Raw genomic sequence first — 134,907 nt, forward strand, 5'->3', positions numbered from 1 at the left:
GGGAGTTATCCCAGGGATGCAAGGATTCTTCAATATATGCAAATCAATCAATGTGATAAACCATTTTAACAAACTGAAGGAGAAAAACCATATGATCATTTCAATAGATGTAGAAAAAGCTTTTGCCAAAATTCAACACCCGTTTATGATAAAAACTCTCCAGAAAGTGGGCATAGAGGGAACCTACCTCAACATAATAAAGGTCATATATGACAAACCCACAGCCAACATCATTCTCAATGGTGAAAAACTGAAAGCATTTCCTCTAAGATCAGGAACAAGACAAGGATGTCCATTCTCACCACTACTATTCAACATAGTTTTGGAAGTCCTAGCCATGGCAATCAGAGAAGAAAAAGAAATAAAAGGAATATGAATTGGAAAAGAAGAAGTAAAACTGTCACTGTTTGCAGATGACGTGATGCTATACATAGAGAATCCTAAAGATGTCACCAGAAAACTACTAGAGCTAATCAATGAATTTGGTAAAGCTGCAGGATACAAAATTAATGCACAGAAATCTCTTGCATTCCTATACACTAATGATGAGAAATCTGAAAGAGAAATTAAGGAAACACTCCCATTTACCATTGCAACAAAAAGAATAAAGTACCTAGGAATAAACCTACCTAGGGAGACAAAAGACCTATGCAGAAAACTATAAGACATTGTTGAAAGAAATTAAAGATGATACCAACAGATGGAGAGATATACCAAGTTCGTGGACTGGAAGAATCAATACTGTGGAAATGACTATAATACCCAAAGCAATCCACAGATTCAATGCAATCCCTATCAAATTTCCAATGGCATTTTTTACAGAACTAGAACAGAAAATCTTAAAATTTGTATGGAGACACAAAAGACCCCGAATAGCCAAAGCAGTCTTGAGGGAAAAAAACAGAGCTGGAGGAATCAGGCTCCCTGACTTCAGACTATACTACAAAGCTACAGTAATCAAGACAATATGTTACTGGCACAGAAACAGAACTATAGATCAATGGAACAGGATAGAAAGCCCAGAGATAAACCCATGCACCTATGGTCAACTAATCTGTGACAAAGGAGGCAAGGATATACAATGGAGAAAAGACAGTCTCTTCAATAAGTGGTGCTGGGAAAACTGGACAGCTACATGTAAAAGAATGAAATTAGAACACTCCTTAACACCATACACAAAAATAAACTCCAAATGGATTAGAGACCTAAATGTAAGGCCAGACACTATAAAACTCTTAGAGGAAAACATAGGAAGAACACTCTTTGACATAAATCACAGCAAGATCTTTTTTGATCCACCTCCTAGAGTAATGGAAATAAAAAGAAAAATAAACACATGGGACCTAATGAAACTTAAAAGCTTTTGCACAGCAAAGGAAACTATAAACAAGACATTAAGACAACCCTCAGAATGGGAGAAACTATTTACAAATGAATCAATGGACAAAGGATTAATGTCCAAAATATATAAACAGCTCATGCAGCTCAATATTAAAAAACAAACAACCCAATCCAAAAATGGGCAGAATACCTAAATAGACATTTCTCCAAAGAGGACATACAGATGGCCAAGAAGCACATGAAAAGCTGCTCAACATCACTAATTATTAGAGAAATGCAAATCAAAACTACCATGAGGTATCACCTCACACCGGTTAGAATGGGCATCATCAGAAAATCTACAAACCACAAATGTTGGAGAGGGTGTGGAGAAAAGGGAACCCTCTTACACTGTTGGTGGGAATGTAAATTGATACAGCCACTATGGAGAACAGTACGGAGGTTCCTTAAAAAACTAAAAATAGAATTACCATATGACCCAGCAATCCCACTACTGGCCATATACCTAGAGAAAACCATAATTCAAAAAGACACATGCACCCCAATGTTCATTGCAGCACTATTTGCAATAGCCAGGTCATGGAAGCAACCTAAATGCCCATCGACAGCCGAATGGATAAAGAAGATGTGGTACGGGCTTCCCTGGTGAGGTTATCCAGGACTTCATCCTTGTTCTGCCAGAAGTAGGTCTGAAGGATGGTCATCTTCTCCTGGGTGTCCTTCTCCACTTCAGTGCTGCAACTGCCGTGGGATCCCAGAGCTGCAGCTTCCTTGGCCTTGAACTCCTTCTCCCTCTGCAGGCGGTACTGTTCAATTTCAGCCAGGGTTAAAAATGTAATTACAGTCATACCAAAGCTTGTCATAGGGATCTAGCAATCATCTGATTCGTTTTTAACCATTGGTCATCTACACACATCTTTCTTTTATGAGATGCTGCCCTCAGCAGAAATAAAAAACAGATAGTTTGTTTCAAAGCTGCCTATTGACTTATCCACTACAACGAACCCCTGGAAGTAATCTAAAGGGTAGAATTTTAATTGCAGATTCAGGGGCAAAGTTCTCATTATTCCACTAACACTGCCCCTGGCTGCTTGTGCACTGGTTTAGGAGGACAGATTAAAAGACCCAAATAGAGGTGATTAAAAAGGGTGGGGTGAGTGAAGCCAAGAACTTATAAATATTTGAGAGCTACAAAAATGGAAAGGAGTTTTGAACACAGATAATTGTAGACTCAAAGTAAGGAAAAAACTCAGAGATCATTGTTGAGTTTACAAACAGGTTAAAATTACAAATAATGACAAAATTCTAAAATTGTAGAAGCTTTCTAGCTGTTACATAAGCTTAATTTCCAAGAAGTTAAACTTATTTCACAAATCTTTATTTAATTCAGCTTAAAAAAACCCCAAAGCAACATTAAATCCTGTCTTTATTCATAGAAAGAAAATACCCATAGTAACATTTTAAGAATATTTTTTCTTTGAGTTTCCATGGCATCATGAGCAAGTTTACTTTTCCATTTAAGTCTTCCATATATTTACAGAGGTCTTAAGATTGCATTACTATTCAGATTTAAGCAATGAAATAATCATGTAATCTTATAGCTAGACCTAAAAGAAACTGGGGTAGAAATTATGCATAGTGCTTATAAAAATGTGTAGTTGAGTTGAGCTTTTCTTACTGTTTCTTAGCAAGAGAATCTATGTTTATGGATGAACTATAGTGTTTTCTTCTAGGCAGATGTCTACATGTTCTTATCTTTCGTGGTAATGTCAACTTGTTCATCACCGCTGCTTAGGATGTTAGCCATTTGTTTACCTGTGGTCAAAAGAAGCAGTGTATAATGACTTGATGAGGTTTTCCTCGCCCATGGAAAGGCTGTCTCCTGCCTTGTGGCTTTATCCTGAAATATTTGACCAAGCCATCCTTTTACGAATGTTTCTAGTCACGTTGATCTGTTTTGCTGCTTTTGTGCTCCATGATTCGGCAGGTACTCCGATTTAGTTGAAGCTGGCTTCAATACAGCCAATTCAGTATTCCACTTGAATATACCATCTTATGTCCAGCAAACGTACATCCATCTTACATTTCGGTTCAAGAAAAGGTAACTGACAGGGAGAAGCAAAGAACATTGGATTAGTAATCAGCGCCTGGTCTGAAGTTGGCATTCAATTAAAAAAAATTATTTTTTAAAAATAGATGAATGGATTATAGCTCCAGCTCTGTCACGATTTACCTTAAGAGAACCTGGGCAAGTCACTTCATCACTTTGGGCCCATTTCTTCATCTGTAAAAATCCTACTTCACTGACCTCAAGTTATCATGAAGGGATTTTCACAAAAGAATCATCATCCTTGCTGGGTAACTGAGTCACAGAGAAGAGCTCAGTGGGCATCAATAATTATTGATGCCCAGACTTCACCTCTAGAGATCAGGTTTCAATTGGTCTGGGGATGGGCCCAACTTTTGTATATTTTGAAAGCTCCCATAGTGATTCTAAAGTGCAACCAGGGTTGAGAACAGCTGCCCAGAAGAAATCTTTTTAGATCTTTTTCCACCCTGTGGGAGAAATACTAATTGGGCAGCACTACAAGGCTTAAGATTTGACTTGACCTCCTTTGGATCTGTGGTGTGTTAGGGTCAGTCTTGTGAAATGCTATCTGGGAGTAGAGGGAGTCTGATTTTGGTTGGTAATACTCAATTTACTATAAGTTCAATTTGGATTTGATAAAGCTGATATTTATATCCCTTTCTCAAATCTATGTCAATTTCTTAATTGATTTCAAACTCAGTGGAGGGGAAAGGGTGTGACAAAACCACACCAACAAATTTCACCAAGTCTAGTCCTACCTCACAGTGTCATGACGATTAAATAAGGTAGACTCTTGAGTATGCTTTGTAAACATAACGAGCTACCCAGATATTTACTCTCATCTAAGGTTTCCCACTAGATGTAAAGTTCTGAAGAGATGGTGCGGACAGCATCACTTTGATGCCCGTTGGCAAATTATGATGCGGTACCCATGCTGTTACTGATTTCCTGTCACACGACAGAGTATTAAAGAAAAAAGCATACCGTAGTGGAGACAGCACTGACCAATCCAGAGGCTTGGATTCAAGATTCCACCATGTGAAGTCTTTTCTTTTTAACATCTTTATTGGAGTATAATTGCTTTACAATGGTGTGTTAGTTTCTGCTGTATAAAAAAGTGAATCAGCTATACGTATACATATATCCCCATATCTCCTCCCTCTTACGTCTTCCTCCCACCCTCCCTATCCCACCCCTCTAGTCCACCATGTGAAGTCTTGAACACATCTCTCTGGGCTTAAATTTTTTCATCTCTCAAACATGAGTTACCTTCAGACCTTTGAGGTTTCCTTAAGCTCTAACATTCTAGGGCATGCTGATGGAACTGCTCATGAAGCTGGCAATGACTGATGTTATGAACGGGACACATCCAAGTCTTACATAGCCCCTGAAATGTTCTGGCGTCCCATGTAGTATTCTACAGAGTTAGACAAGCCATTAAAGAAGAAGTTTCTTCCAACACTTGTTCTAAGGAGAACATCCACAACAGGGCAGGTTAGGGAGCAGTTTTATTCTCAGGAAAGATCAGTTACACCCAATGTTTCTTCTCTTGTGCCCTCAAATTTCTGAGCCCATCTTCACCAAGAGGACTTCCTATATACCAACCAGGGAAGTGCTGAGCTTTTTCCATTTCAGCAATTCTGAAACATCGGCTGTTTTGCAGAGTGTGTCTTTCCTACCCACTCTGTTTACCTCAACTTATAACCAACCATGATATTCTTCCAAATTCTGGAATCTAGAAATATGTCAAGTGTTCTAGGGTCACCAAAATAATGGCACTAATTAAGTACTGCAATATCAACGTGCTCAGTTAATACTATACTACTTTGCACCAAGATTGTATGATTCTGGACTAAATGCAAGAAGTAACTGACCCTCAGTGGCAACGTGACCTCACCAATTTTTTTTTAGAGTATGCATCCGTAAGTCTGTTAAGACTGTGGAAGCAGAAGGAACTATGGTAGAAAGGATCTGGTCTAGTTCATCTTTCATCCTTTGCATCTAGCACAGAGAGTATAAATACTAATACATGCTTAATGTATTATTCATGTATTGAAAAAATTCAATGAATAGATGAGCAATGGTATAGCAAGTAATCAGGCAAAAACCAAACAGTATAAGGATTTTAGATTTTTAAAGTAAATGCTTGTCAATTCAAACTAAAATACTTTTGCTTTTCCAGAATACAGAATTAGATTCCAACAAAACACTTTTAATAAAATAAGGCACAATGTTTGATAAGGCAAAGTTCACACAGAGGGTTAATATTAGATCACATTCTTTTGTGTGTCCTGGGGGGATAAAAAGGAGGTATAGAATTGAAGTAGCTTAAATACTCTTTTTAGAGCATTTACCATTACAAGGTAATACATAAATTTGATGCAATAAACTGTATCTTGTCCCTAAAATAAAATGTAATTGAGTCACACTGCTGAATTACATTTATTGTTACAATTGTTTTAAATATATATATATATACCTACAGATACAGATATTAAGTCACAAGAATGCAAATACAGAAAATTAAGAAATCAGGTAATAAAAAATAATTTGACTAAAGTAAAAGTACATATATTTTTGATATCCTTTGTTGATACTTTAAAGTCTCAAACTTTATAAAAAGTTAAAATACTGGTTAAAATATTTCTCCCATTATATTTTTGTTTCTCATGAATACAAAGTGGGCTCAGAAATGCAACAGACACCAATTGCAGGCACACCATTTGCTCCATCATTGTTGTAAAGTGATTGCTGAGGTTAATAATCCTTCTCAGTAACACATCGTCAACCATTTAAGTTAGTGAAAGGATTCTCTTAAAACACCAGTTGTAGACAGAAGAATTAACCAATTTAGTAATGCTTTTGTAGTGCCAGCAATAGTGATGTCAAGCTTATCCCCAGTTTCTTCCCATAACTGGAATTGAAAATAAAAGAGTTTTACCCAATTTATTCACAGCAAAAGGAAGAAAGTAACTTCTGTTGAATGCAGATAGTCCCTCCAACCATGGCTTTCTAGTATAATGGTATATAAATAATCTTCATACTAGCAAATTTTAATATTAACTAGATTGAATACTGTCCCTTACGATAAACTGAGACTGACCAGCAAGTGCTAGGTAAAAGTCTAGTAGCACCCAAATCAATATTACCCTGTGAGCGTTCAATAATGTGTCATGTTTGTTGTTAGTGAACTGTTATTTTCTACATCAATTCTTAGCAAATATGAACCAAGTAGAGACATAATATGAACCAAGTAGAGACATAAAAAGAATGGGGATATTTACATGCAAAAATATTAAACCATACCCCCTTTTTAACCTGGTATTACAAAGAAAGCACAAAACGTGCTAGGCTTCATGGCAATAATATCTTTATATGATGCTATTAGTATGAATTCGTTAGGAACTTGTCATCCCTTAGTGGTAGCAGATATATTTTCTTTATATGAAAGAGAATATACTTTTTCACTGATTTTATTTCAGGGACTCTAATCCTTCTATGACAGTATGTATGATTGGGATTCCTTCTCCAAAAGCCCTAGACTCAGAGACATTAGGTCTAGTTTTAGTGGAAGGAGTCCTTCAGGATCACAGTCATTCTCCTTCAACTCAAAGCAAAGCGTCATGAGGCTGTCACACACAACTTATTAAATGACATAGTTCCCCAAACTTTGGCTCCAGCGAGGAAGATTTAAGGCACATACTTTCAAAGCACAACTGAAGGCACTGCTACCTTTAAAAAGATCATGACTATAAAATACAAAATTGGATGCTATTAAATTCATCCGATTAATGTTATAGAGTATAGTGCTTAATACAGGAACAGTGAAGGTCAAATACTTCTTTTCTGTACAGCGGGGATCAGAACTATGAATTCCAGGTCACGTTGCCTAAAACCTATACAGCAGCCTTTACTGTTGTTAAATGCTCAACACAACTTCAAAACTGACTATTTTGGACTAAATGGGGAGTGATAGTTATACTGTCATAATAAAATCTCTACTTTGGATGAGAATAAAGGGAGTCATTTAGGTAAAAATTAGGTATTTCTAAATAAATGCAGCTTAACTAATTTTATATACTATATATACATATTATAACTGATAAAAAGTTCTGCCCACAAAGAGTCTTATTTAGAATAACTTTTTTTTTATAAATAGCTACTGCTAAAATGTTTTTTAAGATCAAACTTAATTTGCAGTAATCATTTGCTTAGTATTTTTTCTCTTTTACATAGTGAAAAGGTAAACATTAACCAAAGGTGTACCACAAATTCCAGGTTAATGAGGTATTACTTTCTCCCTTTGGAAAGAGCAAGGCTGGGTGTAAGAAAATCCAATGATTTGCTAGCCCTTCATTATGGAGGGATGTGGACAATCTCCCACTAGCAGAAACTGAAGAAATTTAGTGATAAACAGGCTTTCAGATGGTAGTTAGTGGGCCACTTAATTTCAAAACAATTCAGTATTACTTTAAAAAACTTTCTTGGCTCAGGGATCTCCTTGGGTGTCTGGTGACTTCTCTTTCCCTGCCTTTTGTGGTTTTTAAAGATTTATTTCATTTTACACTCCAGCCATCAGCCTTTCCCTTGTCTTCTTTTGTTTAAATTGGTATTTACAATGTTTGGTAGAACTGGTCTGCAGTATTACCCTGCACTAGTGTGGACTGCTTTTAACTTTACATTAGTAAAAAAATTTCTCAAGTTTGAGGTACAGTTTATAATACAAGTCTTTACTTTTACATTTGTCAACTTTAAGTTCCAAATATCAAGAATTTTAGAGTAAGAGACTCCCCCAGGAAGCATTTAGAAGTAAAATATGAACAGTAACCCTCAGATCTACCTCTACTACACAAATACAGAGAATGCTGAGAACCCTGACTAGCTTGTCCTCAGGTCAGCCAATCCCTGGCACCATGGAAGCAAAACGTTATAGTAGCTAATCTTCCTATTTCCTAAAATCCTAGGACCATTTCACCGACTCAGTTTGGTGACACTGAGAGAATTGGATTCTAGGAATAAAGATTACTAAGAATGTTCAAGGTATCCATTTCAATTCCAAATATTAGCACTGAAGAATTCCATTCTAAACACATTTATGCTTTGGTTAAGTAGTTTTATCCACAGAAGTTTTGGTCACTAAAATTGTCCAAGTAGAGCAGTATCAAAAACTTACACACAAACAAGTGACTCAGCAACTAGAGAGACTTTCAATTTAAATACATAGTTAGCTATATGACTCTGGAACTGTAACTCACTTCTGGTTAATTTCTACAGTCACCAGTTATGAAAACAGGGAAGGTAGAGAAAAGAAACGGGAAAGCTTAGAAATTATTAGCAGCTCAGGAAAAGCTTAGAAATTATTAGCAGCTCTTATAAAAGGTTAGGTCAAAGATTAAAAAAAGATAAAACTAACAGCTAAAATGTAGACTTCAGTAAAAGTCACCAAAGAGAGCTGCATACTGATCAGAGATTTTCAAATGTACATATAGAGAAGCATAACAAACATTTTGTTGAAAGACATTTTGCTGTATACAATGTATATATCTACATTACACAGCAAAGGCTAGAAACTGTTTCTGGTTGGATCTATTTACATCTGTAAAAGATCAATCAGTGTATCTTCTGGCAAGGTTAAGCATCTATTTACATATCTACCTGTTTATTTCACAAAGACTAACTCTTAGAAGATTACCCAAGCTGTTACTTAGATCAAACTGGTAATTAATTAGGAAGTAAACCGAGGAGTTTAAGCCAGAAAAATTTGGTCCTATCAATTTATTTTACTATGAATACATTATTTATTTTCTATGAAAATATTTTATGTATCTTACCTAAATCACTTACTTACAAAACACTTTGGGCTTTGTCATTTAGGTACTGCCTAAATCATCTTTTATCTTTTATAATTTTGTAATACACAGCCTGCTGTGGCTCAAATGGAGAAGTAAACAAAGACTTTTTATTACTTCCATTTTATGATATAATCACCCATGTACTACTTTGCTAGGCAGTAGAAAGATACTACATTACTTCTACAGACAGTCAGAAAATTTCTGGATCAAAAGGAAAAAAGAATCTTATTACAACAGAGTGAAGGGATTCACTCTATAGCAGCGTTTCACAACTGCAGTCATGAAACTCTCATGTTTCATGAATTAACATATAATAAACAAACAAACTATCCTACAGTATATTTTCTTCTAAAATAAAAAATATATGTGACAAAAACCTAACATATGTACATATCATTATTATACAACTTGCTTTTAGGAAATGGTGTGCCCCAGTCATGAATGCCAGAAGTCAGAAGGGAGATCATCTGATGTTCCAATGTGTTTCTGACCTTTGTATTACTCTACAGGTAGTATTTACCAACAAACCATTACGTTATTACAGATTAGCTAGCTAACGATTGCTAATGTGTGCTATGTATTTTATTTTACAATGTCAACTTACAGTTGTACTGTTACTCAATTTTTACTACATACTAGTTAGTAAACATTTGTCATTTCTACTGGCAATTTGTGAAACCATTTTTCTGCTGTACTTTAAGGGTATATTTAATACATTTAAAATATTTTATCAATATATTATTTTCAAAAACTACTCCATGGTTAAACTTGTTTTGGAAACTTTTCTATTGTGTAAAAACACAGTGACTGCTGTGCCCAATTTTATTTCACTTGTAATGTTTCTCTAGTTTTTCTTTAAAATTAGAGGAAGTTACAGTTCAGTACACACAGGCAAAGGAGTCATACTGGACTGCTAAAACCTTTAAGATCATTTTCCCACTCCTTTAACGCAAGACATAAAGAAGTTTCCTATCTTACATCTCTTTTCTGTTAAAAGAAATCTGACAGATTTTTCCATTAAAAACTATTATTCTGGGCTTCCCTGGTGGCACAGTGGTTGAGAGTCTGCCTGCTGATGCAGGGGACACGGGTTCGTGCCCCGGTCCGGGAAGATCCCACACGCCGCGGAGTGGCTGGGCCCGTGAGCCATGGCCGCTGAGCCTGCGCGTCCGGAGCCTGTGCTCCGCAATGGGAGAGGCCACAGCAGTGAGAGGCCCGCGTACCGCAAAAAACAAAACAAAACAAAACTATTATTCTGTCTTATGATGAACAGACTGATCAAGATCATGGCCTCCCATTAATTATAAAAGTGATTTGTTTAAACAAAAAATGAAGTTAAGGTGGCTATGAGCTCAGATGTCAGATATACAGCTGTTTACCTAGTCCCGTTAAAGCATATTTTAAAGTGTCCTGCATAGTATGTCAGGTTATAGGCTGCTCTGGTATCATTTCTTGAATAAATTTCTAAATCCTTGTTATGATTAAGGCACTATTACAGTCATTGCTGGATTATACAAGGGTAACAACAATCATATAGAACAAAGGAGCAGAAGTGAAGAGTTTTAAAACCCCACATGAAAGTTATATCCCTTACTTTACCAGTCAGTAGCTGAGAAAGGTTTAGGTCCTATGTAACCATCTGTGAGCTTATCTGAATAACTCTGTAATCTAGACATATGGGCAATACAAGAATGTAGGGCTAGTCCTGTTACGGTATAGTGTTCAACCTAAACTCAAGGACAACTCTGGTAAAAAATGACATCTTTGATCATTTCTATCTTCATATCAACTATCACAAGTTAACACTCATGGTTTATTATAGCACTGCTCTTCAGGATGTTCCATTCTGCTGTGTGATTCATGCAAAACTTGAGTGAAAACTGCAAACAATCAGCTAAATCTGAAACTGCCATTCAGAGTGAATTATATTAAAAGAATCCAAACATGGAACTGGACTCATTCCTGCTGAATGGCTAGAAACACAAAATCTTTTACACCATCTCCAACTCCGTCATGGACATTTAAGATGAAGGTACGGTTTCTAGTGAACTTCCAAGTCTATTCTCTTTTCTAACCACCTCTGCTCAGTCTTTTAGTGTTTCACACCGCCCTGCTTCCCTTTTCAACCAAGAAGAACTTTCTGCATTCTGTGTGCAGCCACACTGGCTTCATCTTCTGAGTCAGATTCGCTCTGGGATGTGGAGCTGTGAGAGGCAGAGCTGCAAGGGGAAGAGCATTCCGGTGAACACAGGTAGTGCATCAGGGGGAGACGGTATTTCCCACAGAAGTCCACAAATTTAATTTGTCTGACACAGCAATCAAAGTAGACTCCTGGAGAGAAGAAGGAATAAGGACAAAGTAATCATTACAAAGCAAAGACCCACATTTTCTTTTTCAACCCTATCTCCAGCATTCTGAAGAAATGTCTTATAGTCTTCTCTTTTGAGAATCTTAAGCAGAGGTAGTGGCTGCTCCCATAATTGTTTATAGAAGTACTGGAAGGTCTTAGGGATGGACTACAAAGAGAAGGCTAGGAGATTTATCTTAAAGAGAGCTGGCGTTAAAAGGACACTATTGGGCTTCCCTGGTGGCGCAGTGGTTGAGAGTCCGCCTGCCGATGCAGGGGACACAGGTTCGTGCCCCTGTCCGGGAAGATCCCACATGCCGTGGAGCGGCTGGGTCCGTGAGCCATGGCCGCTGAGCCTGCGCATCCGGAGCCTGTGCTCCACAACGGGAGAGGCCACAACAGTGAGAGGCCCGCGTACCGCAAAAAACAAAAAACAAACAAACAAAAAGGACACTATTTACTTGGCTTGTTTTCTCTGGGTGACTTGGTGGACAGTGGTTGATGGAGATTACAGGATACCTAAAGTGCCCTTTCTCCATCCCCCAAGCCCCTCTTTGGTACTACCCTAGAGTCTTGATAATGATCTTAAAGAATTAGTTGTTATACCCAAAATTTGCAGAAAGGAGACGACTTTTAGTACCTCTGTCTTTATGTATTGGGAAGGAAAAATTAAAAGTAACAAAATGCCATCCTATTTCCACAGGGTCTAAATCTACAGCTTCAAAGCTGTTTCACTACTGATCTCACTTGACTTTCATGCAATTATATATTGCTAAGTAAACTGAAACTAGTATTCAGCTCTTGTGAGTCCTAATTTAGTGCTCCTGAACTGTGGTCCTCCAGCTAAATAAAAATACAGCTAGAGATGACAGGAAAGCAGAGGTTGCTGTTTCGTGGGCTTCTAGCTGCTCCTCCTACTAGACATTGCACACCTCTAACCCATGAAGGCTGTCACAATGGTTGCAGTATAACTGGAACCCCTAGAACCCTGCGTCCCATCACCTCTCTGGAGAAGAATCTCAACGTTTATACTCTACCTAGGACTCCTCTGGCACCAACTACTCTGTATATCACATAAGGGACCAAAATAAAAAGATGTGGTCCAAGCAAAGGAGAAACAATTTTTCTATTAAATTTTTTTTCTGTTACTTCTCCATTAACTTTCTAATTTTTTGATCCTGTAGTAAGTATAATTCATAGTTTAAAAAGGGAAATTCATGGTATGTTACTTTGAACAATTCAGAAAAGTAGACAGATTCAGTAAACTGGCCAATCATTAACAATAAATCCCCCCAAATGAGTTAGCTTTCTGAAACAAATGGAAGTAATAAAATAATTATAGTTACCAAGAGCTAAAATAGTATAATACTATCTTGTCATCTGTAAGATCTCACACTATACAAAGGCAATATCTCACAAAATAGAAAATTACTTTTGTTTAACTTAGAGTTCAGTAACTAGGGAATCTGAGGGGGAAAATGTCAATGGTTCACTTCAGATATTATCTCAAAATTTTAAGCTAATAATTTAAAAAGTATTTTTGTTCCTAAGACAAATAACACGGCAGTATACTAAAGAACTCATTAAGAAACCATTTAAGAGAGAAAAGAGACTTCCTGTAGAGGTCTATTTCTAGAAAAGGATAGATTCCAAGAGATTAGATACAGACTATGAAGCCTGAAGGTCTGGTGTGAGTGTTGTCTCTTGCCACTGCTAAAGCCAACTTCAGAAGGAGAGTTCACAGAGAAAATCTAAGCACTTCTAACTTGGCACGGCAGTCTCTACTTCTAAAAGTAAGTGGCCAGAAATGGCTCAGAGTAGTGTCATTTTTCTTTTTTAAACTAGTAGTATCTTTTTTACCTTTTAATATTCTTTGAGAAACTTAAATCACCTTCTCTCTGTTTAACATTATAACTGTTTTCAAGGCCTGACGGGACATCTGGGGAAAACCTCAGCTGGCTCTGATCGTATTTATGCAGCATTTCCCTGGCACCTACAATTATCCTACAATAATAAAAACCTTTCTGTACCCCCATTAAATTGGATTTTTAAAAAAGTAGTCTTTTATGAGAGAGCCAAAATAAAATGACCTGCTATCATTCACCAACTCCCCTCCACACACTGGCACTTCAGGCCCTTCACAATCTGGCCTCAATGTATCTTTTACTCTTCTCTCATTACTCCCTTAACTGTACATTTGAACCAAATTATTACTCATCCAACATTCTGCCCCATATTGTTTTGTTTCCAACTTTACTCTCTCCATCTGAAAAGTTTTCTATCCTCAATCAAACCATATCAAAATTCAACTCATACTTCAAGAATTGTCTCATCTTTTCTTGATCTAATAAATGTGCTCTCTCCCTCCTCTGGTTTCCAACAGTATTTTGGATTCCTACTTTACACTGTCTTACATTATACTATTTGTTTAGTTCTCTCTAAATGCTCTAAGCTCAAGAAATTTTGAAGCATGGATTTAAAAGAATAGAGAATTCCAGGGTACATTCTGAAACTGGCACACATTCAGCCTATTCTCGTACACCTTGAATTGTACTCTATAAAGGTACCTGATACTCAGAATGGTGAGTCTAAGAAAATGTCCTTCGAATAAATATGAAAGGTGGCCAAACATTTTAGAGACTCTTCTAAAGCAATTAGAACTGTTTATGCTTTCTGTTTCCTCTCATGTTACCAATTTACCTTATCCTATGACAGTTCCAAGAAAGATGAGACTTTCTGGGTATTTTCCCTGTGTATGAAATCTGAAGTACCATGAAAAGAAGAAATAAGGAAAGAAATAAGAAAAGGAGGGAGGGAAGGAAGGAGGGAGGGAGGAAGGAGGGAGGGAGGGAGGGAGGGAGGGAGGGAGGGAGGGAGGGAGGGAGGAAGGAGGAGGGGGGGAGGAAGGAAGGAAGGAAGGAAGGAAGGAAGGAAGGAAGGAAGGAAGGAATCCAGAGAGGGTGAAATGTCTTACTTTCTGGTAAAAGGGTGAAATAAGGCAAACAAACAAACTGCCTTTCTCTGAAAGAAGACAGCTAATTAAAACAACATTTAGATCATTAATTTAAAAGTAACTAAATGAATGGGAAACAAGGACACTGAATTAACTTACCTCCACACTTTGGGTTTGGGCAATTGCTGGCTAAACTCAAGTATCTAAGAAGATTCCCAGGAAGATCATAGGGAGTATAGGAAATATTTCGAATTTTAATGGTCCGTGCAGCTAACTCCAGGAGAGTTGGAGGATCATACGTTAAATCTCTAACAAAACGAACAACCAATGGATTTCCTCGCAAACTCAATTCTTCCAAATGAATAAGGTTGAGGATCTCTCGAGGCAGGTATGTCAGCAAGTTATTGTGAAGACTGAGGGAACGAAGTGAATGCAACCTAGAATGAATGCAATACAAAAATCAACCACCATAAGCAAGAAAACTACTCAGAAAGTTAAGGGAAGGACTCAATTTCCTCGCAAGAATAAGCAATTAAGATTAAGGTCAATGGAAGTAAAATTAAAAGGTGCTGAAACTAAATTAGAGCCCATACTTGTATATGTCATGAAGGACTTTTGCCCATGGAATCTTAGAGAGCTTAAAATACTTAGAGTATTCTGATGTGTTAGCTGATTTAAATGCTAGATTTAAAGGGGTTTTTTTTTGGCATGCTTTATCATTCAGATACCTAAAAAAGGAAAGATTTCAAATGCAACAGGAATAAAGATCCTTCACATTATCTCATTAGGATAGGAATGCTTCATATCAAATATAAATCAATAAAATCCCATAAAACCTTGGGGAATCTATGCCAAAGTAATACTCTATTTTTGATTACAGAAAAGAGGCTCAACAACTATGGAAAACAGTATGGAGGTTCCTCAAAAAACTAAAAATAGAGTTGCCATATGATCCAACAATCACACTCCTGAACATATATTCAGACAAAACTATAATTCAAAAAGATACATGCACCTCTACGTTCACAGTAGCACTATTTGCAATAGCCAAGACATGGAAACAACCTAAATGTCCATCAACAGATGACTGGATAAAGAAGATGTGGTATATATACACAATGGAATACTACTCAGCCCTATAAAAGAATGAAATAATGCCATTTGCAGCAACATGGATGGACCTGGACATTATCATACTAAGTGAAGTAAGACAAACAGAAAGACAAACACCATATGATATCACTTATATGTGGAATCTAAAGTAGGACACAAATGAACCTATCTACAAAACAGAAACAGACTCACAGACAGAGAACAGACTTCTGGTTGCCAAGGGGAAGGAGGGGTGAGGGAGGGAAGGATTGGGAGTTTGGGATTAGCAGATGCAAACTATTATATATAGGATGGATAAACAACAAAGTCATACTGTATAGCACAGGGAGCTATATTCAATATTCTGTGATAAACCATAACAGAATAGAATATGAAAAAATATGTATGTATAACTGAATCACTTTACTGTACAGCAGAAATTAATACAACATTGTAAATCAACTATACGTCAATAAAATTTTAAAAAGATAATAAAAAAAAAGAAAAGAGGCTCAATGATTTTGAGGAATATATCAGAGCATTTAAAAGTAAAATTAAAAATAAGCCACCCAACTCATAACACACCTCAGAACTTTCATTCTCATGTATCATCTACTTTGAGAACACTTAATTCTTTTCCACATACAAATCATGTGGGTGAATGCAGGATGATAATTCCTAAGCATGTATCTCTGTGTGTACATAAACTGCCTGAAAATACTCACTGTGAAAGCTGAGGAGGCACACTTTGGATTTTGTTGTCACATAATACCAAGTAATTTAGAGAAGGTAAATTTCCTAATTCTGGCGGGATTTCTTTGATGAAGTTTCCTCCAAGATATAAACACTCTAAACTGCAAAAATAAATGAAAAAAACAAAAAAACCAAAATTTGAACAAGTACCCCATTATCTTTATTACAATGAACATATATCGTTTATTCATTCCGCAAATGTTTTACTCAGGCTTTCTATGTGCTATACGGTCTCTGGAAGAATAATGCAATCTTCAGGGAGCTTATATTATAGGTAAGCAGACAAGACACACCACATTTATAATTAAATGCAAAACAAGATCCCAAATAAGCATAACATGATTAAAATACCAAAATAAGCAGAACAATCCATAAATGATATAGGAGTTTAAAAAGTAGAGAAATAAAAAAAAGAGACATTAGTTCTGATTGGAAAGGCTCCCAAAAGTGTTGTGATTTCAGCTGGACTATGAATTTAGCCCATTTAGGGTAGGAGGAAAGAGGACCTTCAGGTCGGAAGAAGGGTTTTTATGGGATAATGAGTATACCTTTTAACACATAAGAAGAGAATTCATGTTGAGGAACCCAGAGATACAGCTGGATAAAGGCCAAATTACAGGAGCCCTGTATTCACGCTGGTGGGTTTGGATTCAATGCATTACTAGGCAATGGGAAGGGGAAAACCACTAGCTTTTTTTTTTGAGGAGTGGAAAAACACAGCTGAAGTTTATGTTTCTTCTTTGCTCTTATTATGGCAAATGCAGTCTTCAGGAGGCTAACTAAATTATGTAAAACTGACCACGATTATGAAATTAAAGCTCTAGATAATTATCCTGTTTTCTAATAATAAGTTAACAACATTTTAGACATAGCATATATTGCACCAAAATGTACTGCTACTCCTTGTGGTGATGACTGTAGAAAGACTCTCTCCAAAAGATTTTTTCAGTTGATGGGTGGGGGTGGCAGAATCAGTTCTTACTATATAAATATCAATGAAATGTATACATATAGATCTTTCCCATAACTATGTTACTTTTGTCTTCCTGTTAAATCTGCTCAGTAGACATTATCATTCTTTTAAGACACCTTTAAATGTAGGGAAAAACAGCCTACTAAACTGTTACCCAAACTTCCAGGATAAGAATTAATTGGGATACTTTTAAAGCTACAAAATCTAGGCCCTGCTCAGATCCAGTAAATCAGAGTTCCAGGGGAAGGGCCTGAGAAGTGGCAGATTTTAGGGTACAAGCTGTAATGTTAAAAGAAAAAGCCAAATTACCCTGCAGTTATAGCTAATTACAATCCACAATTAGCATTTAAGAGCACTCCTTACCCTACAGCCCTGCCAACACTTAATATCATCACCTGCTTTAACGTTTTTATTCTACTTTTTACTATTTAGCTGGTGTGAAAAATGATACCATTCTGTACTAGTAATCTCTAATTATTAGTGACGTTTAGCATCTTTTTATGTTTTGACCATTCGTACATCTTTAGAGAATTGCGTTTCTATCCTTTACCCATTTTTCTCATGGGTTATATGGCTTTCTCTTAGCTTGTTGAGAGCTTTGTTGTTGTTAAACATATGTTCTGCATAACCTTGTTCCTCTGTGGTCTAGAGCATGGTCTATTTTTGTCCACATTTTATATGTGTAAAAAGAATGTGTAGTTATTAGGATTGAGCCTGTTAGCTGTGCAATTCAAATTTTTTATAGTGTCTCATTATTTCACCTTCTTACTCTGGTGGTTAGTTTCCTACCTGAACCATGGTTTTCCCTTTATAGTTCTGTCAATTTTTGCTCTCTTTCTCCTCAAAATATGGAAGCTATATTGAAGATACATTCAGGTTCATGATGGTTAAAACTTCTTGTTGCATCGTTCCTTAATTCACATGAAGCATTTCTCATTCTTCCTTCTAATCCATTTTGCCGTAAAATCTATCGCCTCTGATTATCAATACTGCCTACCTGTTTTTGTTAGTATTTATTTAATCCTAGCTCCACCATTTACCAGTACGAGAACTTGGGCCCATTACTAAATCTCATTATGCCCCAGTTTCCTCTTCTTTAAAATTGAATAACATTACTATATATCATATAGTCAATAAATATGAACTAGGCACGGACCATGTGCCAGGCACTATTCCAGGGAATATAATGTAAATAAGACCAAGTTCTTGACCTTAAGAAGCCTACATTTTAGTGAGAGACAGTAAGTCAATGAATGTATATATATTACGCCAGACAGCTTTAAGTGCTACAAAGGAAAACAGGTAATCAGATGTTGACGGAAGTGATACTGTAGATAGGGTGGTCAGAAAAGGTTTCTCTTAGGAGATGACACTTTAACAGTGATCTGAATGGAATGACTGAGTGCGTACAAATCCCTGCAGTGGAAAAAAGCTTGGTGTGCTGTGAAAGAGCAACACAGCCAGTGTGGGTACATCAGGGTGACAGAGGTGGGGAGAGTGGTGGTCAGAGAAGTCAGAAAGGTAGCCTGGGAAAGCCAGATCACAGAGGGCCCTTCAGGGCTTAGCAAGGATTCTGAATTTATCCTAGGTAGAAGGGGTTTGAACAAAGGTCAGTTGTGTAACTTGACTTACACTTTAGAAGGATCACTTTGGTTATTGTTTGAAAAACAGCAGGAGAAGTGGCAGGGACAGGCGAGTGCAATGGGAGGAGTGGAAGCAGGAAGACCAGACTGGAGCCTAAGGCAGTTGAGTCTAGGTATGAAATGATAGAGATTCGCTTCGTACAGCTTTTTCTACACCTTAACTTTAAACATATTGGGGTATTTCTATTTCAAGTGTAACTCTTGTAAACAGTGCACAACCTGATTGCTGATATATTTGCACTTGTGTTTTCTTTACCATGGTATATCTCAATATCTTTTTCTCTTCTGTCTGCCTTCTGCTGTGTTCATCAAGTTTCCTTTTGTCCCACTCCATTATTTTGAATTGCACATGCTACATGTATTTTGCTAGTAGTCGCCCCTTCAATTTCCTTTGCTCTCCCTCTCACTCCCCAATATACAACCATGCTCACTTCTCTGTCATCTTCATATCATCATCCAGGATTAGTTCTACCTTGATTTGAAAATAAATTTAAATTTATTTATTCCCAATCAATAATTACTCAGTCATCAATATGTTTTACCAATTTCTCTGCTCACCACTGTTCTGGGCACTTGCTATTTCTTTTAAAGTTCATTTTTCTTCGAGTACAGCCTGTAGAAGTCCTTTCAGTAAGGACTCACAGTTGTTAATGTTTGAGTCCTTTGTCTCTGATGTTCTTATTTTTTCCCTTCACACCTGAGTAATAGCTTGGCTGGGCATAAAATTCTAGGTTGACAGTTACTTTTCCTTACCAGGAGGAAGATACTGTTCTACTATCTTATTACAGCCCATATTCCTTTGTAGGTAATCTGTTTTTTTTCTTATTAGGAATTTTTAGGGTCTTTTTTCTTTATCCTTCTTGTTCTACAGTTTTATTATGATGTGTCAAGATACCAGTTCAGAGTGCTCTCTTTCTTTAATCGTGGGAAATTCTCAGCTACTATTACTTCTGGCATTGCCTTTCCTACATTCTCTCTATTCTCTTTCTGGAATTCCTAGCAAACAGCACTTTGAACTTCAGAGTCTATTTTCCATTCCTCTTAACATTTCTTTCATACGTTCCGTTTCTTTATTTTTTTGTGCTGCATTCCAGAATGCCTCAGTAAGATCTTTTAGCTTACTGATTCACTATGCATTAGCTGACTCCAGTCTACCATTCAGCCCACCGAGTTCCTAATTATGTATTTTTATTTCTAGAAATTCCGATTGGGGTTTTCATAGTTGTCAGTTTTAAAACTTCTTATTCTTCTTTCACTGATGAAGTTCCCTCCTTTATCTCTCTGAAGTTAGGAAACAAACTTATTTTAAAGTCCTTTACAGATGGCCTTTATACATAGTTTCTCAGATACAATTTCTTCCATTTGTTGACTTTCTTATCTGTATTTCATAATCTCAGCCTTCCTTGATGTGTGGTGATTCAAAAAGCCAGTTTGAATCTGAAGTTTTGTCATTCTAAAAATATATTAATGAAAAAAAATAAAAATATATTAATGCTATTTCTTATTGTGTAAGTCTTTTCAAGACTGCATTTCTCTCTTTAGATTTACAATGCTCAGTAAAAGTAAGCAGAACACTTAACCCTGATAGGCTATTTTTTTCTCCTTTAAGGATTACCTTGTGGCAAAAATCAATGGTCTGGATGCAAAACTGAATTCCCCTACATATAAGTGTTTAAACACTGGTGAAAAAGGTTCCTAGGCAGGATTTTTTGAGCTTACAGATTATAAGTTACTGCTCAGTTACTGAGAAATTTCTATTTTTCAATGATGAGAGCTACTAGAATAGAATAGAATAGAGTAGAAAAGAATATGTGGAGTCCAAAACAGAAACTTCTCTGGAAAAAAAACAATTTTAATGAGACAGTTGGGAAAAATTTTTAGCAAACTTGGAAGTTCTTTTATAAAGGATTCAACAGTTACATAACAACTTGCAATTTAGTCTAGTGAGGGAGAAAAGTAAAGAAAGTGATGAAAGGGAAGAGTGAGTCTGAGAGCAAATATAAATACTGCCCTTCCTATATGGGTAAGTCAGGAACCAAGAGAAATTAGTGTCTGGTGGTCAGTCACTACTCAATGTCTTCTCTCAGTGTTTTGGAGTTGGTGGGGAGGTAAACAGACAGAAAGGATGCCCAACCTTAGTTGTTACTGCGACTTTGGCAGAGAAAGATCTGATGTTCTAAAATATAACCAAGTTCATGACTTCAAGACCATATAAATCTCTTTTGCAGCTGATGGGTATCATTAATTAGAGTATACAACCAGCATATTAAATTTACATTTTCAGGCTTATGTACCACTTTGAAACTCAAATAATTTCCAAAGTTCTTGGACTTAAAGCCTTTCAATGATTTGTGGGAATTAAATTTCTAAAACACACTCAGCTGTTTCCAAACACGCTTTTCTATACGGAGAAATGAAACTATTGTTGAATTTAAAGCAAAACCGTAGTGTTGAAAAGTTCTTGTATTTGTCAAAATTACACCTCTGTTAATCAGACGTGAAACAATTCTATTCTTTTGATGTTTGACAAATACAAAAAACATGAAAATCATTCACAAAATTTAGAGAAGAATTCTTCCTTTCTTTTTTGTCTAAGGTTAACAGACCAACCTTAAATTTGTTTCCTGAAAAGTATCTCACCTCTCCAATCCTTAGGGATACTGAAGTGGGTACGTTTCCTATAGGAAGGGCCAGTGACCCACTGGAAAAATACACTAGGGTCCACTTAGTGCCAATCAACTTAATCACAGGTGTAAGTAGGAAATGTTTTGCTTCTCCACCCAAACAAAAATGACATTCAATATAACAAAAATATACATATACATTAGTCCCATGTTATGATTGGTTAAAGGGAGATGGAATTAAAGTGAGACAGGTTTGTACCTAAAGAGGCAGAAAATAGAAAATAAGAGAAACACAGAAAGATAAGAACCATACGTCTGTGGATAAAGAAAGTAGTTTTCTTGAGACAGCATCCCCATACTAAATCATTTTCAAATATACTCACTACAGGATTTTAAAGTCCATTATATGTTCAAAAGTAGAAGCACAAATGGAGGAATCATCTCTTGGTTCTTGCCCCAGACTAAGGCATTGAAAGAAGTCAGAAGGAAGAATTGAGAGCCAGAAAAAAACTCAATATGACTCTAAATGGGGAAAAGAGTTTTTATTTAAACTTTACTGCTGCATTCTATTTATCATCTGGTTGAGTCGTCTCTTTTGTAAGATATCAACTTACTTTGAAGCACACTAGCTTCAAAACAGTCCAGGACATTAATATTTAGCTTTTATTTCCATCACAATTCTCATATCTTTAATTTCTAAAACCACATCAGGCAGACAGTGAAAGAGGCATCATGAACAGAAAAAGGAAGGAAATCTTTTCTTACCTGAGAAGAAAAGACTGTGGGGAATGGAGCCAACGAAACTCACTTGTGCTCAAACCTACTCTCCCAGTGTCTAGCATCCTGGATGCCAAAGAATCCTGGAGCTTTTGTTTTCTTTAACAAAGTCTATTACCCGTTGGGTGATAAGTTATTAAGCTCTTCCTTAGTTAATGTCTGAGCTAGTTGAGAGGAATAAAAGTTAAGAGTTCAGAAAAAGAAACAGGTCAAAATATGAATTACACCTACTTTTCCAACACTGTAAGACAAAACCAAGTTTGTCCATCTACTAGCAAGTTATTATACCTACTTGTTGAAGAAGAACCTCATATTTTGATGGAAAGAATCTACACCCACAACCTCATGATTCACACTGAGCCTAATTTACTCCAGGGGAATGAAGTTAATCATAAAAGTAAGATTTTCACCATCTACTTATTTGTTATACTTTAAAATCATCTTTCAAAAACCACTTTTCAAAAATTTTATCACCAGGGAAAAGGATCAACAGAATACAGAAAATATACATGAAAATACCCTGCTAAATCTGGAGGCTCAAATACACCAATTAAGCTAGGAGTATTTATTGGTTATTCCCTCCTGGAAGGATGGAGGGTGGGGAAGAAAGGGGACCTCTATATGGATTATATACTCTGCATTATTTTTTAAACTTCCGTTAAAGAGGGTAGATAGATTCCAAATGCCCAGAAAACACCTCACTTGGTTTTAAAAGCAACATGGCATAGTAAACAATATACATCAATGTTACCAATGAGGTCTAGGGAGTCCACGTATATTCTAAGAGAAGATGGTGTTCTTGGGCAGGTACCTTAGGGTTTGAGTAACTGAACCTCTACCTCTACATTTTTGAAGCTTTAATGTATTATTTTAGTAGTAAGTAGTAAATAGTAAGCAGCCTTTGAGGGTTGAAGCACATGAATCTCCCTGTCGCTATCTGGCCTCAAGCAAGTCACTGATACTAAATCTCAGTATCTTCATCTGTAAAAAGAAGGGGGTGTGACTCAGGCCAATTGCCTAGGCTGTCTCTACTTCTAAGAGTATATTCCTACATGACCCTTTCAGCCTACATTCAACTAGAGTTTATATTTGGAGCACATAACCTAAACCTTTACTGATTCTTATCAGTAAAGAGAAATAGAGCAGACAACTGAAGAATGAAAACAATGACATAAAAGAGCCTACATACAATTGGAGACAAAGGTACAATGACCAAAAACCACAGTAAACAGCCCAGAAAATCAGGTCAATCAGGAAAATGGCTTTAGCCAATCCTCCTGATCACATATTCAACAGAACAGAAGTCAGAAGAATTAGGTTCTAGCCCTTACTCTGTCACTGTGGAAAATTCATGGGTTTGAAGTCAGAGATCCAGTTTGATCCAAAGGTCAAATCCAGTTCTACCACTCATTGGCTTTGTGATCTTAAGACTTTACTTCTTAGGGCTTCAGTTTCTTCTTCTCATGTCACAGAGTCATTGTGAAAATTAAAAAGCATATTTAGAGGACCCACCACAGGGCTTACTGCATTGTAAGGATTCAATAAATGGGATTTTTACCTACCTTTCTCCCCATGTGATGGTAATATTTGCTCTAAGTTTTTCTTAGTATATTAAAAAAATTCAAATGAGAATGCTGGAATTAACATCAAAATTAGAAGGAACTAAGGCTTGACAATTTTACATCTAAATCTCTCTCCAACCCTTCTAACAATATTTCTATCTCTCCTAGCATCACCCTGGTATAAGCTACCATCATCTCTCATTCTACTAGAATAGCCTCCTTCCATCCAGCCTTCAAAATGTCTTCTCATCTCTCCACCTGCTCCCCGCTCCATTCTTGCACAGCAACAAGACAGATGTGCTTTTTAAAAACTCTTCCATGCGTACTTAGAATAAAATTCAAGCTTTACCATGGCCTTCAAGATATGACATGGCCTGGGATCTGGTCCAAATTTATATTTGCCACTTTCCCTGTTGGTCACTTCCTCACTATGCTCTAGTACAATGTCCTCCTTTCAAAATTTTGGCCTTCAGTCCTTCTTGTCTCTGGGTTTTCATGCATGCTGTTCCTTCAGTCTGGACTGATCCCATCCCACCCTCTCCTGGTTAATTCTTACTCTTCCTTTAAAAGCTCAATTTAAATGTTACTTGCTCAAAGACCAAACTAAGTTACTTTGTTTCAAGGCACTCTGTACTTCTTCACAGAACTTATAACAACTGTAATTAAATAATGAAGTTAACAGGTGTTTAATGTCTCCTCTGTTAGAATGCTCCATGAGGGCAGGATCCTGTTCACCACTGTATCCCCACCCCAGCACCTAGGACAGTGCCTGACACTGGGTAGGTACTCAATAAAAATCTGTTGGTGAGTAAACAAAGGGACATCTTGTCCAAATGCCTCATTTAGCTGATTAGGAAGCTGTAGTCAGGATATGTTAAAGTGACTTGCATAAGGCTGGGACACCAAGAGTTTTTTTTTTTTTTTTTTAACAATAATAAACATTTATTTAGTGCTTATTACATGTCAAGCATAGATTTAGGCTCATTACTTTTTTTTTTAACATCTTTATTGGAGTATAATTGCTTTAAAATGGTATGTTAGTGTTAGTTTCTGCTTTATAACAAAGTGAATCAGTTATACATATACATATGTTCCCATATCTCTTCCCTCTTGCGTCTCCCTCCCTCCCACCCTCCCTATCCCACCCCTCTAGGTGGTCACAAAGCACGGAGCTGATCTCCCTGTGCTATGTGGCTGCTTCCCACTTGCTATCTATTTTACGTTTGGTAGTGTATATATGTCCATGTCACTCTCTCACTTTGTCACAGCTTACCCTTCCCCTCCCCATATCCTCAAGTCCATTCTCTAGTAGGTCTGTGTCTTTAATCCCGTCTTGCCCCTAGGTTCTTCAAGACCTTTTTTTTTTTTTTTAGATTCCATATATATGTGTTAGCATACGGTATTTGTTTTCTATTTCTAACTTACTTCACTCTGTATGACAGACTCTAGGTCCATCCACCTCATTACAAATAACTCAATTCGTTTCTTTTTATGGCTGAGTAATATTCCATTGTATATATGTGCCACATCTTCTTTATCCATTTATATGTTGATGGACACTTAGGTTGCTTCCATGTCCTGGCTATTGTAAACAGAGCTGCAATGAACATTTTGGTACATGACTCTTTTTGAATTATGGTTTTCTCAGGGTATACGCCCAGTAGTGGGAATGCTGGGTCTTATAATAGTTCTATTTTTAGTTTTTTAAGGACCCTCCATACTGTTCTCCATAGTGGCTGTATCAATTTGCATTCCCACCAACAGTGCAAGAGGGTTCCCCTTTCTCCACACCCTCTCCAGCATTTACTGTTTGTAGATTTTTTGATGATGGCCATTCTGACCTGTGTGAGATGATATCTCATTGTAGTTTTGATTTGCATTTCTCTAATGATTAATGATGTTGAGCGTTCTTTCATGTGTTTGTTGGCAATCTGTATATCTTCTTTGGAGAAATGTCTATTTAGGTCTTCTGCCCATTTTTTGATTGGGTTGTTTGTTTTTTTGATATTGAGCTGCATAAGCTGCTTGTAAATTTTGGAGATTAATCCTCTGTCAGTTGCTTCATTTGCAAATATTTTCTCCCATTCTGAGCGTTGTCTTTTTGTCTTGTTTATGGTTTCCTTTGCTCTTATTCTCAGGTCAATGTTCTTTTCACTACACTTAACTCTGAGGTCCCTTTCAGCTCTAATATTCTGTTATCTCAGAAAATTCAATAAAGGATGTGAAAATATTTTACAGATAGAAGATTCTTTTTTTTCACTTTGGACAATACACTTGCTCTTACTTTATTTCTCACTCCCCTGCAGGGCACCTTTAGGGGACTTTTGTTACCCTGCTTCTCTGCTTCCTTCTTCCATTTAATTCAACATATATTTACCGAACAATCTAGTAGATGAGGCAGATCTGTAGGCAATAATTATAATCAATAAGTGCAATGGCAGGGTGAAGGAGGTACAGAAGAAGTACAGTTTAGGCAATAACTAACTGTTGTCCAAGAAGCAGTAAAGAAAGGAAACAAAGAAATGACACTCAAAACAGGTTTTGAAGGATGAACACGAGTTTGCCAGATGCAAGCAACATTCCAGACAAAGGGAACAGCAACACAGAGGCATTGTATCCATTCAACACATATTTAGTCAGTGCTTATAAGGTGCCAGTAAAGTGCACAGCTCAGTGAATTCCACAAATAGTTTTGCTGGTATCGCTACAGAGAAGATGGAGCAGGAAATGTAGTGGAAAGCAAGGATCAGATCGGAGTACCTTGTCTGTCACGCTACAAGGCATAAATTTGATCTACAGGCATGGAAAACCACCCAAGACTTCGGAGCAAGGAAGGAACCTTCGGAGCAAGGTTGTAAGAGGCAACCTCAGACTTACATTTGTTTGAGTATGTACTCAGTTGGGATCACTCCCCCAGACCCCAGAAGACGACAGAAAAACTGCCTGGAAGATCTGCACAGGGCAAACACAACAAACCAAATGCTGTCACGACCACGATCTTATTAGATCTTCACTACAACTCCCTGAGTTGGCAGGGCAATACTCACAGCCAAAGAGTTGAAGAAGAGCCTAGACTAAGACAGGTACGTGACAACCGAACGGCGCCCCAAGACCTGGCGCGGGGCCCCGGGGCTCCCGGACACCGCCCCGGGCCTCCCTACTCTCAGGCAGGCACCCGCTCACCTCCTCAAGTTCTCGATCTCGGCTGGGATGTTCTGAAGCTGGTTGCCACCGAGGCTGAGGGTGTGCAGCGCGCGCAGGTCCAGCAGCGAAGCTGGAACCTCTTGGAAGCAGTTCCCGCTAAGGTTGAGCACGTGGAGGCTGCGGCAGAGCGGCGACTGAGCCAGGCCCTTGGGCAGCGAGCCGGGCCCGCCGAGCCGGTTGTTCTTGGCCAGTAGCGTGCGCAGGCCTCGCAGCGCCAGCAGCTCCGGCCCCAACGCGGTCAGCGCGTTGCCGCTCACGTCCAACAGTTGGAGGTGCGGAAAGCCGCTGCCCAGCGCCCGCGGCAGCGACACCAGACGGTTGTGTGGCAGCAGCAGCCGCAGCAGCGCCTCCCGCGCGCCGCGCCGCTCCTCGCCCCGCGCCTCCAGCTCCGACTCCAGGGTCTCGGGGGACACGCTGAGGCGTGACAAGTTCAGTTCGGACTCCCCGGCCGTGGCCACCACCGCTCCGGCCTCCTCCATCCCGGCCGCCGCAGAGCGCCGCGCGCTACCCACAGGCCGGGAGCTCCGCGGCGCCCCGGAACCTGAACCAAGCGCTGCGTCGGAAGTGGCGCGGGTGGGCGGGCGGACGAGCGCGCGCTAAGCCCGCGCGCCCCCGCCGAGTCACGCGACGCGAGGCGGCGGGGTGCGCGCGCCGCTCGGGGGCCGGGCTGCGCCGCTCGGGGGCAGGGCTCCGCCTCACGCGGCCCGCGGCGCGGACCGGGCTTCCGGCGGGGGCGGAGACCAGGCGGCTCCCAGTTACCCTCTGAACGCGGCCGGGTTTGGGCAGCCGCGGATTTTGGTCGCTGGAGTCTGGTGACCTGTCCCCGGAGTCCAGGACCGCCTCGGTAAACAGCCCGAGGACAGTTTTGCTATTTGGCTTTGAGGATTCGCGCGTCACGGTGCCCCGCCCTCTTGGTTTCCAGTTTAGGAGTGGGGCCCCTGGTCTGAGGGATTAAGCAAGAACACAGGAATTTAGTGGTGATTCAGCTCCATGACAGCAAGCCCCAGGAATTTCAAGTCCCGGGATTAACCAAGCCGACTTTGAAGTGCGAAGGCAGCTGGACTAGAAATCAGAACTCTTGGATCTTACCTCGGGTTCAGCTGTTAAATAGCCTTGTTTCCTCGGATATGGGATTTGATTTCAGTTTCTCCATCCATAAAATATGGATAATCGTTGCCCTGCTTGCCCTACAGCATTTTTTTTTTAAAAAACCGTTTTAAAAGGAGGTGTCAAATAAGGACGTTTCGCCATTTTAGCTGTAGAAGCACTTCTGTGGTTTTTAGGTTTGTTTTAGTGGCTAGAAATGAATTTGGGGGCCATGGAGAAGTTTTCGTTAATTTGAGATAGCTCAGATTAATTGATCAGTTTAAGAAGGCAGAAAGCATTGAGATTTTAGTTTAGGTTAAAACTACAATGTAACTGGGAAAATCCACACTCTGGCTTTAACTCAGTACTTCTAATTAACATATTTTTTGCCTTGCCCTAAATTCAGTCTTTTCTGAAATTACTTTTTATAATTTTGAAAAGTCATTAATAGAAATGAAAATATTCAGCGTATTTTTTACAAAGTCATGCACAAAAACGTTAAAAGATTGTGTATAACCGATGCCATTAAATTGCTTTCTTCCTAAAAAGGAGGATAAAGTAACTTTTTTCTTTCCAGTTAGTGTGAGAAACTTTATGCTTCTTACCGCCCCCCACCCCCTGCCAAACGTCACCTTAATTTCTGATTGAGTTATAGCTGTGGGAGGTTACACATTGTGAGTTTAAACCAGGGATGGAATGTTTTTAAAACCGCTGGAGTGTCCTGAATTTGAAGCCTGTTTTGAAAGGGCCCTTTTAAAAATGAGACCTTCCTTATTTTGGATCAAGATTACATTCTGGCAGGAACCTAATATGTGAAAATTGCAAATGTGTAAAGTAATACAGTTTTATGCTTTTTTTTTTTTTTTTTCGGTACGCGGGCCTCTCACTGTTGTGGGCCTCTCCCGTTGCGGAGCACAGGCTCCGGACGCGCAGGCTCAGCGGCCATGGCTCACGGGCCCAGCCGCTCCGCGGCATGTGGGATCTTCGCGGATCGCGGCACGAACCCGCGTCCCCTGCATCGGCAGGCGGACTCTCAACCACTGAGCCACCAGGGAAGCCCCAGTTTTATGCTTTTAAAAATGTGTATGTGTCTGTGATAAAAAATAAACTGACGGGAATGTAATGTAAAATGAGAAAACATAATTCAAATATGATTCGGAAATAGAGTTAAGGTCACAAATTGGTGAAATTAAGGGGGAAGAGAGAGAAATAGTCTCAGTATTAGAGAATAAAGCTACCTGGTAGAAAGTTTTGGAGATATGTTGAGAGTGATGGGAGGATCCCCCCCCCCCATTGCTCATTGTAAGAACCTTCTCTATCTCAGCTACCATGGGTGCATCTCTTTGTTGAAGCCAGGTGGGTCTAAATAAAGCAGCATCCCTCAACACTACAGTGGGCCTTGAAACTGTCCAGTGAGCTTGGAGAGTTTTGAAAACTCCCTGGGAGGTGAAGGAGCTTTGGTGGCTTGTGAACCTTCACAGTGATGGATGCAGTTGGGGCACCAGAAAATGTAAAGGGAAAAGGAGACATGATGAGTTATCTAGGGAAAGGGAGATGGATTACAGGGAGTTGGGAAGAAACATGGCATACTTGCACACTTATCAAAACTTCACCATTGAGTCACTTTTGGGTCAAATTGACTGTTTCAGGATAAGTCTCCTGACTAGAGTGTTACTGAAAAAAAGGGAGACCAAATGAAGAGCAGGTCCTCCTTCAGCCACCCTGTCCAGGTTTCCTGAGGGCAGGAGCTATGTCTATTTACCTTGGCACCACCCCTGAGGCATAAGAGACACTCAGTAAATAGTAAGTGAAGAAAATAAATGCATGAATAGGCTTTGGTATACCTGACTAGGATGGCCACTATTGCCCAATTGACTGCAGAAGAAACAAGAATAAGCTGAGTGAAGAATCCTTTCATAAACCATACTAGCCAGGAGGCAGTGTACTAAGTATATAAAGTGTGGGCTTTGGCTTTTATCAGATATAGGTTTCAAATCCCACCTCTGGAAATCAAATTTCTCTTATTTAATCTTGATTTTGTTACTTAATCTCTTTAAGCCTTGATTTCATTATCTGATTATTGTCTGTTTTGTGGGGTCATTATATGGGTTAAATCTAAAGAGTTTAGCTTAGTATGTATGTAGCATGAAGTAAATAATCCATAAGTAGTGACTATTATTAGCAATAATAGTAATAGCAGTTATTGTTATAACTATTACCCTCTCCTCCTTTTTAGATCATGGTCAGGGTAAAGATGAACAAAGTTGAGAACAAACTCTACTATGATGGCACAATTTACTGCATAAACCATGGTTTTCTGTTCTGGGCCAAGCAATGTTTGGGGGATTAGAATTCGAGAGGTTGGTGTGAACTCTCCTTGCCCTTGGTCTTGACATCTAAGATTTATGCCTATTACCCTATCTTCAAGTTATATATCAAGACCTCATCCCTCCTAAACTGGACTCCTACCTCCATTCCAGCTACCTCTGATGAAGCACTGCTTTTATTATTTCAAGCTATCTCTCTCCTACCTCTCCTAACCCCATGTCTCTTCATTATGAGATGAAGGACAATTGCTTAGCCTGGCATGCAGGGTTTTGGATTATTACTATTGCTGAGTCACTCTCAGAGTGGCTTATCCAGTCTGGCCTGGGATGGTTTAAAGTTCTGCCATCTTCCTACCAGCTGTAGTCCAAATATCAAACAACAGTTACTCTCTGTTCCAGGCAGCATTGAAGGCAGAGGGAGCTGTAATCTTTCAATCCATCATGAGGAGGAGTCCGCCTCTATGTTTACAGGAGCCTAGAGTGAATCTGCAGACAGTTTTGTAATTTAAGGTCTACAGTTTGGTTATTAGCAGGTTCCTTCCTCTGCTTCAGTGTATTCTTGCTATAGAATTGATAGGTCAGTATTAATTGGTAGATTAAGCTTTCCTCAATACCTTTCCCCAAATGAGTCTTTACTGAAGTATGGGCTCTCTTTATTTTGAAGATTCAAATAATGACATGACATTTTTGGATCTGGGTGTCTTTCAGTGAGAGATATAAAAGCATCCTCATGACTACTTCCATTGAATTCACTTCATGTAGGGGTTTTCTCACACCAGTTGAGGTGTTTTCCTTGGTGATTGTTTTGGGAATTTGAGTAGCTATGCACCTTTTATTTATTTTTAACATCTTTATTGGAGTATAATTGCTTTACAATGGTGTGTTAGTTTCCGCTGTATAACAAAGTGAATCAGCTATACATATACATATATCCCCATATCTCCTCCCTCTTGCGTCTCCATCCCATCCTCCCTATCCCACCCCTCTAGGTGGTCACAAAGCACAGAGCTAATCTCCCTGTGCTATGCAGCTGCTTCCCACTAGCTATCTATTTTACATTTGGTAGTGTATATACATCTTTTAAATTTTATCCACTTGTTCAGCCTATGTTCCATAATTGGGTTGTTTTACCTTTTCATAGATAGCTAGTCACAACAACAACTATAAACAAGCTAAAATACTTCTAGTCCCCAATTTATTCATTTGTAAATACTTATTGAGCACGTCTTATGTGTAAGAAGCTGAACTATGCATTAAAGATGTATATCCAAAAATAATGGCTAACATTTATTGAGTGTTTTCTCAGTGCCAGGCACTGTCCTAGAGGCTTTGTAGTCATTATTTAATTTAATTCTCATACTCATTCTGTAAGGTATTATCCCCATTTTACAGACAAGAAAACTGAGGTGTGGAAAAATTAAGTAACTTGCCACGTCACAGTTATGAAGGGGCTGGATACCAGCATAGTAGAATATGACTCCAAAGTTTATGATCTTGTTGAAATACAATCACTGCCTTCAAGGGATTTATAGTATAGTAACAGAGTAAACATGAACCCATAAAATCCCAAAGAATCTAGTTTAAAATTGGGCAAAAAATCTATAGACATTTCTCCAAAGAAGATTTGCAGATAGCCAATAAGTACATGAAAAGATGTTCAGTATCATTAGCAAATGCAAATCAAAACTGAAACAGGGGGGAAGGGGGCAGGGCATTGAAAGAATGACATAGCCCAAGGACATGACATAAACTGATTAGAACCAAATGGGTCCAAGATGGCAGACAAGTCAACTTCCACTAGATCTTGAGCCTCAGTATACCTCACTGTAACACATCAGCACACTAAATGACCCACAGGCACCATGACAGTTCCAAGACCAACCTTGATCAAAGAGTGGGCGGTGGCCCAATTCCTGGAAATGCTCGCCTCTTCCCAAAATAGCTGGAATACTCTTCTCACTCATTAGCCTATGAGATTACCCATCCCTATGAAAACTGAAAACCCCATACCCTGGTGCCTTTCTCACCTTCTGAGGTGGCCCACACTCTGTCTGTGGAGTGTGTTTCTATCTAAATAAATCCACTTCTTACCTATCACTTTGTCTCTCACCGAATTCTTTCTGCAATGAGACATCAAGAGCCTGAGTTTCATTAAGTCCTGAAACCAGGTGTGTGATCTCAGTTGGAAGACTGTGAGTTTTGGCCGGGTTCAAGTCCCAGCACATGGGTTCAAGTCCCAATCTGACGTGCACAGTTTCAAAACCACAAAGAGATACCACTCACAGTTATTAGGATGGCTAAAACCAAAAGATAGATAATGAGTGCTCACGAGGATGTGGAGAAATTGGAACCCTCATACACTGCTGGTGGGGATGTAAAATGGAGCAGCCACTTTGGAAAACAGTCTGATAGTTCCTCAAAAGGTTAAAAAAATAGAATTACTGTATGACCCAGCAATCCCACTCTTAGGTATGTATCCCAGAGAACTGAAAAAAATATATCCAACAAAAACTTGTGCACAAATGTTCATAGCAGCATTATTCATCATAGCCAAAAAGTAGAAACAACCCAAATTTCTATCAACTGATGAATGGACTAAAAAACGTGTTTATCCATAAAATAGAATATTATTTAGCAATAAACATGAAGTACTGATATGTGTTACAACGTGGGTATATCTTGAAAACATTATGAGAGAACACATAAGTGGAAGAAACCAGTCACAAAAGACCACATGATGTATGATTCCATTTAAATGAAATGTCCAAAATAGGCAAATCTATAGAAACAAAAAATAGATTAATGTTTGTCAGGGGCTGGAGAGAGGGGGGAATGTGGAGTGACTGGTACAGAGTTTCTTTCTGGGGTGATAAAAATATTCTAAAGTTGATTGTGATGGTGGTCGTACAACTCTGTAAATATACTAAAACCACTGAATTCCACACTTTAACTAGATGAATTGTATGATATGTGGATTTTATCTCAATAAAGCTGTTATAAACCCAAAGCAATTAAAATATTAAGTAGCATTTGGTAACTGTCGAATAGAGGCATAAACAAATACTATGAAAATTCAGAGGAAAGAGACTATTTCAGGCTCCTGCAGTTAGGAAAGCCTTCACTGGGTGGTGGGGTTTTGGTAGAGATGGGATGTGGCATACGAAATTGGAGAGAAAGAAATGAAGAATATTTCTTGAGAAAGAATGGCAAAAACAAGAAGGAAAGCTTATGTCTGGGAAACGGTGAGGGGTCTGACGGCTGAGGTGGTTGGTGCTGGTTGTTTCGATAGCCTGGTATTGGTGCACTTTGGAGAATAATGGGAGAAAATATTTTAAATTGTAACTTTGCCCCCCAAATCTAAGGTGTAATGTTATTATTTCGTATAAAGGAAGGGTAATGCTTGAAATGATAAGCTGGTCTAGATCATGGTGGGAGAGGTATGAATACCAAGTGAAGAGAGCATCTCTAGTTCTTTCCTTACTGGAATCTTGAAATCCCATTTCCTTATTAGCTTGTGTAGACATGCATGAAAAACTCCCAGGCTTGGGGGAGTCTATGGAGTGTGGCACCTGTAGAAAGAGCTTTATATATGAAGACAAAGTATTCTTCCCCATTTCTCAAGACTGTAGTAACATCAGGATGTTTCTCCTCTGCCGCAGAGGGGAAATCAAATGTATTGGGTTGGCTGAAAAGTTCGTTCATTTTTTTCCGTAAGATGGCTCTAGTAGCACTTAGTTGTCTTTAACTTCATTCAAAACAATTTTGTTAGATTGTATGTGACAGCTGTCATATCAGCGTGCATTTAAAAAAAGACATCAAAATTGGTGAAGTTTTGTGTAGCCATTTTCATTTTGAAAATGGAAGATAAAAGCAACAATTTCAGCATATTATGCTTTATTATTTCAACAAAGGTAAAAATGAAACCAAAATGCAAAAAAAGATTTGTGCAGTGTATGGAGAAGGTGCTGTAACTGATCGAATGTGTCAAAAGTGGTTTGTGAAGTTTCATGCTGGAGATTTAGGGTAGACCAGTTGAAGTTGATAGTGATCAAATCAAGACATTAATTGAGAACAATCAATGTTATACCATGTGAGAGATAGCTGACATACTCAAAATATCCTATCCAAATCAAGCGCTGAAAATCATTTGCACCAGCTTGGTTATGTTAATCGCTTTGATGTTTGGGTTCCACATAAGTTAAGTGAAAAAAACCTATTTGACTGTACTTCCGAGGGCGATTCTCTACTGAAATGTAAAGAAAACGTTCCATTTTTAAAACAAATGTGTGATGGGCAATGAAAAGTGGATACTGTACAATAATGTGGAACAGAAAAGATCGTGGGGCAAGCGAAATGAACCACTACCAACCACACCAAAGGCAGTCTTCATCCAAAGAAGGTGATGTGTAAATGGTGGGATTGGAAGGGAGTCCTCTATTATGAGCTCCTTCCAGAAAACCAAATGATTAATTCCAACAAGTACTGCTCCCAATTAGACCAACTGAAAGCAGCACTCAATGAAAAGCATCCAGAATTAGTCAAGAGAAAACACATAATCTTCCATCAGCAAAACACAAGACCGCATGTTTCTTTGATGATCAGGCAAAAACTGTTACAGCTTGGCTGGGAAGTTCTGATTCATCTGCCATATTCACCAGACATTGCACCTTTGGATTTCCATTTACTTCAGTCTTTACAAAATTTTGTTAATGGAAAAATTTCAATTCCCTGGAAGACTGTAAAAGGCACCTGGGACAGTTCTTTGCTCAAAAAGGTAAAAAGTTTTGGGAAGAGGGAATTATGAAGTTGCCTGAAAAATGACAGAAGGTAGTGAAACAAAAGGGTGAATATGTTGTTCAATAAAGTTCTTGGTGAAAATGAAAAATGTGTCTTTTACTTTTACTTAAAAACCGAAGGCACTTTTTGGCCAGCCCAATAGACCAAGCCTCAAGCCCCATAACAGGAATTAGAGAAGTGATATGAACTGATCACAATTATTTCATTCCATTATGTTCCATTCCACGGTTATTCTATTGAGCAACTGCGTAAAAACTCTGTTAGATGTTGTAGGAGCTTTCAAAAAAAAAAAAAACGACATTCTTCAACAGTTCATGTTTGTGGGTGTAGCTTTAAGTTCACTTCGACATTTCATGGGTGTTGCCTTCACTCAACCACTAAAGATGATTAGAACTGAGAGGTTCTGGAGATGCAAAGGGAGGAACTAACTGCTTCATTAGCAGTCAGAAGAGGTCAGGGATCCAGATGCCTCTGGCACTGATCCCCAGCAGGAGACCTCCTGTTTATGTCTTTATCTTACTTGCCAAGTGTTCCCTCAAACCCTTGTCTGTAGTTCACCTGGGTTGCATGCTGAGTGTAAGAACTAGGGCAATCCAGTTGAGACCCAGACCCAGTAATTCATTTGCTGTGGTGATGGGAGAGGGAAAGGCACCCTAATAAAGAGCTGGCTACCACTGAACTTGAGTTTAAAGGTTAATCAGAAAGGTTTTAAACAGGAGACACAAGCTGTACTCATCCCTAAGAGGAAGAGAATAGAGAATCAATCTCATTTGCTCTCCTTCCTGTACCCTCACTCTCTGAACCGCATTATGTGTGTAAGTTCTGTCTGTCCATTTCATTATTTTTTCCAGTTATAAAGTATTTATTGTAATGTAAATGTAAAAGGTCATTACAGAAAATTCAGAGCTGTGTAATGAAAACAACTAAAATCACACATAATCTGACCATTCAGAAGTAGCCACTGCTGACGTTTTGGTGTATTTTCTCCCTTTTCTATATGCACATATTTTTTCCCCACAAAGTTGAAATTATGCATGTGTATAAACATATATTAAGTTTTGTATTTTGATTTTTCTCACTAAAAATTGTATAGTGAGCATTTTCCGTGTTATTATTCTCCAAAAATGTGATTTTTAAAAACTGCGTGTAGAATGATTCCCAATATTGGACATTATGGTGTTCTACTAGTCCCGCTCTTCAGCCATAATGCCTTGTAAACACTTTTTAACCAAGAAATATAGCCATTAGAAATATTAAATCTCACAAAGTTCTTTGCTGAGCTTTTGCTGCAATGGCTTGGTAATAACAGAATCACCAAGCCTTCTCTCTGGGGACTGCCACACAACCATCCCTCTGAAAGACATGCTGAATTCACCTCACTTGCTTCTCACCTGGCTGATCAGAGGGACCAGCTGTGATACAGGTAAGCTCTTTCAATAAATAGACTATTTGCGAGAAAGTGTTGGCCTTGATTGTGAACTGGAGAGTCAAATGTTGGATAATGTGACTGAAGTATTTAGGTATCTACTCCAACTGTATGTGGTCCCTTTACATATGTGCCTCTATATCAAGCTAGTTCATATTCTTCTCATAGTTTTTCTGTAGACAACAGGTGAAAAGGGTACAAGCCCTGGAGACAATACCGGGCTGCACTGCTGGAATTTTCTGCTTTGGCATAGTTGATGCTCATCTTTAGTAGTGTATGAATTTCTTCTTTTTTTTCATTTTTCTGTTATAGAGTGAAAATTTGTAAGAATGTTACACCAAATTAAATTAAATTTAGTTAATGCAATAAACACGTATTGGGCCTCTACGACATATGGAACACAATGATGGACATATGAAAGACAAAGAGGACCTAGGCAGGCCCTTAGGGAACTTACAGTCTAGTGGGCATGATAAGATATGCACACACATAACTATAAAACAGAGTAGACCAGATTATAGGGATATTTTTAATGAGGAAGAAATGCTCACAAAACAGTGTCAAGAGGAAAATTAAACTGGACACTAAACTGTATACAAATTTAGTTCTCTTAAAAAGTACACATACTGGGCTTCCCTGGTGGTGCAGTGGTTGAGAGTCCGCCTGCCGATGCAGGGGACGCGGGTTCGTGCCCCGGTTCGGGAAGATCCCACATGCCGCGGAGCGGCTGGGCCCGTGAGCCATGGCCACTGAGCCTGCGCGTCCGGAGCCTGTGCTCCGCAATGGGAGAGGCCACAACAGTGAGAGGCCCGCGTACCGCAAAAAAAAAAAAAAATTACACATACTCAGTATGTGTACGTACTACCAAAATGGTAGCAGTGGTTGTCTGGAGGGACTTAAAAGTGGTTGTAGTATTCTTCTTTATTCTTTTCCATTTTTCTAACATTTTAAAACAATGAATATGTGTTACTACTAGAATCATTAAAAAATACGCTCTATTAAATGTGTGAGAGTACTGCAAAATACAGTGGAAAAATACAGTGGAATTATGGAGGAGCAAGGATTATATCTCACTGAGGTGGGGGAATTGGGAAGGCTTTATGTCTTTAATAATGATGCAAAACTTTCAATCTTGGAAATAGATAATGAAATTTCATTGAGTTGAAAAGGCATTTTATATTCCTACAACTTTTTATCTCTATGACATTTGACTACAGTCTCTCTCTATTGACTATCTGTAGCTCTAGTAGCTGCTATCTGGCATATTACCTTTTATATTTTTTATTATTTTAGATATGTCTTTAAAATTTTTTCCTACATATACCACAGAGAAATATTTTCTAAATCAGTAGTTGTTGTCAATCACTAGTCATATTCCTAGTCAGAGTATATATTTTTGGCAAAGAATCTTTCCACTTGTCCCAATGACCCCAGAAATGCTTTACTTGGACATCTGCTGGCAGGGGCTCCTCTATCCTCTTGTTCTTCTGAAGAATTCTGTATCTGTTAATATTCAACCCACAGAGCACATATTCTCCAGGGTCCAATAGGCCTCTAGGAAAGAGACTTATTGTAATATTCCACAAGCCATCTGCTTCATCGGCCAGGAGCTTCCTGTTCTTTTGATGGGCACCCTGGGTGATGGGACTTCCCATGGTATGTGGCGACAGTGCAGGGGTTTGTCAAGACAGAATTTAGGTGACGTGACAGGCTTCAGCTAACCTGAAAGATGAGTGTCTTTGTTCTGTGTGCCCCTGATGAATTATTTACCCTCTCTATGCCTTATTTTCCTCACTTATAAAATGGAGATAGTAAAAAAGAGAAAAAATGGAGATAATAATAGTGCCCATTTTATAGGCTTATTTTGAAGATTAAATTTGGTATTTGTTAACATTTGATATATAGTAGCTATTATTATAATGTATCACAGACCTGGGGGATTGTGGAGTTTTATTTTTCTCCTTAACAGATTATAGGAAGAGGCAGAATTTTGAATGTTAAGTGAGTAGTGGAGGGCAGATGAGGGCAGTCGTGATGGGGGATGTGCCAGGCAAAGAGGCTTTGAACAGCACCATGACTCAGGGATGGCACTGGTGGAACTTGAGGTGTGGGGGAGTAGTGAGAGATGAGACCAGAGAGGGAGGCAGCATCCAGACCGTAAGATTGCCTTTACCTGCTGTAGATGTACATTTATGTCAGAGCTTCTTAAAGGGGCTGACTGTTCCCCGATACCTTTCTCCCACCGCCTCCAGAGATGTCCCAGGCTTGTTAGTACCATTTCCATTAATGTGCAGCCCTGGCAGGGCAGACGTGTTTAGTACTGTCTCTTGGTTATTTTTCTCTGTTTGGGGAAGCATCGCTCCATAACTTCCCAGATACATCTGTATATCTACTAGTTATATCTCCCCCACTGCTGACTTTCCCCAAGCAACATCCAGAAAGATCAATGACAATTGCTTGGGAAGCTGTCACTGATCCCTCAAACATCATTTCAGGGCTAACTCTGATCCAGATGAATTCAAATGTGACTCACCTCTAGAGATAGATTTGCATATTACAGAAATAGAGCTCCAGGTTCATATAGCAAGTCAAACAAATCTGCATAGAATCAGCCTGGGTGAACTTGACTCAGTGGACAATCCCACACAGAATGTTGAAGTGCTGGAAGCCTCTGTCTGCTAAGAGTGCATCTGGTGGGCGTGGAGTCTGGTGGTAGTGCCTGTTGGTGGGGCCTTCCTTGGACCCAGCAGGGTTGTGCTGATTCACACTGTTTCTCAGCTGAAGCAAATTTTCTCCCTTTCTTTTTGTTCCTTACAGAATGTCTTTCTTTTTGGTAACTGTCAACATACTTCTACTTATTCATAATGTAGATGAGTCACTTTTCAAAAAATCTTTGTGGGTATTTCTGAGAAAACTTTGGGGATAGTGAGGGAAATAGTGATTTGGAGATTAAAAAAAAACAAGCAAATTACTTAATCTCTCTGAACCTCAGTCTTTTCATTTTTTTTAGATGGGAGTAACAATGTTATATTTGTTTAACAGGAAATGGTGAAGACAGATGGGCAAATATAACAGACCCAAATTGTAAAGCATTCTTGTTTATTCTATTTTCATGTTTTTAAATGAGAAAAGCCTTCCCACGCCCACTGCCAATTTGAATTGCCCATCTGAGGCCATATCTGGATAGCTACACCTATTCACATCTATAATTTGAACTCCCCCAATTAAAAAAAATCTAGACAGTCCTCCCCACTTCAAGTGCCTGATAAGTGCGGATTCAGAGTGTAGCATCACAGAATATTTGAGATCAGGTCTGTCCTGAAAAATCTGGATGGGCAGTCCACACAGAGTTTGTATAATTTTTATACTCATTTCTTCAAAAATGTTGAGATGAATAGTATATAGATGTTGATAATGTTAATGTAATTCAGCTAGCCAAAAATATGTATGCAAAAATTTCTTTAAAAAAACATATATCCCAAACCTGCAATATAACTACTCAAAAAGTAGTCAAACACATTAATCCGTTTTAGGTATATGCAGTGTCTCAGGGACCTACGGCAGTTCTGCCAGTCTCTGAAAGCTGGCAGAAGCTGGAAGGCATCCTCAGGAGATGCATCCAGAGATCTACTTAGGAGTTAGTGCAAGGCCTGGTCCACCCAGATTATATTTACTGGCTCTTTTCTTTTGATGCTTGGTTCCTCTGTGTGTGTGTGTGTGTGTGTGTGTGTGTGTGTGTGTGCGTGTGTGTGTGCGTGCAGAAGGGAGCAGTAAGGCAAAGTGAGATGGTAATCCACTCATAGTTAGGAACAACCCAACCAAACAGATTAAAGGAATGGGTATATATGTAAGTGAGAAAGAGAAAGCTGTGTTAGTTCTAATAGTATCTTATATTTTATAGCAATAGTGACAACCTAATACTAGGTGCTAGGTACTATATTAGGTGCTTTAGATGTAGTATCTTTCTACAGTTTTCAAAGTGTTTTCCCATATTATTAACTTTTTGCTGAGCTTTTGCCTCAGCTTCTTAGGCCTTGGGAAGCTAAAGATACAAAGGTCTAGAAATAATACAGATTGAAATAGACAAAAGAGTTATTCAGATTCAAGTAGGACCATCTGCAGACACATCACTCAAAAGTTGGCTTTTATATTAACAATTACATCATTGGCAGATCCTGTTTCATGATTCATTGGCTAGAGCCTTTGGATTCCTGAGTCTGAGACCCTTTCCCTTGGGGACAGAAAGTGTACAGCTGTAGAAGACCTCCTGGATATAAACTGAAAAGCTAGAATCAAGGACCTCTCATATTTTTATGAGAGAGTTTGGGAAGAGGGGCAGTTTACTAAGGTATCCACCCATCTGGTCCACTCCTTCTGTCCCTCTGGAAAATGACTAAACCATGTCATATAAAAACAATCCCTAAGATCCCAAGGTATTTCATAACAGCCCTGGGGCAGGTGTTCTTACCCTAATTATACATAAGGAAACTGTAACATAAGAGAGATTAAGTGACTTGCCCAATTCCAAATGACTAATAAAGAAAACTTAGAACTAGAACTTGGATTTACAAATCTACCAAGATTTTTTTGTACCTGTAATCCACTGCTTCTTGATTATAACCACGTCAGACAAATAACAATCTGAGCAGGAAAGCACTTAGTTTTTTTGGTATGCAAATCCATCCTTCCAAAGGGTAGACAAGTTGTTTCTCCCTGCCTCCTTTTTTTCCATTGTCATCTGTCTTCTTTATATTCATTCAGTCATTTATTTCATCAGTCATTTTTTTCATTCATCAAACTTAGAACGAGTGCCTACTGTTAGAAGACAGTTCAGATGGAGGGCTCTGGAGCCAAACTGCCTGGGTTTGAATCATAGCCCTATTTCTCACTAGCCGTGTGTCCCTGAACAGCTTACTTCACCTCACTCACTGTGCCTTGGTTTTCCCAGTAGTACATTGAGAATAATAGCAGTACCTACCTCCGTGTTAGTATACAGATTAAATGAATTAGTTCAGGAAAAGCTCTTTGAATATGCCAAGGACATTGAAAAACTTAAATGTTACCCAACATATTAGTTAGAGTTCTCCAGAGAAACAGAACAAATAAAATCTATATAAAGAGATCAAGTGATTATGGAGGTGAGAAGTCCCCAGAACTACAGTGGTCAAGCTGGAGACCCAGGAAAGCCCATGGTATATTTCCGGTGGAAGTCCGAAGGCTCACGACCCAAGAAGAGCCTATATTTCAGTTCAAGTCTGAGCAGGAAAGGACCAAAGTCTCAGTTCAAACAGCTGGGCAGGAAGAGTTCCCTATTACTCAAGGGAGGGCCGGTCTTTTTGTTCTTTTCAGACCTTTAACTGATTGGATGAGGGCCCCCCACATTGGAGAGAATAGTCAACTTTACTCAGTCTACTGATTCAAATGTTAATCTCATCTAAAAACACCCTCACAGACATGCCCAGAATAATGTTTGACCAAATATCTGGGTACCCAGTGACCCAGTCAAGTTGACATAAAATTTACCATTACACCTGATGTTTTTCTACTGTGTCAAGTCCTGTGCTAGGCACTGGTGAAACAGGGTGGTTAAGATATGGTCTCTGCCCTCTGTGTACAGTCTATACCCAGCGCCATCATCAGCCATGTGGTTGACACTGCTGAAATGAGCAGATTGCATCTATTATTCAGCTGGAATGTCCCCTACCAGATGTCTCTCTGGCTGCTCTTTGCTGGGCTGATGGCTTAGAAGCTTCCTTGCCTATTAACTTTCACCATTTGGGTTTTCCTTGGTGCCTCACGTATTTCTTTCTTCTATTTGATCTCACTTCATTATATAAAACAATATCCTTACTTAGGCTTATATGACAAGTTCTTCCTTTATGATGCTTCTTACTTGCATAGTGTCTCTAGGAGAAAAAAGAGATGGAGTCCCTACTTTCATAATGCAGAAGTTTCATTATTCTGTCTTACTCAAGTTGGGAATTTAATAAGTCTTTTAGGCTCAAAAGTTTGATAACTATGACCCAAAAGGTTCTTTTTAAATTCTGAGACGTCTTGTTTCTTTCTGTTGTGCTAACAGTATCTTACTTTGTGACCCCAAGCAACTTTGCTCCCTGGGTTTCAATTTTGTCTTTTAGTAGCAGAGACACTTGACAGAAGAATTCTTACTTGGAAGCCCCATTTATAAATTAAATTATAGAGGGATTTTTCTGATTGAAGTGATAAAGGAATGCAGATCTCACTGATTTGGTCTTTCACCTGGCTGTCAATGAGGTGGGCTTTGGGGAAAATAGTTTGGAAAGATTGAATCAGATGACCTCTAAGCTTTCTTTCAGCTCTAACATATCAGGATTCTATTCTAGGTCATGGTTCTATGAATGGTACATAGTGCATGGCTATATTCCCCATAGCCCTCAGCCCCTTCTGTTGATAACTCTGCCCAGACCAGTAGATATTTGTGGCAGGTAGAATAGACTGACTTACTGAAATTCTATTTTTGCCTTTTTAACCTGCCTTCCTGAGCTGCTGAGACTACAGAGTAAAAAACTGTATTTCCAAGATTCCTTTGTATTTTGGGTTCTGGAAATGACGTAGGCTCTGCCAATCAGATACATTTGCTAAAGGACCAAGTTAGCCACTGATTTAAGTGAGGAGAATGGTGATAATGCATGAGGCATCCTTTCTGTTCCCAGTGTGAATCTAGCAGGTGCAGTTTGACTCTGGAGCCAATACCTGCAGTGACAACTTCCTGATTTACCAGCTTCCTGATATGGCAGAGGCAGCAGTTCCACTGGCAGACCAGCTCAGCCTGTTGTTCTGAGCATAATTCAGGGAAGGACTTAACACATAAGACATTGCATGTCTTACCTTCCGTGACCTTCTTCGGGCTCATTCCTCTAGGCTTCCAATGATTTTGTAAATGTCTAATTCCCTGTACTAAACCTCTTTCTGTTTGACATAGCTAGAGTGATTTATTTTATCTGTTATTAAACCCTACCTGATGCAGTGTTCACTGGTCTTTACAAATACTTTGCTGACTTCATTTCTCCTTTGACATCCTCAGTGTCTATAGAAGAGTTGCGGGCCCATCCTTTCACTGATGTTAACCTTTCCCGTCATTTCTCCTTTGTGGAGGGCACAGAAAAGCTTGAGTTTCCTTGGAAGAGAGAAGACATAAGACAGGAGTATGAGGTAGAGGATGATAAAGAATATTACCAATTTTTTAGGTACTATGATTTTTTGGAAGTTTTCTCGAAGCTGGTTTACCAGTTTAGCGGTAACACAGAGCAACTAGAGGACCAAAACTCCTTGTATGAGGGAAAAGTCTCCGTGGATCGGGAGGAAATTTCTGAGTGGACTCTATCACTCTTATTAAGAAATGTGGATTTCATGGATGAAGCTATCTACAAATGCTCAGCCATCACACCAAATGGAAGAGGCAAAAGTACAATTAAGCTAATAGGAGAAGGTAAGGGAATTTATTGGATCAACTTGGTTTCAAGCTCTGTTTCTGTTCACAAAGATAAACTACACGTTTTCTCTTTTTGTGTTCTCACTTTTTCTCTTCTACTCAAATCATTATAGGTACTTCTTATTCCCATTATGAGAGTCAGGTATTTGGAATGTCAATTCATCTTAGCTAAAAATATTGCTCTGAACCAAAGGTATTAATCTGTACCTGACTACATCATTCATTCATTCAAACAAGCAAACAAAACATTAAAAAGAAAACCCCAAAATCCAAAACCCTGGTCCTATCCCAAACTTACTAAACAAATTGTAAGACTGAAAAACCAAAATGTTGCAAAAGAATCCTACATGAAAACTCTGAGATATGATGTGTGATTTGGTGAGAAGAGAGCCCTGTGCTGGGAGTCAGGAGGCCCAGGTTCTAATTGTGTGACTCTGGACAAACCATTTAGATTTTCCAGGCTTCATTTTCTCACTATTAAAATGTAAGATTGGACTGGACCAGTGGATCTCCATAGTGCCCCGAGGATCCTCACCCTTTTCAGGATTACATGGAGAGTGGTCTTTTCCTCATCAGAGATCTCATAAAGTTGGAGGGAGGCATGGCAGAATTCCTCTGGGTAGGAGTTGGAAGAGATGCCAGGGTGGTGCTGAGAGTCATTTATCTTCTATGATCCTCAGCAGGGCTATCTGAGTACAGCAGAGAGTCTGAAATGAACCCCCTCATGTAGAGGAAGGTTCCAAAAATAAAGACAGCAGTGGTAGATGAGACCTGGAGGGCAGGCATATGTGTGTATCCTGATATTCTCTCGCTGTGCCTGGATCAAAACTTTAACTATGGTGAACCTCAAGATGTGTTGCCTACATAAGGGTTAATGTAAAAACTCAGGGCAAGATTTCTGCTAGCCTGATCCTCTTGGGGCTTGAATTAAAAAAGGAACTAATTGTTTTGTTATTTTTTCCAACCAGACTCTGAAACGCCCCAGGTGCAGTTTGATAAGATTAATGATGAGGATGTGGCCACGTGCGTCTCCAGGGGCTGGTACCTCACGCCCAGTGTGACCTGGCTGGACCGGGCAGAGAGGGACCTGAGCAACCACAGTACCGTGGAGGTCCTGGAGGAGCAGATGAATGGTTTCTACCGGGTGTTCTCTGTCCTGAAATACCCGGTCAAGTTAAACGCGAAATATGTCTGCCACATAACAGAGACAGATGTGAACAACCAGCCCTTCAGAATCATCTTAGGTGAGTTAAAGCAGGGTGTATTTCCCCACAAAGAAGTCATTATTCAGTAATATTTACCAAATGCCAAATATATCAGGCACTTCTGGGCACTTTGGAGATTTAAAGAAACTCAGGAAGAGAAGGTTGTAGCTTGGGGCAAGAGAAGGTGGGGAGGTGGGAGTTTCTCTGTGTTTGAAAAAAGACCACACTTCAGGAATTTACAGCTTTCATCCCGATCGATGTGTCTGTTCCTATTGGTAAGGCTTCTCTCTCTCTGCTACGGGCGTCAGCTTTATGATGTGACAGGCTGAATAAGCAGAGCTGCCCTTTATCAGTCTCTTACCATGTGCCTGGCACTTTACATACGTCATTTTAAATCCTTGCCTCAACCCTGCAAGGTAGTTGTTATTGCTGTCCCCCTCCTGTGTGAGGGAAGCAAGACGGCAAAGAATGTGACCAAGGACATGGCTAATAAGCACGTGAGTTAGAATTCAAATCCATTCTTTCTGAATCCAAAGCTCATATACTTTATTTTCTTACACCATCCAGCATTTATGTATCTAAGATTATACACTCCATGAACAGATTTAAATCATCTAAGTCTTGTCCCAAGACTGTGAATCCCTCACAAGCAGGAGCCATGTTCCTCTATCCCTCTTTTCTGGCTCCTGATACACAGCAGGCTCTTGGAATAGGTGGTGTTAGCTCTTAGTTTTTGAGTCTCATTGTCATGGCCCCAGAGATGCAAAATAACCTTGACTCTTGAAATGGAAACGCACAACTCTGTTGTTCCTTTTCTCAGGACACATCAGGAGCATCTTCCTTCCTCCTCCCCCTGCAGGCTCAGATCTAATAGGCAGACTCTGCAGTCATTCCTTGGCCTGGGATGTATTCTTTCCGGTGTATACTGGAATGCGGTGGGATCTGGTGACTGATGGTATCAGTTCCTCTGACATGTATCTCAGTCCCACAAACCTAACAGACACAGTAGTATAGTATATTCCGAAGCCCTGGGCCTATTTTGCTTCTGTATCTCCCCTCTCTCTGAAAGCTGGTGGGAAATATCCCATTCACTTCCCTTTTCTCTTTTTGCTTCTGTCATTGTTCCCCTAACAATAGTGTTGAATTAATGAATGAGTAAACCAGGATTTTGCCTTAAAAATGAAGGAGAGTTACTAATGGTGAATGAGTTATTTGAGGGCTACTGCTCTTAGGAGGAACAGAGAGAACTCATTTTTCACGACTGTTCCTTCCTGTGTGACTTTCAGGAATGCACTGTAGCTGAATGCAGGGTTTGCCTCTAATATAAAACTCCAGCCTTCCATGCTTGCTTTCTTTTTTACAGGGAGAAAGTATCCCCATACATATGACTACTATTAAGAGATTTGAATAATATCTGCCCGAGGACCAAACTGTCTTGCCTTTAGCCACTGGAGCTCCTGGTTTTCTCTTGTGGACTATATTCTCTTTGTCCTAGGCACCTACCTGTCATAAACCTAAAAGATAAGGAGGTAACAGGTCCAGTGTACTGGATGTTGACTAAAACTATAGGAGCGCCCCTATTTTGTCTCTCTTAGGTCTGTATATTTATAAAGTCTTGTTTCTTTATCTCTACTTCTCTTATTTATAAGATTTACTTTTATTTGACCTCATGCCTCTCATATGTCAAGTTCTCTGAATAAAATTTTAAAATCTTTACTGTGAGATGAAAGATGACCAAAAACCTGATGAACTTTCTACTCTGTGTATGTTTCATTGATGTGGTGCTGCAGTGACAGACGATTTGTTGGAGACTTCAGGGCAGAGCAGGATTTCTCTAAGCCAGATTTTTTGGGTTTTGGTATCGATATTATTACATGGGCACTTTGCTGATACGAAGTTGAGAGCGAGACATCTTCCTAAAACTGATTACGAATGGGAATCACTATATCTGTAAAAGCCTTCTTTTACATAGCATAACTGAGCAAAGGCTATGGAAATCTTGGAAAGTCAAAGAAGGTGAGACTCACTCTTGAACGTTTCTGATTTGCCCAACTGATTTCAGAGTCTTTATTATTCCTAAAACTCACCTTCCAAATCTCTCCTATCTCTATGCTTTCTGTACAGAATCTCCTCCTTTGTTCCTTTTGGAAGGGGGTGGGGGTGATATCCGTCCCGGGCCTTGTAGGAATCAAGCTTAGGTTATGGGAGAGAGGAGAAAAAGGCATGTAAGAGAAAAGGGAATTCAGAAAATCATCCAGGAACAAGAGATTTTAATTGGGTTAAAACCCAAAGTTTTTGAATTACTGGACTCAGGTGATAAAATAATTTTGATGGAGATAAGACATATATCTGCTTCTAATACGTCCACATAGAATGTCACAAAAAGAAGGCACCTCAGAGGGGTTTACTGGGCCAAACCTCTGAGGTGTATGCTGGAGGCTGCTGGGGTCCCACACTGGCTGGCATGACTCCTGGATGCATCGTTTCTGGGGAAACCAAGTTGGATTGTGGATCACGCCTCGGGGAACTTCAGAGGCCCGGCCTGATCCGCACTCACTTAAGAGTGAGAAGACGTGCAGACAGTTATTAGAACTAAATGAAAAAACTTATTAATTGCTTATACGTGCTCAGCAGTTACATAATTAGAGAACACGAATGAGGAATTAATGGCTCATGTGGATGTAATAATTTTTTAAATAAAGGGAAAGACGGTGGCAAAGTAGAATGAGTATGAGAGGGACCCGGGTTTGAATCCTGACTCTGTTCTTTGCAAATTGTGTGGTATTACATAAATTCCTTAAACTTTACAAACTGTCTGTTCCTTATCTGTAAAATATCTTTTTCACCAAGTCATTGTGAGAATTATAAGAATGTATAATAGAAAATAATTGGTGATAATTTGACATTTACACAGCACTTTCTATGTGCCAGAGACTATTTGAAAAAATTATATACATTAGCTCATTGAATCCTCAAAAAAAGAACAAAATGAGGTAGGTACTCTTGTTATGCCACTTTAAAGAGGAAACTGAGGGACTTCCCTGGTGGTCCAGTGGTAAAGAATCTGCCTTCTAATGCAGGGGAGGTGGGTTTGATCCCTGGTCAGGGAACTAAGATCCCACATGCCACGGGGCAACTAAGCCCATGCGCCATAACTACTGAGCCCACGCTCCTCAACTAGAGAGCCCGTGTGCCACAAACTACAGAGCCCGCACACCACAACTAGAGAGAGAAAACCCGCACGCCACAACTAGAGAGAGAAAAGCCTCACGCCACAACTCAAAAGAGAAAACCCGCACGCCACAACTAGAGAGAGAAAAGCTGCACGCCACAACTCGAGAGAAGAGTGTGTGCCGCAATGAAGAACCTGTGTGCCGCAACAAAAGATCCCACATGCCTCAACGAATATCCCACGTGCCGCAACTAAGACCTGATGAAGCCAAAAAAATTTAAAAAAAAAAAAAAAAAGGAAACTGAGACACAGAGAGATTAAATAACTCCTGGAATATAAAGGGCAGAGGCAGAACCAGGATATAAACTCAGGAAGCCTGGTTGTTAAACATTACATGATATCGTCTCTCAGTAAGTTATCAGTCACAATAAGAACAATGTTATGATACAGATAAATCAGAAAGAAGTTGAAACGTGAAACTAAGAATGGCATTTATGAAAGACAAAGAATATATAAAGTTATAAATATTACTGGCTGCCAGCTTTAACTATGGAGTCTAGTGGAAGGGTTTTGGAGCAAGCATTTTGTTTTGAGTTGTCACTGCTCCTTGGAAAATGACAAATTCTGCTAACTTATTTAAAATGAGGCAAGGCACTAGAAGGATAAAGTCCCTTCTCTTTTGGTGGCAGAAATTTCCTTTCATCATCCTCTTGACAATTTTATACAGGTTTCCTGGTTAAATATTTTATTCTTATCCATTAACAATCTTGCCTCTTATTTTCCTGGCAATATGTTATTTTTACAGACCCTAACACTGTCAAGTTTCCTAAGTTTCTTATCTGACCACATCAGGTCAGTTAAGACCTGTGCATTCCAGTGATCATGATCAGGGTGCATTTCCTGTTCCTTTCTCCTAAATTCATTTAACCCATTTTCCAGCAAGTTGTGTTACTCCATTCCATACATTCATGGTGTTTCCTTCTCAGTTTTGACCTCTCTATAGAATCCATGGTACCATTTCCCATCGGAACTCTCTACATGCTATGTTTTCATCTATGAATCCAACCCATTATACCATTTTTCTAACTGTGTACACTGTTTGTTAACGATGCCACAAGGAAGCAGGAGAAATACACATACCCAGAGTTTCTCAAAAAGGTTCTCTGTCTTTATTATGGACCTTCCCAACTCAACATTTTCTTTTTTTTCTCACTTGATATATTCTCCATAGGCCATCTTGTCTACACAAAGGAACACTATCTCCATACTGTCTATTCCAAGATCCTTATCTCCAGCCCAGATCTCTTCCAAAACCTTCCTATCCAACTACTCATACCTCCAAACTCAGATTCAACCTGTGAAAAACTGAATTCATCATCTCCCATTCATTCCTCCTTTCCCCAGCCAACTGGTTTCTCCTGCTCTCTAACCAACGCTAGAAAATGGCACCATTATCTACCAAGTCATCCAAGCTGGAACCTTAGGGTCATTCATGACCATTACCTCCTCCTTAACTCCCATAGCTAGTCATTAGCCAGCTCTTGTCAATGTTACCTCATTAACCTTCTATTAATCCCCACTGCCATTATCTTAAAATTCAAGTCACCATTATTTCTCACCTCATTCCTGAAGTAGTCTTCTATCTGGTCCACTACTGCCAGATCTTGCCACCCTCATGACAAAGGGCTAATAATAATACATGAAGAACTATTATAAACCAGTAAGCAAAGGCCAACAACCAACAGAAAATGAACAAAGGTAATGGAAGAAAAGAACAAGGACCAATAATTCACGAAAAGATGCTCAATCTCACATAAGGAATAATAAAATAATTAAAAATAAGTCAATGAGTTACCATTTTTCCTCTGTTAGACACCCCAAAGTTTGAAGACACAGTGCTTGCAAAAATTTGGGAAAATAGGTATGCTCAGTGTATGTATTTTTGGTGCAATTGTAGGTAAATGCATGCAACCTCTTTGAAGGACAAGTGGCAATTATAAGCAAATTTATAAGTGTACACACCGTCTAAGAGGATGAATTTTTTTCACTGTATTTTCTTTGATACAATTTGAATTTTTTCTTTTACCATGTGCATGTATTAGTTTATCAATAAGAAATGTGTTAAATAATTTTTAAAAGTGAACTCCTATTGACAGGAAGACCTCTCATTCAGACAGCAACATGATACTTCCTAGTTACTTCATGAATCAGCCTTCAGCAGCAGTAGCCCAGGGTTATGTTCTTCATGTCTTCCACCTATGCTACATTTACTCCAGGGCTCTGAGGGCATCTGCTTAGATCTACTCGTTCAATAGACTTTTTTTACTCCCTCTTCCCCCTTATTTCAGAAGTAATTTAAGAGGACTGTTGGGGACTTGACACAGGCACTCCAAAACTAAAGTTAATCACAGTAATTTGTTCTAATTTACAGAGCTCATAATGTTACATTTTGATTATAGGAAACTTACCTTCTAAATTATGTTTCTTTCAGGCTCCTTTAATTCATTTTCATTTCCTGAACACATGCATACTGTAATAGCAGGAGAAGTGCTCCCAGAGCATGGTAGAAGGTTGGGAGAGGCCAGCCAGCATTTAAAAGTGGTTGTGGACAAGGTACCCTTCAAATTGGGTTTAAGAATTCTGAGAATGAAAGTTTAAAGAATCAAATGGTGATTAATGAGATCAGTAATTTGTAGCAATAACACAACCAGAGATGACATTTTAATATCTGATTAGCATTTGAATAATACTCCAAATCCAATCAAGGTGACCTGGCTATAATTTGAGAGAAGCAAGACTTCTATACATTATGACTAAAATTAAGAAAGCTTAAACCAACTGTAATGAGTTCTCTTGGAAGACAGAATTAATTATTGCTGGTGGGGAGTACATGATATCTGTTAGAATCACTTGGACAGGGAGATGGAGAACTAGTATTGGTCACGTGTCTCCAAGATAGAGCAAAGCAGAGGGTCTTAACTAGCCAACATTCAGTCCACTTGGAAATGCTTATCCCTATGGTATACACGTGTACCTGGTAAACAGCCACTAAGATTATCCTACCAGATCTTCACATGCTCCCTGTGCCACCTTCCCAGGTTTGTTTGGCTTCTCATACAGGTTCACCTGCAGCCAGCCTCACCCGATGCCATTCAGTCTCATAAGGTCCATGGCAGTTTTTGGAGTCATTTAGTTTAACCTCTACCCAATACTGTTCCCTGACTTCTCATTACTTCCTACCCAGACCCACCATTGGTGATTCTTTTAAATAAACTTGTTCTATCAGTCCTTGAGTAAACCTTTCCCCCTGCAGCTGCAGTCCCGAGATTAGGAGAAACTTTTCAGGCCTCTTTTAAGCCTCCTGAAACTCAAATCTACTTTTATGAGGTAAATGGTTAATGTACTTGCAACTTTATTTGGCCTTAAATTGGGGGAAAGAAAACAATACAACTATTATTTTAATTTCTTTATTTATCAATAGTATCCAAAAAAAAATCAAGAGTTAACAAGAAAGTTAAATGCCATAAGGAAGCCTACTAAATACAAATACATTTCACAAATACACAGGCAACAGAAACCTGTCCAAATTGCTTCTTGGAATCTGACTGTTTAAAAACACAAGTATAAAGGGAAGACATTCAGACTGGTCCACATGGGCTTATTAGCAGGTGGAGGAGCCCTGCTTTCCAAAAGCAGTGATGGAGTCCAGAGTCATGGCATGTGAGAAGGTTTCCATGGACACTGAATCTTAACAGATGCTGTAATATGTTTATAAAAACCATACACACACAGAGAAAGCCCAAGGAAGCTTGCAGTCTAAGCCCTGTGCTTTTAGAGAGCTGGAGGAACTGAACCCAATTGAATCCTGTTTATTTGCTCCATGCAAAGCTTCACGCAAGACTCCCCAGACTAGGCTATTTAGCAGCTTTCCGTGAATGATTGTCAGATCACATGATCCTATGGTGCAGACAGTAGCTTCCCTATTTACAGGAGGAATGCAGATTTTGCTCTTGGGAATTCAATGTTGCAGGGGAGGGTCGTCTTGGATAGCAACCACTGACCGAAATGTAACTGGTGAGGAGACACTCTGCCTTCTTGCTTTAAACAGACTGGTACTCCTGCCCTCTCTTCCATAGTGTCCAAGGGCTGGCAAATCTTGATCAAGGCGTGCTGTTGGGAGTTCTCCAAGGCACTTTGACAGGGAGGTACATTTCAGACCACACAAGTTGGGTTGGAAGACAGCTTTTAAGTGGGATGATTTACAAAAGCTCAGAATTCTAAACAAAGTGGAATGTTTTCAAAGGAGAAAAAGGAAACCTGTTTAGAAGGAATTCCATTTTCAGCACAACTGTCTCAGAGTTGCCTGTGCAGTATAGCCTACATCATTTCCCTTTGGTGGTCTGTAATCTGCTTTCTGAAAATGAGATCTTATGTCAAGTTTTTAATTGTTATTCCAAATGCATCCTAAACATTGTATCAAGTGGAGTTAATTATCACAGAGGCCGAAAGACACAGGAATGACTGACTTCTCCCCAGTCACAGTTTTAAGATTCAATGTCCATTTTTTTCCCTCTCGAAATGTGAAACCTTCTTTCATCCTCATCTCTAAAGGGAAAGCCATTTCTGTTCCCACGAAGGTTAAAGATGAAATGCAAAAGTGAAGACAAAGTGAAGTGGTTCTCTTTCCCACTCTCTTCCTGGGCAGGCTTTACCAGAAGGCTCTACATCACAGCACAACCCGTGGGGCCATTCAGACCGAGGTCAGATTTGGTCAGCTTGTTTTTGGCTGTCTGACTCTTATATAACAACAAGGTTTCATTTATCTTAAGCAGAAGGAGGAAAATCACATTGTCTCCTTCTGGACCAATTATCAGAACCACAGAATTTACAATTTCTCAAGTCAAAAGTTTAATGCATTCCTACCTGCTGAGGAAACTGAGGCCCAGAAATAGGAAGAGACAGGGACAGAGTCACTCTCCTAGTTAGTGGAGGATCAGTGAGCATATTGGTAGGCTGGGACATCTAAGCCTTGCTTAGCTGCACTGGTCTCAATCCTTTGGAATAATGATTTGCATGGATCTATGAGAATGAATGAAAACAAATTAGCTTTTTGGATCTTAAAAGCTTTGTATGGAGACACTTCTCCTGGCTGCTGTCTGAGGTACTCCCTGATCCTCTGACAGACTGCTGACCCACTGGAAGCCAGGCGGCAAACTCTGGGCTGCATCTAGTATGTGGCAGGGCTGGGGGGAGTCCGGGTGATAGCAGTCCCTGCACAAGGAAGAACCCCAAACTCTCCCACCTCTGAAATGGCAAGACTAATGAAAAATAATTACAAAAGCTTAATTTCTAGTCAAGAAAATAAAATATTAAACAACAACAACAATAATATAATGATAATAACTGAAGAATGAAATCAACTTGCCAAAAAAGTTTACAGAAAAATAGCACCTTTGGTAAAAAGTATTTAAAAAATTTGGTTAGGTCTCTAAGGGGCTCAAAGTCTACAAGTATCTGCATCATTTGGGTGCACCCTCCCAGACACTGGGTAACTAGGAGGATGGCCGTGTATCTAGAGCCAGTGGCTGGGGCCATGAAGAGAAGCACAGATGCTAGAGGTCTGTTATGCTGATGGCAGCAGGAAGGGCTGGAAGCCGAATGCAGTCTTCTCCACTGAGCTTCCCAAATCCCCCCTCTGGGGACAGCCTGCTAAGCTCTTTCTCACTGCCTGCACCCCCTGCAGCATGTTCACAGCTGTGGTAGACTCCGAAGGGTTCCAGATCTGGGTACACTCTCCCAACACCGATGCAGTTTCCCTCCAGCCCCCGAGCACCATTTACAGTTTCTCTCAAAGTACTCCTAGAAATGAAGGCTATGGCCCTTCCCCTCCTAGCCAGCCACCCCCATTTCCTTTACTGCAAAACAAATAGACAAAATAAAACTCATTGCTATACAAGCAAATACTGGTGATTTGGCGATTGTAGCAGACACTTGCGTATACTGGACTCAGCGCTGAAGTGGAAGAGAAGGTGCCAGGCTCTGGACACCTTTCCCAGATGCCTCCTCATTAGATCTCTTTGGTGCTCACTCTCTTGGTCTTTTCAGCTGTTTCCTTTGAGAAGCAAGAGAAAATAAGCGTTATGGAATAAAAAAAAAAATATTGGCATTTATCTAGTCTTCAAGACTTTACATAGCATGACAGATACAAGCTTATGCCGAGTTCTGTTTACTTGTCTGTCTCCTCTGTGGATGATGAACAACTTGAGGACAAGGATCATGTCTTACTCGTGACACGGCTGTATAGGGACTGTTGCTAAATTAAGAGCTGACCCCATTTAAACTCCTATGAAACAATAACGTCAGACATTATTATATTCATGAAGAAATGAAGAAAATGAAAAAAGGGTGCTAAATGGAGGTGCTACAAAATGTTCTGAATCCAAGTTGGGAGAAGCATTAAAAGCAACAGGCTCGGGACTTCCCTGGTGGCGCAGTGGTTAAGAATCCATCTGCCAACTCAGGGGACATGGGTTTGAGCTCTGGTCCGGCAAGATCCCACATGCTGCGGAGCAACTAAGCCCATGAGCCACTACTAAGCCCACGTGCCACAACTACTGAAGCCCATGCTCTGCAACAAGAGAAGCCACTGCAATGAGAAGACCTGAGAAGCCTGCGCACCGCAACGAAGAGTAGCCCTCGCTCACTGCAACTAGAGAAAGCCCGCAGGTAGCAACGAAGACCTAATGCAGCCCAAAAAACAAACACACACACACACACACACACACACACACAAAAGAGCAACAGGCTCTGGAGGCAGATTGCCTGAGCTTGAATCATGGCTGTGTGACTTTCTGGGGGACTTTGGGCATATTATGAAATCTTCTGTCTCAATGTCTTCAACTACAAAATGAGTACTACCTCTTATACCAGTAGCCCATTTCTCCAAAGAAGACATTCTTACTTATAGCCAAAAAGCACATGAGAAGATGCTCAACATCTTTAGTCATTACGGAGATGAAAATCAAAACTACAATGAGATGCCACTTCACACCCACTAGGATGGCTAATAAAAAATAATGACCATGACAAATGTTGGTGAGTTTGTGGAGGAATTGGAATAGTGCTGGTGAGGATATAAAATGGTACAGTCACTTTGGAAAACGGTCTGGAAGTTCCTCAAAAGATTAAACACAAAGTTTCCATATGATCCAGCAAATCTCACTCCTAGGTATATACCCAATAGAACTGAAAACATAAGTCCACACAGAAACTTGTAGAAGAATGTTCATAGCAGAATTGTTTATCATAGCCAAAAAGTAGAAACAACCTAAATATACATCAACTGATGAATGGATATATAAAATGTGGTATATCCACACCATGAAATGTTATTTCGCCATAAAAAGGAATGAAGTCCTGATTCATGCTGCAACAAGGATAAACCTTGAAAACATTACACTAAATGAAAAAAGTCAGACAGAAAATGCCATATATCGTATGATTCCATTTATATGTGTCCATAATAAGCAAATCTATAGAAATAGAAAGTAGATTAGTGGCTGCCAGGGGCTGGGGGAGGGGAGAATGTAAGTGACTTCAAATGGGTATGGGGTTTCTTTTAGGGAAGATGAAAATGCTCTGGAATTAGACAGTGGTGATGGTTGACAATCTTGTGAATATATTAAAAACCATTGGATTGTATACTTTAAAAGGGTGAGTTTTATAGTATGTGAATTACATCTCAATAAAAAAAATTAAATAGGGAATAAAAAACAAGTGTCTGGCATCTAGTACACACTGTCGGTGCCCCATCCATAGCCCGTGCCTTTAACGTTTCAGTACACTGGCCTGGCTTCCTACTGCCAGCAGCTGCATCTCTTTGCCTGAGGCTTTCTCTGGCTGCTGGAGCCTGCTCTGCCCACACATGCTGACAGGGCAGAAATGCCAGGGAATTCATGTTTGCCGGTGGCTGCTCTCAGCCAATGGCTGATGGGAGTTCATACAGGCATAGCCCAGCTCCCTGCTCCCTTGTGCACAGTAACTATTCCTGGAGTTCTGCAACAGGACTAAGCTCCACTTGCTCCCAGTGGTAACATGCCTGGATACGCACTCTTTATTGTTTCCTTCCCTTCCTGGGCTCTCTTCCCAACTCCCCTTCTGGTGTTTCCTGGGACTGCCTCCCAAATAAACTATTTGTACTTGAGTCCTTGCCTTGGCGTCTGCTTCCGAGGCAACTCACATAAAACAGAGACGCTAAAAAATGTTAGCTATTATCATTCACTCCCCACTGTCTACTCTGATCATTTCTCCACCCTAGATGAAAGGAATTCCTATTAAGTTCTTTTTGCTTTTAAGGGTTTATACTCATCTGGAGGCTCAAGGCTGCTGAAATATGGAAAAACAAAGGGCTAGGAGCTTCTGCATTTGTTTTAAAAAATGACATGAGGTTTCTACACTATCAGTGACAATAATGACAATGCATATGAAAAAGCATCAATAAATATTAGAATTTATTATTAATACTAATAATTCTTGATTTTCGATTCAAATATTTCATGCCAATAGTTCTTGTGACCATTATATTCCTTAAAAACTTATATGTCAGAGAGAAGGCCCATATTACCAGACCCAGTTTACAGACAGATGATTCAAGGAGCAACATCCTCTGTTAAAACTACAGGTAAACCAGTGGAAAGACAGGCCCAGAAGTCCAGCATATCCATGTGTTCTCCCTAGGCCCTCAGAAAAATATGTCAGTGTATCACTATTCTAAGAACCTTTTCCCCAAGAAGGCCTTCAACTTAATGACATAGAATACTGATTTATTATTTTCTCAAGTCTCTAGGAAGCAGAATCTCTAAGTTTCCAGGCTATGTTCTAGCTAGCTTGGCATTTAACTTAAATCCTTTCTGCTGTGGCCCAAATCCACTAATTTCATGCTCATTGAGAGCCAACTGTACACCAGACCCTGTGCTAAATGCAGGGCTACAATGGTGAGCAAGTCATAGAGCCTGCCCTCAAGAGGCTCACAGTCTTTGGGTCTGGGCACTGGTGGTGAAAAGAAATAGGAGGTTTTTTAGACTATGCTCATTTGCAAGCCACTTCCAACACATTTGCAAACCACCACTCAGCTGATTCTAACTTATAAAGCAATTTACCAAGTTGTAACCTACATCTGTTGGGGCATACTGGCCCCACGAGGACTCCGTCAGGGAGCTATATGTATCATGGTTTGTGTAATACAGGTATACAGGTATATCGTTCGGGACCTAATGTATGGGACAGAGCACATCTCCTTGGTCACCTGGGGAGTTAGGCAGTGTCTGAGTGGTGGAAGGGCCTGGTGGCAACAGGGATACCTGAACCAGCGTGGAGGCTGCAACTCACCTGGTGCTTTTGGAGCTCCTCAACATATCTGGTCATTTCCTCCTCTGTATGGGTCTGGGCCCCCTTCTGATTCTTTCCTGTAAGAAGAACCAAGGCTCAGAGCAGTGGTGGCTGAGGGAGGCCAGTTAGGGATCCCTACTAATATCTACCTTTTAGGCTCTCAATTTCATTTCCCATTTACCATATGGAAGGCGAGGTGAATTACCCACATTTCTCTAACTATAAAGTGTCCCAGTGCAATGGACACCTCCAAAGTAATGTGCGTGGGTAGTAAGTGACTGGGCCAGGGCCCAAATCCAGGCCAAGGGGAGACGGATGGAGCTGGGGTTCTAGAAAACTTTTCTGAAACATCTCTTTGTAGAAGGGTGATAGTGGTGATGCTGGCTTGTGCACGGCCCCCTCCTCCCCAAACTCTCCCTGACATCTCTATCTCCCAACCCACCCTGCCCATGTCTCAACTATCTCAACTTTCTCTTTTTTGGGGGACCCAATGCTGTTAATTCAAACATGTCTATGAACATGCCTCCTTTTCCTGCTTGGCATGGATGGCAAGCAAGAGTCATTTTGTCTTCCAACCACCTAAGTCTTTGACATGCAGGATTTCCTAAGCTGTCATAAGGATTAAGTGGGTTAATATGTAAAGTGCTTAGAAGAAATGCACGTAGTTCTCACTCCTATGCATTTGCTTTCTTTATTATTATTACCATTCTAATCTCTTATCAACATTTGATCTTGCCCTGGGTCTCGAACCTCTCTTGTTCCAAACCTCTGGAATGACTTTCCAACATAATGCATCTGGCATAAGTGCTTTGCCCTCAATGCTGCCCCCTGAGAGCTCTGACATTACAAGTATGAGCCAGTCTCTTGCTCCCCAGTTTCCTTGCTGGGACCCAGCCACTGCACTCTTCCCCACCATCCCCACCCTGGCTTCTCTCATGGTGATTTCACGACGGAAGTTGTCTCCGTGCCGTCCCTTCTTTCTGCGTGAGGTGCACAGCTCACCGTCACAGGTCATGGCTGTGCAGACCCAGTTTCCACAGGCACACACACAGCGGTTACAGTCCACCTCGGTCTCAGCTCCATCAGCATATGTTTCGTCCTCCAGAGCACACTCTGTGGGACCAGAAATAAAAGGCAAGAGTTTAGGGCGAGGGTGGAACAGGACGTCTTGGCTACAGTCTGTGCATGTTACCCCTTTCCCAGACAAGACCTGCTTGTCCCTCAGAGGCACCATATCTGAGCAAACGCCACCAACAACCTGAAGATTTTTGGACCTGAATCTCAGCTCGGAGATGCTGGGCTGGCGCCCAGTCTAGAATCGTGGAAGGGAATTTTCTTAGTAAGCTCTGCAGAGTTCCACGATCCCCTCTATCTTGGCCCCCTCTAAATGTCCCCACTCCCTACAAGCCCCTCCCTATTTCTTAGGTTAGGCATACTCTTCTCTGGAGGGTTGAAGGCTGGATTGAGACACTTGAGAAACTCTTGGAAGCTGAGTTTCCAGTCAGCATTTTCATCAGACAGTTCAATGAGAGCATCGATACAGAGTCCTCTGAAATGAAACACAGGAGAAACGTGTCAGCAAGACCTCAGCTTCAGTCCCAAAGAAAGGAATTAAGCATCAGGATTACACAGACCTAGGCCTCCGCAGGCGGCCAAGGGGACTATTTAAAGAGAACATTTCTACACTGACCTCCTACAACCATTATGTGACCCGACTCCTGTAAGCATCCAACCTTTAGTTTATTATATGGGATGTCAGATCACTCAAGCTGTTCAAATATGCCCAAGATGACTAAAGTTTCCTGGATGGTTTTGTCCACTTGGATTGGCAAATGTTTCACCACCTGCATACCTTCCACTAGCAGTTGCCTTTCCCCATGCTATGCATGTCAAGTCAACCCAACTAGAAAAATCAAACAGAGTGGTAGGAACAGATGATATGAAATGCATGTGTGATTTGAAAGAACATGAGTTGAAGCCAGCATCACCACTATCACCCTTCTGCAAAGAGATCTTTCAGAAAAATTTTCTAGAACTCCAGCTCCCTCCGTCTCCCCTTGGCCTGGATTTGAGTCCTGGCTCAACCACTTACAGCCCAAATGGCCTTGGGCTAGTTATTCAACCTTCCCGCACCTGTTTTCTCATCTGTAAAATGGGAATGAGGAGCCCTCCTTCACTGGGATATTATGGGGATCAGATGTTGAACATTTCAGGTTATCAAAATATGAAGGATTTACAGATATTATACTTTAAGGTCATGGGCTATTATTAGGAAAGAATCCTAGAATCTGGGTTTCATGCTTTGAAATCTTTTGAACAAATAGGTGCTTTTCCTATTTTTAATTCTTACCAGTATACTGGAACCACACCAGAAGTTTCTTAGGGGTTGATTTTTATTAATATTTACTCTGGAATATTACCAGAAAAGGAGAGGAACGTGCTTACATTTGTAACAATTAGCGTTCTCTACATGAAATAGCACTGGTTATCTTAAAATCAGAACTAAAGCTATTTTAGACCTATCGTTAAATACAACATTAAAGTAATTCCTTAAGAAAATTAAACATCACCCATGACACTCAGAAACAACTTTGGTCTGATGTGATCATTTATCTTAAAATTACATTCTTCCATTCCTTGCAATTTCTGGCCAAAAACAGTAACTACTTGATCCGATATCATAACGTTCACAGAAGAGACCAGGACAGAATCCCTATTTTGCTTTTTACTTCACATTGACTTTGACACTGGTGGCTCCTGTGCAGGTAGGAAGGGGTTCAAATCTCTCCTCTTGTCCAGCCTTCCCTCGTGGGCCTCTCCCTTGCCCGCTCACTCCACTCACCTAAGCAGCTTGTTGTTCCCCTGGTCTGCATAGGTAGTGATGTTGATGGCGGTTTCATTTTGCTCCACAAATTTCAAAAATTCGCTGGAGTCCAAGCGAGAGTCACCATTATCAAAGTTCTAGAAAGGGGACAAGGTGATCTTTCAGGAATGTTTTGTAAAACCCCAGCTCTATCATTCCCCCATTCAGCTTGACCCATCTATGGTTCATCTTGTTCTTGACACTGTCCAACCCTGCTCTGCCCTTTGAGCAAAAAAGGTTCAAAGCCCTGGGGCACCCAGAGAAGGAAGGCACCTGTGCCCCAAGATGAGAGAGTCAAAGTGTCTGGGCAGAGGTCACTGAGGGCCTTTCAATCCTAGACCCTGCTCAGGATGGCAGCCTGAACCTAGGCCTGCACTGTCCAAGGAGCCTGGGGGTGCTTAAGAGGTCTCTGTAGCCGCGTCCCTGACCCTGTTCCAGACATTCTTGACTTCACTCCACCACTCCATGTTCTCAAACCCTAATGATCATGGAACAAACTTGTGAATCAGAATCTGTGTCGGAGCCCAGGATGTGTATTTCTAACAAGCTGCTTGGGAACAATGGTGCAGGTGACCCTCAGAGCTCACTTTGGGAATCACAGGACCATTTCTTGCTGCTTGAATTCCAGCCTCCCTGGCCTGCTCTCAGTGCTTACTTCTCACACTGGTACACCTAGCTGAACTCATCAGTGAGAAGTCAAAGGCAAAGGCCCCTGCATGTTATTTGCATTGATAACCTGCCCGTGGAGGTGGTGCAAGCCCCCTACCCCTCCACCCTATGCTGCAGGCTACACTGTAGACGGTGCAGCCTGTCCTCATGACCCAGCTCACACGCCATGAGCACAAGGCAAGGGTGTAGTGAGCTCAGTACCGTCCTCCCTTTGGCAAGATGCTAAACTGAGACCTTAGCCATCTGGGACAATTCAGGATGCCCAGGTCCTAGCTGCAGGAGGAGGGTGGCAATTTCAAGGCTCTGATCAAAGTCCAAGTTGGATAACTGCTGCTCTCCTAAATAGTTCTAGTGGAAAAAATTGTTTTTTCAAAGTTCTTTCCCTAGGCTGCCTCATATTGCTACCCTGGGAAATAATCTGCACCCCCGTGTTACTTTCAAAGTGGCTCCCAGGCGGTGGAAGGGATTCTGGAAGAAAAGTCTGACCAGGTGGAAGGGAAAGATACAGCTACTGACTCTCCTTGCATGACTCATGTGTCATGTGCATTCTACACTAAGGTTGTAAATCTTTCTGTGGTATGTATGACGGGTACGTATAAAACAACCCCGTAGGCCTTTACTTAATCCCTAGTTATCATTCTCATCCTAATTCCTAGGAAAAGGTCTCAGATCTCTGGTCACTATACTTATACCCTGGCTCCAATTTCAGCCCTGGCCACCAGGAATTCAGGGTGTGTATGTGTGTGACACGGTCACAAAAGGCTCTTTCTACCCGGTCTTCCCCTCTTCACTCTGTTATGCTTTTGTCTAAAAATTGTGACTGAAACACCAGTTGAGATGAGAGTCTGATTCTGGTCTTATCCAAATTCCGATTAGATTTGTTTTGCAACTGATTTTGATGTAAGGAATGCCGACTGGGCTAGAGGGCAATTCACTGGTTTAGAAACAGTCTCTGTGAGATACTGATCTCTCAGCAACAGGCAGCTGTCTGCTTAGTGGGAAGAAGCCTCCCTTTGAAGATTGCACCATATGGTTCTTTGATAATCATCAACAAGTAGATAGTGAAAACCCTGTTTTCTCAGAAGACACTGGGAAGAGTGAGCATTTATTTGTCAGTCAGGAGTAAGCTTTCTTGGTTAGCATGAGAATGCCCTACAGAAAAGCTACTTACTTTCTCAAGTGGTCTTGCAGTGTTTAGATGGAAGCCTATTAGAGAGAGTTACTGCCAGAGGAGGTGGAGATGTGTGGAGGGGGTGTGTGGCCCTGGTCCTTGAGAATCAAATTAACAGCAGCTGCCAGTGATGCCCACGGCAGGGTGCCATCAAGGGGCCACCAGAACGGTTACAAGGTCTCCTGGAAAGAGCGTCCTGGGCCCCACGGCTCCTGGGCTGTAATGACCACGGCGAAGTCACTGCTCACGACCGACCCAGCAGGTGCTGTTCACTTGGCTTTTGAAAAATCATTTTCTTTTAAGTAACCTTCTGCTCCTGTCTGACTCTCCTGGCTCCTTTCTGTAGACAAGGAAACACCCCTGCCCCCAGGGCTCTCTAATGTGGGAGTAGTTGAGAGAGAAGACAGAGTGAGAGGCTGTGCTTTCTCTTCTCAAACACTTGGAATCCAGAGAGATTTACTTTCTGTCACAGAGAGAAACTTCTACCTAAGGACGGTAATGCAAATGAAGTCCTAAATGACCAATATCCTACTTCAACCCCACCTGGTATGTTTCCATCTGTGGGGTCCATGATGCCAGTTAGAAAGAGGAAGCCACAGACTAGGCAGGTGTTGACCACATTCAGTGGCCACAGAGGTGCCAAGAAGTCCCTTGTGTGTGTGTGCATTGCCCCCGCGTCCGGGCTGGCTAGGCCTGTGACACACCCTGGGGGCATGTGAGGGCGTCCGTCTGGGGATGAGCCTCCAAGGGCATCTACCCAGAGATGTGTGTGTCTGTAAGTGAGGGGGTCTTTTGTGCAGGTGTGGGAATGAGGGCACCTGAACGTGTGTGTATGATGTGTCTCTGTGTGGCACGCACATCTCTGTATGTGGTGTGTGTACGTCTGTGTTTCTGTGTGTGGTATGTTTATGAGTGCGATGTACCTATGTGTGCGACTATGTCCTTATCAGTCAGCAGGAAGAGCGCCATTAACTGCTTCTTCCAACAACTGTCTCAAGCTCTCTGAAAGATCTCCACATCATGGCAGCCTTACTCATTGCTAAATACTATTCCCTCCCTCGTTTTCCTCTTTGAAAGCAGCATCTTTCCTCCCTCCAACTGGAACGATCTGTTTCTTCAGCTAAACACAATAGGAACAGCAATATCTAGGTTCATGAAGAATTCTGGACCCATGAAACACCAGTCCATTGACTCTCCTCAGATGAAGAGAAACTCTGCAAGCCATGGATGGTCAAGTTAAAGACTTAGAGAAGGGCTTCCCTGGTGGCGCAGTGGTTGAGAGTCCGCCTGCCGATGCAGGGGACACGGGTTTGTGCCCCGGTCCGGGAAGATCCCACATGCCTCGGAGTGGCTGGGCCCGTGGGCCATGGCCGCTGGGGCTGCGCGTCCGGGGCCTGTGCTCCGCGACAGGAGGGGCCACGGCGGTGAGAGGCCCGCGTACCGCAAAAAAAAGAAAAAAAAAAAAAAAGACTTAGAGAAAAGCCAAACTGGGTGGGAAAGAGGCTGAAGTGGCCTGGGTCTGGGTATTGGCAGGCAGCTCTACAAGGTGTCATATGGAGGATGGGGATACAGCCTGGCCATATTTTTCATGGACAGGCTCTCCAAGACGTTTGTGGCTTTAATTGCCCAAAGGGAGCAGCCCATGTGTGTTAGATCCCAAAGGCTGGACTCCTGGAGTCCCACTGTCTGTCACAGCTTCATGGAATGATCTATGAAGAAACTCAGGGACTCTAGGCAGGTTTATGTTTCCTTGTGGTCTGGGAAGATGTGATCAGGTAATGGGAGAGGAAGACTCCCTTTCTCCTGGCTGAACGGTCTTTGACTCCAACTCTGGTTTACCTTAAAGTACTTGTCTAGGATTTCACTGTAGTTGCTGCCTTTAGAGAACCAGCCATCTGGGATGATCTCCGCTTCCAGCCACTGGATGATGCGACGCCGGAGTTCATCGCGGTTGGACTGATAGCAAACGACTGCAGGAAAGGGGAGGGAGGTCAGCCGAGCAGTGAGGACCCCAATGTCACCCAGCACCGCGTACGTGGGGACTCAGTGCCCAGGAGTCTGCATGTGTCATCTCACTGAATTCTCACAGCAATCCAGGGAAACAGGATTATCACACACATTTACAGAGGAGTCAGCCCAGGGGGTACACACTAGAAAGTATCTAACCCAGGATTCAAGCTCATGTCTAAAAATATAAAGTTTGAGAATGTTGAAACAGATATTATGTTGCTAAGGTGAGAAAAAAGAAAGAAAAATAAAGGACATTTTCATTAACTTTAGGAAGCTGAGGGGAAAAAAAAATCAATCAATCAATAGAACAGCTCTCTTGGCTCAAAAATGAGCTGAAATAATAAACGAATAAGTGAAAACATTACAATTCTTTATGCACTGGATTTCTGATTCTTTCTATATAGCTTTTCATCTCTCTCACTTAAAAACTTCTCCCACTTAAAATTTTATACTTTATTATGAACAACAGAAAATGAGGCCAAGGAAGGGCACTTTGAAGCCCTGCTCTGGACAGCTGTTCATGGTAAGCCACATGGCAACAACAGGTGGGGCTGAGAGTCCAGTGGATGGGGAAGCAGAGAAGGGAAAGCCTTGGCAAAAGGGAATTCCTGGAGGCAACACATGTTGGGATGTGAAAAGGGCACTGAGCCAGGGAAATGAAACTATGGGCACTTTCCCCCACTCTGCCACTTCCTAGCTGTGTGACTCAGGGAAGTTCACTTAACTTCTCTGAGCCTAGATTTCCTCATCTATAAGGTAATTATAGTAAAAGCTACTTCACAAGGTTATTGTGAGGATCTAAGGAAAAGTGTATGCTAAAGGAGTCTGGTAACTATAAATCATGAGGAAATTTTAAATTTGTATTCATAGAAAACCATGGAAAGAGTCTCACTGTCATTTCCAATCACCCCTTTCAAAATGAGTTGTCCTATCTGATTCTCCTTGTCACCCGCAGGTCTCACAGAGCACTGAAGGAGGGACTTGGTGGCTTTCCCATCCTTGCAGTTCAATCATTACTCAGCAAAAATGGAAAACACAGCCAACATTCTGACCCAACCAGCTGCTTCCCGTGACAAGCACAAAAAAATGCAGTTTTGCAGCTTTTGTGAGCTATGTTGAGGAGTGACCAGTTCTGGGTCACAAGTTCTGACACACTGAAGATCTTGTGAGCTTTGGCAGGGATTGTGGAACATGGGATTTCCTCCCTAAGATGCACACCGTAGAAGAAACAGGCACTCACCTGGGCTGGCAGATGGACTTACAGATTTCTTCTCTGCAAGACAAAAGGAGAAAATGCATAATGCAAAGTGAAGAAAAAAGAAATTTCTGTGTATTGCTAGGATTAAAACTGCCCACATTAAGGGGGCCACTTATATCTTTCCATCACTTCGTCTTGAGTCCTTATATCCTCTCCTTCCAGGTCCCACGTTCGGAGATCTTTGCTTCCCTGCTTTGTTTGACATTTTGAGGCCACTGAGTTACCCTCCTGATATCACACCTCCTATTGTTAGCTTGCGGGGGGCGCGGTCCTGCTGGGGGTTTGAGAATTCATACAGAATCATTATGGACAAAGAAATGGAGACCAACATGTGGGAAACAGCTTCTTATTTCTCGAAGGAAGTTCAAGGCTGGCCAGGCGGCTGGTGTCTAGGTAGCAACAAGCTTGGGACCCCTTCCCTCTTACCATAATAGCAATGGTTTGAGTGTGAATTAGAGGAAATATAATATTATCAGGGCTGAGAGGTGCCCAAATTTAAAAAGCATAGGATATGTGAAATTTATCTGCTTTTTAAAAAGATACAGAATTCAGTTAAATGCTACCATATTATTGACTGTTGATGTGGTTCCCTATCCACTATCCATCTCCAGACAGCACTGAAAGCCACATTGGGAATCTGATGCAGGAAGCACAGGGCAGAGGCCTGGGCCACCCAGGGCAAACCCAGCAGGCTCATGAGCGCCAAGGGGATGCCTCTCCAAGCAACTGGGTGGTCTCCACAGCTTTGGGCACTATGCTCAGGGTGGAAAGGACTCCAGGAAGCCAGGCCACACTGCTCCGTTCCATGGCTCCCCAGCTGGAGCTGTGATGTGGTGATGAGAGCACTCTTTACCTTTGCAGTGTCCATCGTAATCGACCTGGATTTTGGATCCAGTGAGGCAGGCATCTCTATGCAGCTCACAGTGGTTGAGGTAGGTCTTGCTGTTGCTGCCACACACAGGCCTCTTGTGAGGTTTGCATTGCTGAAACAGACCGCGGAGGACGTTGGTGCAGTTAGGGCTGAGTTTGTGTGTGTGCACGTGCACACACACACATGCACACGCAAACAGAGCCATCTTGTGAGGGGAGTCCCCACCAGCAGAGATGCCTTCTATCCTGCCAGGGCAACAGGGAGCCTCAGCTCTGGCATCAGTGACCTTACCTCACTCATTGTTAGAGGGACCACATCACCTTGCAGCCCCTCGTGGTGCTCTGTGCTGATCCTGGCCCAGGGTCATCTCTTCTACTCAATGAAAAGAAATAAATCCCCCCTACTCCAACCCTATCAAATTAGCAGGAAGGGCATTTTATTCGAAGTCAGGAATCTGGATTATCTATCACTTTATCACTTTGTAGAAAGTCAATCAATGTCTCTGGATGATCTAAGATCCCTTAAAATTCCAACATTCTTTTTTTTTTTTTTGCGGCACGCGGGCCTCTCACTGTTGTGGCCTCTCCCGTTGCGGAGCACAGGCTCCGGACGCGCAGGCTCAGCGGCCACGGCTCACGGGCCTAGCCGCTCCGCGGCATGTGGGGTCTTCCCGGACCGGGGCACGAACCCGTGTCCCCTGCATCGGCAGGCGGACTCTCAACCACTGCACCACCAGGTAAGCCCTAAATTCCAACATTCTATGACACAAAACAGCCAGAGCTGGGAATGTGGAGAGACTGAAAGACAGGCACATACAGCTCCCTACCCCCCATCACCCCAATTCTTCACTTATTCCAGGGTCTAGCTACAAGAATCTTTGCTCTCTGGCTTTATTTAGTATTTTGTTTTTCTCCTAATCTCACAACAGTTGCTGTGAGGCAGGGGCAGGGGGTGCCTGGGTCTTTGTGAAGTACTACATAGTAAATGAACTAAGGTTCACTTGGCAACCTGATTCTACTTTGGCTATACTATATAAAGTGCCAATTGTAACAGGCAAGCTCAGTTTCTTTAGACTTCATGATTTTTTTTTAGTTTCTTTTAAATTTATTTTATTTTATTTATTTATTTATTATTTTTGGCTGTGCACGGGCTTTCTCTAGTTGCAGCAAGCGGGGGCTACTCTTTGTTGCGGTGCGTGGGCGGTGGCTTCTCCTGTCGCGGAGCACGGGCTCTAGGCGGGCGGGCTTCAGTAGCTGTGGCACGTGAGCTCAGTAGTTGTGATTCGTGGGCTCTAGAGTGCAGGCTCAGTAGCTGTCGTACACGAGCTTAGTTGCTCCGCGGCATGTGGGAGCTTCCTGGACCAGGGCTCGAACCCGTGTCCCCTGCATTGGCAGGAGGGAAACCCGAGACTTCCATGGTTTTTGAAAGGGGTAAGGGAGGAGCAAGTTCTGCTCAGACCTAATAAAGGCACTAAAGTAAAAATGAGCAGCTGTGGTAAAAGAACACAGAACCCTGGAACTGGAAAGTAGCCCAACCTTTCCAACTTATAGACCAGAAAACCAAAGCCCAGAAAGACAAACTTCTTTTAACCAATACTTACCACTGGGTTCTTACCATGTGCTGGCCCTGAGCAAAGCCAGACATGGTCTGTCTTTATGGCATCCAGTGGCAACTAATTTGTTTAAAATCACACAATGATATATGGCCGAGCTGAGGCTAGACACCAGGTTTCTGGACCCTAAATGGCCACGTAGTGGCCAGGAACACCACTAGTGAGGACATCCCAGAGTCCCCAGCAGATTTGGTTTGCAGGTTTCTGAGTTGGGGACTTCCTTTCTGGGACAATGGGTCAGGATCTTTCAACAGGGGACTAAGGTGGGTGTATTTACTTGTAGAATTACAGATGAATTTCCAGTCTTGGGTTCATTTGACAGAAAGGGGAAAAAAGGGCACACATCCAGGTTATTTATGTTTGCCAAGAGCAAGAATGCTGCCTACAAAAGAAGTATTTCTTAAAAGGTCACTTTGTTTTTTAAACTTCATTAAAAACAAAACCAAACCTGAGAAATCTGCATTCCGTCTAGTATTTTAAAATATGCATATCCTTTGACCTAGCATGCCCCAGTGGGACTCTTTATCCTACAGAGATAAAGCCAGCAGCATGTAAGAACATTTGTAGAAAGATGTCATTGTTTGTAGTGGTAAACAACCCATGAAACAACCTAAATGTCCATCTATAGGAAAATGATTACATAAATCTGGTTCCTGTACATCACTAAATATTGAGCTATTAAAAAATGAGTTAGAACTATATATGCTGACCTAGAGGGTTGTTGTTATATATTAACGAGTATAAGATACAAGTTGCATATATCTAGATCTGTCTATATTACGATCCCATTTTTGTATAAAATAGGGGGAAACCCTGTATGTTTATAGCTGCATAGAAAAAAAACCCGTGTGGAACACCAAACTGTTTACACTGGTTATTTCAGACTAATGGGATTTGAGGGTTATGGGGAAGATTATTAAATTTATGTTTGCATAAATGTCTGTACTACTTGACTTATAAAAAGCAATTGTTAATTTTGTAATTTAAAACTCATAAAGCTAAACATTTTTTAAAAGGAAAAATATCCCTACATTCACATCTGATTTTTAACTTCTGAGATAAAAATTTCACTTCTCTCAGATAGACAAGGTGTGCTTTTATAAAGATGATGAAATCGTTGGCACTGCTCTGCAGACTGGTAGCTCCAGCGAGATAACCACACTCTGGCTCCCACCCTCGGGACTTACCTCGATGCAGAGGCAGGTGGGCTCTCCCTTCTCTGTGACTGCACATTCCCGGCCGGCTCCACAAAACACATTGGCACAGATCTTGGATTTGCTCCTTGGTTCCTCCTAAAACACAAAATCATCAAGGAAACCCTTGTGTCAGTGAGATGAGTCCATCTCCGGATGAGCCAATGGTGGTGATTATCTCTCAGGCTCGGGCCGTGGCCTAGGGTCGAGGCTCATGGTGCTGAAGGGTCCTAAACAGCCAGAAGTTCTCCCCAACAGCCAGCATCAGTCTTGCTGGCACTGCTCCTTCTCAGGCCCAGCTCCCTATGAATCTCTAAGATTGTTTCTCAAAGAGCAAGAGCTTCTTACTTGCAGGCTTCCTTTCTTCTAAAACGTTTATTGGGCACCCACTGAATGCCAATACTAGGCTAAGGACTGGAGATAAAAAGGCATAGTCCCTGTCCTCAAGAAGCTCCATGGCTATCCAAGGAAATAGAATAAAGAGACCTCTAGAAAGCAATGAGGAAGTGTTAACAACAGGAAGATGAGACTCAAACAAGACTTTCTGAAGATAAGATGCCTTAACTGACTCCTACAGGATGAGAAGAGCAAGCTAGGCAGAAGTGGAAATGCTTGAGAGAAATACAGATATCTGAAGGACCAAAATCTCACTGAGCAGTGTTCAAGGCACTGCCATCTCAAAAGGCAAAAGAAGGATGGCTAAACCATTGGAAACATGGATCTGCTATTATTCGACATGGTCTTATGCAGCCCCTGCCCATATCTGCCTCTGGCTTCAAGACCAAGAGGGCCAAAGAATCACCTGACAGACAGAACTGTTCTCAAACCACTTGTGGTCAGACATTCGTGTTCAGACATGTGCAGCAAAACTGACAAGGCAGGGAATGGTCCCAGTCTGTGCCACTGACAATGTGGGTGTTCACAGGCACTAATCTGTCAGTGACACAGTCCTTCCCTCCTATTAATTGGTGGCAGAAAGCTAGCCCCACCTCATCTGCCACTCAGGTCAGCAGTAGTGGAGGCTGAACGAAGGAGAATGTGGTTTCTTGAGCCCTTTTCTTGACTGCATGGGTAGGCAGTCACCAGTGCCTCCAGGCTTCTGCCCACTGGGGTAGCATTGGCCGTGGAAGAACCAGCAAAGATGGCAGAGGCTAGGATGGGGTCGTGGGACTGGCTATAGTAAAGATGGGGGATGGAACCTAAGATTCCATCCTTCAGGCCATGTCTGCCGTGTCATGCAGAAAACTCACACCCACAAAGCTTGTAACTGTAAAATTCTTATAGTCGGTAAATGTTTTACATCCAAGAAAAGGTCAAAGAAAGCAATAAACAAAGTGGATGTTGAGGGCTGAGAGGGTATGTCCAATACAAGTTGGTCTGCTGCCACCCGGAGGCTGCTTTGCAAACTCTAGGTTATTTTCTCTCTGAGCCAGCTTGCCCGTCATGCAGGGCTCCCATTGGTCTAGAAACCCTTGCCATGCTCACATTTCATTGGTTCACAAGCTGTTGCTAAACCCATTCTCTTTTGGATGTTGCTAAGGCGAATTCAATAAAGCTGGCAGGGAGCAAAGAAAGAGGAAGTAATTCCCAGCAGGCTGGGGGTACTGGAGAGCTGTTGTTTCCTAAACCAGGAGTGGAGATAAAATCGAGTATATTCTCCAGGCAGGGCCCTCTTGGAAACTCCCTGGGAATGGCAAGCAGCTCTAAAAATGAAGAGGAAAAGGCTATTGCTGACCAGTGTAAAAAAAAATCTCACATAAGACTACCTTCTCCTCTCCCCCTTCATGAAACAACATGCTGAGGGCTACAGACAAATATATACCCCCAGTGAGTGTGTCATGTGAGTTAAAGACACACTACTGCATAAAAAAGCATGCTCAGACATATGCCTACACTCAAAGACACACCAGCAGACAGTCCCACAAGCCTTTACCACTTACTAGCTGTATGTCCATAATTAGTCACTTCAATTCTCTGAGCCTTGCTTTCTTCATCTGTAAAATAGGGGTAAATACCTGCCCTACCTTGTGAAGATGAAATGAGATAATATATTTGGAACTGCATCATAAACTGTAAAGCAAGCTGCTTGCTAAGTATTATTCATTTTAATGATTACAGAGTTTCCTGAAGGATAACCTGTGGCATTTACAGAGCCTATTTTCATCTTGTTTGTTTTTAGTGAGTATTAAAAATAAAAGCTTTTACTGATAGGTCGAACTCAACCCAAGTCATTTTTCAGAAATAATTCTCAAAAACCCATTTAAAGAAACAGATACCCTTTACATAAAATACAATGACTAATAATTGAATAGTACTATTAAAATTTACAAAGCGTTTTCATACATACAATTTCATCTTACTGTGGACAGCCCTGCAAAAACATGCGTATTATTAACCACATTTTATAGATGAGGAAACAAAATGGGAAGGTCGAGTAACTTGCCCAAGGTCCCACAGCTAAAAATGAGGAGCTAGGATTCCAACCCAGATCTTCAGACAATAGATGACTAAGCTCCTATTTATAAATGCCTGGCGCCCTGCTAAGTGAATTTCATTTTACAGGATCTTATTTAAGCTCTACGACAACACCATAAATCAGACATCATAACTATCCCCATTTCATAGATGAGGGAACTAAGCCTTCAGAGGTTAAGTAAGTAGAAAGTGGCAGAGCTAGGGTTCTACCCAACCAAAGGGAAAACTATTCTTTTATATTTGATTTATTTTCATATCTATAAGATTGAAAATTAAAGAAATTATGATGGGGATTTGATTTGCATAATTATCAAATGTCAGGAGAAAGTGCTTAAGGCTATGACAGAGTTAGATTTGATGTCCACCTCCCACCTCTGCTCCTTACTTGCCATGGTTGTGGGCAAGGTACTCTCTTTAAACCTCAGTTTCTAGTGTGTAAAATGGGAACACTAATCCCTATGAGGACTGTGGGAGGGTTATATGAGATGTACTGCATGCAGCACAGTGCCTGCCACACAACAGGAAGCGGCCGTTATTACAGAGGGCAACTGATTTTCATACAATTTTCCCACCGTGATGCTGTCATCACCTTGGGCTGTCAAGTCCCCAACCATCCTTCCTTACACTGAATGATAATACTGAGAGCAGCACTGACCCAATGGAAAAAACCAAGGGCCTAACAACCCTGTTATCGTGTCTGAAGACCACAGAGAAATGCTAGCTAAACAGCATTCCTCTTTGCAGGTGGCACATCTGTCAATAGGGGGCAATCTCTCTCTTTGTCTTACGGAGCTTGGAGCTGCAATGCAGAAGCGCAGCTTTGGCTTCAGCAGCTCCTCTCAGCTCTGTCCTCCCAATCGAGATGTGACAAAGCGGGGTGGGAGAATGGGCGGGTGCCCTGAGGGCATCAGGACACCAAGAACCAAGGGATTTGCTGACTTGGGAAAAAACATCTAACCTGAAGCCCTCACAGCACACCAGCCCCCTATTCTGCCCATTCACAGGCATGCTGTCATGTAGAAATCAATAAGGAAGAAAATTTTCTTTGTGTCATTGAAAGCCCTTCTCCAAGCCCTATGTTCTCTGGGAGCAGGGATGTCAGGAGCATCCCTGAGGCTCCTGAGAAGTTCCTCAGAGGGGTAGGTGCTCTTACCCGTCTGCTGAGTGACTGATTCTGAGTGGGGGAGAACATCTTGAGAGGGGATAAACATGGCAGGAACATGCTCAAGGTACAGGACAATGGCTGCCTGGTGTGTGACTGCAGGAAGAGAGAGATGAGGTGGGGCTCACAGGTGGCAGGGGGCAGGTCAGGCCAGGTGATCCAAGGGGTTCTCCATGGATCTGATGCACAGTGAAGACCCTGGGAAGTTTGGGACGGGGCAGGTGACATGATGAAGGTGTTGCTTTCGAATATTGCGTCTGGTCCTTTCCAGCTTGGAAATACCGACTCAAAGTGCAGGGCAGCCTGGAGAGAGGCTGGAGACAAAAACCTGCCAGGTGTAAGGCCGCAATCTTGTGGGGGGTGACCAGGGCCTAGGGCTAGTATTAATCAGGGCACCTACAACTGAGTGAGGCTCTTCACAGATCTCTTTGTCCTCACAACGTCTGTGTAGGTTTCCATATTTTTAGTTCCATGTAACAGACAGGGAGGAATTATAAGATTCAGAAAAGCTCTGTGATGTGCAGAGTCCACATAACTAGCGAGAGCTGCGTCAGAACCAGAACACAGATCAGCCTGACCCCAGAGTCTTGATAATCCCTTATGGGGAACAGTCAAATGAGGTGCAGGGAGAGGGTACAGCTACGAGGGCTGGTACATGGAGGAGTCACAGGCGCAGTGCAGTTCTCACAATGGAAAGAAAATTGTCTGCTTTACTACCATAACAATTTTAGGAATTAGGTCCCAAAGCTGTATGAGAATTTCCTCTACGTAGAGATAACGACGTTGGCATCTGAATATTCTCTGGCAGCGTGAGGTCGCAGGTATGTGAACCGGTTGTCTGAATATACCTGTGTGACTGAGTGGAGAGAGGGAATGTGTTCTGGAAGTGAGGCCACCATGATATATTGAGAAAAATCAACAAAATACTTGCTCCCTATGGAGAAACATCAAATTTCTAGCTTTATCCTTCTACATCCTCTCCTTGACTTGCTTTTATGTTTTCATTATGTGTTGCAAGCCATGCTCTGGGGGTTTGGTCTCATGTTACTCTGCACACTTCAAATTCCCTTGGTAAAAGATGACCGGGAACATTGCTGACTTTTACCAGGAAAAAACGTCCTCTCTGAGCCACTGCATGGTGATAATGATACTTTCTGTTTGAATAGCAATTTTGACGAGTCTGTAATTTTTACTGTTACTTTTATTTTCAAAACCTTTTAGGATAGGCAGGCAGGGGTTACTTCTAAGGCCCCTCCAGATGTAACATCCTGTGATAAAGAAGAAATGGAGGCTCACAGCTGTACTTACTGGTCCAAGACTTCATTGGTACAGACCTGGGTCCTGGCCCAAGGTCTCCAGACTTTATTTCCAGTCCTCTTTCCACTAAACCACTTTGCCTCTCTACAAATCAGAGCTAGAAAAGGTATTGTCTTGGATCCAAGGTCTAAAAAAAAAAAAACAAAACAGAAATTATCTTTGCACTTGAAAAAGATCCTTTGCAAGCCATGGGAAAACCAGTTATTTGCAAAACCACCAGTAGAGGTGACAGGGTGTCTGAGTCTCTGGGCTGACCAGCACTAAGCCTGAACATAAAATACGCTTTGAATGTTTAAAAGAAGTCTTCTGAAGTAAAACAATTTCTGGAAGAACGGTGTGCTTTGGCAGGGGAGGAAGCTTATAAGCAAAGCCATAAAACTGTCAGCTTAATATACCATCATCATTTCACTAATGTGAACTGGGTTGGCTCTGTCCCCTCCATCCCTTTTCTCCTTCCCAACTTTCTTTTTGAAAAAAACAGCCCTACGTATGCCAAGGTGGAATTTTGGCTCCCCTTGCCACTGTTCTGTGACAGAGCGGCTTTGCTGACATGAGAAAGGCTCTCCTTGCTTTGCCAGAATTAGTCATGGAAACTTCACAGGAACACCAGGGCCCCTCAGATATGCTGAGCACCAGAGCTGGGGACAAAGGAATTCACAGAACTGGGGAGAGCAGGAGACCTGGGTGGGGCACAAGCTGGGACGGCCGTTCTGGAATGGAACCCAGTAGCACAGGCTTGAGAAAGCCAGGAAGAAAGCAAGGCCACTTCAGGACCCTGAAATATGGCTGGAGCATCATGTGACCTTGCTCAATTCTCTGATTCTTTTTCTCTGAAGAGTGTGTTGCTGCGTCCTACATATTCCAGGAAAGAGGAGGAAGGAGTGACTTCTAGCAGTTGCTCTGATGCGCTTGGCAATAGGCACTGTGTTTGTCCCTCCCTCGTGGGTGCTCACAGCCAATCCCTCATCTTAAGGTTTAGGCACCAGGGCCAGACCCAGGTTTTGTGGGGCCTGAAGCTTAAACAAGTTGAGGGGCCCCCCTTAAGAAAAAGAATACACCACTATGACTGCAAAATTGGGCACAGGGCTTTGGAAGTGGCCTTACAAGTAAAAGGACCGAAAATGAAGCTTAATTAGCTTCTCAGTCAATCTGACTCACCATAAACAAGAAGGCTTTGAGGCCTTTAGTCTGTTAGTCAGAGCCCTATTTAATATTTTATGCACACAAAGTGTATCTCAAGTAGACTAAACGCCTGCACATTTTGGCTTCCCACAGACTCACCACATTGTCTTGCCAGAGAAAAATGCTCAGTAAACGTTTTTTACATTAAATGTCATTTGGGGTTCTTCAGGTTGGTGTCAGTGTCAGTGGCCAGCAACAATGCACTCAGGATGTTTGGGGTAAGGCGTGGCTAAGCTTCATGATATCAAAATAAGGGCTGCAACACCCCCAAGAGGATTAGCCTTAAGGAAAAAAAAAAAACACCTCAATTATGGATCTGTCATTCAAGAATTATCTATTTTTTCATTGTATTAATTTCTATGTTCAGCCTCTATCAGAGCTTACAGGATAGCACATTTTCTACTCATTATGTGATAATGTATTGTGTGCCTGGAAATGCCTACTTTCAAATTTCAAATGGGACAAAGCTGTTTACCTTAACTACTGTCTTTGTTATTTTACAGATTCTGTCACATTCTCCTAAGTGCTGGCCCTGTCACACAAGGATCTACACTGCCATCTTCATATGGAAGCCCTTTCACCTTCCCAGCTGCTCATCTGCCGTCTCTGGAATGCCTCCCCCTCCATATGTTAGGACTTTTTTGAGGTGGCCCAGATACAGCATGGCAGACTGGATGCTTGGTTTCTATATAATGGTAAGTTCAGTTTTCTGCAATGGTCTTGTCCAGTCATAGCATAAACAAATAGTGGCATTTAGTAAGCACAGAGTTAGCAATATGTTAGGCCCTTTCACATGGACTGAAAATAATCTCACAAGGGTCTATGAGGGTGGAGTATTCATCCCTGTTGGCAGTGAGGAGGCTGTAACTCTGAGCTGTGTGTGAGGCAGGTAGGCATTTCTGCTCCCATGCCTTCAGGTCATGGTCCACAGCAATGAGCTGGGTGTCTTCCTGTGGAGTGCCATGCTATCTCCCCAACTCAGGCACATGCAATGACGCCACCCTGACAGGGGCTATTGGGCTCCCCACTATCTGTCAATAGTCTTCAGAGTGACCCCTGGGAATTCCCAAGATAGCGTGGCAGTCTTCCTAAAGGGTGCTTTTTGTAAGTTCCCTGGTTTCACAGTTTCACCCTTCAGTTTCCTCAGAACCCTGAATGGAAACTTTTAAGCCAGACCACTCTCCACCCTGAATTAGTCTGTTAGGTGTGAGCATGGTATTCATTTTCTGTTTTCCAACCATCTGCCTGAGACTTGTCCATTTTAAAGGACAAAGTAGAGGGTATGGATAGTCCTCTAGTCTTCTTCAGTGAAAGCCAAAGCAAGGAGTTTAAACCTCTCAGAAAGCGTATTTGATAATGCCTATAACAACAAACAAGAAGGATAACAGGGGCTTCCCTGGTGGCGCAGTGGTTAAGATTCTGCCTGCCAATGCAGGGGACACGGGTTCGAGCCCTGGTCTGGGAAGATCCCACATGCTGTGGAGCAACTAAGCCAGTGCACCATAACTACTGAGCCTGCACTCTAGAGCCCGTGAGCCACGACTACTGAGCCCGCGTGCTACAACTACTGAAGCCTGCGTGCCTAGAGCCCGTGCTGTGCAATAAGAGAAGCCACCACAATAAGAAGCCCGTGCACCGCAACGAAGAGTAGCCCCTGCTCGCCGCACCTAGAGAAAGCCTGCGCACAGCAACGAAGACCCAACGCAGCCAAAAATAAATAAATAAAATAAATAAATTTATTTAAAAAAAAAGAAAAAAGTATAACAGCCTGTGACCAGCATGGTACAAGTCTTGTGGCATATACTCTAAAAGAGTACAGGATGTGGCCTCTGCCTTCACAGAAGTTTCTAACGTAGTCCGGGAGATGAAACTAACACACACAGACCAATGCAGTCCTGAAGTCAATGGGGCTGACCTTAGGAGATGGGTTTCATGGACGAGGTGGGACTCGTCCTGAAGAATGGTAGGATCTGGACAGAAAATCTGTAAGTTTCTGAGCAGGAGGGTTGTTGTTTTTTTTTTGCGGTACGCAGGCCTCTCACTGTTGTGGCCTCTCCCATTGCGGAGCACAGGCTCCGGACGCACAGGCTCAGCGGCCATGGCTCACGGGCCCAGCCGCTCCACGGCATGTGGATCTTCCCGGACCAGGGCTCGAACCCGTGTCCCCTACATCGGCAGGCGGACTCTCAACCACTGCGCCACCAGGGAAGCCCTAGCAGGAGGGTTTTAAGAACAGTTGGGTGGTGGTATGTGGGAAGAAATAGGTCAGGAGGAATTGTGGGCACAAGGAAACCAGCTAGAAAGAGTCTGGGGTGATAAGTCTCATGGAAGGCAGTGACATGGATTCAGAGAAAGGAAGAAATCCAAGAGCAATCTCTAAAGAACAAGGGGATCTGGCAACACACCAGACAGAAGAGAGGAAGGAGAAAATCCAGGGAGCTGCCAAGATCTTTGGCTTTGAAGGCCTGGAAGGCTGCTGGTATGTCTGTCAGAGTGGAGCCCTGGGAAGGGGCTGAATGAAAGAGGAGCAGGCAATGATGAGTCAGTTATGGACATTAGTCTAAAGGGACAGTAAAACATCCCACTAAGTTGAAAATAAAGGATTGGAGGTGCACATCTGGACATCATCTGTGTAGATGATGAGAACAAATGAGCTCAGGAGGAAAGGGTGGGAATGGAGGACTGAGGGCAACTGAGACAAAGGGACAAGATGAGCACAGAGAGCAGCAGAAAGGAAGGCAGGTTGCCCATGGGGTCCTTGTGCACATCAGGAAACGTGTCTTCCCCTTTGGGCAGATGCAACACCGGGCCAGGTTACAGGGCTTGGCAAACAGAGTGCAGGTTGGATTTCAGCCCCCCTCACCTCCTTGTGCAGTGAAGAGCCTGCACAACTGTATGAGGGCTGTGAAGGCAGGACCAGCCAAGAAAGCAGAGTAGGCACATTCAGAAAACTGGGAGCAAAACCAGCAAGTCCAGAGAGCTCCTAGAAATGGAAGATGAATGGCACTGCATGAGAAATGCTCTGGCAAACATTGGGAAGTAGGCAAAAAAAAAAAAAAAAAACCCACAAAAAAAACTTTTAAACCTCTGCTAAAACCTGAATCAGTAACCCAGGCATCAGACCAGGCAGAGGCAGTGAGGTCCTATGTAAAGAGAATTGGTGCAAGAGCCTGGAGAGAGGCCTTGGACATGTCTCTGCTTCTAAGACACTGTGTGACTTAGGGCAAGGTGCTTGACCTCTCTGGGCCTCAGATTCCCCATCTATAAAATGTAAGTGTTTTTGATGATGCCAAAGTCCCTTAAACTGTTAGAATTCTCTTACCTAGGAAGCACAGGAATTTACCATTTCAGATGTTCCTGAGTATCAAACTTTAATCTCCCAAGGAAACTAACCTAAACTAAACTAAAGATGTTGGTTATGTATAGACCCTCTTGAGGGTGTTTCACGGTTTTTGCTCGGCTTTGGTGGGGGAATTAAAGCTGGATTTCATAGTCAAAGGATTTTCATAAGCAATGCTTTTTCATTCCCTCCTGGATCATGGCAGAGGAAATCAGGGGAGCAGTAATGGGACCCCAACTGAGTGGCCTGATTTCACTCTTAACTGGTTGGAACCCTCTACTCCCCTAGAATGCCATTAATAACATTTTTATTCTATTTGTGTTTGCCTTGCAAGAAAAAAAAAGGAAGAAAAGAAGGGAGAGAATGGCTAAAGGAAATTCACATGAGATTCACAATTCTTCATTCCTGCCAAGAACCTGTCACTGAAGTATGTCTGGGACTGCCAGGACTTACATTTACTCAGCATTCACGCTCTAATTATTTCCACGTGTAGTTCAAGGAAAATGGCTGATTAAAGGTTAAAAAAAAAAAAACCCCCACACACCTAAGTCCCAATTCCCTCAACTAAAGAAGGGAGACAGCTCTAGGGCAGCTGTGGAAGAGTTCTGAGAGCCAGTTTTAGAAGTGTCCCCTGCAGTGCTGGCCACATCTGGACCAACATCCCCACACATTCCCGGCACTCCTTCCCGAGCAAGCCAACCCTCCACCTCCCCAGGCTTCCCAAGCCCTGAACAAAAGAGAATTCACATTCTTTGGACTTCTGAGTGGAATATAGGATTTATTCCCCTGCTTTGGTGGAAGGCAGAAGAGACATGAATACAGGCTAAGAGCTACAAGTTCTCCTCACCAGCCCTTTTGGCCTGGGCTCTTCTCAATTTAGGTAGCTCCTGATATCACATAACTCCTAAGGAAGGAATCCAATGTGGCAGAGAACTTGGGTACCTCCCCTGAACTGGGGGATAACCATTTGTGGCTCCTTTCCATCATCCCAGTTTGCACATGGCTCTCCCTAAAACTGAAAGGCAATCCACTACTCTCCAAGGTGGTTCACATGATCTGGCACCAATGCCAACACTGTCACCTACTTGGCCACATTTAACCAGGTCTTTGGCACGTGGCTCAGTCTTCTTCCTCTCTTCTGGGTGACTTCATTGTTTACTTGGCCTTCTCACCTCCAGGAATCCTCATTTCTCAGGTCCTCTGGCTATAGGCACTTCAGGAGGTGTCTGTGAGTAGAGCAGGTGGCCAAAGCAGACTAAAATAAAGGGTATGGGGCACCTGAGGTACTACGTTTGAAAAGAAAACTCATTACCCTTTGAAAATGTCAGCACCATGAGGTATTGTTATCTGCTTCTTTAACCTTCAGATGGGCAAAGAATGTCCCACAGGACCAGCTAAAAAAATAATGTCACCGGGCTTCCCTGGTGGCGCAGTGGTTGAGAGTCCGCCTGCCAATGTAGGGGACACGGGTTCGTGCCCCGGTCCAGGAAGATCCCACATGCCGCAGAGCGGCTGGGCCTGTGAGCCATGGCCGCTGAGCCTGTGCGTCCGGAGCCTGTGCTCCGCAACGGGAGAGGCCACAACAGTGAGAGGGGAAGTCTGATTTATCATCTGGATTGCCCCAATTCTTCCTGTCCTTCAACGCTTAGCTCAAGTTACACCACTCCATCCTCAGTGACTTTTTCCTTTTGATTGGTATGAATTCCTCCTTCCTTCTCTGAACGTTCATTCCTCTCTGTATGAACTCCTTTTGATCACTTTTAAAAAACTTTTAATTGTGCAGATTTTGTCTTCCCAGCTGAACCGTAAGTTCCTAAAGGACAAGGATTATGTTTTAGAGTTCTGTCACAGGTCCTGGCATAGCACCCTGTGACACTCAGTCAACCTTCGTTGAAAGTATGAAAGGGGGACTAAACCCCACTGCCCTAAGGACTTGGAGCAGGGGCAGAAAGCCAGCCCCTGTGCCAGCTTCCCTCCTGGGGCTGCCCCCTTCCAGGACCAGTCTTTTTGGGGAAATAGGATCAAGACCCAACTCTTCCACCAGGCCATAAATATTTAGCTTGGAATTTCACTAATTAGAAATTGCCTTAGACCCACAGAAAGATATTGGGGTGCACGTGTATGTGTGTTTTGATAAAGTGGACAGGAGAACAATGGGGGACTGAAATGACTTTCAGACATGTCCTTGTTCACAATTAATGTATAACCTAGCTGATACGCTGAGGGAATGAGAATTTGGTGGAGGGAGGGAGGGTGGAAGATGAGGTGATGCGGGAATATGAGGTCCCTCAGGGAGGGCAAAATTGGGTGGGACTTCAGAGTGTAGCGTACAGGCCACCCAAGAGCAGCCCAACAAGGTGGCCTATAAAAGGGAGAAGCGGACATGAAGAGAAGCACGTGAGAAGAGGCCAAGAGAAATTGTGCAAATGGGCTTATTATCAAGGCAGCTGTTTTGTGTTACCTCTTCTCAGGAACCCCACCCGACACTGCCCTATGAGGTAGCAGGAAGGCAAGATGGTCAGTCTTCCTACATGAGAAAAAGAGGCTTCTTGCCTTGTTCTACCCCTCCTCCAGTCTGAGAATATCTCTAGCCACTCCCCTCTGGCTCATCCACTAGGCTGACCTTGCAGTGGGCTGGAATACACTGAAATGAGTTGCCAGGGCAGGGCAAAGACTTAGCTGTGCCCGAGTGATTTATTTCCCCTGGTGCTTGGGGAAAAGGAATTGTGATGTCCAACCAAGAGCTGAGACCATTTGACAGAATGGAGCGGGCAAGAGGGTGGGGGGAAAGCCAAGAAGGCAGGGTTGACTGGAACAAAATAGAACAGAGAGACCCAGAGACCCAGCATAGCAGAGCAGCCTAAGTCTCCTCTTTAAAGACATAGACAAAGCCCTGGGAATCTTTTGAGGTAGTGTAGCTGAAAAGCATCTGTCAAGTTTGCAGCATCCTGGCAATTATTCTCCAGCCCAGGGAATGCAGAAGGGGTTAAAACCCAGCAAGAAACTCTGGACTAAATGAAGTCTCCATATGTGTGGCTCGGTATGGTTCTAGGAGAAATAGACAGATGTAATTAGAAGTGCTCAGACATTGTGTTGTCATGGCAACTGCCAAACAGGGGCAGGGGGAGGGGGGCACTGGGGGGGGAAGTAGGGGGAAAACCTGGAGTCTAAGGAATACAATCTTCTAACGAAATGCCAGAGGCAGGTGGCGGTCATCACCCTCAGGCTCCAAAGCAGGGTCTGTTTCTCTAGCCTACCCACTCCCAGACTCTTGAGGACTGTCCCTACCCAGTTCCTCCTCACTTCCCACGGGCCGGGTACATACCCAGAGCAATTCCACATGCAAATGAAGGACTACATTCAGATGGCATCCAAAGGAAGTTGATTCTTGGGGAAGAGTTTGTGCAGGTGATATTGTTCTCTGGGCGGTCTCTGGCCCCAGGAGCTTTCTGGATCTGAGTCTGAGGACCAGTGAAGGAGGCTGCAGGTTTAATTTATATATCACTATGGAGCCTAGCTCCTCTATGAGGGGGATGCTGGATGAGTGCTGAGGGCAAGTAGGGGTATGTGAGCTTGAGTGGGGGAACACGTGCTCATAGTAGGACTATGATACATTTTATCAGCCAAACTGGGACATTTTTGAGAGTAAAAGGGGGAACTTTCAAATAGATTACTTGGACAACAGGCATTAACTGTGACACATGGTCACCTTAATTATTAGGCTGCCCAAGTGGAAAATGCTTATTTTCATTTTATAATGTGGGAATTCGTACCTGGTGTCTATGAGACCCTAGAAACCCAGCTATAGATTTTGGTACTCGGTTTTCCTAGGGCATAACCTAGGAAAGATGAAAAACCCAAAGAAAGTACTATTTTGGGCCTGAGCTGCCTCTTGTAGCTTTAATCTCCCTTGATTCAACTGCCACATGAGGATATTCATGGGGTTCTGCTGCTGCAAAGCTGGGGAACCTGGGCAGATGAGACCATTGTTACTTCAAAATCTTTGTCATTACAAATCCTTCTAACTACTTCTCTAAAGAGACAATCATTAATTTCACGCATCGTTGCCAAAGGGAGCCGGTCCTAATGAATTTACGGCAATGATGTGGTCAATGGAGTGGGATCATTCCACAGCAGTGAGACCTAATAAATCTCCCCCTGAAGAGGGGAGGTTTCCAAAGGTGCATTATTAAATATTCCTTAACAACAGAACCAAAAGCAGTGGCTCAGGGATCCTCTGGTCACAAAACCCAGCGAAAGGTCAGACTCTCCCAGGCAACCAGCAGAAATGACTGTATTTTAGGTATAATACAGCCAGCCTAGAAATTATGAGCATGTGGTCCAGTCACAACCTCAGTTACAAAATTGTAGGATGTTTAAAGGGTAAGGCCACCCAGGGTGCATCCCCTAGTATTTTCTCAGGGACTCTGGAAATCACAGCCATCTGGTCAGAGTTCCTGGCAGTTACTTAGCAATCATGGCTGGTCGCAGCCCTCTCTTCTCAACCCTGGTTCAAGGTTGGCAGCCACTGGGGCCAATGTGCCTTATTTACCTGGACCTATACCCCGACAGGTTCTGGAAAATGGGGCTCAAAATCTCTGAGCTTAATGTAGAGCTTCCCCAAGATTTTTGGGTGGCAATTATGACCCTTAATCATCAATTAACACTGCTGCTCTCTGCTGGGCAGGAGTGTCAGGAAATTCCAGCACCCACTGCATGTTTCCTGGGTTTTAATAGTCCAGTTTAGAGGAATGTTAATCTTTCTGGAATGAATTAAGAATTACATAAAATCAATCCTTTTGAAAAAAGCTACACTCCAAACACAATTTAATCTGCACTTCCTTATCATTGTCCAGAGTGGAACTGGACAAAACCTATTTTGGAAAAAGTCAGCAAAATATGGAATAATCAAGCAACAAAATACCAAACATCATGCTAGATGCTAGGGACTCAAGGAACAATAAAGCATAGTCCATGTCCCTAAGCTGGTGACAGTTCAGATGAGAAGATGGAATTTTAAATAACAGAACAACACAATCTAATAAGAGCTAAGTCAAGACAATGTGTGGCTAAATGCAACATATGGTTAGGTGACAACTGTCTAGAGCAGTGCTGTCCAACAGAAATATAACACCAGGCTCATAAATGAGTTAAAATTTTCTAGTAGCCATATTTTAAATAGCCAAATGAAACAGATAAAATTATTTTAATAATTTGTTTTATTAAGCCAATATAGCCAAAAGATTACCATTTCAGCATGTAATAATTATTAATGAGACATTTTACACTCCTTTTTTTGTACTAAATCTTTGAAATACGGCATGTATTTTATACTTACAGCACATCTTAATGGGACTGGCCACATTTCAAGTGCTCAAGAGCCACCTGTGGCTAGTGCTTTTCCTACTGAACAGCACAGTTCTAAACAGTAAGTTCTGAGTTCTGACCTTACTGAGAGCTGAATCGAGGAGGAGAGTTTAGATAGAGAGATTAAGACTTTAACTGGGAATGTTTTAGAAGTGGTGTGTATTACAGAAGTCAACAGATATTATCTGATCCTGCGGGGAAGGCAGCATGCTGGGCTGCGTCTGAGACCAGGAAACTGAAAGAGTACCTAGTCCTTTGAAAATGGACAGGCATCCTGGGCGCTTAAGCCTAATTCTGACTCAGCTTTCAATGCCTGTGGACAAGGCACTTCACCCTTCTGGTCTCCTCTAGAGGTGGATATTTCTCAAAACTCTTTTTTTCATTTTTCCGCTCTACTGATATATTTACTCTGTTGCCATCAGCTTTCAATAATATCACACACACACTTTTAGTGCCTTGAGATTAAAGTCAATGAAAACATGCACATTCTATTCTTCTTGAGATACTCCTGCCTTGCATTCTTTCCTTGGAGCAGTTGGGAAGCCACAGCTTGGGGAAAAGGAGCTGCAAAACCTACTTGTGCTGGCCAATCAGGCCTTAGCTGACAGAAGGCCCACTAGTGGGAATGTGCCAGGTATCCTGCTCCATTGTAGCAAACTCCCTATTTTTGCAGAGATTAAAATCCTGTGAGACCCTTAAGCTATTCCAACAATGCACAAAGACCTCCTTTTCTGTTCATTTTGTTTTCCCTAAGGACTGCATTAGAAACTCTACCCCAAACCCACTAGCTCAGTAACTACACACAGATTATCATTTGTGGTAAAAACATTCCCAAGTATTATGTGGCGGTATAGTTCTTAAAGCTCTGTTCTCCTTCATTTTTAACTGACTGAACACGAGAGAAATGCCACACACTGAAATGACTTCACTGAAAAGTGGAGCAAGATGCAGCGGAAGTCGGGAACGTGGTCTGTGGGTCAATGGCAGGAGAGTTTAGAGAGTAAAACTGCAGATAAGGGGCTGGTCTGTTCCCTGGGACTCCACTCACTACTGGTCACTGTGCCTCTGGTGGAACTTTCCCCAGGAGAGAAGACTTCTCTGAGATCTAATGTGGAAATCCAGAGACATTGTTTTACCCATACTGGGGACATCACAGGTGCCATTCAAATGAAACAGAAGAAAGAACAAAAGCAGAAAGCCTCCCAAAAAGTAAAGGTCTCAGCAAATGGTGAGGTCAGAAGACAAAATGACCAGAGGCCTTGGGGCAAAGAATCACTGATAACAGAATTTAATGCTTTATTTTACATTCCTTGGGACATTTGCTTACTCTGGGAATGAGGCCCAGTTAAATCAGAATTGCTGATCATGGAAAGAAAGAATAAAAATATTTACTATTCAGCTAGTGTCTGTGTAAATTCCAACTTTACCTGGACCTGAGAGAATCAGAATCCAGGTTTCAGACTAAGCAAGCCCAGCATTACTACCATGTCCAAGGTTAAGCAAGGTGTTGATGGACACGTGCTATCAACCACCTTCCCAGGTGCACAATATACTTGCAGAATCTGGCACAGAAATGATTGAGGTGGGCAGGATACTATGCATCTTCTCATACTGCAGATGAGATATTTGAGTGCACTGATCAATACATTTGGCCAGTGGATTAATTCCACAAATTACTTACTGAGCACCTACTATATGCTAAGCTCAGTTCCAGGTGCTGGGGATTCATTGGTAAAGGAGAAAGAAGGGCTCTGTCCTGAAGGAGTACATATTCTAGAGGGAGGACAGTGAGTAAACACAAATAACAAGATCATTTCAGATTGTGATGAATGTTTAGAAGAATATAGAGTATGTTTGACAGAGAAATCTGGGAGAGAGGTCACCACTTAGATCAAGTGGTTAGGAAACACTCTTTCGAGCTGAGACCTGAGGGATGAATGGAGCAATTCAGACAGAAGGAAAGTGTGAAGGTTCTGAAGCAGGGTGGAATTTGTCATGTTCCTGGACCAGAAGAAAGGTCACTGTGGCTGTGACACAGGGCCCAACAGGGAGAGCAATGAGAGGTGAGCTAGAAAAAGCAAGCAAGGGCTTGAGCATGTAGGGCCCTGTAGGCACGGGTAAGAAGTTTATATTTTATTCTTAATGAGATGAGGGCTAGTGGAGGGTTTTACATAGAAGAGTGACGTGATTATATAAGTGCTTTATGAAGATCGCTCAGGTTGCTGTGCAGAGAAGTAGATGGAGAAAGCTAGAGGGCAAAGGGGTAGAGCAGCTAGGATGCTACTGCAATAGCCCAAGTACAAAATGATGGCTGCATGGACTAAGGTGGTGGTCATGGAGACAGAACAGTCAATAGAGAGGTGATATACTCTGACAGCAGAGCTGACAGAATTTGCTGATGGACTGACTGGGTACGGATGGGGCAAGTGAAAAATCAAAAGGAAGATTCCTGGATACTTCAAGCTGATAATAAAAAACCCCAGCCAGTTCTAGGTAGGTATAGACATGGACATGCCAATGGTCCAGTCTAGAGTCAGGCTCAGAAGAATCTTCTGTCAGACTGGCCCTGGGATCCCGATGAGTCCCATGCCTTCTTCACGAAATTGAATTATAGTTTAGGAAGTGAGTTCACCAAGCTCACTAAGACCTGGGGTAAACAGACTCTGCTTATGGAAATCTGTCTAGAATTGACCCATACTTCCAAACTGTTCCACTAGCCTTTAAATATTTATGGTATTTTTCGAAATGGTTTTCTGTGGTGAAATGTCTGGAAAACGTTGCTTATTAGTACTTTCTTTTAGAGAGGAAGATAAATAATGCACATGAACATTATAAGGGTCTGAAGTCTTGCAACTAAAAGACCATTTAACCAAGCACATATATTAACATCACTCAGTACTCAGTTTGAGAAACATGGGTTTAGGCTCTGTATGTCTCCTCCTGTAGTTCTACTCTCCCCGGAATTCAAGCAACAACAAGAGAATAGCAGCTACTATTTACTGAGCACTTACCTTATGTAAGGTACTTTGTACCATTATCTCCCTTGCTATACACACTATATACATGTACTGTTTTAATTTACACCTTGTGCATTATCATTTGCTGTTGTGAGTTTTGCTTATGGTCCACACATTTAGTAAAAAGTCACCTTTCTTTTCTGATCGTATGTATCAGCAGAGTTCACTCACAGTATTTCCTCACAAAGCATTTAAGATAAAAGCCAGATATTCTTCACTTTATCACCCCTTCTTCCTTTACGTACCCAACTATAGCTAACGGAGAGCGTCTCCCACCCCCATCACCGCCTCCCTCCTCTCCCTGCAGTCTTCCCCAACACTACTTTCCTTCTTCCTATTTACTCCATGCATTTCTAAACAAGAAACTGTTTTAGGACAGTTCCATGCCTTGAACACCCTTGGCCTTAGAATCCTTTGTCTCTCCCTCAAAGAGAATGTCATGACTTTCTGAATATGGCTGTTGTCACATGTAAATCCACAGACTGGTAATGTAGACACACACACACACACACACACACACACACACACACACACACACACACGCTTCACCAACCTGGTTAGAGAGAAGACTTTCCTGGAGTTAAACAGATCATTGGGGAATGAGGAGGTCTTTGCACTCCAGGCCACTGTAATGTGAGTAATTATGGTCACTAAATGACAATGCTATTTACCCTAGGCCAAATAATGATAGCATTACTTAGAAAAATAACCCAATCACCAACTCCAATATAGCCCCCAGGGAGGAACCCAGCTTGCTCTCTAATTCACACAGCAATTCAATGAAACAACTTAGGCAAGAAATGAAGAGCCTTCTGTTTGATCAGATGTGTAAAGGGAATTTAGAGGGAAAATGCAATTACCTAAGCTGTCAAATGACCAACATAGCAGGGTTAATAATCCTCAAGCGTTGGTTGTTCTTACAGGATTTCATATCACCTTCATGGTTTCTTTATTTTTATGTAAAAAAAGAGAAAGCCTAGATAGGGCATATAACAAACAAAAAAATACAGTTTCTTATTATCATCCAGGTTATATTATACCCGTTCTTTTACAGAAAACAAAGAAAAACACAAAGACTCTTTTCCAGTTGTATTTCTCAGAGAGAAAACTGTTAACTTTTTAACTGCCCTTTAAACGATACGGCCCACAGACAGCTTAGAAAATTTTATTAAGAAATAAGTCTGCAGTGAGTACTGAATTTATTTTACCCAACATTTAGCAAAGACTTGAATGTCTGGCCTCTGCTCAAAACACTTCCCAATCCCATTCTCCCTTCTAGTCCCATCCCCCAGGAAAGGAAATTGAGAAATCCCAAACAAACTCATACCTGAAGTGGATATCCTTGTGCTGGGGTTTTCTTTGATCATTAGCCAGCCCTTGATGCCACGCAGAAAATTACTCTTTTGTTCAACATGATACAGACACCAATTAATGCATAAAGTGAAAGGCTTTACCCTTAAAATAAAGAGCTAAACTAGGGAAGTCTGCTTCTCTGCATGTGGCTGCTGGCAAGGCCAAGGCCACACAGGCTAAGAAATGAAAGAAAATGCCAAGGACAGAAGACTAGAGGAGGGGTAGGGGGGACAAAGCACAAATGAACAGATTCCTGAAAGATCCTAAGGACTCTAAGGAGAAGCCAGGTGAATTTCCTGCTTCTGATGTAGACCTCAGCCTGCTCCAATTAACTGTAGCATTGTAATCACAGCATATGGTGAAGACCCAAGGATGGGAATGCCCTTGGAAAAGTGAAGCTGACCGTTCTGAGCATTTGTGAATTCTGCCACCATTCCCAAGAAGGTTTTGCGAGCTGGGTTGGGCCCCCAGAAGCCACACCTGGGTCCTCCTGATAGGGACCCTGACAATGACGGGAACTCTGGTATGTCTGAGTCTGGGCTCAGTGCAGGCATCTGGAATTCTGCTTCAAAGGTTGTAGCTGCTCTAATAGGAATTCCACACTAGTGTGTCAATTTTACAATAAAATCTAGATGAGCCAGGTATCGTGGTGAGTCATCAGGAATTTTAAGTTCTCCATCCATTTTATTTTTCTCTGTTGCAACTGTTATGCCATAAACTTGAGTCCTTTACCAAAATGGAAAATATGTCTATTTAGCGTGACCCTAACAAAAACTAGTAGGACATGCTAGCCATAGAATCTGAGAAGAAAAACATACTTCTTATTCTTGGAATGAGGTAGGGAATGAATGAATGAATGAATGAATGAATACACTGATTAAGTTAACAAGCAAACTTCACAACCACAAAAATAAACACTGATCTATATCATTAGGCTCAGAAAGAAATCAGGACATTATAACAGAAGTTAAGTACCAAACTAGATTAAACACAACAATCAAATTAAGGGAAATTTAATAACATATATGCTTCTCTTCTTTAGTTTCCACAGGAATTTGTTTTTGTGAGGGGAGTGTATTTGTGAGGGGAGTGTATTGTAGTCTATAAGCAGATGGTCACATTCTCCAAGTAGTGAAACTTAAGTCAGTTAAGTAGTAAAATTTATGGGTGTCTCTGTGTATATAGTCTACCCTGGAGCACAGCCAATTTGAATTCAATTCTGACACTGTACAAGTGGCCTTATTAGGAAAGCCACAGACAGCACTGGGCTGGCCCCCCAATTCAGAACCAAAGGTCAGCAAAGTTTAGCATACTGGGATTGTCTAGTGGGATTCAGGAACTAGAGTGCAGTTGAGGTACCAAGCATTAAACAGGACTAAAACATCTGCGCTGGCCTCTGCTTCCTTACTGCATTCACCCTCTCAAGTCACGTGATTTAACCACTGAGGTCAAGGCCAAAGAGCAGTGCCTTCAGCTGTAACAAGAGCCCTGAACCGATTTAGAGAGAAGGCATGGGGACCAGGGCAGGAACTTCATCAATTCCTGTTGAGGAAACCCAGGATCCTGGTCATGGGCCAGGCAACATGGTGAGAAGGCAAGAAGAGTTCTGGAAAACAAAATAGGGTCCATGCAACGCTTTCAGACAATGATTTTTGTAAGCTGTTTCAATATTGCATCATTATTTTGAAAAGAAAATGTGAACATTTACAAAGGTCAGAAGAAAGTTTTGTTTTTGTTTTTTTGTAAGTTCAGTAAAAGCTCAAGTTGCACGTTTTGGAATCTTGGGTTCTCTTCTTTTTTAAAAAAAGATTCCTTGCTCAACCCCAAGAAGACCCAGCATCCTTCATTTCTTGCCCAGTGTTGTGGATTAGCTGCTTTCTAAAGTGGAAAAATCAAGTGATTCCTTTCTGTAGAATAGACAGCAACTGGGATTTCTGGGCATGAAGACTGTTCGGGTGCCACGTGACGTACCGTTTATATTTCATTCAATGCACACAGGAGAAAGCAAGGGACACAAAACGCCTCCTGCTTTTACTCGTTCTCTGTTCCCATTCCTGGGCCAGCTTCTCTTTCAAACTGCTCCTCCTTGGGCCGTCAATTAAGACAAGAGCTAATCAAACATCTTAACTCCATTAAGTAGAATACTTTGACAATCCAACCAAAAATGTCTGCCTCCTTTAATATGGATAGGATTTCAGAGCTGGGTTTGAGAGCTCCCCTACTCTAACCCCCATATTTTGCAGATGAGGGGCCCAGTGACTTGCCCAAGTTCACTCCACCAAGGACCGCACAAGGCTCATTACCCGGGTGCCACTGCCTGTCCTGGGTTCCCTCCAGCCCACCTCCGGCCAATAAATGGAGGCTTGTTGGAAGCTGGCTCACATCACGGAATCTCTGTAAACTCAGCCACAGCTGCAGCCAGCACTGCTGATACTTTCTCAACTCTGAACCTCTCAAGACAGCTGAATCCTGACGGTCTCATAAATTCATTCACCTGCTTCTTACATGTGAGGCTCATGCCAGTCCCCTGAGACAGTTTAAGGCTAAGAAAGCGGGGGCGAGGGGGCAGGGAATGAGTGAAGAGAGGCAACCCAAGTCAGAGCTGCAGAACTGTGCAGACTGTGCTGAAAAGGCTCACTGCCAAGCAGACACTGTCTAGACTTTAACCGGCCTCTCCAGAGCGGGGTGTGGGGAGGAGGGGGAGTAAGGCCAGAAAGCCTGCTTGCTTTTTATTCAGCTAAGGCAAACACATGACACAACCTCTGACAGGCTCCAGGCTGGGAGTTCACTCTGTCTAAGACGTTTCTTCCTCGGCGCTGGAATTCAGCTGTGGGCTGAGGGAAGTTGTGCTAATCCAGCAATCCAGGGGAAGCTAGGAATGCTTTTCTCAATTCCTGGGGAATCACAGTTCCCAAACTAAATTGAGTTGGGCAAGAGCCAAAAGTAGCACATTTCTGGTTGTAAAAGGACAGATTTTTAAAAATTTCCATTTGTATCATCTTAGGTAATCCATGAGGAAAATCCACAAAAATACAGAACTGGCTTTTGGTGGAGGCCTGTTATGAAAGCTTTCTAAGACTCTGAATGATATCAATTTACAAAATGTACAGAGGAGAAATGGCCACCATAGTCGAATAAGCATCTTGTATCTGAGAGAAAATGTTGGGTCTGGGAAGCTCTGCACCATCAATTAGAAAAAAGGTGGTTCTCCCTCTGGGTGGGCAGACAAGGCCCAGGATAGGGCACAGAGACTGGTAAGCAGAGTGCAGGATGGAGTCAGCCCAGTTGGCTCCCTTGGCCAGCCACTTTTGTGCAGTCGACAGTCTGAACAACCATACCCAGACACTTAGCTGGAGTCTCAGAGCTGTCTTGCAGTTTGGTCTTATTCAACGTGGAATCGTTGTGAATACATCTGAAGGACAAAGAAACTGTTTTAAAGCAGCTCCTGAGTCACTGACCATTATGAGGCAAGTGCTCTGATGAAACAACTATACTGTACTTCAGTGTGGGTCAAAGAAGCACCTGGACCCGAACCAAGTTGAGGCCACGCCCATGTCGATGTGGCCAGAATGACCATGACCAGGCCTCAAGTATTGATCCAGGCACTTGCAGCTGATAGAGCATGAAGAGTTAAATGACAGAGCCTGTGCAGTTGTTTTTGAGTCCATATAACCTAGAGAGAAAAGGTCTTTGCTTTGTTTTCAAAGTCACTTTCAGAAATAAGACTCAGTGGACCTTAAGCACACTTGAACACAGAGTATTTGCCTTCCTTGAGAGTTGGAAGTCCTGGGTTTGTATCCTGGCTTTACGATTTACTAGGTGACTGATTTGGGGTAACTAACGATCTTCTGAGCCATGGTTTCTTCACTGATAAATGAAGATTATAGTAACAGCATCATCATGTTGTGAGAGTTAGATAAGGCTCCTTCCCTCTCCCTGCTGTTGTCTGGCTAACACCACTCATACTTGGGGCTCAGCTTGGGGGCACACCCTCTGTGAGGCCTTCCCGCAACCCCCAGTGCTGGGTTACGTTGTCAGCCCTGTCCTAGCACTTACCATGCTGGGTCACTCCGCCCTGTGTGCCTCCCTCAGTGGACTGCAAGCTCCTTGGGGACAGGTCTGTGTCTTAGTCACCAGCATTAACTCAGTGCCTGATAGAGAACAGGAAACCTTTCCTTCCTTGAGTTTACTTGGAGAACTGTTACTTAGCCCCAGATGGGTGAAGCAAAATAACGCATCAAGATTTTGTGCAGCTTTCTCTCTGCATGAAATGTGAACCTGGTGCTCTGTGTATGTTTTGGCAGCTCCGAAAATGCAGCCCAAACACTCCACGATGACCTCTTTGTTATGGTGGAGGAAGGAGATGAGAAAGAAAAGGAAAGACAAGAAGGCAGAGGGAAAAGATGAAGAGAGCAACGCAGGGAGCAATAAAGAGACCAGGCTCCGGGGCCTGGGAATTGGTGGCCACGTGAGGCTGCAGTCAGGGCTGGCTGCCAGACACAGCAGCGCCCAGCAGAGGACTCAAATTTGTGTGCAAAACACCCAAAGCACTGCCTTGGTTCCCAAACGGACAAATCAGCCTGCTCCAGGGATACTTCCTACCCTGTCTTTGACAGAAGGTATTTACTTTTCTTTCTTTTTTTTTTTTTTTTTGCGGTACGCGGGCCTCTCACTGTTGTGGCCTTTCCCCTTGCAGAGCACAGGCTCTGGACGCGCAGGCTCAGCGGCCATGGCTCACGGGCCCAGCCACTCCGCGGCACGTGGGATCCTCCTGGACCGGGGCACGAACCCGCGTCCCCTGCATCGGCAGGCGGACTCTCAACCACTGCGCCACCAGGGAAGCCCGGTATTTATTTTTCAAACGGTGAAAGCAAAGGGTTCTATTCCTTTGCCTGATCATTATTTTCTAAACCCCAAATTGAGTATTTGTGGCACAGGGACAGGCTGTGCTACGGGGACTACAGCAAGAATATGCAAATGCAAATCCCACAAAAAATCCAAGATATCTGGTGGCCACCTCCATGTGTAAGAAGGGTGGACATAGGAGAAAAACTGAATCTGGAAAAATTCCAGAGGAGTTTTATCACCTCTCTTTTTTGCCTTTTCTCACTCTTCTTCCCTTTCCAGTTCTCTGCCTTGTTCACTCAGTCTTCAGGGAAAACCTATGCTGGCTTACAACATGCACTGCCTGTGCCAGGAAGGTGCTCAATGAGTCCTTAACTCTTTTCCCGGAGGAATGACAGAGCTGTGGCTTCACAGAGGAAATGCTGGAAGTTTGAAGGCAAGATTGGCTCAGTAGAGGCAAGGGTTCTGATATGAATTCTGGGCGTCAAAGCATCCACTGAAATAAATATTCTAGTTGTCTTTTAAAAGGTGATCCTTAATCTCTGGAGAGAATAAAGGAAGCAAGGGGAGTTCTGCCAGCCATGAGCACATGTGAGTGTGCAAACACACACACACACACACCATAGCTTTTGGAGCTCTTCCAATAAGTAGAGATGCCACAAGCTTGATAATAATAGCTAACATTTACTGTACTCTGTGTGCCAAACCACTCTTCTAATTGCTTTACATGGAATAGCTTACTTGATTCTCACAACTAACTTATGGGGTAAATACTCCATATTAAGCCCATTTTACAGATGAGGAAACAGACCCAGAGAGGTTAAGTATTTTCCCCAAGTTCACAGGGCTAATAAGGGCTACGCTAGGATTTAAACTCAGGTAATGTAGCTTCAAGGCCTGAGTGCTAAACCATTACGCTATACTTCCTCTCAACGATAAATCAGTGAACAGAACAACAACCTGAGCCAGTGCACAGGTTGTACAAATGCAGACAATGCCTAGTGAATGTTAATGTGTAAACTGAGAATTCTCTTGTTGAAATCATTAGAGTTAAAAACATTCTTTATCAGTGGCCAGTAGGGACTCTTAAGATGCACTTCTTTTTTGCAAGTGTTTGGTGTTGACTGTGTGCTATGAGGAGAAGAGGCTTTTCTATTATCTAATTGGATTGATAGGCAAGAGAGACGTCTAGCCATTATTCATTTTACAAATGAAGAAAGTAAGCTCAGGGAGGTAAAGTAATTTGCTCATGGTTTCACAGCTCGACAAGGCCAGAATTCAAACCTATTCATTACCCCAAAGCCCCTGCTCTTAACTGAGGCTGCAAGTCAGAGAAATTAATTAGGTGGCTTTAAAAAGGTAACATTAGCAAGAAAGGGAAAGAGCAGGACTTCTAAATCAAGGACTCTTTCACTATGTTCTTCTTAATAATAAGAAAGTTCTGTAACAGGGTCCATGTAAAAGGTAAGACTTGGAAACACCCAGATATGAGAACAAGAGAAGAGAATGAAGAAAGGAACTCAGTAGAAGGCTTGAGTGACATGAAAACAAGAAATAAGAGAAAAGTGCTAGCACTCCAGGAACAGACACAATTTCAGATGAAGTTCCACACAAAAAGCTGCCACCTACTGGACAGACTGGTCAAGTGGTCAAGGTGAACAGCCTGAAAATGGCCCCAGCAGCTCCCTTGGAGCCTCTCAAACTCTGAGAAGGCATCCATCCCACAGCTGCATTTCAGGGATTTCTGCACCACCAGCAAGAGGTGAGGAAGCAGGTGGTAATTTCTGTGAATGCCAAAGATTTGGCCCCCTAACGGCCAGGTCCATTTGAGCTGTACAGTAGCTAAGGTGGTAGCAGCTACTTCAGAATAGGGACCAATATGGTACTGCTTTTAGTTCCACACTATTCTTAATAGCAGTATATGTGCAGAGTGATTGGTATAACTGGCACTGCTGTAGATCAATAAATTACATTCATTTACTATCATTGAGGGACAGAATGACAGACTGTGGAATAAGACAAATTTTGCCTCAGACACAGGATTTTAAATCTTGAATACGATAAAAAGTAGTAAAAGACATTTTCCCTACCTCAAGCCAATATCCCATGCCACACATACGTATAAACCGGGCCTGCAACATATCATGCTTTTGCCATGTGTCACATGACTTGTTTTGGCAACAGCTTAGTTGGTCACAAATAGTGTCTGGGATTATACAGGAAACATTTTAAAGGTCATAAATTCAGACAATCCTGGGAATAGCTTACTAGTGATGGCTTCCAAATGAGCATATAAAAAGTCTGCAAAGAGATTACATGGAAATCCTCCAACCACAGCAGAAAATGCAGATTTACAGGATATATTTTGTACTCCAACTACCCAGAGAGCTTTCCATTTAGCAGTTTCTTGCCAGGCGGCTGCTAATGCAGAAGCTGTTATCTATGACAGCAGCAGCTCTTAGAGCCTTAGCAAGAACAACTATTTACTCCAGCAGAAGAGCCAAGAAAATTCTCATATTTTTGTTGATGGCCAGTATTAGAGAGTTTGGCTTACATGTTTAAGGTGGTCGAACTCATCTAGAGAACTTAGAAGCTTGAGCCAGGAACAAACTGCTGTTTTCTCGACATTTTCATCCATTTGCTACCCTAGTTCCATCACCTATTACCCCATGTTGTTGTTGTTTCACATAGTCCCAAACTCTGCCTTCTAATCATCTTAATTCTGGCTAAAGATATACCAATGTCTGTCAAATTGGATTGACTTCTCCAGCAGAAAAGGCAAAATGTCTTTTATCTCACACACAGAGTAACTGCTAGTGGCTGTCTACAGCATTGCTGAGAAGGATTTTCTAACCTCCTCCAGGCTCAGAAGGAAGAATTCTGATTGATTAGTAAGGTCTGCCATGGGTAAGGGAGAGGGTAGTGGTGACATGCACACCATGTTTGTTCCATCTCTGCAGGCGATTTATCATAGTGTTGGGAGGCACCAATTTTCACTGCTTACAGTGTCTAGTAGGCATATCACATACATCTGTTAATTGATTTTGATAATTTCTCTGAAAGGAGGGATGAAGGGCTAGTTTATCTTTAGGTGGTAGAATTATGGGCAACTTTATTCGTTGCTCTAGTTTTTTCTATATTCTCTGAGCTTTTTATGAACATATTTAACTTCCATATTTTATCAGAAAATAACACTTTCTTATTTAAATAAAATAGCATATATTAGAAGGATAAATTCCTCTCGAAAAAGGTGAGATGTCACAAGAATCCTCATGATGGATTTTAAGACATTTTGTCATACTTCTCTATAAATTGTTACATAGTTGTGAGGATAGGCATTGGAGTGCGGGGGTGTTCTGCTTTTTAATTTAAATGATAATCATTTGCCGGAGCCTTAAATTTTTTGTAAACATAACTTTTAGTGGAATATATTGCTGTTAACTCTTAACTCTTTTCCTCTTGTTAGGTATGTAGTAGGCTTTAAGTTTTTAGCTTTCATAATGTGATAGGCATCTTATGTAGAGTCCCTTTCAAAGTAATAATGACCAGGGCAAAGTGGTCAAACAGAATTATCTGAGTTTCTTTCCTTGATTTGGTTTCTCAGCGTAGATTATATGGAGCCCTGAAATATCCATCAGCAAAACAGTCAAGTCAGCTATACAAAGTTTGCTAAAATGAATTCATGTCAATAAAGACTGTATTTAACTGTGTTTGCTATGTTTTTGTAGCTAACAAGGAAAACAATTTTCTACTGCAAGCACTGTTAACTACAAGTTAAAAATGCTTAAAATAATATCCAAAGTGCAAGTCTCACATGGAGAGGGTTCATTTACCTTTTCATGAATTACTAAAGGTTCATTATTGTTAAATCATGAATTAAAAGCTTGCCAAATGTTAGTAGGGACAGACATCAAGAGACTGGACTAATTAAATGATAATTAATGATCATCAAGTGATGAAACGTAACCTCGATCATATCTATACCTCACTTTTTTTCATTTTAACTGTTTCCACACACCCTGAGTTCATAGCCTCCTTACTGTACCAACTCCCTCAGTCTTGATTGGGTGGTGGCTACATGGGTATATTCACATGTGAAAGTTCATCAAACTATACATTAAAGATTTGTGCATTGTACTAATGTAAAATAACTTTAAAAATCAGAGGAAGTCCCTGTTAATGTAAAAAAAAAAGCAATAATAATAATGAAGATAGTTGTTCATCATGCAGTTATAATATTATACATTATAGCTGCCACAGTTTAAATCTGACGGCCCACCATTAGATTGTAAGCAACCTGAGGGCAGAGACCATGTCTTGCTATGACTCTGACATAGCTATGCTTGCTATGACATCCATGACTCTGCCCTGTGTAGGGCATGCTTAGCCTACATCAGGGAATACTGACTGATGGGCACCGTGAAGTGAAGGCCTGTGCTGTTAATGACTCACTCTTGGAGAAAGCACCCCATGCCAAAGTCACAAGTGACAGAAGATGGAACCTTAGAGAAAAGTATGCATTTGGCCTACAGGACATCAGTCACATAGCTTACAAAATGAACCCATCTAAGTATAAGTTGTTTTTCAGTCCTATAATATCTGGTGTCCTTAAGCTAATACTATTTGTGGCTACTAGAAATTTCTGTCTGGATGTCCATTTATTAGAAAAGGAGCAGGAAAAAGACACCATGATGTTTTCAATCCTCCATGTGTGACCACTGGCATTTACAGCTCATCCTTTCCCTGTTCTCCTGGAAACATGTGTCTTCCTGCCTCACTGACTTTGAAGACTTTATTTTCTTCTTTGCGACATTACATTCATAGCAGCCCATGCCCCCACCTCACAGCTCTTCCCAAACTCATTCCTCTGAGCCTGAGAATGGACTCCTGCTTTCCATTACCCAATCCAGAGATGTCTATGGGAATTGTGACATGTCCTTTCTAAAGACATTTTCAACATCCAGGGCCTCAATTTGCAGGGTGCTTGTCCATCTGTTTTGGCTAATCAGCAGAGTCACTGCAATGTTTTAACATCCTAATTTCTAACAATGGTCTCCAGAATCACAGCAAGGAGTTTATTTGCCAAAGGATAAACAAACAAGAGATAGTGGTTAATGTACAAGATGGATATTAAAATCCTAGTTTTTTCTGTAGCTTCAAGAAGCAGTCAGAGGATGTGGGGAAAATCAAGGCAAAATGGGAAAATCACACTCTAGGCCTTCCTGAATCCACTATTAGAATAATTCTAAAGAATAAAGAGGAGACCCCACATCTGCCAATAATACCCCTAGTGGTTGTTGATAATAGGGTATAAATGAGGTTATGAAACCTGGCTTCAGAGGGACAATGCCCTCAGAATCTTCTTGCCTATCTGTATAATTGTTATTGTTCTTGCTGCTATTATCTTAAATGATGCACTCACAGTTCATAGGTTAAGTATTCCCTTACTGGAATGAGTGTTCTGATTTGTGAATCAGTCTCCTGTACTTGTGACTTATCATGATGAATTTATAGACCTGGAATGTTGGAAATCAGAGTGCCAGCAGAGATAACCACCAACGGAGAGTGGAGTGTGCTTGGGCACTTGCCAACGCTGCCTTTTGGTGTTAAAGTAGACTCATACCCACCACCTCCTGAGGCTCAAGGGCACATGTCAACCTTTCCCAGCCTCCACTATCCACACCTCGCAGTGAACTGCAGTAATTCTCAATGGGAGGGGGATGGGTGAAGGAAGAGTGAGCAGGCCCACCTAGCCCCCTCCCAAAAGATTCTGAAACAAGGTAGCTTGCTCTGCCGCTGCAACCCCCCATTCCTTGTCCATTGCAGATACTAATATATGCTCATCAAGAGATATGTGCCAACACCCCGTTTCAAGCAGACTCTAAAGAGTACATGGCTGTGAGCTCAAGTGGATGGGATGGAATTTTGATGGAGGCTGCCTGAAGTATTAAGACAAAAAGAAAGAAAAAGAGGAAGCAGTCAAAAAAACCCTGAGGTGCCAAGAGACCATGAAAAACATTAAAAATATAACACTTTCCTTAATGAGACTTGTTAATAGTTTCTTGAATCTAACCAAACAGGATTTACAGACTGGCACTAATAATGACGACAGCCACCTTTTCTCAAGCTAGGGACACCTGATTCTAGAGGTCTACTACTATTCCAAAGACTTGGCTTCTTCAACTATCAGCATAATTTGTTGTGCAATCACATACTTTAAAATTGTGCTGAATTGAATCCTTGTGCTTGTATTAAATCAAAAAGCACCAAGAAAACTAAGTTTGTTTTTTAAATTTCATTTTAAAAGTTCAACAATATTTGTACGATTTCAGCCCTAAAGTCTACTAAAGTGGATTCATGTCAATAAAAACAGTAAATACCATTACTTGGCTTTGTTTGCTATATGTTGTTGCAGCTAACAAGGAAAAAAATTCCACTGCAAAAGCACCATTAACTACACGATAAAATGCTGAAAGTAATATCCAAATTGCTAGGGCTAATCTACCTTTTCATTTATTATCATTAAAACACTGATTAAAAACTTGCCAAATGTTACCAGGGTCAGATACCAAGAGATTGTAGTGATAAAAAAAATAATCCTTAATAATATGGAGTCATGAAATGAAAGCTACATCATACCTACTCCTCACATACCCTGAGTTCACAACCTTCTTTCTGCACCACTTCCTCCGTTTTCATGCCTCAGCACTTCTTGATTTTGCCTCTTTCCCCACGATTTTGCCTTGGGAATTCTGTGAGAGTACTTTCTGCTCTTCCACCTCAAGCAAGAAATTGCTGCTGGGGGAACTTCCTATGAGGGCTAAGCTTTTCCCTGCAATGCACTGGGGGTGGGGGGTGGGGGGGCTGTATAGTACAAACAGCTTGGGAGAATAGATCCCAGACCTTGGGCTACAGAGCCTTGCGGTGAGTGAACCTATGGCATCCTCACTCCTCAAATGTGCATTCCAGTTCACAGAGCGATTTCACACACTAGCTGGCAATTCCTAAACCTGCAGTAAAACAAACCAGGGATTCACCTCGTCCATCAACGGACTACAGCAGCCTTTTGAGGGCAACAGCAGGGATGGAAGGCTGTTTCTCAGCCAGGACTAAATCAGCCAGTGAAGGATCCTCCCTCAAACTCAAACCCTGGAGAACAAAATGCACTAGAAGCAGATCTGGAGCTCAAGATGAGCTCCACCAGTGGAAGGAGCTGGGTTCAGATCCTTCCTAAGAACTAGCTGTGAGACCTTGGGCAGGTTACCTAGTCTCCGGAACCTGTTTCTTCCTCTGTAAATTGTGGAAAACAAAACTGACCCTACAAGGTTCTGGGAAGCTTTAAAAGAAATGAGGCATGCAGCCCAACCAATGTCTGCTATATAAGAAGTACACAGCAAATATGAAGTCCTTGTGTGAGACAGTGGTTAAGAGCCTGGGGTGCGATGCCTGACTGTGTTCAAATCCCACTCCTACCATTTAACAACTTAGGGCACTAGGTAAATTACATGACCTTTCTGACTTAGTTTCCCCATCACTCAAATGGAGTTTTATTACAACACAAAGTAGATATCCAAAAAATATTAGCTATTTTTATTTCATTGTGAGTAAAAACAGCACGTGTTTCCAGATCAACCAAAAGTGTGGTAGTGAATTAAATGAGAGTTCAGTATAATGTGTATTTTTTTTTTTTAATCGGGAAGACCTTGCAGGCTTTCATGACTTTTCTGGGCAGTCAAGCTGTGATACTAAGGGTGGGGCTAAACTGTAATATGAAGAAAAAAAATTCAAAGAGGGAGAATAACCACCCACCAGGGAGCTATTTCTTTTGTAATGTACATTCCATTTCTTCTCCCTCATGCTTTTTAATTCCTTCCACATTTCCTGCCATAATTATCAAATGTTTGGTTTCTGACCTCACTTTTCTGGAGACTAGAGCCCAGGGAATTTAGAATTGTTTATTTTCTGTCCATAAACCTTTGAGTTAATGGAGGGGCTTGTGAGCGAAGGGTTTGTTGGTTTGTTTGTAGTGTCTCAGGAAGGTCACTGGAGTTGAAAAGAAAACATTACCCAAAAGGCGCTGAAATACTTTGACTGGAAACGCAGAGCCCTCAAAGAGCAGAGCAATGGATCACTCATACTTGCGCAACGCCAGTTTAAGAAAAAAACTGAGATTTTAAAAGGCCGTTATTTGGCTCTGATAATAACGCAAAATCCGAGGGCACTTTACAAAAAAAGAAAAAAAAACCCAGAGAATCATCATTTTACTTTATAAAAGAAAAAAAAAATATCCCGCCCTAAAGGAAGAGTCTCTTGCGATCCCCCGACCCCCCTCCCCCAGGAGACAGACTCGGAAGGGAAAAGTCTCCAACTATTCTCAATTTCCTCTTAAGTGAAGGAAAGAACTCAGGCGCCTTTTTGAACTCGGCTCCTGCTCTTGTTGCCGTCTGCATCCCAATCGGCCCTGCTCGTCCTCTCTCCCCCTCCCCACTCTCCCTCCATATTAGCCGCGGGGGGGTTCCCGCTGACGGCCCAAACTACTTTTCCTGATTTTTAGGTTTAAGTTTCGTAAGCAGCATTTCTGCTCCGAGCGCCCCCCTCACCCGGCAGATGGAAACTCCCAGTCCTACCCGGGGAGAGCATCCCCTGGACGCACGCACCGCCCGCGCGACGCGCAGACCCCAGTGGCCCCGGCGCCTGAGTTCGGACCTCCTCAGAGGCTCACCTACCTCGGCGTGGACCCAGGCGACCGCCACCAGCGCGAGCGCGAGCCAGCGTGTCCACATCTGCGGAAAAGACAAGAGCGAGAGTGAAGGCACCGGGCCCCGTGTCGACCCCGGAAACTTCCTCGTGCCTCGGAGGCTCGCTCCCTCCGCCCGGCCACCCTCGGCCGCCCAGAGGGGTCGGGCCAGTGCGCTCGGCTCCGCGCAGCAAACCCCGCTCTCACCATGGTCCCGTTCCGGTCTCCGGAGGGCGCGGGGCCAGGCGGCTGCAGCGAGCTCTAAGGGAAGGTGGGAGCTTCGCCGATCGCCAGCCTCAGAGGAAATCCGACCTGGCCTCGCCGCCCCTTAAGACCCCTCCTTCCCCGACAGCCTGCCCCCCAGCTCCTCCCCATTCTCCTCCCCCTTCTGCAGCAGCGGCCCCCGCGGCTCAGGGTTCCGCTCCTTCCTCCCAGCCCCTCGCTACGTCCTGGAGCCCGCGAGCGTCCTGGCGCCGCCGAACCCCTTTCCCGAAACCCAGGCCCCCAGTTTAGCCCCCAGGACGTGGAAGCCGAGGCACAGAGGGGGTGGTCCTGGGGGACACTGCAACAAAGGCGGAGGGGGTGTGGGTGTGGGAGCCGAAACCCCACCCCCGGGAGGGGCCGCTGGCTTGCTGCAGCTCGGGCAGGCTGCGAGTGCGGGCTGCGGCGGTGGCCAGGTGGGGCGGTAATGCTGGGGGCCCTGGCTCGCCCTGGGGCGGGAACCTGGGGGGAAAGGCCCTGCGGCGTGGGGAGCTGAAGTCGCCCCCTACGGCTGATAGAGAGAGGGCCAGAGGTGCAGAGGGACCCCCGCAGCTCCGGGTCCAGGGCATCACTGTCGCCAGAGCGCGAGGAAGGGGGCGCGGGGCCCAGAAGACCAGCCAGCCTGAGGAAAGCTGCTTTGGGTTCAACTGTGGATTTCCTGGGGAGTGGGGTGGGAGGCGGAGGCCATCCTCCTCTGCTGAGAAGATCCTGATTCTAGCGTTTGCCTGCAGCCTCATCCCGTCCTTCCTTCAAGCCCAGGAGCGACCGGGGTCCCCCTGCTCTCCTCCTCCCAGCTTCACCTGTGTCCCTACTCCCACCCCGGTCATCCCGGGCATCCTCTATGTTCATACTTCACATCTCCACCAACTTCTTCCCAGAGGTCCTCAAATGCGTGATGCGTCTTTGACAGCGTTGACTCCGCAAACTGCTCCCACTGTAGCTTTTTTCCTACTGTGCGCCCGGTGTCCCTGGTGCGGAGAGCAAACCAACTTGACACCTCAGATTTAATGTGCCCAAGGCTGAGACCCACTTCCCACCAGTTCCGGGCCTGCTCATCTACCTCCCTGAAAAACGTTATCTCTACTTCTCAGACCCCAGTTGTGACCGTATCCTGACAGTTTTTCCTTCGAGATCTCCTGTTCATCCTTTCACCCCCATTCACATTTCCACTTCCCTAGGCCAGACCTTCATCCTCTTTCACTTAGGAATTATAGAAACCACCTCTGGTTCCCTCCAGCTCCAAGTTCTCCCCCGCCAGTCTCCACTGCAGCGCACTGCCGTATTATCTCTACATAAACACGGTCTTCCTCGTGCTCTTCCCCTGCTCAGAAACTTAAGCACTCTTCCCACGTCAAATCCAAAAGCCTTTCTTGTAAGTCATCCATCTAACCTTACTTAAGCTACTTATATGTCCTCTGCTCACATCAGGCCATCTTCTCATTGTCCTCTGAATTTGTCACATTCACTCTTTTACCATGGTTTATTGAGTGCCGACGGTTGTGGTCTTAGGGGGCTTTCAAATAACACCCATATCGCCCATGCAAGTTCAGAATCCATTGAGATAGCTGCAGGAGTCAGACTGGTGGAAAGCAAAATGTCAGCCTGTCCCTGGTAAAAACTGGAATGGTGGCAGTGGCTTTAGATCTGCAGGGACAAGGACCTGCTTGTACTTCACCCCAGAATTGAACATATCCCACCAGCCACAAACAGAGTTGGAAAGTCTGCTTGTATAAAACTGACTGCAGTTTTACAGTTTCTGGAAAAGCAGAAAATACATGCTTCCTGGGGCAGGTCTGCTTCCCAAAATTGAGGGGTCAGAGGGACACATCCCTAGTTCCTCCTTCAAGCTTCCCAGTCAGAAAATGCACTCCTGCTTCCTCGTTATGGAAGTAAGAGAAGTAGGGAATAGGCATTCCCCCACCAGCTACCCATCCCAGTCTCTGTGCTGGGACTGAAGGGCACTATGTTGTACAAGTTTTGCTTCTGCCCTGTAACTCACAATACTTTTCATCCCTGGCCCATGCACTGCACCCTCTCAGAATCTGGCATGGTCTCTGCTCTTCCTTCTTCCTTTTGTCTATTCAAATTCTGTCTTTTTAAAAAAATTTTCAGGATCCAAGTGAAGTTTCATTGCTTTTCTGGTACCTTTTCTGGCAATAACTTGGCATAGTGGAAAGCACATGAGGTTTGAGGTCAAATGAACCTGGCTTTCAATCTTGTTGCCACCTTTTACAGGCTGTGTGACTTTGTCAGATTACTGAAGCTCTCTGAACCTAGGTTTCTGCATCTGACAATAATGCCTTGCAGGGGGTTGTGAAATTTAAATATGGTATCTTATAGAAAGTGCCAGGCAGGTACCAGCCCTCCATAAATGGTAGCCATTATTATTTCATTAATCTGCTTTGCATCTGAATTGCAGTTGGTATCATATGCCAGGTACTAACCACAAGAGCCAGGTCTTTTTAATTTAGTTATCACAACAAACTGAAAAGTATTTTTTTATTGTGTCCACTTTCCAAGTAAAAAAACATTGGGGTACTTTTCCGAGGTTAATAGTTGATTACATAGACTTACAACTTGGCATCTTATTGCACATTGTTATATGGTGTCTGACACTTGTTCATAATAGTTGTTAGTCTTGATTCTTCAGCCAGATTTTAAGTTGCTGAGGGCATAAACATTGTTTTTCATGTCTTCATTCTCTCCACATCTGGAGCACAATTGATCAATTTGATTATATCAAAATTAAAGATTCCTGTTAAACAAGGGCACCACAGAAAAGTGATAGATTAGAAGGAGATGTGTAATATCTAAAATGAACATAACTGCAATATATATGTGACCCCTGCAAATCAATAAGAAAAAGACAGGAAACTCAGTAGAAAAATGGTCAAAGGGTATGAACAGGCAGTTTCTCAAAAAAAGGAATCCTGAATGGCCAACAAGTAGAGAAAAGATGTTCACAGTCACTGGCATTATTTAAACTACACAACAACCCTATAAAATCAGTATTATTTTATTACCTCCATTTTACAGGTAAGGAAACTTAGACACAGAGAGTTTAAGTAACTTGCCCAAAGTTACATAAGAAATGGTAAATATTACTTTACACTTATTACAGTGGCAGAAATTAGAGAGTTGGACAATGCCAAATGTTAGTATGTGCATAGTGTAGTCTTTCTGGTATACTGTAGTGATTAAGAGCATGGGTTTAGGAGCCAGGTTACCTTGGTTCAAATTTGCCTTGGTAGTAAATCTTGGCTTTATTACTTACTGAGTAACCTTGGGCAAGTTACTTACCTCTGGTCTCAGTTTCCTCATTTGTAAAACAGGGATAATAATAATAGTAACTCCATAGGATTGTTCTGCAGATTATATGTGTTAATATATGTAAATTACTTGGAACAGTGCCTGGTACGTAAGCTTATAATTAATGTGTGCTGCTAGGGGAATAATTCAATGGAAGGACCTTGCAGATACTGATGATAATTCTGTGCTACAGAGTATGGTTAACTTGACTCTCTATAAAAATGAACCGACAACAATAACAACAAAACAAAGGAGTTGATAGCTGTATCAGTGATGAATTTTTTGGTTGCAGATGACAAAGAGGCCAACTTAAATTGCTTATGCAATTAAACAGAATTTATTCACCTAGTAGCTGAGAGACCCAGGGGTAAGTCTGGCTTCAGGAAAGCCTTCATCCGGACCGCAAATAAGGTCAGCAAGGATCCTGTTTCTTGCCGTCTCTCCTCTTTACCTTCAGCAATCTTATTTCATCCCTGGGTTCCATATGGTGGCTTCTGAGAGTTCCAGTTTATGCTCTCAGGGTGGTAAACTGGTTTCAGTGCCAGCCTCATCACGCCCTTGGACTACCCCATCTGGGTGAGGGAGAGAGCCTCTTTTGGGAGCTGCTACAAAATCTTAGGGTTCACTTTTTAAAAAAGAAAGCATAAATTGAATTTCTTGACATCTCCATACCAGTCACTTTGATTGGAGGCTGGGCTGGGCTAATTTGAGCCAATGAAGACCCACCCAAAAGAAAATAAGGGTAATGTTGACAGGAAAAGCAGGAATGAATGCTGGGACCAAGCCAAGAATGTCCGCTGCAGCAACGAATCACCAACCTACACTGTGAAACCAGTACTCTCCAAAGTTGGGGTGCAGGGTCCCCCGAGGACATGGGAAAAAATATTAGAATGTCTATTTTTACTTATTTCCAATCTAAAAATAGAAATTAACTTTGCAAATATGTAGACAGACTCTGTTGCCCATATTTAGTCCCGATGTCAGACAGTCACGAGTTATGTCCTGTTGCCAAACACCATGAGGAAAGAGTGGGCCTTCTCCCCACAAAGGGATGACGGCATCGTTTCCTTTAACATATTGTGTTATACTGCAGTGTGCCCACTTAAATGGATTTACATATTATATGATCTAGTTTTAACTAAACTAGATTAAAAACATTTTAGGGGGCTTCCCTGGTGGCACAGTGGTTGAGAGTCTGCCTGCCGATGCAGGGGACACGGGTTCGTGCCCCGGTCCGGGAAGATCCCACATGCCGCGGAGCGGCTGGGCCGGTGAGCCATGGCCGCTGAGCCTGCGCGTACGGGAGAGGCCACAACAGTGAGAGGCCCGCGTACCGCAAAACAAAAAAACATTTTAGGAACAGAACCATAAATTGAGGATAAACCTTCTTCCTATTAATAAGAAAAGGTCAGAGCTGACATGTTTCCTACTTCTGAAAAGAGCTCGCTGACTGACACATTAACAAGATAAAAACAAACGACTTAATTAGATCTGACAATGAGTCAAACACAAAAGTAACAATAAGACTATGTGAAATATGGATTCACATTCATTATTATTAGTGATATCCTCATGCCTAGTATGCTTTGAGTTATTTGTTAGGAATGCTGTACTTAGGATTACCAAGAACTTTAGAAACCAGGTATCTGGAACATAAAGACATTGAGACAGATACCTATCATTTTTTTGGGGTGGGGTGGGGTGATGTTCGAAGATATGCAGTACTCAATTCAGTACTTTAGAAAATTTCACTCAATTTGATATTAAATATTTAGAGACACTCTTTTGGGTTTCTTACATAATAGCAAAAGACATACCTTGAGGGGGAACAATTATCTTCCTGATCTAATCAGGAATAGTAGAAATAGTACATGGAAAACAATATAATAACAAGTTAAAATGCATTTTTTGGTCAGCACACACCACTGGAATTGGCAAAAAAAATTCAAAAAGCCACACACACACACACACACACACACACACACACACTCCTGAAGATCAGCAGGAAAAACAAGTATTAGAGCAAATTACACCATCCATAGTTGCTATATAGTGATGAAAATATGGATGCCTCAAATGTTTCATTGCTTATTAAAGACTGGCTAGATTCTGTTTCAATAATGAAATCAACAAAGAACTGCTTTTTGTGTGTGAGCAACTACAGAAAGCTATAGTGCTGGAAAAGATACATTCTTAATATTAAATGACTTCTTTAATGAAAGCAACATCTTCTGGAAGAACTGTGTATGTGAAGCCACAGAAGAGCGGCTGCTTTGAACACAGTGGAAGAAGGATTCAGGGTAAGGTTCCACGGCTACCCTCACAGGGGGAATCTGTGCTGCACAATTCACAGATGAGCTCCTGCAGCAAAGAGACTGAGGCCAGCGCTGCACAGCATATGCTGTAGAAAGTCACGGATGTGGTTTCTTTTATAAATTAACATAGAGCAGAATATTTTAATATTTAGTAATGATATGGGAAATGACTATGAAAGCATTTTATACTACATTGAGGCTCACAGATTACCTTGGGGCAGAGGCCATAAATGTTGTCGAACTTGAAAACTCAAACCTTTGTCTGATATAAAGACAGCTGTTCTAGGATAGAAAGCCCAGAGATAAACCCACGCACATATGGTCACCTTATCTTTGATAAAGGAGGCAGGAATGTACAGTGGAGAAAGGACAGCCTCTTCAATAAGTGGTGCTGGGAAAACTGGACAGCTACATGTAAAAGTATGAGATTAGATCACTCCCTAACACCATAAACAAAAATAAGCTCAAAATGGATTAAAGACCTAAATGTAAGGCCAGAAACTATCAAACTCTTAGAGGAAAACATAGGCAGAACACTCTATGACATAAATCACAGCAAGATCCTTTCTGACCCACCTCCTAGAGAAATGGAAATAAAAACAAAAATAAACAAATGGGACCTAATGAAACTTAAAAGGTTTTGCACAGCAAAGGAAACCATAAACAAGACCAAAAGACAACCCTCAGAATGGGAGAAAATATTTGCAAATGAAGCAACTGACAAAGGATTAATTTCCAAAATTTACAAGCAGCTCATGCAGCTCAATAACAAAAAAACAAACAACCCAATCCAAAAATGGGCAGAAGACCTAAATAGACATTTCTCCAAAGAATATATACAGACTGCCAACAAACACATGAAAGAATGCTCAACATCATTAATCATTAGAGAAATGCAAATCAAAACTACAATGAGATATCATCTCACACCAGTCAGAATGGCCATCATCAAAAAATCTAGAAACAATAAATGCTGGAGAGGGTGTGGAGAAAAGGGAACACTCTTGCACTGCTGGTGGGAATGTGAATTGGTACAGCCACTATGGAGAACAGTATGGAGGTTCCTTAAAAAACTACAAATAGAACTACCACATGACCCAGCCATCCCACTACTGGGCATATACCCTGAGAAAACCATAATTCAAAAAGAGTCATGTACCAAACTGTTCATTGCAGCTCTATTTACAATAGCCCGGAGATGGAAACAACCTAAGTGTCCATCATCAGATGAATGGATAAAGAAAATGTGGCACATATATACAATGGAATATTACTCAGCCATAAAAAGAAACGAAATTGAGCTATTTGTAATGAGGTGGATAGACCTAGAGTCTGTCATACAGAGTGAAGTAAGTCAGAAAGAGAAAGACAAATACCGTATGCTAACACATATATATGGAATTTAAGAAAAAAAAAATGCCATGAAGAACCTAGGGGTAAGAGAGGAATAAAGACACAGACCTACTAGAGAACGAACTTGAGGATACGGGGAGGGGGAAGGGTGAGCTGTGACAAAGCGAGAGAGAGGCATGGACGTATATACACTACCAAACGTAAGGTAGATAGCTAGTGGGAAGCAGCCGCATAGCACAGGGAGATCAGCTCGGTGCTTTGTGACTGCCTGGAGGGGTGGGATAAGGAGGGTGGGAGGGAGGGAGACGCAAGAGGGAAGAGATATGGGAACATATGTATATGTATAACTGATTCACTTTGTTATAAAGCAGAAACTTGTAAAGCAATTATACCCCAATAAAGATGTTAAAAAAAAGACAGCTGTTCTAAATTTGTTGTCTTATTATGTGATAACAAGGCTACCTATCATGTTAATCATGTTAAAAAAAGAATCCACACACAATCTACCATTTCGTGGAAAATTTGTGATGCTAATAATGAGTGAGAAAGTAATTGCTCTTAAAAACAAACTTGTGGGCTTCCCTGGTGGCGCAGTGGTTGAGAGTCCGCCTGCCGATGCAGGGGACATGGGTTCCTGCCCCGGTCCGGGAAGATCCCACATGCTGCAGGGCGGCTGGGCCCGTGAGCCATGGCCGCTGAGCCTGCGCGTCTGGAGCCTGTGCTCCGCAACGGGAGAGGCCACAACAGTGAGAGGCCCGCGTACCACAAAAAAACAAAAACAAACTTGTGCTATGGAGAAAATACTTTGAAATCGGATATTTGGAAACGTTTCATTGTTAGGTGATTTTGTTGTCCCAAACAAAAAAGGTGTGGCACCATAAAAAACTCCCATGTATGCACATTTAAAAAACTTTAAGCATTGACATACATACACCACCAAATGTAAAACAGATAGATAGTGGGAAGCAGCTACATAGCACAGGGAGATCAGCTCAGTGCTTTGTGACCACCTAGAAGGGTGGGTTAGGGAGGGTGGGAGGGAGACACAAGAGGGAAAGGATATGGGAATATATGTATACATATAGCTGATTCACTTTGTTATACAGCAGAAACTAACACAACGTTGTAAAGCAATTATACTCCAATAAAGATGTTTAAAAATAAATAAATAAATTCAACAAAATTTTCTAACCTGTTTAAAAAATCTCCCAGCAAAGAGTTTTAATAGTTTATCTACTCACTTGTGAAAAGTTTAAATATGTAACAACTTTCAATTAATTTGAAGAACAAATGATTTCTGGAGCAGATGGAAATTTACTAGCCAAATTTAGACAGAACTTTTGCATGACTGATTTATAACACTGTCATAATTTTGCCAGTGGGCCACTGATGCACATCTCCCATTTGATCTATGAACATTTGGAGTGTATGAGTCTGCTAGGGCTGCTGTAACAGAATACCACAAAGTGGGTGGCTTACCGAACAAAAATTTATTTTCTCACAGTTCTGGAGGCTAGAAGTGCAAGATCAAGGCGCTGACAGGGTTGGTTTCCGGTGAGGTCTCTCTCCTTGGCTTGCAGATGGGCACCTCCTTGATGTGTCCTCACATGACACATCTTATTGGGACACCAGTCCTATTGGATTTGGACTCCACCCTTCTTACCTCTTTTAACCTTAATTACCTCCTTAAAGGCTCTATTTCCAAATACAGCCACATTGGGGGTTCAACATATAAGTTTTGGGTAAACACAATTTTGTCTATAAAAATGAGTTATCTTTTTCACCTTTCACGGTCATCAAACCAAATATCAAAATAAACTGGACTTAGGATTAGACCTTCAACTGTCTCTGTCACAAAACATTAAGCAAATATTTTCTAAATAAAATAAAAACACCACTCTCACTAAATTTATTATTATTTTTCCAATGAGAGCATAAAGGTTTTTCAACCATTAATAAGTAAAATGATGTGTTTTTTAAATGTTGATTATTTTGTCTTTAACTCATCTCCTTATTTTATATTTTGTGTATGTTTTATAATGTATATATTTAGTCCATTGTTATTGCTGGAGGTATGTCACCATAAATTTGAAGACCACTGCTACAGAAAACTAAATCTCACACTCAAGCCAAAAGAACATTTCTAGAATTGAATGCAATATTTATTATTGTTAATCACGTTCATTGTGACATTAATCAAATCATTGTGACATTTTGTTTAATCATTGAGAGCACCTGTGACAAGACGCTTTCATCACCAACTTAGGGAAATATTACATATTTATGTGTTTACATACACAGAACAACGTGTAATTTATATGTATGCCTATTCTACCCTGTCTAGAGGTGCTAGATTCACACAATCTTCTCCAAGTTAATTTCTGAAAATTCTGTGAATTGGTAGTATAAATTACCATATTGTGTTCACAAAACTATGATTTATGATAATCAATTTATTTATCATGAGCTTGACAGGCCTATTTATTTGAAAAAATAAAGGAATTTATATCATGAAATCTCTGATATTAAGTACACATTCCTTTTGCAGCCAGCATGCTTTCACCCCACTTCAGGTAACCATATTGCATATCCCTCTAGAATACCATTCCTCTTCCACTCTTCATCCTTGTGTTCTAGTCCACTCTAGAGCTAAAGCAATGATCTCTAGGGTAAGCTAATGCCTTTCATTCCCTTGGCCACAGTTCAGCAGTAGACATCTGACAGAAGTCAAACCAATAGGGCCAATGAGATCCAATTTCAAGATTTCTGTTCTACCCATCAGGGAAGGCTACTTTCTCTTCCACTGGCCAGGGTACAAGATGATGTGAATTTGAAGCTGCAAGGGGCCGCTTCCTGGGACCTGAGATACCGCCAATTGTAAAGAGACAGAGCTAAGAGATGGAGCCCAATAATATCATCAGAGCCTCAAACTGAGCTGTACCTGATTAGCCCCAGACTTTTTAGCTTTGTTGTCTGCTTGGTTTTGCTCAAGCCTCTTAGGTTGAGTTTTTTGATCATAATTGAAAAAAGTCCCAACTGATCATCAGGCCATAAATATAAGTACAGAGTGTTTAAAACAAAATAGTTAGCATATGCAAATGCAACAGTCCTTTAAACCTAATCTTTGTAAGAGGTGTGAAGTATCAAAGCTGGGAAAAGGAAATGGTTTTCGCAAACACTTGCAGAAGAGCAGATGTTCTGTCCACTGCACTAGGCTGCTTCCTCCGTGTTTTTCCCAGCTTGCTGCAGACATGGGGATGTGTATCACTTAAGATACCTTTAACACAAGTGATTAAACTCAACTTATACTAGCCTAAGACAAGAAGGAACTTATTGGCAAGAAATAAGGTCTCAGAGACTTGAATGGGACTTGTGGTAGGCTAAAAAAATGCTCCCCCCCAACTCCCACAAAGATTTATTTACTTCCTAATCTCTGGAACCTACAAATGTTCCCTTTTAGGCAAAAAAGTGAATATTACTTATATGGCAAAGATGTGATTAAGTTGAAGACCTTGGGAGGAGGATCTTATCCTTGATTTTCCAGGTGGGCCCTAAATGCAATCGCATGCATTCTTATAAGAGATAGGCAGAGGGATAGTCAACACAGACAAAGGAGAAGAGACACACAGAGAAGGCCATGGGAAGTGGAGATGGGAGATGGTACAGTCACAGGCCAAGGAACACCAGGGAATGCTGGCAGCTACCAGAAGCTGGAAGAGGCAAGGAACAGATTCTCCCCCCAGAGCCTGCAGAGGGAGCACTGCCCTGCCCACACCTTGATTTCAGTCTTCTGGTCTCCAGAACTGGGAGAGAAGAAATTTCTGTTGTTTTGAGCCACCAAGGTTGTGGTAATTTTTTGTGGTAGCCCCAGGAAATGAATACAGTATTCAATGCTATAAGTACTTGCTCGCTCTCTCTCTTTCTCTCATCAGACTCTCAGCTTATTCTGCAGTTTTAGTTTCTCCATATGGCTGACAAGATGGCTAGTGCAAGTCCCCAAATTGCATCCTCCCAGCTTTGGTACCACAGCAAGAAGAGGGTGTGTATTTTCCCGAGGTCGTGTACATCCAACCCAGGGAAGGATTCTCATTGGTCCTGTTTGTGTCATGTTCCCCCCACTGCTACCATGTGCTTGGACAAAGCATATTGTCAAGGGGCTGGTCCTGTGCTAGGCTGTATTTGGGTCATGATACCATCCCTATAGCAGGCAGCACATTCTGATTAACAGCTTCCCAAAACACATGGTATGGGGCAGGGGTTTCTTCCCAAGAAAGGACACTGGGCGGACTAAAACAACAAATATCCACCACAAGGTAGTCGGCCAGATTCCTGGGCTCTTTCCCAGCTTGGGACACCATGAGGACGTGTAGGGTTATGGGCAGAGGAACAACAGACTTGTCTCTGGGACATGGGACATTGGATCTTCCCTCCCCTAGTCCAGATGAAGGAGTAAACAACTGCCTTTGGAATTTATGTGGAGACTGGAAAAGCTGCGTGTTTGATCAGAATGATGGGCCCACCCTCCTACATGTTCCAGTCAGAGTGGGCCTGGTCTAGGCTGGATGAGAGGGTGGCCTCGGTGGTGCCATGAAGTTAATTGGCAGTCACCGGTTATGGATAGGTTGGGACTCTCCTGAGAGGACCCCTAGGGACAGGACATTTTCATGGCCAGAGCTCAAGGCTGAAGAGAGCCCTTCCTCATTCTCTGGCAATTTCATTTCCCTCTCTTTTCCCCCTTTTAATCTCCCTCCCTCTACTACCCTCCCTCCCTCTTTTTTCTCTCTTCTTCTCTCCTAACTCCCACCCTTGGGATAAGAAGCAGGATGCTAACGCACCAGCCATGGGCTTTGTAGAAAGCAGTTTATGACTTTTTTTCCCCCACTGAGAAGCAATGCCTTCCCCTGCCTAGTTTTGGTGGAACAGTCTATTATCAGCATAATCACTGACATTTATCATAAAACCTCACAGACTGAGATTCTTCCAGGGTCTGGGCTACTCCCCGGGAGTAAATCAGGTATTTTGAGCAATGACAGGGCTTCTTTCAGATCCTTAGGTATTATTTTTAATGCACCAGCAAAACCTAAAAATGGAAGTGAATAAATGCAGCTGGTTAAAGGAACTGACCTGCACATGAAGGTCATGCAGTAGAAGAACTTGGTTCATTTAGGATGTGTGAACGTGGCAGAAAATGTTCATTTTTACTGGCTTTTCATGGTAAATAGAAATGCTGCCAGTAGCCTGCTGAATACGACTCAGAGTGAACCTACCAGAGATGCTGCCTGGAAGCCCCCTCCAGCTGGGTCTGCCCCCTTGATGTTTCTTCTTTGCCCTCATTAAATTTTTAGGCACTTATGGCTTCTTCCAAAGAAAGCTGACTCTTTCAAGTTACTGACTTAAATAGCTGTAATGGGTGTATGGGGGAGGGGAAGGAGGAGAATGTAATATCTCTTCCTTGCAGATAGACGTACAGTTTATTTTTTAATGTGAGGAAATGGTGCTACTTCAGTATGAATGGAAATCTGTGGACCAGATTGACTGTGTGTTGGGGGATCCCCAAGATTACTCCCAGTTCCATGATTTGCTAGGAGGACTAACAGGACTGGCCACATAGTTGTGTTCACAGCTATGATTTATTATAGTGAAAGGATACAAAGCAAAATCAGCAAAGGGGAAAAAGCACATGGGACAAAGACCAGAAGAAACCAGGTGCAGCCTTCCAAGAGTCTATTGCCAGTGGAGTCACTCAGAATGCACGGAATTCTTCCAGCCCCAAATTGGCACAAGTGTGAAATATTGTCTACCAGGGAAGCTTATTAAGACTCGCAACCAGGGCTTTTATTGGGAGCTGGTCATATAGGCACACGCTGCTTGGTCCTACCAGAATTCCAGAGTTTTAAAAGGAAAGCAAGTGTTCAGCATAAGCCATACTGTTTGCACAGATTAGGCACAATGAACCACTCTCATCGTTTCTGGGAATGGTGGGAACCCTCCTGAAACCCAAGTTTCCTGATGCCAGCCATGGACCAAACTTGCAATCAGGACTTTCTAAGGATAGCAGTCTCAGGCCTGCTATGTTAACTCTTTAATCTCCACAATTTGCCAGTGTCTGTAGTTTTTCCTGCTTTAAGGAAAACTTGAAGTTATAAAACAGAACTTATTAAATATAAATTGGGAGATACACCATGAAGCCTCAAATGTCTGTCATGCTCCCACCTTTCTTTCAAATTGGATTTATTTATCATGTGTTTATCCTGCTATCCTGGCCATAAATGATGAAACAAGAGATTTCTCCTTGAGCCAAAAGCTGCGAAGCGCAGTTGGACAGGATCTAGACCAAGAGTCACAGGGTGTGACCAATAGGGGAGCACTAGGGTGGGGCATGACAAAATGATCCCATCCATGGTCTTTGGAAGAATAAATGCTAGATGGAGAAAGGGAAAGTGGGTGACTAGAGCTCAGACTGAACGCGAGCAATGTTGAGTTGTTGTTCCAGGTCTTCGTGAAGCCTGGTATGCTCCTCAGTTTTGGAAGTCTACGGCCAAGATGGAGAGGATGCCTCCTGGCTCACATTCTCATGTATCCTTGCAATGAATTCCTCTACTAGTAAGGGTGTGTTTTTCCCAAGCAGCCTGAAAGAGCCTAGCAGACAAGGGGGTAAATTTTCCCTTTACAAAGAGATTTGGCAACTAAAATTAAAAGAGTTGTACTAGAGAGCATCCAAGGAAAACCTGAAAGAGTACAATTTAGGTCAATAACAGGAAGTAGTAACTTACACTGCAAAAAGGAAGTTTCAGAACACATTCCACTCCCTCAAAATTAGAAAACATAAGTAGGCTTAAGAAAATTTTAAAACTTATCTGTGTGGTTGAGTCATAAGGACTTATTGGGAAAAGCTCAATATGTTGGGACTATTTCCTCTTGTATGAGATGGATGTCAGGAAAGAGAGTGATGATCTCCTATGGCATAACTGTGGTGTCCCGGGCAGGACCAACCCAGGACGGCCTGAAGCAAGGGTTCCTCTTGATAAGGCTGCCAGCAGGGGCTGTGAAGTTGAGAATGGCCTCTGAGGACATGAGCCCCAGAAGCCCTAAACCAGACCTGAGCAGTGAGCTGAACCATTGTGATGGGCTCAGTGGGAGGCAACATTCAACCCCTGCATTCAAAGCAGGCCCAGAGGCAGGAATATAGTGTATTTATCAATTTGTGTGTGGACTAAATATATCGAGTCAACATTTTGGGTCTCTGCAAGGATGAGGGTAATTAGAAGTATACTCCATGGACACACTGCCTAGCCCAGAATGTTCCTGTGAAAGGCCCTCACAACATATAGTGTGGGAGACACAGTGCCTGCCACCTGGCTAAGCACTTCACAGACTCCCATTGACATGTCGTGGGCTGAGGCAGGACTGTGATTAGAAAGGATGGTTTCATTCCAACACCATGGCGTTCTTAAGAAAAGGATAACCTCTCTTTAACTGGCATGTGACCTTTTAGTTGAACTTGGAGTATTTGGGGCTGTTCAGAGATAGTGCTAAATGGCACAAGAATACTTACTCTGTGATGATTGTTCCCTGGTGAGCTTCCTGCAGTAAAAATGATAAGGGTTGTCTGAGACTACCCAGTTTTAGTATTGGGGCCATTTCCATCCTTTGTTATTAACAAATGGGCTCAAGTTTTCTTTCTCTATAGGGGGAGGGGAAAAGTAATAGTTTCCTTAGGCATTCAGGGCACAGTTATGCTTTTGAATACAGAGCAGTGGTTAAGACTACAGATTCCAGTGTATGAGAGACCTGCAGCTTACTAGCTGATTGGGCCAGTTACCTAAGCTCTTTGCTCTTCAGTTTCATCTGTAAAACGTGAAGAAGAATAATATCACACAGCGTTTTTATGAGGATGGAACTGGATAATGTATGTAAAACACTTAGTGCCTAGCACAGAATGAGTTCTTAATTACTACTTAGCTATTTATTTAACTATTTTATTTTTTCATAGGTACTGAACCTGCATACAAGTACTTTATTCCAGAACCTTCCAATATCAGAATTCCATCGCTGGAAATGGTCTAGAGCAGAATGTTTTACAGACATTTAGCAGGGACAGATTTGAGCCGTTTGTAAAATGATGTAGACCTTTGTCATTCGTGGATTTCAGTTTTGTGGTTTCAGCTATTCATAGACAATCTCAAGGGTTCGTGACGTGGTATATATATTTTATATATATATAAAATATATATCACCTTAATCTAAAAGGGATAAGAAGTAGTGAGGATGCAGTAGAATCATTTTGAGTACCCACCCAGTCATGCTCTCCTCTGAGAACTTCCCCCCCAACAAAAGAGATGGACCCCCAGAGCTGGCTTGTGACCCCTCACCACAACTGATGGGACACCTGACCCAGGGAGAGCTGATTTGGTGCTTTAGTCAACCTAATTTTCTCTCCCGGATTGTTCTTATTTTCTGGAGATACATGAAGAAGAAATTGGGAATCACATCTCATGATAGACATAATTTATTTTCAAATGGTTCAGGAAAAAAGTGTATATACGTGTATATATTATACAGAGAGAGAAAGCAAACATCACAGAGTTATAGCAATTAATAAATCTAACTGAAGGGTATACAAATGTTCATTGTACTATTATTTCAGTTTTTCTTTGGTTTAAAATTTTAAACACTGGAAAAGATTGTAGTGGAAAATGAAAAGCCCCTTTAAAAAGATTAAAACAAAACTCCTTGAGTTACAGTGAGCTCCTGAGCCTCTAGGCATCTCTCCTAGGCTCTGAGCTGAGAAACTGCACGTTAATCTTGGGTGGAGGGGCCAAGCATACACAGAAGAGAAAGCTGTACTTCAGAGAGAGATAAGAGAAGCAAAGGTACAGAAACATGCAGAGGGGAGAGAGTCTGAGATCCCTGGGAAATGGGGAGCATGGGGTGCGTTCCTGATCTCTTGGTTCTGGGTCCAGAGGCCTGGTTCTAGTGTAAGGTCTACCTCTTCTTTCTGTCTCTGAGGTTCATGGAATACCCTGGTAGCCTTCCAATAAATTCTTTTTTTTTTTTTTTTTTTGCTTAAGCTATCTTGAGTTGTTCTGGCCCTTTTGAAAAAATGGGCTCCAATCAAGCCCCCTGGCCAGTCTGTGGTAACCGGTGCAGTGGGGGCATGTACGAGCCTCCTCCTGTGAGCTGAGATCGGGAAGAGTGGCTTAACTGGAGAACGTGCCTTGCAGACTGCTAGCTTCTGCATCTCAATGGAGTCGAGGCGGAATAAAAGTATTAACTGGAAGCATAATTTTCAATTGTACTTTACAGCTTTTGGAAGGGTAAACCACATGTGCAGTGGGAACATATTCTTCAGGCCACAAACTCAGGTGTGGGCTAGGGCCTAGGGGAGTAACATTTGTGCTTTATCGATGCTGAATTTAATTCCTATCTTCAGCCTTCCTCTTACCTGGTAGCAGAGTCTGAGTTTGCTCCCCGGGTTCAGTGTTTTTCCTCTTCCCCCCTGGGGGAATGCACTGGTGAGGATGGGCTATAACCCTGGGTCATCACCACTGATGCATGCCTGGCATCTCCAATGATCTCCCTCACCCTCTGGTCCTCCTGGCCCTCCTGCTCTTGGGGTCCAGACCTGCTGCCTCAGTGCACAGGGACTCTCTGAGGTAGATTCTGGCCTCTCAGCCCATACATTCTCTAGGGCCAGACCCTGCAATTGCTCCACTGCCCACAGGGGTAGAGTCTTGCCCCTCCCTGGGCTCAGATTTCCCCAGCAGGATTCTGAGTGGTCTGTTCATTTTCCTTCCTGGCTTAGCTTGTGGAAGGGCACAAGGGCCTTTCTCAAGTTACTAGCTGACATTCTTTCTCTTTCCTCTTGTGCAACCCTGGGATGGTGGACTGGATCATAGACCCTCCCCTGGAAGTCTTCTCAGCCTCTTGTTTATGGCACATTTTCTTTTAAAACATAGTGTTTTATTCTTACTAGAGTACCTATACAGAAATAGCTTATTTGGTTGTTTTCTTTAATTACAAAATAACCAGAACTAACAAAGAGAGTCTTTCTATATTGCTCTCCTAGAAACATGGGATTCACAATTTAATAATATATAATTTGATATGATTTTATGCCCTGAATTTTTTTTGTTATTAGCTTTTGATATCTAAAGGCCAAGCTTTGGGATCTCAAACCCCTTTTTTCTTGCAAAGCCTATTTGAAACCCCAAAGCTAAGAACTGACTTGTTATTTGCATTTTGTTGTAACAAATCTACCCTGAGACAATGACAACTTCACGTCTAGGTCAAATGCAGATTGGACAAAGGATAGCAGAAAGTGTGTGGGTGGGTAGGAGGAGAAGACATTGGGTCACAGTATCCACTCTGTATGCCAGTGGAGTATTCATGAATTGGGGGATTTAAATAGAGCCCTGTGTTCCCCTTGCCAAGCTCAAGGTTTTCCTCTGTGGAAAGAGGAAAAGATTTTCCCTTGCAAAAGTTCTACTATATGGTGACATCTCTTCTACCTGAAACTTGGATTGGACTTAATCAAAACACAGCTAGGGATAGGAAGTAGCAAACAAAGTCTCAGAGTCACAAAAACAGGTTTCACAGAAGACATACACCAAAGAGTTCGTTCATAGGCAAGCCCCTTAAAGCCTTCAATAAAGCTTATTTGTTCTTGTTACATATTCAAACACACCCAAGTTATCAAGTTTCTAGGCTAGATTGGGGTTGGTAAGAGACAGGAGGATCTAGCTGTATATTGCAAACAGTAAGAAAAAGTGCTGTTAGCATGATAGCAACAGAAGAGTCAGAAATACAACAAAAATCAGATATAAACATTTAAAACATCAGTGCTGTCTAGGGACATCAGTGTAAAGACAGCATGTCTTAAATTTCTCTTTGTTTCTGTAACCAGAGCTGTAATTGATCAGTGTCTTAGAGCTCAGTGGAAATTCAGAGGAATCTAATCCAAGTATGAAATATGGGATTCATAATTTAATAATATGACATAATAATAACAGTGTGACATGATTTTATGCCCTAAATCTTTTGGCGCATTAGCATTTGATAACTAAAAGGCAAGATTTTAGATCTCAAAACTTTTTTCTTTTTTGCAAAGATTATTATGGGCTGAATTGTGTCTCCCCCAAACTCATATGTTGAAGTCTCAACCTCCAGTACCTTAGAATGTAACTGTCTTCTGAGAAAGGGCCTTTAAAGAGGTGATTAAGCTAAAATTTATTAGGGTGCGCCCTAGTCCAATCTGACTGGTGTCCTTATAAGGGGAGATGAGGACACACAGAGACACCCAGTGATGCACACACACAGAGAAAAGGTCACATGAGGCCATGGAGAGAAGGCAGCTATCTGCAAGCAAAGGAGAGAGACCTCAGATGAAACCAAACCTGCCAACACTTTGATCTTGGATTTCCAGGCTCCAAAACTGTGAGAAAATAACTTTCTGTTGTTTAAGCCACCCAGTCTGTAGTATTCTGCTATGGCAGCCCTAGCAAAATAATATGAAGACTATTTTGAAACACAGAAGCCAAGAACTGACTTCTCTGTTATCTGCTTTCTACTGAAAAAAGCCTACCTAAGGTTTTGTAGTTTAGTCACAGAGCAGACCATGGGTTTTTCCAAGATCTCCAGGAAGGTACAGAATTGAACCCAGCGCTCCCCAACCCAACCTCCTGCCCACCAGGCAGCAGCTTGGTGTAGCAGAAAGAACCTAAGGCTTTAGGTTCAAATACAGGGCCCTGCCACTTAGAAGGTGGGCTGCAGTTTACAATCTCCTTCACTTCTCTGAGCCTCAGTTTGCCCATTTACAAAACACAGACGAGGTGTGCAAATTATATGAGATTACATTCAGGTTATATGGGCAAAACACCTAGCACAGACCTGGCACATAATAGGCAGAAAACAAATATAGTTCTATTATTATTTCTACTCACCATATGATGACCTTAAGTCATCAATAAAAGATTAAACTCTGTATGTTATTTTCTGTTGAAGAAGGGGGGGTATGTTATTTTTAAAACAGATTTTTAGCCTTATGTGATAAGATTCAAATGTCTTGATGGTTAAAGGGATGAGCATTAGGTATTCAGAATGCTGGATTATCCAGAACTATTCTCCAAAGATGTCAATAGTTGAGACTTCAGTGTAAATATTTTGTGACCTCTGAACAGTTTTTAATTCCTATTCTCCTTTTTAATTTTTTACTCCAAGAATCCCAGTTGTCTCATAAATGCCCCATGGCTTCTCAGAACCCCCTCAGAACTTTTTTTTATTACTATATTTTATTCTTTTCTGTATTCCCCCAAATGTCTATAATGACTGCGTATTAATTTTAAACCAAGACAAAAACCATCATAAAACCTTCCAAGAGATCAGGTAAGAGAGTACAAAATAAATTTGATTATTTGGTCATTGCTGACCTTGGTGGAAGGTGTTAGGTGAGTGACAGTGACAGATGCCAGTATGCATAGGTGGAGGAGTGACTGAAAAGTGATGAAGTGAAGATATGTGTGGATGAGAGCATGAAAAGGGAGCTGGATTTGGGGAACCCTTTTTTCAGATGGGAGAAGACTTGGATATATTTTTGGTGGATAGGAAGTAGCTCTTGGAGAGGGTGAGATTATAAAAATATAGACAAAAGAGCAAGGCCTGGGGAGAGGCAGGAGGGATTGGGTTGAGGCTCAGGGAGGTGAGGAGGTTAGCCTGAGATAGGAGGACTGAAATCTCTTCCTCTGGGCCAGGCAGGAAGGAGGAAAGTTGTGGCCACGATAGGTGAGTTTAGAGGAAGAGGAAAGAGAAATTGAGGGGTTCCGATCTGATGGCCCATTTTCTTTGTGACAAATTATCTCAACTGCTGAGATTGAGGGGGATAGGCTGGAGAAAGAGCTGTGGAAGGTGTGTGGAGTCGCCAACACAGAGAATGAGAAAGGGCATTTAGTAAAGACAAGTGAAATCATTGCTGGTCAGGGCTGAGGGCCTGGTCAAAGTTGAGAGAAAATAGGGTTATAGAGACAACAGTGAGTTACTAAAAGTTTTTGAGGAGAGGAGCAATGTGATGACAAATGTGTTTCAGGGATTTTATAAAGTGCTGGTATACCAGATGGTGCAGGTAAGCTTTGCCAAGTTCTAGACTGACTAGTAATGGGACTGAAGTAGGGACGGTGAGCAGGGTCCTCTTGAAGGAAAACCATCTAGACCTTTATAATAAGACAGATGTCTTCAAGCCACACTTCTCCTTGACTGGCTGGCTCCCTGTGACCCTGACAATAGGGGATACTAAAGGGAGACTGGAAGGCTGGAGGAGATTCTTGGAACTGTTCTGCTTTCTGTTCCTGTCAGTGTCACCCCAGGAAATGGTGTTCACCATGTCGATGACAATGGGTTCTGGTTTCCATATTTTTCACACTTTTGAACCATCCCCCTGGAGATGCCAGCCCCAGCCACTGGCCCCATCTCCTCAGAGATGAGTTCCAGCTTGGCGGGTCCTTCCTCTGAGCTCCAGAGGCACCAGCACTAACAGGCAGCCCCCATGTCTGAACCCTAGCTCAGCAGGGCCACTCTTCTAAGCTTCTAGATTCTGATAACCCATTTCCCCTTGCCCTAGGATGGTAGCTGCTTCCTGAATTCTCTTTTACCTTTCAGTCTGCAATACCTGCTTAATCAGTTTCTTCAGTTAAATTCTTTCTGTAAAAATAACTGATGTGGATTTTGTTTTCTTGATTAAATCCTTACTATAGATTCACCATATTAGTTTGCTAGGGTTGCTGTTATAAACTACCAAAACCTGGGTGGCTTCAGCAACAGAAATTTATTATCTTGCAGATCTGGAGGCTGGAAGTCTGCAAGCAAGGTGTTGGCAGGGATGGTTCCTTCTGAGGGTCATGAGGGAAGGATCTGTTCCGTGCCTCTATCCTTACTTCAAATGGCCATCTTCTCCCTATGTCTCTTCACACCATCTTCCCTCTATGTGCATCTGTTTCCAAATTTCCCCTTTTTAGAAGAACATCAGTCATACTGGATTAGAACTCATCCTAATGACCTCACTTTAACTTGATTACCTCTATAAAGACCCTATCTCCAAATAAGGTTACATTCTGAGGTACCAGGGGTTAGGACTTCAACATACGGAGGGCCACAGAATTCAACCCATAACTGTTGCCTTCAGCATAATGAACAGCAATTAGAGAAAACTGTGTGTTTAAGCTTTGCTTAGCCCACTTTCAGCTCTATATCCTTGCACAAGTAGCTTAATCTCTCAAAGCCTCAATTTTTGTCTTCTATAAAATGGATATAGTAATTCCTACTTCAAAGATTCAATTAGATAATATAAAGATATCCCAATTCTCCTTTCCTTTTTACATTTTGTAGAAGATAAATGTGTTTCCCCCACCCCCCCCACTCACTCCATTATTCTCATCCTGTTTAGATGGAAAGATGAATTTTTTAAAAAAATTAATTAATTAAGTTTTGGCTGCATTGGGTCTTCGATACTGTGCGTGGGCTTTCTCTAGTTGGCAACGAGCAGGGGCTACTCTTCGTTGTGGTGCGTGGGCTTCTTATTACGGTGGCTTCTCTTGTTGTGGAGCACAGGCTCTAGTTGTGCGGGCTTCAGTAGTTGTCGCATGCTGGCTCAGTAGTTGTGGCTTGTGGGCTCTACAGAGCAGGCTCAGTAGTTGTGGTGCACAGGCTTAGTTGCTCTGTGGCATGTGGGATCTTCCCAGACCAGGGCTCGAACCTGTGTCCCCTGCATTGGCAGGTAAATTCTTAACCACTGCGCCACCAAGGAAGTCCGAAAAGATGAAGTTTTGCTGCTCACAACCGACTTTGAGACTTGACTGACAGACTATACTGACCACTGGAAATTCAGACCTCCACCAACAGCTCTCTGAAGTCCTTCATTGTAATTCAAGTGGAGTCGCCAGGGCTGCCTCCCAGCCTTTCTTTGCTCTGTAACTCATTTCTCTGCTCCCTTTGGCACCATCTGGGTGTGTCTCTGTTAGAGACCCCACTTTCCCAAACAAGTTTTGGCCAAGTTTCTGGCAGCTAACCACACCCCTGCCTCTCAGGGGAAAGTGCTTTTCCACACACTACTTTGTTTAGAAATCCTTGTCCCTGGAAGCTAACAAGCTGTGAGTTGCTTAAAATGTAATGGTTACCTATGAGCAGCACAGCTAAATATAGTCACAAAAAATGCAGTATTTTGAAAAAGAAGAGCATTGTTTAAACAGGATTTTTGAATAGTTTCTTCCATGTAGGGATACAGTTAGAGGGCTTAGTGAAGCCTGAATTATATACTTTGAAAGCAAATGGAATTTTTTTTTTTTTTTTTGCGGTACGCGGGCCTCTCACTGCTGTGGCCTCTCCCGTTGCGGAGCACAGCCTCCGGACGTGCAGGCCCAGCGGCCATGGCTCACAGGCCTAGCCGCTCTGCGGCATGTGGGATCTTCCTGGACCGGGGCATGAACCCGTGTCCCCTGCATCGGCAGGTGGACTCCCAACCACTGCACCACCAGGGAAGCCCTGGAATTTTTAAAGTGGTATGAAAGTTAATTCTGTCTATCAACTTGACTGGGCCATGGGTGCCCAAACATTTGGTCAAGCATTATTCTGGGTGTTTCTGTGAGGGTGTTTTTGGATGCGATTAGCATTTGAATCTGTAGATAGAGTAAAGAAGAGCACTCTCCCTAACGTGGGCTGGCCTCATCCAAATCAGTTGAAGGCTTGAATAGACCAAAAATGCTGACTTCCTCCTGAGTGAGAGAATTCCTCCTGCCTGACAGGCTTTGAACTGGGACATCAGCTTTTTCCTGCTTTTGGACTAGAACTAAAACATCGGTTCTTCCTGGGTCTTGGGCCTGCTAGCCTTCAGACTGGAACTACACCATCGGCTCTGCAGGTCTCCAGCTTGTGGACTCACCCCACAGATCTTGGGACTTGTCAGCCTCCATAATCATGTGAACCAATTCCTTATAATAAATCTCTTTCTATATATACATTGTACTTCCTATTGGTTCTGTTTTTCTGGAGAACATTGACAAATTCAGGCTGGAAGGAATTTTAGCAGTGCATCTTAAACTTTAATATGAATACGAATCACCTCGGATCTTGTTTAAATGCAGATTCTGATTCGAGAGGTCTGGGATGGGGCCTAAGATTCTGCAGTTCTGAGAGGTTCATCCGTGATGCTAATACTGTTTGTCTACCAGCCACACTTTGAATAACAAAGCTTTAGTGATCATAAAACAGAGGTTCTCAATCGTGGTTGCACATTACAATTATTTGGAGTGCTTTTAACAAACACTAGTTCCTGGTTCACCACTGCCCCCGCCCCGCCCCCACCCAGAGTTTCTGATTTAACTGGTATGTGTTTGGACTCAGGCATCAGTGTCTTTTTTCAAAACATCCCAGGTGATGCTAATGTGCAGCTAGGGTTGAGAATCACTGCTCTAGTCAGGGCTGCTCAAAATAGGTACAGGAATCACCTGGGAATCTTGTTAAAATGCATTTTCTCAGCCTGGTGCCTGAGATTCTGCATTTCTAAAGAGCTTCTAGGTCACATCAAGGTTGCTGGTCCACTGAATACACTCTGAGTAGGAATGGCCTACTTCAGTGTTCCTCAACTTTGGCACTACTGACATTTTGGGCAAAGATAATTCTTTGTTTTAGGAGACTATCCTGGGCATTGTAAGATGTTTAGCAGCATTCTTGGCCTCTGCCTACTAGATGCCAGTAGCACTCCCATACATACTTGTGACAACTAAAAATGTCTTCAGACATTGTCAAGTATCCCCTGGGGGGCAAAACCACCACTGCTACCACCGCCACCCACCGTGTTATCGTAATCCAACCTTCTCATTTTATTGCAAACTGAAGTCCTGTTACAATGTCCACATCTTCTAGGCTCTCAGAGCCTCTAGATAATTGAAAGCTGACAGATTACAAAAAGATGACTGCCTCAAACATAGAATGGTAGGTAAATAATGGCCTTGCGAAGATGTTCAAGTTCTCATTCTTGAAACCTGTGAATATGTTACTTTACATGGTAGGAGAGGCTTTGCAGTTATAATTAAGGACCTTGAGATAAAGGATTATTCTGGGTTATCCAAGTTGGCTCAATGTAATCACTAGGGAATAGGAGATGTGATGATGAAAGCAAGGTCAGATAGAGAGAGAGATTAGAAGATGCTATGCTGTTGGCTTTGAAGATGAAGGAAGAGGCCACAAGCTAAGGAATGTGGGTAGCTTCTTGAAGCTGGAAAAGGCCAGGGAATGAATTCTCCCCTAGAGCCTCCAGAAGGCATGCACCCTTGCCTACACCTTGATGATAGCCCAGTGAAACCCATTTCAGATTCTGAACTTCAGAACTGTAAGAGAATAAATGTGTGTTGTTTTAGGCCAGTAAGTTTGTGGTAAATTGCTACAGCAGTCATAAACTAATACACAGGGGAACACGATAAGCAGATAAACAGTCCTTTGCTGTGGGGGAAGCAGAAGTAAGTTTGCACTTGGGTAGAATGGAGTGGATGGGAAGGCTGCTGAGGAAACTGAAGAGACCCTGTTTTGGGGGGGAATCAATAACACTGTTGCAAGTCGAGCATTATGAATGGACAATTCTGTGTTAGCCCAGGCAGGACTACTGGAAACAGATGGAAAAGGCACACACCTGGCAGATTTGGGCAGAGTGCAGGTGTGGGGTCATAGTCAGATCACTGCTTCTGTGCTGTGGGCCCAGCAGGCGTGGATTGGCTTTGTGGTCCTCAGAATTTGCTGCATATTAGAATCACCTGGAAAGATTTAAAAAATCCTGCTGCTCAGGCTGTATCCTATACTAATTAAGTAAGAATCTCTGGGGACATTAGTAGTTAAAACTTCATGTTATTCAAATATGAAGGCACACTTGAGAACTGCTTTAGAAGGGGAAACAGGTGAGAGACAGACCAATAAATGCAATGAACTCTAATCAACTTGTTTCTGGAACAATAGACCTTTGGTAATTTGAGGTGCTACATTCTTGAGGGGAATGATGCAGGTGAGAAACCTGGTACCACCTGATGTCCCACAGCTGGTAAGTTGGGGAGTAAAGATGTGGTCTCAGGACTTCCCTTGCGGCTCAGTGGCTAAGAATCCACCTGCCAATGCAGAGGACCTGGGTTTCAGCCCTGGTCTGGGAAGATCCCACATGCCGCGGAGCAACTAAGCCCGTGCGCCACAACTACTGAGCCTGTGCTCTAGAGCTCGTGAGCCACAATTACTGAGCCTGCGTGCCACAACTACTGAAGCCTGCGTGCCTAGAGCCCATGCTCCGCAACAAGAGAAGCCACTGCATTGAGAAGCCTGTGTACTGCAATAAAAGATAGGCCCTGCTCAGTGCAACTAGAGAAAGCCTGCACGCAGCAACAGACTCAATGCAGCCAAAAAAAAAGAAAAAAGAATATAGAGCCCAGAAATAAACCCACACACTTAAAAAAAAAAATGTGGTTTCAACCAGGTTGTATGTGGGCAGGTCCAACTGTAAGGCAGTGGGGACCTCAGCAGCAGGGCAGGGCGTTGGGGAAGAGAAGAAAGCTGGGACTACAGAGGGCCAGGGCCGAGAGTGAGGGTAGGTATCTAAATCATGGCATCCACAGAAATCGGGGGAATCCACACACTCACCTACACTGAGAAAAGTGAAAGTCTCCAGGAACACACAAACCACCATAACCTTCATCTGTATAACTTTTCCTGGTATTTCAGGTCATATCTTAGAGAAACTTCTTCCAGGAGTCCTTCCCTAACCTCCAAGCATGAGTTAGATTCTCCCTTTTAAAGCACCATTTAATAGTCTGCCACATTGAATCCTTCTAAGCCTATGTTATAGTAGTTAAATGATCCTCCATGTCCTCAAGCTAAATGTGATTTATGTAAAAACAGTGCCATGTCCCATGTGTAGAGTCTATTTATTATTATATAGCCTCTGGATAAGCCAAAAACATGGCACTTGTGGCAGAGTAAGAAATTATATCTTGAACCTTGACGTGCAGAGGAAAAAATAAAACAGAAATTATAACCAATGCAGGTTATTAAGCACATTCAGGGTAACGTGCCCTGAGTTCATAGCTTTCTATTCCCTGACAGGACTCCATCTCCCAACACCCATCCCACATTGGCCACTGTTGGTCACTAACAGAAAGTGTGTGTCAGGAGGGTCCAGAGGAGATCCAAGAATTTGTACTTATCAAGCATCTCTAGTTGATATCTCTTATCCTTTTGCTGACAGCTGTATCCTTTAAACCTACAACAGTAGAGTGGAATTTGCATACCATCTATATATTTGAGTGTTAGTTCCCACCAATTCTAAAGCCTAGTCTTCTGTTGAATTAATGATCACTTTTCACTCAGTATTATAATTGCCTATTTGACTGCTTAGACATTCCACCAAACCAGAATTTTTAAGGTGGCAGAGAGCCTGTCTTCTTTACTGCTATATTTCCACCATGAGTATAGTGCCTATCATGTAGCAAGTGCTTCTTTATGTTTGTTGAACGAGAATAAAGATGAGTTTTCGGCCTGTTGCGTTTGAGGAGCCTTTGAGACCTCCAGGTAAAGATACCCGCCAAACAGTCAGTTGTGTAAGGCAGAAGCTCGGGAGGCTGTTCTGGGCTGGAGTTCGGAAAAATGGTTGCTGCCGTGGACAGGAATAAGGTCACTAAGTCAAAGTGCCTAGAGCAGGGCATTATCGACATTTGGGGCTGGACAATTCTTTGTTGTAGGGGGCTGTCCTGTGCACTATAGGAAGTTTAGCAGCATCCCTAAACTCTACTCACTAGACTCCAGTAACACCTCCCAAGTTGTGACAAACAAAAATGTCCACTGACTTTGTCAGATGTTGCCTGGAGAGCAAAGTTGCTCCCAGTTGAGAACCACTGGTCTAGAGTGACAAGAAGCATTGGAAGGGCAGCATGTCAACGTGTGCACATTGGCAAAGGCCTGGCTCTGTAGAGTCAAGCGAGGGGTTCTTCCTCATTGCCTCACGACCTCGCCTACGCTTCCATCCTCCTCCTCCAACCCAGACACTCATTTTGGTATTGGAAGTAGCAGTGCAGCCTTGACAGAAGCAGTAGTTATGTCTATGCTGCTTAGTATTTAAAAAAAAAAGGAAGTCATACTCCCAGTTGTGTAAAACGGAGTCTCTTTCCTTCGCCTAATTTCATGGGAAAAGAATGCCTTCTTCCTGAGTGGGAGCCCCTCCCTGGGGTGCTTCATGGCTCCTTTAAACTCCTGAGGCTCTGGATAGGAACTGAGACCTCTGAGAGAAGGTAGGTTGCCTGGGGGTGGAGTGGTCCTGAGGAAGTAGTTGGAGCAGGTGCCAAGTAAAATATTTCTTCTGAGGCTCCACACATCAACCCTTTCCTTTCAAGCTCAGAAAATATGTGCTAACCACACAACGATAACCTCAGTCAGGCAATGAGTGATGTTTCTCTAGATGGATTTAATCATTAGAATGTTGCACATTAAGCTGAAGTCTCAAAATGAATTCATTCTGCTTTCCAATCTATAGGAACGTGAGAAATAAAGCCACAAGGGGAACTCGGAGTGGGTCAGTGCATGTCATCCTGTAACAATACTGGGAGGATGCTTAGAAGGCTTCCCTTCAGGGTCTAAGTTGAGAGCAGGAAGGGCTGGTTTTCCTCCCTATATCCCTTCCTATGTTTCCCTGAACATTTGCCATGTTAAAAAAAAAAACAACTTCATTTAGATATTTGTGGACAAAAAATCAGGCTAATCTAAGAAAACATTGACTTCTCCCTGTTTAGGGTAGTAAGCATCTCATTTTTCACTATATCTCATGATTAAATGTTCATTATAATATAAAAGGGGTCACAATTTGAAAGCAGGAAACATGGAAGGGGCAAGTGGTTTCTGTCAGAAGACCAACATAATTAAGGTGGGTAAATGGACACCTGACCTTCTCATCATTCAACATTTGTGGGGTCTCTACCATGTTCCATGCTCTGTGCTAGGCACAGGAGATGTACGTGGAAAAGGCACAGTTTGGAACCACAGGGTGGTGAAGTAAATAGCTGACTGCCAGCCAGGGTGATAAGCTTAATAACAAGTAAGGGGGGCTCTGGGTACATGTAAGGGGTGCTCCTAATAAGACAGAGTCAGTGAAAGGGTCCCAGAGGAGATGTCATGTGAGCAGGTGTGATTATCTAGGTGAAGGGCATGGGCAAAGATGTGTCTAGTTGTCACACTGTGGTTCCAAGGCCAGACTGAACTTTCCTCCAAAGCCATAGGAAGTGCCCTGAGGGAACACACATATAGACTGGGGCAGTATGACCCATTTCTATTAAAAAATGAAAGTGTCCTCCTATAAAATGAGGGGAAGGAATTCATAAATAATCGATGCTAATTAGAGGTAAGCAACGACCTAGCTAGAGTTTCTGTCATCCATTAGGTATGAGTGGATAGTGCCTGCTTAAAACTATGGTGTCAGAGTGAACACCCTCCTCAAGCCGCCTGTCAGAATCTCTCCTCCAGTTGCCCAAGCCCATGAGCTCACTGGGCCCTAAGAGATTCCAACTCCGTACTCTAAGCCTCACCCTGTAGCTACCTTCTCTGTGGCACTTCTGCTCCCTCACACCCACCGTCGTTGACTTTCCATTCCTTCCATCACTTACCACACAGGACTCAATAGAATTCCATCAAATTTTAGAGCCAGAGGGAGCTTGCAGAGCATATTATCCGACTTTTTCATTTAACAGCTGAGAAAACAAAATTTACGGCTGAGAGCTTTTGGAGGAAGAAGCCATTACCTGCTATGCAGGCTGAGCAACAGAGAAAGCCTGACTGGTGCAAGAGAGACAGCAAAGCAGAGAGATGCTCAGAAAGGAGCAGAGATGAGAGGCTGTGAAAGAGAATTCCCAGGTTGCCTAGTTCTATCTGTTCTTGAGGTCCAGCTGCACTCCTGCCTCCAGGCTTCATGAGACTCCCCCAGACCCTTATTACAAATTGCCTTTTCTGCTTATGGTCACTAAGGTCAGTTTCTTTTACTTCACACACATAATGAATCAGAATTCAGTCATGTAAAGTCATCTGTAAGAGAAAGGGTGCCTCTCAAGCTGAAACCATTAATTATTGGTGTATTAGATTCTTGTGGCTACTGTAAAAAATCACCACAAACTTGGTGGCTTAAAAAAATAAGAAATTTATTTTCTTACAGTCCTAGAGGCCAGAAGTCCAAAATCAGTATCACTGGGATAAAATCAAGGTGTCAGCAGGGCCATGCTGGGCCGTGCTCCTTCCAGGAACTCTAGGAGAGAATCTGCTTCTTACCTCTTCCAGCTCCTAGTGGCTGTCACAGTTTCTTGACTTGTGCCCACATCAGTCACTTCAATCTCTGCCTCTGGGGTCATGTTGCCGTCCCACCTTCTGTCTGTGCATCAAATCTCCCTACTCTTAAAAGGACACTGTGATTGCATTTAGGCCCACCTAGATAATCCAGATATTTAATGTAATCACATCTGCAAAGACCTCTTTTGCCATATAAGGTAATATTCACAGATTCGAGGGATTAGGATGTGGATATCTTTTCGGGAACTATTATATAGCCTCCCACATTTGGCATATTTAAAAAACAAAATGCCAATTTAAAATGGTGTTAGCTGGCAATGGTATGACAAAGTATTTTCAGCACGGGGTGGAATAAAAGGCCCCCAGATACAAAGAACACAGGATGTGACCCCCCCCCCCGCAAGGTTGCATATCCCCCTGGAGGAGATGGGATGGATGCATCATGTTATTGTGGTCCAGACACCAGCCACTATGCTCACTGAGTTAGCATCCCTTGTTCTGATTTCAAAGAACTTTCCAATAACTTGGCTGCTTTTGTAGATTAAGCAGTGACAGGATGTGCTGATCTGTATGCCAAAGTATCTAGTTTGTTGGATCATTATATTTCTCATTATAAATGTAAAAATCAGAGTTCTGGTTTTTTTCACTCATTAGTTTTCACGAGTTTGGGTAACACATATCATCAGGCTCTGAGATGAGGGCTGTCCATTTCACAAGTTCAGAAATACAATTTGCCAGCACACTAATGGTTAATCCATTCCTGCAGGATAGTTAAACTGAGTTGTAATCTGTTGGTCCTAATTCCAAATTCCTAAGGAAGGAGTATAATTAGCCAAACTCCAGTCAATTTCCTGCCCTGGAACAATCAACTGTGGCTAAGGACTGAGGTCCCTTTGAATGTACTGCTTTTATTTTATATGCATTTGGGGGGGACAGGGCAGTTTCCTCAAAAGTCAGAGAATATGGCAAACAAAGGACATAATCGTACCCTGCAGCCCGTGTTAAACCTTAACTCTCAGAAGGCATTCTATACCCAAATGTTCCCTGTGCTATCTATTGTCTTCTTCATGATTGTGTATTTGTATTTTGGGGACTTATGGGATTTATGGGAAAAATCCCATTTTCTCCTTCCTCCAATGTATTCTTCTCACTTCTACTGAATTAATCTCTATAAAATACCTTAGATTTATAATCTATGATGACTATTACTGATATACTGTCTCTGTGTTTTAGCCTTATCTATGTTACCTCCTGTATTTTATCACTTAATAGTTAAAAATATCAACTCACGCTATAAATACATTAATTTAAAAAATAAACTCTATCATAAATGAAAACTGATATCACTTTCCTTAAATAGAAAGTAATCATACAAATAAATATAGCAGGATGTTAGAATGTGGTTTCCAACCATGGTTTTTGACTGAGGCTCCAATGTAATATGCAGCATATATTGCCAAAGTTAGTGTAAGATGGACTCCTCATATGCAAGTTTACATAGGAAATTGTGGAGAACTGGTTCCATGATTTTTGTACCCCTTAGCCAGATCAATGATATTTAAAATGAGTCAAAGTGTGGAGGGAGAGGAGGATTTGCGGAGGATCTTTCAGGGTGGGTCTGGTGCTATAGCAGAGACCCAAGAAAGGGGGTACTGCCTCTTCTTCAGACTTAGAGTGACAAGTTTCCTTGGGACCACACAGAGAGCTACGGAATATGTTCCCCGCTGTTAGGGGAGATGGAGTAATTGCAACCAACTCCTGCCTAAGGAAGGGTAGAAGTGGCTATGTTAGGAGTGGGCTGCATTCCCAGTGTTTTGGGGACAAGGAAGATGTTACTGTTTCCCATGGACCAGAGGTGGGCCACTTGGGATAAAGAGAAGTTGCGTCAGATCATCTAGGGTCCTGGAGGAACTCCAGCAAAAAGAAGCTAGAGGGGAATGCTGTCATTTTAGGGGCTGTGAAAGGACTAGCAATACTTAAGTGCCCCGCCACGGGGAGAGATAGAAATCTACATGAAAGTGCCCAGGCAAGAAGAACTCAGGTGTGACCTACTTGGCCAAGAGAGCCCTCAGCCACCAGCCAGAAGATACTGTCCTAGAGCCTTTACCTCTCTTCTCTCTGACCTCCCCTTTTCTAACCTGGGAAGAAGTAGAATAGCAGCTAACAAATGTAGGAGGAAGCGAGTGGAAAGAGCAGAAGCCAACCACACTGCCTTCCTGGAAGGCAGGCAGCTGTCGAGTAGAGGCCTTGCCCAGGGGACGGGGAGGAGGTTGAAGAGTTGGCTAATATCTAGGACTTGACATGCAAGTCAGCAGATTAAAACTGAGTTAGAACAGAAAAGACTGTAAGACTGCCTTTTACCTAAGAGCGAGCTAGTAGAAAAAAAGACAGTGGGCCTGCTGGGATATTATCCAGTGGTAGTTAAAAAAAAAAAAGCTTTCCCACTGGATCAAGTTTAAAGGAGACCTGGGAAACAAAACGTTAAGTTGAATTTTGATTGTGTCTCAGTCATACTTGTTCAATATACTGCTGAGACACACACTGCAGAAACAAAAGTTATATTTAAAAAAATTAAAATTAAAAAATGACAATCAAGTAGTAAATATAATTTTGTTTTCAAATGCATACAAGAAAAGAGTTTATTTTAAACATGTGAAAAACTCCTTGGTCTAGGTTCAAGTTTGGCCAGTTGGTGACTGATGTTACCACTAAGCTTAGATGCTTCCTTGGTTAAGAGTGGGTGGTGCCCCTGCTTGGTGGTATGACACAGTTGGGACAGCTTGACAGCCCATGCCAATTTGGATG

General features: G+C 42.2%; 3 protein-coding genes across 6 annotated transcripts; 1 reads left to right on the plus strand and 2 right to left on the minus strand.

Annotated features, from left to right (window-relative positions):
* Window positions 1-5,853: 5,853 nt before the first annotated feature.
* On the minus strand, window positions 5,854-27,877 carry LRRC58 (leucine rich repeat containing 58). Of its 3 annotated transcripts, XM_089910581.1 has the most exons (5): window positions 27,190-27,877; window positions 26,884-26,958; window positions 16,400-16,528; window positions 14,742-15,019; window positions 5,854-11,613 (listed from the first exon to the last, which is right to left on the minus strand). In XM_089910581.1, the coding sequence occupies exons 1-5, from the start codon at window positions 27,687-27,689 to the stop codon at window positions 11,405-11,407; spliced, it is 1,191 nt and encodes a 396-aa protein (XP_089766707.1). In that variant the 5' UTR covers window positions 27,690-27,877; the 3' UTR covers window positions 5,854-11,404. The 3 variants fall into 3 exon arrangements, with proteins under 3 accessions (XP_089766707.1, XP_022418069.1, XP_022418001.1); XM_022562361.3 differs by lacking the exon at window positions 26,884-26,958 and having other exon boundaries at window positions 27,190-27,875; XM_022562293.2 differs by lacking the exons at window positions 16,400-16,528; window positions 26,884-26,958.
* A 15,965-nt stretch (window positions 27,878-43,842) lies between these two features.
* LOC149749326 (V-set domain-containing T-cell activation inhibitor 1-like) lies at window positions 43,843-50,431 on the plus strand (the record flags this gene model as incomplete). Its single annotated transcript, XM_089909900.1, has 2 exons — window positions 43,843-44,314; window positions 45,286-50,431. Coding segments are annotated over 2 exons (798 nt in total), but the record flags the coding sequence as incomplete, so codon positions are not given.
* Window positions 50,432-52,122: 1,691 nt separating this feature from the next.
* FSTL1 (follistatin like 1) lies at window positions 52,123-102,874 on the minus strand. 2 transcript variants are annotated; one of them, XM_022562391.3, is made up of 11 exons: window positions 102,731-102,866; window positions 102,513-102,569; window positions 69,723-69,827; window positions 66,906-67,035; window positions 66,035-66,067; window positions 64,624-64,754; window positions 60,924-61,042; window positions 59,518-59,630; window positions 59,084-59,194; window positions 58,082-58,158; window positions 52,123-54,806 (listed from the first exon to the last, which is right to left on the minus strand). In XM_022562391.3, the coding sequence occupies exons 1-11, from the start codon at window positions 102,731-102,733 to the stop codon at window positions 54,762-54,764; spliced, it is 924 nt and encodes a 307-aa protein (XP_022418099.1). In that variant the 5' UTR covers window positions 102,734-102,866; the 3' UTR covers window positions 52,123-54,761. The 2 variants fall into 2 exon arrangements, with proteins under 2 accessions (XP_022418099.1, XP_089766708.1); XM_089910582.1 differs by lacking the exon at window positions 52,123-54,806 and having other exon boundaries at window positions 57,992-58,158; window positions 102,731-102,874.
* Between the last annotated feature and the right edge of the window lie 32,033 nt (window positions 102,875-134,907).

This window comes from Delphinapterus leucas, chromosome 4 (assembly GCF_059928025.1).
Source record: "Delphinapterus leucas isolate spDelLeu-1000000601 "Yukka" chromosome 4, BTC_Dleu_Yukka2, whole genome shotgun sequence".
Taxonomy (NCBI): Eukaryota; Metazoa; Chordata; class Mammalia; order Artiodactyla; family Monodontidae; genus Delphinapterus; species Delphinapterus leucas.

Bases quoted from the DNA above. Each gene is read 5' to 3' on its own strand.
- FSTL1 (XM_089910582.1), bottom strand. The intron at 69,828-102,512 runs GTAGGTGAGCCT...TTTGTGTTTTAG, and splicing joins TCGCCTGGGTCCACGCCGAG to GAGGAACCAAGGAGCAAATC. The intron at 61,043-64,623 runs GTAAACCAGAGT...TCCCCTTTCTAG, and splicing joins TCCTAGACAAGTACTTTAAG to AACTTTGATAATGGTGACTC.
- LRRC58 (XM_089910581.1), bottom strand. From the start codon at position 27,689: ATGGAGGAGGCCGGAGCGGTGGTGGCCACGGCCGGGGAGTCCGAACTG. The intron at 15,020-16,399 runs GTGAGTATTTTC...CATTCATTCTAG, and splicing joins GTGCCTCCTCAGCTTTCACA to GTTGCATTCACTTCGTTCCC. The intron at 11,614-14,741 runs GTAAGTTAATTC...TCTTCTCTCCAG, and splicing joins CCCAAACCCAAAGTGTGGAG to GAGTCTACTTTGATTGCTGT.